The sequence below is a fragment of the Benincasa hispida genome, chromosome 7, assembly GCF_009727055.1.
Source record: "Benincasa hispida cultivar B227 chromosome 7, ASM972705v1, whole genome shotgun sequence".
Lineage (NCBI taxonomy): Eukaryota > Viridiplantae > Streptophyta > Magnoliopsida > Cucurbitales > Cucurbitaceae > Benincasa > Benincasa hispida.
In genome coordinates this window covers 47,614,556-47,758,734 of record NC_052355.1, presented here as the reverse complement: position 1 = coordinate 47,758,734, position 144,179 = coordinate 47,614,556, and the positions used below count along the sequence as shown (strand labels likewise).

At 36.7% G+C, this 144,179-nt stretch overlaps 5 protein-coding genes and 1 long non-coding RNA gene across 9 annotated transcripts; 2 read left to right on the top strand and 4 right to left on the bottom strand.

Moving 5' to 3' along the window:
- Window positions 1-45,154: 45,154 nt before the first annotated feature.
- Window positions 45,155-52,843, top strand: LOC120082208 (carbonic anhydrase 2-like). 3 transcript variants are annotated; one of them, XM_039037485.1, is made up of 9 exons: window positions 45,155-45,306; window positions 49,720-49,778; window positions 49,950-50,096; window positions 50,295-50,343; window positions 50,527-50,643; window positions 50,759-50,812; window positions 50,932-51,017; window positions 52,082-52,187; window positions 52,391-52,843. In XM_039037485.1, exons 1-9 carry the CDS (start codon window positions 45,256-45,258, stop codon window positions 52,553-52,555), a joined length of 834 nt encoding a protein of 277 aa, XP_038893413.1. In that variant the 5' UTR covers window positions 45,155-45,255; the 3' UTR covers window positions 52,556-52,843. The 3 variants fall into 3 exon arrangements, with proteins under 3 accessions (XP_038893413.1, XP_038893414.1, XP_038893415.1); XM_039037486.1 differs by lacking the exon at window positions 45,155-45,306 and adding an exon at window positions 49,296-49,449; XM_039037487.1 differs by lacking the exon at window positions 45,155-45,306 and adding an exon at window positions 49,323-49,449 and having other exon boundaries at window positions 49,724-49,778.
- Window positions 52,844-52,909: 66 nt separating this feature from the next.
- On the bottom strand, window positions 52,910-57,554 carry LOC120082207 (NADPH-dependent alkenal/one oxidoreductase, chloroplastic). The gene is made up of 4 exons (XM_039037484.1): window positions 56,771-57,554; window positions 53,607-53,930; window positions 53,376-53,535; window positions 52,910-53,296 (listed from the first exon to the last, which is right to left on the bottom strand). Exons 1-4 carry the CDS (start codon window positions 57,185-57,187, stop codon window positions 53,031-53,033), a joined length of 1,167 nt encoding a protein of 388 aa, XP_038893412.1. The 5' UTR covers window positions 57,188-57,554; the 3' UTR covers window positions 52,910-53,030.
- An 11,796-nt stretch (window positions 57,555-69,350) lies between these two features.
- Window positions 69,351-69,941, bottom strand: LOC120081117. Its single transcript, XM_039035791.1, has one exon. The coding sequence runs from the start codon at window positions 69,939-69,941 to the stop codon at window positions 69,351-69,353; it is 591 nt and encodes a 196-aa protein (XP_038891719.1).
- A 3,892-nt stretch (window positions 69,942-73,833) lies between these two features.
- LOC120082209 lies at window positions 73,834-74,948 on the bottom strand. The gene is made up of 3 exons (XR_005483088.1): window positions 74,263-74,948; window positions 74,090-74,164; window positions 73,834-74,000 (listed from the first exon to the last, which is right to left on the bottom strand). It is a non-coding gene; the product is annotated as an uncharacterized LOC120082209 (long non-coding RNA).
- A 152-nt stretch (window positions 74,949-75,100) lies between these two features.
- Window positions 75,101-78,492, top strand: LOC120082206 (pre-mRNA-processing factor 17). 2 transcript variants are annotated; one of them, XM_039037482.1, is made up of 2 exons: window positions 75,102-77,325; window positions 78,276-78,492. In XM_039037482.1, exons 1-2 carry the CDS (start codon window positions 75,587-75,589, stop codon window positions 78,280-78,282), a joined length of 1,746 nt encoding a protein of 581 aa, XP_038893410.1. In that variant the 5' UTR covers window positions 75,102-75,586; the 3' UTR covers window positions 78,283-78,492. The 2 variants fall into 2 exon arrangements, with proteins under 2 accessions (XP_038893411.1, XP_038893410.1); XM_039037483.1 differs by lacking the exon at window positions 78,276-78,492 and having other exon boundaries at window positions 75,101-77,329.
- Window positions 78,493-79,616: 1,124 nt separating this feature from the next.
- On the bottom strand, window positions 79,617-97,535 carry LOC120081415 (ubiquitin-like-specific protease 1D). The gene is made up of 14 exons (XM_039036257.1): window positions 97,078-97,535; window positions 88,952-89,003; window positions 87,811-87,875; window positions 87,407-87,669; window positions 84,592-84,640; window positions 84,275-84,345; window positions 84,142-84,174; window positions 83,916-84,011; window positions 82,815-82,917; window positions 82,308-82,405; window positions 81,271-81,393; window positions 81,009-81,123; window positions 80,489-80,596; window positions 79,617-80,408 (listed from the first exon to the last, which is right to left on the bottom strand). Exons 1-14 carry the CDS (start codon window positions 97,396-97,398, stop codon window positions 80,259-80,261), a joined length of 1,647 nt encoding a protein of 548 aa, XP_038892185.1. The 5' UTR covers window positions 97,399-97,535; the 3' UTR covers window positions 79,617-80,258.
- Between the last annotated feature and the right edge of the window lie 46,644 nt (window positions 97,536-144,179).

Sequence of the window (144,179 nt, the reverse complement as noted above, 5' to 3'; positions counted from 1 at the left end):
TTCCTGACCACCCACAATGTTTTATACTCCAGCTCCAAAGGCAAATGACACGCCTTGCCAAACCAACACATAGGGGGACATACCTATTGGTGTTTTAAATGCGGTTCGGTATGCCCACAATGCATCATCAAGCTTCATTGCACAATCCTTCCGTGAAGGTTTTACTACCTTCTCAAGTATCAATTTAATTTCACGATTGGACACTTCAGCCTGGCCATTTGTTTGCGGATGGTATGCGGTGGCCACCTTGTGGAGGATATTGTATTTGCGCAACAGCTCCTTTATATTGTGATTGACAAAGTGTGATCCTTCATCACTTATGATGGCACGGGGAGTGCCAAAATGAGTGAAAATACTTTTCTTGAGGAACTGAGAGACTACCGCCACATCACTTGTGGCGTATGCAATTGCCTCTACCCACTTGGAAACGTAATCGACGGCCAATAAGATATAATGCTTGCCATGCGAAGGAGGGAATGGTCCCATGAAATCAATCCCCCCAGACGTCAAATAATTCCAACTCCAAGATAGTGTTCATTTGCATTGCGTTCTTCCATGAAATGTTGCCGGTGCATTGACACCGATCACATTTCATTGCGTAGTCAGTAACATCCTTAAATAATGAAGGCCAAAAGAATCCACTTTGCAAAACTTTAGCTGTAGTGTGTTGCCCTCCAAAGTGCCCTCCATATGGAGAATCGTGGCACTGTGACAATATGCATTGTTGAGCAGCATTTAGTACGCATATTCGAATGATTTAGTCAGCACCTTTTCTATATAGATTCGGCTCATCCCAATAATAGTGTTTGCATTCATGCTTGAGCTTTCTCTATTAATGGTAGGTGTAATCTTCAGGGAATTGTTCACAAACCAAATAATTAACGATGTTCGCATACCAGGGCAATTCTTCTATGTGGAACAGCTGCTCGTCCAGGAACATGGCACTCACCTCAGATTCATTACGGTCATCCTTCAATCTGGACAAGTGATCCACAACTTGATTCTCTGTCCCCTTTCGATCAATTATCTCGATATCAAATTCTTGAAGGAGGAGAACCCATCTGATCAACCTCGGCTTTGCATCCTTCTTTGTCATTAAATATTTGATTGCTGAGTGGTTAGTGTGAATGAGTACCTTTGTTCCCAACAGATATGCCCTAAATTTTTCCAATGCAAAAATCACAGCCAGGAGTTCTTTTTCAGTGGTGGTATAATTTATTTGAGCAAGGTTTAGAGTTTTACTCGCATATGCGATAGGGTGCAAAATAGTTTTCTTCTTTTACGCTAATGCAGCCCCCATCACATACCCGCTTACGTCGCACATGATTTCAAATGGCGTTGTCCAATCTGGCGCAATTAGTACGGACGCAGTAATCAGCACATTTTTTAAAACTCTGAACGCGTTGAGGCAATTGTTGTCAAACTCAAATTTCCTATCCGCCTCTAACAACGCACTCAGTGGTCGTGCAATCTTAGAAAGGTCTTTGACGAATCGTCTGTAAAATCCAGCGTGCCTCAAGAAGCTTCGCACAGCCTTCACGCTGGGTTGTGGTGAAAGTTTTTCAATTGCTTCGATCTTTCATTTGTCCACCTCAAACCCTTCCCGGGAGACTTTATGTCCTAACACTATACCCTCTTTCACCATGAAGTGACATTTTTTCCAGTTGAGAACCAGGTTCGTCTCTTCACATCTCTTTAGAATTTTCTCCAAATTGGCCAGGCAGACTTCATAAGTATTCCCATAAACGGAGAAGCCATCCATAAATATTTCCACTGAGTCCTCGAGATAATCTAAAAAAGATCGCCATCATGCGGAACGTGCTCGACGCATTGCAAAGGCCAAATGGCATGCGGTGAATTTGGTCTTGTCTTGGTCTTCTAGAGCTATCATGATTTGATTGTACTTGGCATATCCATCCAAGAAGCAATAAAAATCGTTCCCTGCTAATCTGTCTAGCATTTGATCGATGAGTGGCAGAAGGAAGTGATCTTTCTTTGTGGCCGCATTCAATTTGCGGTAGTCCATACATATGCACCATCCAGTGATAGTTCTTTGCTGTATTAATTCATTGTTCTCATTTGGGACACATTGCATAGGACTGACCCACGTGCTATCAGTTATTGGATAGATAATGCCTGCATCTAGCCATTTGATGATCTCCTTCTTGACGACCTCCTTTATCGCAGGGTTAAGTCTGCGTTGATTTTCAATAGTTGCTTTGTGGTCGTTCTCAAGACGAATGTGGTGCATGCAGTACACGGGGCTAATTCCTCTGATGTCAGCGAGCGTCCAGCCAATTGCTTGCACATGTTTCTTGAGAATGCTCATCAACGCATTCTCTTGATCTTCGTTGAGCGCAGAGGAAATTATCACTGGCAACTTCTCATTCTGCCCCAGAAATGCGTACTTAAAATGTGCTGGTAGGGTCTTCAGTTTAAGTGTTGATGGTTCCACGAGGGAAGGTTGCATTGTTTTTCTTTTTCTATTGGCTCTTCTTCTTACGTTGCGATCATTTCTTCTTCTTTATTTGTTTTTCTTACGATCGCATTGCAGATAGCTACGGATGTGTTGGCATCCTGTTCTTCACACTCTTCATCAGACTTTTCTTCTTCAATCAAATTCAGGTCATTGTCGAAATCTTGTAGGTCTTCCTCATCCGGGAAATTCATGGCACAAATTATGTTAAATTTGAGCTTTTGTCCGTTCATGCTCAAAGTGATTTCTCCCTTGTACACATCAATTTGAGCACGACCCATTGATAGGAAAGGTGCCCTAAAATAATGGGCACATCTTTGTCGGCCTCATAGTCTAGGATGATGAAGTCAGCTGGCAAAATTAATTTATCAATCGTGATCAATACATCCTTCACCTTACCTTCTGGATGAACCAGAGATCTGTCAGCCAATTAGAGAGTCACGGTGGTGGACACAAGTTGCCTCACATTTAATTGTTGAAAAATTGACAGCCGCATAAAATTTATGCTGGCCCCTAAGTCACACAGGGATTGCCCAATATAGAGTCCTCCTATGGAGCAAGGAATAGTGAAGCTCCCAGGATCGCTCATCTTCGGTGTGATAATAGATTTGGAACTTTGTGTTAATGCCACCATGGAAAATTTTCCAGTGCCTCTCTTCTTAGTTACCATGTCCTTCAGAAACTTGGCATAGGCAGACATTTCCTCAATCGCTTCACTGAAAAGAATGTTAACATGTAATTGCTTTATCATAGATAAGAAACGTTGGTACTATACCTCTTCGTTTTTCTTCTTCCTTAGTCTCTGTGGGAAAGGTGGTAACTGGACTTTCACGATTCCCGTTTCATTTGACTTTGAGGTCGACACAACCTTAGGTTCCACTTCTTCATTTTCTCTTTCTTCTTCTTGGTTACCGAAATCTTGAGNCTCATTCAACTAATTTAGCTACTCATGCATAAATAACAGAGAGTGAACAGATATAGAGAAAGACATTCCATTCTTATAACTGAGTTGAGTACAAAATGACAATGGAAAGTAAAGGTAAAGAGCCTGGTAGCAATTCCTTACTGACCGAGGCTTTTTACACTGAATCTCTATTCTGATCTACAAATTTTCCCGCTTTCGCAGGCGTCGGCCCTCTCTCTGTCTTGGAGCTTCTTGTGCTTTCCCAAGCTTACCGGAACGATCTACCGGCACACCTTCTCCCTCGTGTCCACCTTAAAATGAAAGAAAACTATGGACAAAGGCGTGAACTTGTAAAGTGATGAAGTAATCGACTGCTTAACCCTTTCTCTGAAGAATGCACTTGGTATTTATAGAGTTTCCATGATGAAAAGCGGCTTCTCTCTCCCGATTGTACAGATTGGACAGCTTTAATTCCTGACTGATGCACCGGATATTTGTCACCGATAAATCTGAATGTACTTCGTGACCGTTATCGGCTGTCAACTTAATTTTGATCCGACTGTCGTCAGCTTTCTGTCCCATCGCTCTTAATTATCCTTTCACCCGGATGCGTCCACCATGTTTCGCTGACCAAGTTGCGGTGATTCTTCTTGGGCGAATGTTTGCGAGTACGATCAACGCAAAGTCTTGCGGTGAAGTTGCGCTCGACCAATATATTCCTATGATCGCAATCTTTGCATTGCGTTAACGCATATTCTGCACAAAAATGTAAAGATCAACTGCTCTAATGCGTTGGACGCATGCGACCGTAATATTATAGAATTTATGCTTAATGGATGCAATTTAACATATTTCATCAACGCAATCAAACATTGTTTAAGAACTTAGTACTATGATAATAATGCGTTGTTTTACGACTGGAAATATGGATGGTATGCGTTGATGGAATTGCATTGTACACTCAAGTTTCCGCAGCGGAATTCAAGTGTAAATTCCCCTAAGTTTCCTGGTAAGTTCAGGGTTGAACATAGGGACTTTTGAAAATAGTTGCGTTGGTGATTTTTATGAAGACTTGCAGTAACCAGTTAAATAAATAAATCGTTGGGTTTGTTGTTTGCGTTGATGAAAATAAATAACGTATGTGGCAAAGTTTGAGAAGAGTTGGTAAATGGGAAATACGATGAATGTGCGGTGAACAGGTTGAGAAAGGTTTCGACTAACACTCCCTAGAATGTGTTCATACTTTGTGATCATGCAACATGCATACAATAGTAAACCACCTCTCGGCGTGAATGCTACGGATTCTAAGGCTAGAACGCATGCGATAAATATGTGATAAGTCTACAGGATTTACACATAAACCTTTATCTCTATTATGCGATGAAACATGACATTCACACAAATATGCAACCACATAATATCATTCCCATTCCTAAGATGCATGCGATGCAAGTTGACAAACAAAGCTTATCTCTAAGTCCCTATCTCCTGTTTATGCAAGCCTAATCTTGCTCTTTCGAGTCCAGATTCCAACCTAGCTCTCTCGAGACATTAGGTTCTTTCTTTAGATTCTCTCTCGAGTAACTCTAAAGGGTATCTTGCACAGTATAAAACAAGACGATCGCAAGAATGAACTTCCTAGGTCATGTTAGCTTAGTTCTTCTCAACCCATCTAACTAGTTTAGCTACCCATGCGTATTAAGAGAGTGAGCAGGTGTAGAAATAGAACTTCCATTGAATAGAAATGAGATGAAATACAAAATAACAATGCAAGTATAGTAAAGAGCCTGGTAGCAATTTCTTGTTGTCAGGCGTTTACACTGTTTCTACTCGTGCTCTAAAGATATTCTCGCTCTCGTAAGAGTCGGCCCGCTCTCTACTCTTATGCCCTAAGGTTCTCTCTCGAGCTGCTCTGGGCGATCTCTGAAGCCACCACTCTTCTCTTGCTCTGCCATAAAATGGAAAAGAAAACTACGAACAGAAGCACTGGTGAACTCGTTAACTCATCAACCCCTTTCTGAAGATTGCACTTGGTATTTATAGGGCATCAATGGTGAAAGGTGGCTTCTCTTTCCCGGTTGTACAGATGAGACAGCTTTAATTCCTGACTGATGCGCCGGATAATTGTCATCGATAAAGCTAAATGTACTTCGTGACTGTTATCGGCTGTCAACTTAATTTGGTTCCGACTGTCGTAAACTTTTTGTCCCATCGATCTTAATTATCCTTTCACCCGGATGCGTCCACCATGTTACGCTGACCAAGTTGTGGTGATTCTTCTTAGGTAAATGTTTGCGAGCACGATCAACGCAAAGTCTTGCGGTGAAGTTGTGCTTGACCAATGTATTCCTATGATGGCAATCTCTGCATTGCATTAACGCATGTTCTGCACAAAAATGTAAAGATCAACTGCTCTAATGCGTTGGACACATGCGACCGCAATATTATAGAATTTATGCATAATGGACGCAATTTAACATATTTCATCAACGCAATCCAACATTTTTTAAGAACATAGTACTATGATAACGTACATTTCTGCCCGTTATTAACTACCATAAACTCAATGCGGCGACGAAGAAGGACCATTTCCCCTTGCCTTTTATTGACCAGATGCTAGATCGCCTAGCAGGAAATGATTACTTCTGCTTTCTGGATGGGTATGCGAGCTACAACCAAATAATGACTGCTCCTGAAGACCAAGAGAAAACTACGTTCACCTGCCCATACGGAACTTTTGCTTTTCGCCGCATGCCGTACGGGTTATGCAATGTGTCGAGCACGTTCTAGAGGTACATGATGGCCATCTTCTCTGAGTATCTCGAGGACTCAGTGGAAATTTTTATGGACGACTTCTCAGTTTGCGGGCAAACGTATGAAGTCCGTCTAAACAATTTGGAGAAGATACTAAGGAGATGTGAAGAGACAAACCTTGTACTGAATTGGGAGAAGTGCCACTTCATGGTGATTCAAGATATTGAAGAACGCATTGATAACTGCACCTGTGTTGATCGCACTTGACTGGACACAACCATTTGAGCTGAGGTGTGATGCTAGTGGTTATGCGATGGGGGCAATGCTAACACAGAAGAAAAAAACAATGCTACATCCCATCACATATGCAAGTAGAACCTTAAACCCTGCCCAAGAAAATTACATTACCACTGAAAAAGAACTTCTTGCGGTGATCTTTGTGCTGGAAAAGCTTACTTGCTGGGATCCAAAGTGATCATTCACACCGACCACTCGACAATTAAATATTTAATGACCAAGAAAGATGCGAAGCCGAGGTTAATTCGATGGGTTCTCCTCCTCCAAGAATTTAACATGGAAATCATTGACCACAAGGGGACGGAGAACCAGGTTGTGGACCACCTATCAAGATTAAAAAATCCAGAAGTCGACCGCAACCAGTTAGAGATGAACGTATCCTTTCCAGATGAGCAGCTATTCAAAATTGAAGAATTACCATGGTACACAGATGTGGTCAATTATCTGGTGTGTGAACAATTTCTGGAGAATTACATAGCCCATCAAAAGAGGCGACTTATACACGAATGTAAATCCTATTATTGGGATGAGCCAAATCTTTACAAGAGTGGGATAGACCAAATCTTGCATCTATGTGTACTAGAGGCTGCTCACCAGTGCATACTATCCTAATTCCATGACTCACCATATGGTGGACATTTTGGAGGCACAACAACAAAAGTGTTACAAAGTGATATTTTTGGCCAACTCTATTCAAGGATGCAAGAGACTATTCCATGAGATGCGACAAGTGCCAACGCACGGGAAACATTTCATGGAAAAATACGATGCCAATGAATATTATCTTAGAATTGGAACTCTTCGACGTGTGGGGCATAGAATTATGGGACCATTCCCACCATCAAATGGTCATAAATACATTCTGTTGGCCGTCGATTATGTTTCCAAATGGGTTGAAGCGGTATCGTGCGTGGCAAGGATGCGACGATAGTCTCTAAATTCTTGCGAAGGAAAATCTTCACTCGTTTTGGCACCCCACGTGCCATAATAAGTGATGAAGGCTCCCACTTTATCAATGGCGTCANAACTGGGAGAAGTGCCACTTCATGATGAATGAAGGTATTGTGCTCAGGCGTAAAGTCTCCAAGGAAGGGCTGGAGGTGGATAAGGCGAAGATTGAGGCCATTAAAAAGCTTCCACCACCAGCAAATATGAAGGCTGTCAGGAGTTTCCTGAGACATGTAGGATTTTATTGTCGTTTTGTGAAGGACTTTTTGAAGATTGCTCGACAATTATGTTGCTAGAGGCCGATAGAACATTTGACTTTGATACACAGTGCCTCAACACATTCAAGATACTGAAGAATGCATTGATAACCGCACCTGTGTTGACGCACCTGGCTGGACACAGCCATTTGAGCTGATGTGCGATGCTAGCGGTTATGCGATGGGGGCGGTGCTAGCACAAAAGAAAAAAACAATGCTACACCCCATTGCATATGCGAGTAGAACACTGAACCCTGCCCAAACGAATTACACTACCATTGAAAAAGAACTTCTTGTGGTGATCTTTGCGCTGGAAAAATTTAGAGCTTACTTGTTGGGATCTAAAGTGATCGTTCATACCGACCACTCGGCAATTAAATACTTAATGACCAAGAAAGATGCGAAGCTGATGTTAATTCGATGGGTTCTCTTCCTCCAACAATTCAACATGGAAATCATTGACTGCAAAGGGACGGAGAACTAGGTTGCAGACCACCTATCAAGATTAGAAAATCCAGAAGTCGACCGCAACCAGTCAGAGTTACCATGGTACGCAGATGTGGTCAATTATCTAGTCTATGAACAATTTCCAGAGATTTACATAGCCCACAGAAAGAGGTGGCTTATACACGAATCTAAATCCTATTATTGGGACGAGCCAAATTTTTACAAGAGGGGGTCAGACCAGATCTTGCGTTTATGTGTACCAGAGGTTGCTCACCAGTGCATACTATCCCAATGCCATGACTCACCGTATGGTGGACATTTTGGAGGTTAACGCACAACAGCAAAAGTGTTACAAAGTGGATATTTTTGGCTGACTCTATTCAGGGATGCAAGAGACTATTCTATGAGATGCGACAGGTGCCAACACATGAGAAACATCTCATGGAAGAATGCGATGCCAATGAATATTATCTTAGAATTGGAGCTATTCGATGTTTGGAGCATAGACTTCATGAGACCATTTCCACCATCAAATGGTCACAAATACATTCCGTTGACCGTCGATTATGTTTCCAAATGGGTTGAAGCAGTGTCATGCGTCGCAAACGATGTGATATAGTCTCCAAATTCTTGCAGAGAACTATCTTCACTCATTTTGGCACCCTACGTGCCATAATAAGTGATGAAGGCTCCCACTTTGTCAATGGCGTCATCAATAAATTGTTGCTCAAGTATAATATCCACCATATAGTCGCCACTACATACCATCCACAGACAAACGGCCAAGCCGAAGTGTCTAACAGGGAAGTCAAATTGATTTTAGAGAAGGTGGTGAATCCTTCATGCAAAGATTGGGCCATGAAGCTGGATGATGCCTTGTGGGCATACAGGACCGCCTATAAAACACCTATAGGCATGTCCCTGTATGCGTTAGTGTTTGGGAAGGCATGCCACTTACTGCTTGAATTGGAGCACAAAGCACTGTGGGCAGTGAAGAAGCTCAATTTTAATTTAAAGACTGCAGGGGAGACAAGAAAACTTCAATTGATCGAGTTAGACGAATAGAGAATTCAAGCATATGAAAATGCCAAGATCTACAAGGAGCGCGTAAAACGTTGGCATGACAAACAACTATGCGAGAAGAATCTCCAAGTTGGATAGAAGGTCTTGTTATACAATTCTCGGCTACAACATTTTCCCGAAAAATTAAAGCCACAATGGTCCAGACCATTTATAATCAAAGAGGTATTCTCGCATGGAGTGGTTGAGTTAACCAATGAGGACGGAACCAACACATTCAAAGTCAATGGGAAAAGAGTCAAAATATATCACGGAGGAGACTTGCATCGCGAGAAAACCTCCATGAACCTGAGGAATTCCTGACTAAAGAAGAAATGAGCCGTCTCTGCGATAATACGTGATACAAACTCATCAAGGACGCAATTTTATTTTTTTGAAGTATCCTTTTTATATCTTTATTTCATGAATTTACTCTATCTTTTTTCGTACAAACACCACTAAAAAAAAAATTATCAACTCTGTCTTTCATATTTTTGACCCTCTTGATTTTTTAGGAACGATCGTAGTAAACAATTGCGGTGGAGCTACACGATAAACTAAGAGCACGCGACCAGTTTATTCAGCCTATTGCAATTGAAGAAATCAACTTGCCGCAAAGAAGGATGCGATCACAAATGACTGTCTCTTATACACATCTAGATGTGTATAAGAGAATATCATAACGTTGAGATCGGATCTTACTCGTAGTTGGATGTCCACATGACATCCGTAGGGGCAAGCCAAAATGAAGGTAGGAATCGTGATCAACGCATAAATCAAGTGATTGCAACTCCACTGCCAAATGGTAATGAGTTTAGATTGAGAAAGAGCACCTTGCTCATAGTTGGATGCTCTCATGTCACCCGTGGGGGTAAACCAAAACGAAAGCCAGGACTTGGATCAGCGCAAGGTCACAAAAAGAATATCTAAACCGCACAAGGATAAAAATCATTTGGAAATACCCTGGTTGGAAAAGTTTTGAAATAAATCATGCGATGTCCTCAAAACAAGTAAAGTCTTTTTTAAGGTTAAACTTGCGGTCCCTAAGCTTTAGAAATATTTTAGGAAGAAACCAGGATAGAATTTAAGAAGATTTTGATTCATAAAATTTGAATAAGGCACCTCGAGATATCTAGGTAAGGAAAAGGCGGTTGACTCTCTAAAGAAAATATTTAGTTTATGCTTGAGGACAAGCATTGTTTTAAATTTGGGGGTGTGATAACGGGTAGAAATGCACGTTATTACAACGCAAATAAGTAAAACAATGAGGGAATGCGATGGTAAAAATATACAAAATCATGTCTAAAAGCGGTAAACTGAGAATATTGTGATCGCATGCGCCCATTGCATAAAAGCGGCTAATTTACATATTTTATGCTGGAAAAATGCATTGGCGCACGTAACATTGCGATCCAAGGAATTCGACATTTGCGCACGTTGAAAGATTACAATCGCAAAGTCATGCGATCGTATGTGCTCACGAGAAGTTGCTCAAGAAGGTGGCTGCATAAAGATGGCGCATCAAGGTGAAAGCTTAATAAATCATGATGGGACTAAAAGCTGATGACGGTTGAATCCGAATTTAGTTGACAAGCCGTTAATAACAAACTGTAGCAAGTACATTCAACTTTTCGATGACCATTAATCAGCGCATCAGACAGAAGATTTAATGACCTCCCATCACAGCAATCACTAGAGAGAAACGCTTCTTCACCTTGAGCTCTATAAATACTGAAAGCCACCATCGATAAAGGAGTTCGCCACATACAGAAGATAGACCATATACAGATAGATAGCCGTTAGTCTGTAGTTATTCATATACTTAGAAGGTGGAGGTGAGCTAAGAGAAGAAGCCGCCCAAAAGACATTCCTAGACAGCTCGAAAGACTGTCGGGAAGCGCTATAAAAGGATAGTGGGCCGACACTTGCGAGAGCAAGGATATTCTTCTTGGTAGAGTAGAGTAAAAGGATAGTGTAAAAGCCACGAGAAGCAAGACATTACTACCGAGCTTCTTATCTTACTTTTCATTATTTTTTTGTATTCTGACTTTATTTATAGAAAATGGAATTCTCATCTCAACATCTGTTCAATCTCTCCACATTTTGCATGAGTAGCTAAACTACCGAATGGGTTGAGATGTACTTAGCTAGCATGACCTAGGATCTTCACTTTATGTGATCATCTTGTCTTAAGTATGCGTTATTCACCCTTTAGAAATACTTGAGAGAGTAGTCTAAAGAAATAATCTAGGCTTGAGAGAGTCGGATTAGAATCTAGGCTTGAGAAAGTCAGATTAGAACTGCATAAGCAAGAGATAGAAACTTAGACATAAGTTCTGTTTGCTATTATGCATCGTATGCACCCTAGAAATAGGATATGATAGTTTGCGGTCATCTTATGTATATATGTATCATTCATCATTGCATAGACAAGAATAGAGGATTAGACATAAGTCCTATCGACATTATCATATACATCGCATGCGTCCTAGAAATAGGAACTATGGCATTTGCATTGAGAGATGACATGTTGTTGTGTGTGTTTCATGATCGCATAACTTGAATGCAATCTTAGGAAGTGTTAGCTAAATCCCTTTTCAACTCATTCATCGCATACTCATTGTATTCTCGATTTCATCAACTCTTTACTCGAATCCGTCGCATAGAATTTATACTTAAACAAAACACCAACCAAACTTATTTGTTTTTGCCACCATAAAGAATTCAATTTTACTGACGCATAGTAACTCAGTAGTCCCTGTGTTCGACCCTGGACTTACCAGGAAACCTAGTGAAATTTATACTTGGGTTTTACTAGGAAAACTTGCATGTGCAATGCATAACTCATCACCACAATTTCATACCATTATTTCATCACATTTACAACGCATCAAGCATGCAACTGTTCTTTTTTATGGATTTTAAATGTCTAACAAATTTTATAACAACTTACAAAATTTTAGACATACTTAACATCCACAACATTCAACAAAGGCATCTAATATAACCATTATATTAAACATAACCCTAACATGCATATTATATATTATAACAATTATAACTTACTTTCAATGCATGTAACATGCTTCCTACGGTGGGGTTTTAAATCTACAAGACATATTGTATGCATATACATGAATTATTTAATTATTATATACATCATATGCATAAACAATTTAATACTAACTGATATGGTTTTTTTTTTTTTTGGCATAAACAAGCAAACAGGTGCCTAATTATTACAAATAGCTTCAAAATCATCTTTGAACTGCTCGAACCGCTCCAAACTGAACCCAAGCATCTTGAACCGAACTGGATGAGTCTGAACTGGACCAAAAAAGTCTGGACCAGACCAGCCAAAAACCCTTTGAGGCTGAACCAAATTGGACCTTGAGAAAACTGGTCGAACCGGCTGCTCTCGTTCTAACCTCAAAGTCTCGCTAAGGCCGATCGTGTAGCACTAAAGGCAATCGTCTAACACCTGAAAGAACTCTTTAACAAGAGTATCCATGAGGAGAAGTAGATCTTTCCGATTTCATTGTGACAGAATTACCACACATATATTCTAACAAATATATATGCATTGTAACACTAATTAAACTCAATCTAGCGAAGTCGAACTCCTCTACGTTCCTTATCGCCCAGTAATCAGTTGCCTAACAACACCACGATTGTCTACACGATCGGCATCGCACAAACCAACAACAACCGGGGACGACACCACCACTCGAAGCCCGCGGTATTCTCAGAGTGAGAATCCAAATGGTGGACTTTGATGGAATTGGTAGAGGCGGGAGGAAAAGACGATTGTGTAGCACGAACAAGTAAGTGGGAGATAGTATAAGACTATCGTATAGTCGGGTTCTTGTCATTTAGAAAAAGGTACACGATCATGTAGGTTTAGCTAAGCGATCATCTAACAAAAGGTAAGCGATCATTTAAGTCTGCTCGGCGCGCTAAGCGATCATTTAGAAAAGGTAAGAAATCATTTAGATATCATGGGCGATCGTTTAGTGCGCGGGTGTGTGATCGTTTAGTTACATGGGCGTTATCGTATAGGCTCTCGATACTAAGTGATTGAAGCTTTTCACACCGTGAGCGAATTTTCAGATATAATACCAAATGAAAACAATTTTCATTTTATTCTTCCGTTACAATAACTGAATCAATCTACCCACATTCGCACGATTCCGGAGAAATTCTCGGCCAATAATCTCATAACCGCCTATTTAATTAAAGAATGAATATAATCATATTATATTCTTAACCAATAGTTTGATATCATATATCTACTATAGTATTTTCTTCTCTACTTGATATAAATCATATTTATATCTAATTTCCTCCAAAATAATTTATCTCATACATTTAGTCAATAATATCATATATAATTAACCAGTTCAATTATATCAAATATAATTGAACTCCTCTTGTCAATTTGAACATTTCAAACTAACCCAAAAACTGATTCTCAACTTTATCCAAGCTACCAAGGGGACCTTATGAACCTATGGCTCGAAACTCCAATGGTACGTGAATAGCTGACTAAACTCTTTAGCCCGAGATCCACAATCCATTAACTGTCAGGCATTCCACAAAAGACTAACAGCTGAACTCTCCTTACTACAGATATATTTTGTGTCCATCTTAACCAATCAACAGTGTGATAACCCTTCACAGATCGCTCGTAAGTACAGCTCGGCCAATAACTGTTATGTTCCTGTAGTTACATCTAACTTCTTAAGTACCACTGATCCCTCTAATGAACATAAATCATAGTCTAAGTCCTCACTTCCAAAGAGAAGTTGTGGCCACTATGTTCAAGCCCCGGACTTAGCACTTAAGGGAGCAATCTATCTACTTATTCCTACTTTGGGGAAGGAGTGAATTTCATCTTGTGTAACTGAGTTCCCAACTCCCAAATCAAACAAGTCCCCAAAAAGGTAAGCATGTTGAAATGGCAATCTTGCCACTCTCACCCATACTAATCAAAGGACCGCCCTCAAAGGCAGGAGTTCCCAAAACACTCAGGATTGAGGTCATGTCACCTATGGTCGTTTAGTGAGATGTAAGTCTCTAGTATCAACGGCATTATATACAGAGTCTAGTCATCTCATGGTTCGGTCTTATACAAACTCTTTGTATAGGACACCCTTGCTCGCATGTCTTTACATGAATGGTCAGGATCTACCATCTATAGTAGTTTATAACACTTGCAAACCTCTACAAAGTGGGTCGTATCCGTAGTGTCACCAGGATCAGGTATCCCACCTTAATCCTTATACTACAAACTTATTTAGGTTATCACTTAAGCATAATCCACTTGTATATCTCATATACACACTTAAGTTTACATACAATAACCATGGAGCTTTGTTTATTGGATATGAGTAAATGCCAGAATGAAATAACACTTATTTTATTCATAAACAATGTGTATATATTACAAACAACGAGACTCCAGAAGAATTAGGACACCAATCCCAACATCTTATCCCTTAAATTGAAGGCTTATTGAGCGATGATTTTGAACCACTCTCACCTATGCAGATTAAAGGATAATCCTAATAAACAGAAGTTCATAGTTAGCTCAGAATCAAGATCGAGCTACCTTAGGTTATCGAATTGAAGTCAGTTTTGACAGTAAACGATATTATAAAGAAAAGTGACTATTCCATGATCTGGTCTTATGAAAACATCTTTTGCATAGGACGCCTCCACTCGCATGTCTCCACATGAAAAATTTTGGGATCACATCGTTTGTATCAATATACAAAGAAAGTTGCATCCATAGTGTCCCCGAGACAAGGTATCCAACCCTATCCATATACTCATAAATCTTTTTTGCTATATACTAAAACTTGATCCTCTTTTATGTCTCTACATAATGTTTAAGTATTCATATTATAGTCATGTGTTAGTTTATTGGTTTTATAAAAGAATGTTATTCAATGATACTTTTACCCAAAAAAAATTTCAATAATCACTTTATTGTGAATAGAATATGTTTAATGTTTACAAACTGCGAGTTTTAGGACATTCCCAACTACTTAAACATGTATGTGGTGACATACAAGTGGATCATGTTTAAGTAATAACCTGAATGGTTTATAGTATATGGATAAGACTGGGTAACTTATCCCAGTGACACTACGGATACGACCCACTTTGTAATTGTTATAATTGTTGTAAAGTATTATAAATAATCTGATCCTGATAGTTCATATGGAGACATGTGAGTCGGGATTATTGGATTTTATGTCCTAAAACTCGTAGATAGTAAATGTAACATTTGACTGATCATTAATAAAGTGTTATTAATGTTTATTTCAATAAATAGGTATTCTTTATCTTGTATTCATCTTGCCTAAATAACCCTAATCCAATAAACTAACATCCTAGATTGTTGTATGAGTCTTGAACTGTATGTGGAGACATACGAGGATTAGTACTTAAGATACAACCTAAAGAGTCTATAGTATATGAATAAGGATGGGTACCTTATCCTTGTGACACTATGGATACGACCCACTTTGTATCTAATACAAATGCAATGATCCAACGTGTTCATGTAGGGGACATGCGCGTGGAGGTACCTATGCAATGAGTTTTCATAAGACCGAACCACGAAATAGTAACCACTAAATGTAACTCTATTGACTACTTAGGTTTCTATTTCGCTAAGATGACCTAGGCAACTTAGACTTAATCCTGTGTGAGTTATGGACTTCTGTTCATGAGGGATTGACCTTTGATTTGTATAGGTGAGAGTGGCCAGTTTGTCGACTCAATAAGCCTACCATTTTGGGACAAGAACGAGTAGAGAGCTGGAAACATAATTTCACGAGATGGAATTCACTCCTTCCCGACTTCAGAGTAAGTAGATGAGTGTTCCCATAAGTGGTATCTCCAGGACTTGAACAAAGGGTAGTCGTACCCTCTCACTTGCCCGAGAAAGGTTTCTATTTAATGGTTGGACCATAAAAAGGTTGTTCATTAGATGAGCACTGGTACTTAAGAATATAGAGGTAACCAAAGGGTAAAACGGTAATTTAACCCAGCTAATGTTATGAACACTCGTGAAGGACTAATTTACTATCATTCCTCTATATCCGTAGACACAGAAATATATTTGTAGTGAAAAGAGTGCAACTATGGGTCTTTAGTGGAGTGTACCCATAGTTAACGAATATTGTTTGATTGGTTAATGAGTTTAGCCAATTAATCTCATATCGTTGGAGCTTCTGATCTGTAGGTCCATAACGTCCCCTTCCTGGATCGTAAAGAGAATTGAGGTAACTATGTTTTGAATAGAGTTTGAAATATTCAAATTCACTTAAAGAAATAATATAATGTATAATGATACATTATAATATAAAGTTTATATTTTAATTAAACTTTATAATATAAATTTATTTTTGGATATGATTCAAAATTTATTTATGGGAGTATTAAATATTTAAAGGAGTTCAAGTATTAAAGAATTGAATTCATATTGATACTATAGGTTAAAATAAATGTGGATTTGATGCACATTAGAACTATAGGTTGTGAAAGAAATTCAATTGAACATGATTCAAATGTAAGCCAAATTAAATATTTGATATTTAATTTGAATATAATTTAATTGGAGAATTAAATAGTTACTTAATTTCATTTCATTTAATTAAATTGATTGAATTAAAACTATAGATTATGTGAGAGATGTTTCATTTAATATGATTTAAATGAAATTATTAATTAAATTAGATTTAATTAATTAATAATTAATTCAATTAGTTAATTAAATTAAATTAGATAACTCCCACGTAGGGGAGTTATCTAGAAACGTGGGTGGTTCCACGTTTCTCTCCCTCTCTATCTCGATTGATAAAAATAATAATAATAATAATATTGATCATAAAGGAAAAAGAATCTTGCACAGAATAGTTCTGGCATTTTTATTTATCTCAAAGAAAAATCCTCTTGCTTCCTTTATTTTTCTCAATTCAATTGGTTTTCACAAACCAAAAATTACCAAAGGTTTCTCAAAGGATAGGAAGGTTGCTCTTTTTGGTGGTGTTCTAAAATCCCAATTGGAGAATTGGATTCTATAATGACCTGAATCCCTAGGACTCAAACTAGGTTGTTACTACAAATATGCATGTATGAAATTTAAGACGACACCTTTTCATAACTAAATAAATACTGAATAAATGATGTCAATTAAAAGGTTTTGTTAAAAACTAAATAATTAAAAATCCAAGTAACAGAGTACCCATAAATCATAAAAACGAATCTAGAAAACTTCAAAGTCTGAAAGGCAAATACCAAAACGACGAGTTCTAAACATCAAGACTAAAATTTAAATGCAGGAAAAGAAATCATGAAACATAAACAGGAGCATAAGACTGGTCCCAGTGGCTCGATCACGGATTTCGCTTGTCATTCGCCAGCGCATCCTTACCTTTACCTGAAACATAAACATGGAAAGGATGAGAATAAAAATACCCAGTAAGTAACCTCACTACCAGGGTAGGGCTAAGCATCTATGTCCTCTATATACCGACCTCTGGTGAACGTGCAACATCCTCTAGTTCTCATGGAATGTAAATAAACATACGAACTCTAAATAAACATCTGAACTCATCCTACCGTAGTTCAAGGTACCCATAATCTCTAGTGAATTCCGAAGGAAACACGACCTCTGGTGAACCCGAAGGAAGCACCACCTCTAGTGAATCCTGAAGGAAATACAAGCTCTAGTGAATCCCAAAGGAAACACAACCTCTGGTGAATCCGAAAGGAAACACCACCTCTAATGAATCCCGTAGGACACACAACCTCTGGTGACCTCAAAGGAGGTCATCACCTCTAATGGATATCTAACTATCGGTAAGGATGCTATCACTATTGTACACATCACAGACATTATAACATAGTTTCTTAACATACACATACATGTCATCATACTCATATCAATTGAAATCTCACATAACAAAATATACTAAAGTCATGCTAGCATTCAAAGATCTTTTCATGCGTACTCAGAATCTCAAATCAATGAAGTCATACGTAACATCATTCTAACAAACAACCTCAAAACCTCAATGAAACTTAAATATTGTTGCCTGCCATGTAGGCAGTTTCAGTAGTAAAACTATTTACTTTGATATCAGGTCCAGCCAAATAGCAATTGAACCTTTGTGAAGTTCTTGAATCCTTAATCAAACCTAAACATAAACTAAGCTTTAAAATTAGTAACTGAGGCCTAATTCCAAACACCCAAATATTACCAAATATTTCCAAATAATCATACCTAGGCTGTGGTATAAAACTCACCAAAATTCACTAAAACAACTCCAACTTCATTGAACAACACCTCAATACCTTCAAAAACTTGAATCCAAAGCTGAACATAATGGGCATCAACCAATTGATGTTAAAAGTAAATGAAAATTCAAGAATCAACCGAAAACAACCCAAACGGTAGAAATCTTACCCAAATCGATAGATCCGATTATGAAAAAGTGGACGACGCTTGAACAGTGATCGACGAAGGACGTGAAGAGGAAATTGATGTGGCGGCTTAGGGCAGCATTGGACGGGCTCGCGAATGATGGATGCGGCGGTTGGGCTTCAGATTTAAGCAGACGAGCTACTAAATACTTGTAAATTGCGCATTGACCCACAAACGAAACAAAAAGATGACTGACGACAACTCGCAGACGGGAAGGAGAGGGACGATGCGATTCATCAGCAATGAGTTGGTTGTGTAGGAAATCGGATATGAGGATTTCCATGAGCAGCAGAATGATCGTTCCAAATTTTATTCGTATTTGAACATACACAATTACAATCAAGAAACAGAAACTAAGTGGTCATGCATAATACGAAATTACAGCATGCTTTACAACAAGATCAAGGGATAACAGATACATACCTTTGAAGATTCATCTTCAAACTCCCTCAATCACGAATGCTTGTTCAGACTCCAAGACTGCAACACACGAATGCTTGAACTCAGCGATCTCCAAGGTCACGATCAATCAGCAACCACCACACGTACACCGCGAACTCAACGAACGGACTCCAAAAACCTTGAACTATGTCGAGGTGATTATGACACCACTATAATGGCTACCTTGGTATTCTCGGTGTAAGAATCTAGAAGTGTGGGCTCTGTGTGAATTTGGTTAGAGGACGAGACTGGAGGAAAAACAATCATGTAAACGATTGAGCAAATAGGAGATGACAAAGGTCTATCGTATAGACGATGCACAATCGTTTAACAAATACTCTGCGATCGTTTAGCTAATGGTCAGCTAAGTGAACTATCGTGTAGTGTCACTCCATGAACGTTTAGTCTCTCTTCAGCTATCGTTTAGTGAATCTAATCCACTTGACAGCCTTTCCGTAAGTAAATCCGAGAATGGAAATCTCAATTCAACTACTACTAAATTTAGGAAAACATTTTTCCTTTTATCTCAAGGTTACCATGAAAACCACCAATAACCTCCCACTCAATTGATTATTAGAGAAAAATAGATATTATCCAATAATTAATATTATTATATATATGATAACCAACTTACCATACTATATTTATAACCTATAGTTTTAATATTTCATCTCATGAAACATATAAACCATAGTTCTTTTTCTATTTCATGGTACTTAATGTAAATCTCATTTACATTAATCCTCCACTTGATGTATTAATGACTAAAAGTAGTGTGAAAGCAATATGTACGATGCATGTCTTAAGCTATGCGTTTATTCTCATGCGTTGGTGGTCATGCGTTGGAATGGAATGAATGTGTTGATCTCATACGCAATGACCATGCATTCCTGTCACAAGTTTTCTTGCCTCTCACCAAGTATAACGAGAACGAAAGTTTCTCGGGTGATCGAGGTCGAACTCAGGGACTTGTAGCTAAATGTTATACGGTAATGTGTTTGCGGCGAACAATCAAAGAATATTAAATTTTATGGGTTATGCGCTACTTCTACTCCCAACTAATAGATTAAGTAGTGGAAGTTTGACTATGATAGATAAGACACGACAACTATTGATGCGTAGTAAAATGCATGGAAAAATAGATAAAATGGGAGGATGCCTTCATCGCAACCTTAAGCTTGACCGCAAGGGCAACCCCAGCCAACGCAAACTAATGCGATCATGCTATACACGCCCGACGAATATGCATGTGATGTGTAATAGCAAACGGAACTTATTCCTAAGTCTCCATTCTTGCTTATGCGATCTTAATCTAGCTCTCCCGAGCCTCGATTCTAATCTAGCTCTCTCAAGTCTTAGGTTCTTTCTTTAGACTCTCTCTCGAGTAGCTCTAAAGGTGTGATGGACGCATATATAAGACAAGGTAACCACAAAAGCCTGGTTGACGTAAGATTATTCCTATCTCTAGTGAACACTTGCTTACATTGCTTAATGCGACCAACTATTTACCCTCCTGGGCAGTTTGTTGCTGCTAATTTTACTCATAGACATGCATTGCGTCTGCCTATAGACAAGCATTGCTACAACTTCACATTAACCAAATAAGGTTTTCTCACAACATTCACGCAATGCACATCTCCCGATGGTTTGCTACATGCTTCATATCCCTAATCCACATAATTAAGTATGTGATACTCTAGCAATTTCACTCAGTGATGCAATGAAAGTAAAGGATATTAAGAAAATGAAGATGGAGATGGAATCGAAGGAAATATAGAAATGCATTGATCACAAAATGTATAAATTCCTTAAGTCAAAATGTAATACAATATAAGGAAAGAAGAGAAATGAAAGGTCCAGCTGGAAGCAATGTCTTGCTTTTAGCAGATGTATGTCAAAGCTGTCGGTGGTGCCATGGATGGGCGGTGGAGTAGACTCTCCCGAGCTCTAACTCCGACGAAGTCTCCGGTCGTCACTCGGAATGGATGGAAGAGATGAAGAACTCTCAAGCTATCTTCTAACACTTTCGTCTAGATCACAAGGATCCTAGGCGAACCTCAGGTGAGGACCTACTCTGATTCTGACACTCGCGGCGCGATGGTCCTTTTCTGAATCTCTACTACTAACGGCGTGGTAGGTGAAATGTCAACATTATCTTTTGATTCTCCTGAGGTAAGCGTTCATGCTTGCATTCCACAAACCTTGTGTTAATCCCTCTATTATGGTTATCATTATGTAGCTGCAATCTCATTGCGATGACTGCATTTGCTCAACGGTCGCAACTTTTCTGCAATGACCGTATTCGCTTGACGACCGCAACTTCTATGCGATGGACACCTGCGGTTGTTGGCCGCAACATTCATGCGTCGAATGTATACGTTCGCCTCTGCGATGGAGAGATTCCTCGCATGCAGTCGTCCTTGCAATAGCCCGACTTCCGCGTATGCGTCTGCTTCCTGCATTAGCTACAAAGATAGACAAATGAACGCATAAAAGTCTCTTTATTCCTACGTTCATATGTATTTCATGCATTACATCTATTACACCTATGAAGTTAGGTCAAATTTCATGTGATTCAATAAACATAATATAAATTCCATCATTGCGTCATGGGATTTTTTTTATAAATGGGAAATAAATAAAATGCTTGGGGTGGAAATGAGAGAATGTCTACAATACCTGGGTTTAATCAGATACAATTTGAAGGAATTCGAAAAAAACAACGGAAAAGGTTGTCCCATCTCTCATCAACAAGCCTATTGTGTCGATGTCTGCCCTTTAGAGAAAGACGAATGGGCTGTCATCCGATTGTTCCAGAAGAGTCTTACGGGCCCTACACTGAAATGGTTTACGTCACTAGATCAATGGGTCGCGTGCGGGCTGCCCCAACTCCCAACTCATCTGAAGAATGCATTGGGTCCCTGTGTGGATTTGATGATCCACTAGTTGATTCAATATCTGGGTGATTCACCCCATTTCACTAGTGCCGAAATAGGCCGGGAATCCGAAATGACGGCACAGCACAAGCCTAATACCCCTGGAGGTGCCGCTTTGCCGCAGATCCACTCTAGTTTCGTCCCGAACTTCTTCTTGACCCATCCTCTTTGATTCAGATTATGGGGCATTCAATGCACTTGATGTAGACCAGAAAGAAGAGGCTTCCTCGTGGGCTGGGCTAGGAGCAAGAACCTCCACCCGCGGGCGGGCTTTCCTACTATTGGGTCGTGAAAACCACCACCCGCCTGGCAACCCCAGGAAAACAACTCAGGACTGTAACTGATCTTCTTTCTATCCTCGTGTGTGATCGGATATTGAAGTCGTTCATCTTCTAGACTCAAGCCTGGGAAGATTGGAGGAGATCCATTAACACAAGGAAAAACCTCGATCCCAGACATCAATGGCACGCACATACTCTCTTACAGTGAAAAGAGAAGAGTTAAGAACATCTATTGTTAGCTCAGGAAAATCAATGTAACATACTATTTGACTCTGTTTAACAGATATTCTTCTTTACAGGTACAATCAATATAATAGTGAGAGGGCCCCTATTGGAACTCCCATAGGGGGAATTCGCCTTGACTTCTCTTCTATTATGTACAAGTGGGCCAACCAATGCATCCTGCTGCCTCGGGACGACTGCACGTTACATTGTAGCAACACGACAAAATGAAGGCGAAAACCCGGTTGGGCGTTCCTACGCACCTGGCATCCTGCAAGAAAAGGCCCATCTCGAACAAACCAAGGGATTGGGTTACAACCTCATTATGAGACGTCTAAGCCAACATCTCGAATCCCATCATCAATAGTCCCATATCCCCGCTTTTAATCAAGATAACTAGACTCGTGCTCGATCGACCATGGGGCGTATTCGACCCTTACCGAATTCATTCTATTGAAGCGTTACATAAAAAGCTCTTTCTCATGCATGTTGCATTTCTTTGGTTTTTGGAAGTTCCAGAATGTTGTTTTTTGGTTAGCCGAGATTCTTAATGTCGATCGACGCAAACTCATTTTCTCATGAATTCCTAATATATTTGCCGCATATTCTACTTAACCGACCTCATAATTCTAAATAAAAGGCCTATAATGACGTGCATTTCTGCCCGTCATCATGTATCTCATACATCACACCGATCATATTATATATATCGAATTTGCTCTTGTCAATTTGAACATTTCAAATCAACATCAATAACTGATTCTCAACTTGAATCCATTGAGCTACCAAGGGGACCTTATGGACCTGTAGCTAGAAGCTCCAACGATACATGAATAACTAACTAAACTCTTTAGTCATGGGATCCACCATCCGTTAACTATCAGGCACTCCACTAAAGATCGATAGCTGAACTTTCCTTACCACAGATGTATTATGTGTCCATATAAACCAATCAACAGTGCGATAACTCTTCATAGATCGCTCATAAGTATAGCTCGGCCAATAACCGTTATGCCCCTATAGTTACATCTAACTCCTTAAGTACCACCGATCCCTTTAATGAACATAAGTCATAGTTCTACTATGATTGAGTCTTCTCTTCCAAAGAGAAGCTGTAGCCACTATGTTTAAGACCCAGAATCAGCCCTTAAGGGAGCAATCTATCTACTTACCCCTGCTTCGGGAAAGGAGTGAATTCCATCTTGTGTAACTGAGTTCCCAGCTCCCAAATCAGAAAAATCCCCAAAAAGGTAGGCATGCTGAGCTGGCAATCTGACCACTCTCACCCATACTAATCAAAAGACTGCCCTCAAAGGCAGGAGTTCCCAAAACACTAAAGGTTGAGGTCATGTCACCTATGATCATTTAGGTGAGATGTAAGTCTCCAGTATCAATGACATTATATACAAAGACTAGTCATTTTGTGGTCTGATCTTATATAAACTCTTTGTATAGGACACCGTCACTCGTATATCTCCACATGAATGGTCAGGATCTACCATCTGTAGTAGTTTACAAAACTTGCAAACCTCTACAATAACCATGGAGCTTCATTTATTGGATACGAGTAAATGCCAAATAAAATAACTCTTATTTTATTCATAACAATGTGTATAGATTACAAACTACAAGCTCCAGGAGAATTAAGACACCAATCCCAACAATCTCCCACTTGTCCTAATGCCTTGGGAGACTAATGTACAATACAAGATAAAGACAAATACAATATTCAATAAACTAGGGCATACCCTAGTATCATCTCCCACTTGCCCTAGACAAGATGTCGCATGTCCTGCGGACCCAGACTCTCCAGGTGACCCTCGAACACTTTAGCCGTGAGAGCCTTTGTAAATGGATCAGCAACATTATGCTCCGACGCAATCTTCGTGACTATCACATCACCGCGATGCACAATCTCCCTGATCAAGTGATATTTTTGTTCGATATGCTTGTCTCGACGATGACTTCGAGGCTCCTTCAAATTTTCCACAGCCCCGCTATTATCACAATAAAGAGTGGCTGGAAAATCCATATTTGGAACAATTTCTAAATCTGTAAGGAATTTCCTCAGCCAAACAGCCTCCTTAGTTGCTTCACAAGCGGCTACGTATTCGGTTTCCATAGTGGAGTCTACGATGTATCCTTGCTTGATGCTTCGCCACACTACAGTCCCTCCATTCAGATTGAACACTGACCTTGATGTCGATTTATGATAATCTCAATCAGTCTAAAAATCAGAGTCTGTGTATCCTATATGGATCAAATCCTTATCTCCATACACGAGCATGTAGTTCCTCGTTCTCCGAAGATACTTGAGAATCGTCTTGACCATCATCAAGTGATCAAATCCTGGATTGGACTGATAACGACTTACAATCCCTACTGCATAGCAAATGTTGGGTCTGGTACACAACATTGCATACATTAAGCTTCCAACAACTGAAGCATAGGAAATCCGTCTCATCTCCTCAACCTCTTGAGGTGTCTTAGGACATTGATCCTTAGACAATACGATTCCATGTCTAAAGGATAACAAACCCCTCTTGAAATCCTGCATCCTGTACCTGATCAACATTTGATCGATGTACGATGCCTGAGACTAGGCTAACCTCTTGTTCTTATAATCTCAAATAATCTGGATCCTTAGAACATACAGTGCCTCACCCAAATCTTTCATTTAGAACTGGGCAGCTAGCCACTTCTTAATGTCAATCAGAAACCCTACATCATTCCTAATAAGTTGGATATCATCCACATACAGTACTGGGAAAGCTACTGAGCTGTTGATGATCTTCTTATAAACACAAGGCTCATCAACGTTCTGATCAAAGTCAAACGATTTGACCACACTGTTAAACCTAATGTTCCATGATCTAGATGCTTGTTTTAGCCAACAAATGGACCTATTAAGCTAGCAAACTCTTTGCTCTTGATTCGGAACTATGAACCCCTCTGGTTGAGCCATGTAGATGGCCTCCTCAAGATTACCATTAAGAAAGGTAGTCTTGACGTCTATTTTTCATATCTCATAATCATAAAATGTGGCTATGGACAGGAGTATCCTAATAGATTTGAGCATGATAACAGGTGAGAAAGTTTCCACATAGTCCATTCCCTCAACCTGGGTATAACCCTTTGCCATGAGTCTAGCCTTAAAGGTTTGCACATTTCCATTTACACCTCGCTTTCGCTTATAAATCCACTTACACCCTATAGGTTTTACCCCATCAAGCCAATCCACAAGCTCCCAGACTTGATTGAAGTATATAGACTCCATTTCCTGGTTCATACCTTTAACCCATTCATCCTTGTCAACATCCTCCATTGCTTTCTTAAAAGACAATGGATCCTCGACACCATCACTAGAAATGACATTCTGAGCTTCAGTCCAACCCATGTAGCGATCTGGTGGGTTTATAACCTTCCCACTACGTCGAGTCAGTGTCAACTCTTGAGCTAGTTGATGAGATGTACTGACCTCAACAACTCTTATTGATCTGTCAGTCTGTTCAACAACTCTTGTTAAACCCTCAATAGTCTCAGTCTCACTAGAAATCTCACGTAATACAAGCTTACTTCGTGGTATGTGATCCCTTATGCGGTCTTCTTCCAAGAAGATAGCATTTGTTGAAACAAATACTTCGTTCTCACTCGGATCATAGAAGTATCCACCCTTCATTTCCCTGGGGTAGCCTACAAAGAGGAAAACTTTCGAATACGGTTTCAACATCTTCGGGTTAGTCATAAGCACATAAGCCATACACTCCAAAATCATGAAGTGGCGTCAACTACCTTTACAGCCTCTCCACAACTCAAAAGGTATTTCAGAAACACTTTTCGAGGGAATGTTGTTCAAAATGTAGCATGCAGTCTCCACTGCAAAACCTCAAAACAAGTATGGAAAATGAGCATAACTCATCATAGACCGAATCATGTCCAACAAGGTTCTATTTCTCCTTTCTGATACACCATTCTGCTGAGGTGTACCTGGGGCCGAGAGTTGGGACGCAATCCCATATTCTACTGTATAGTTCAGGAATTGGAGGTCCATATACTCTCCACCACGATCAGATCGTAGTGTTTTTATCTTCTTACCTACAATTTTTCAACTTCAGCCATATACTCCTTGAACTTGTTAAAAGCTTCAGACTTACGTTGCATTAGGTAGAGATACCCACACCTTGAATAATCTTCTATGAAAGAGATGAAATATTCATACCCACCTTGAGTCCTAACACTCATCGGACCATAGATGTCAGAATATACAAGCTCCAAGACTTCCTTGGCTCTGTAACCTTTTCCAGTAAAAGATCGTTTGGTCATCTTGCCTTCGAGGCATGATTCACACACCGGAAAGGAGTTTTCTTCTAAACTCTTTAGAAGTCCACATTTCACCACCTGCTCAATCCTATAAAGTTTGATGTGACCTAACTTTAGATGCCAAAGATGGGAATTTTCCTTAGGAGAAACCTTTGTTCTTTTAGTTGTTGTCGTTGTACTGAATATTTAAGTATTAAACAAGGCTTTTATGACTAATGGCCTTAGTACATACAAGTTACTTTCCATTGAACCAAAGCCAATCTCCATTCCATTCTTGAAAATAAACACTTTACTCTAAAAAAAGAAGACAGTATAACCTTGTTCAATAAGACAAGAAACCAAGATTAAGTTCCTCTTAATATGAGGAACTACGAAAACATTATCCAGTAATAGATACGTTTCTTGTCCAAAAATAACTTCAGCCTGCCTACAACAACAACTGAAACAACCTCACCACTACCGACTCAAAGAGTCATCTCTTCCTGTGGCAACGATTACCAGGAACTAAATCCTTGGTAAGAGGAACTGGCGTGATTAGTAGCACCCGAATCAAGGATCCAAGCAGAATAATCATTCTCTACCAAACATGTCTCCAAGACCAATAAATCATATTTACTGTCTTTAGATATCCTCCTCATTTGAAGAGTAGTGGGATCATTATCAGAACCTAAATAAGCTCCAAGTTCAATGTCAAAGAACACTTCTCTTCTATGAACTTTAACAGAGTCAGCAACATTTGATTTCTCTTCCTGGAGTTAAACTTAGGAACTATCACTACCGGTTTTCTCATCCATCCTTTTGTGCTCGAAAAGTAAGAACTGGCGTTCTAACAAATCTTGTAACGAGTCCATGATCTCACGTGCAATGACCATGTTCTCAACCTTTTTGGCCAAAACATCAAGATGCTAGCCAATATGTGAAGTCGGGCCAATGAATTAGCCTTCATCCACACCACATATGCATTACAAACACTTCGCGGTGATTTTCCCACAGAACCTTCACAAGTGCTATCTCCATGTTGCGTAACGTTTTCACCTCCCTGACGAGGATTTTTACTGCCTTCTCTTTATAACTCGAGTTCTCGTCCAATCGTAATGGTTCATAGTCCACCACATGTGATTGATCTGTCACATACTTCTTCAGCATCGAAACATGGAAAATATTATGAACTGAAAAGAGTGATGACGACAACACCAACCGATAAGCTACAAGGCCAACTCGCCATAAGACCTTGAAAGGTAAAATGAATTGCGGATTTAGCTTCTCTTTCCTTCCAAACCCCATAACACCTTTCATGGGTGCCATTTCAAGAACACCTTATCACCATTTTCAAATTCTAGGTACTTAAGCCTGACATCGGCATAATTTTTCTATTTTCTATGGTCCGTTTGCATACAAGTTCTGATCTTCTGAATTTAATCATTCGTGTTTTGTACTAGCTCAGGCCCTAGTAACTTCCTCTCTCCTACCTCATCCCAACAAACAGAAGACCTGCAACTCTTTCCGAAAAGGACCTCAAATGACGACATGCCGATAGTAGCTTCGTAACTCTTATTATAAGCAAATTTCATCAAATGCAAGTGAAAATCCCAACTTCTTGAAAATTCTATCGCACAGGCACACAACATATCTTCCAATATTTGGTTCAAATGTTCTGCCTATCCATCAATCTGGGGGTGAAAAGTTGTACTACAATCCAACTGAGTACCCAACATCGTTTGAAGACTCTTCCAGAAATTGGATGTAAAATGAGGGTCTTGATAACTTGTAGAAATACAAGTTATTTATACTGGTTTTATTTAGATATTGTGGCTAAAAGAAAAAAAAAGTTGCGTCAATAGTATAGAAATTGGTTAAAAAATGTGAAAATTATAAAATGTCGTCAATACACCTACTAACACCATTGCGATGGTAGAATAGAAGGTTTTAATTTCTGTTTTGCAGGAAAAAAGTCATTGCATGCGTTCATGGCTCAAAGACGAAATGAACAACGCATCTACGTTGCATTACGCCCATCAATCAAGAATGAAGAGATGATCAACACAATGATGGTGCATACGACAATCGATCAAGAGCTTTAGCGATCAACGCAATTTCAATCGCATGCGGTAATAAAAAATAACATCGCATGCGGCGATCGATCGAAGATGTGAAGAGCAACGCATTTGTAGAAGATTATGACAAGTTTACAGCTTTCAGTTGTGCATTTCTGACGGGTTGATTGCGTAACAGAAGGAATTTTTCATTCCACCATTTCAGGAACTACCATAACTATACAGTGGGGACCACAAATTCAAAGAGCCAAGGTCTTGCCTATAAATAGCTCCTTTAAATTCGCTGAAAAGATATACATATACAGATAATGATACTGGTACATATATATATACATAAAGACATGCATATACTGATTCGGAGAGAGAGACTGGTCTGAAGCGACTTACAGAGTAGATCCAGGAGAACCACGAGACAAGGCCAAGAGGTGAGTCTCTGAGCAGAGAATTCTTCCAATTCCCGCAGTTGAATCTCTGTACAAAGGTGAATTCTACCAGGAAAGCAACCCTGAGAGGGAAGCTTTCCTCTCCACCACTTCCACACGCTGGCAAGCACAATCTCCGTTCGGGATCTGTGTCAAGATGTTGACACTCTTTCCATATTTGTTTCTAATTTCTATTTCATCATCTGTATTCATCTTCTCTAATATTTCATTCACAACATGTATCGAACGCTTAATTTTAGAATTAAATGTTATGATAGTCACCATTGTCATCTCTCTGTCTATTTTCGTACATCCATAATCCATTTTCTCCATGATGTTTTCTTAATCCCTTGGGTAAATAGCAAGAATTAAGTGAGTGAGTTAATTTGTGTTAAGGAAATAATTAGGTTTAGCTAAAGCATACTCGACGGCATCTTCACCTTTGAGAGCAAAAGTGAAGATGTTATTCCGCCTATCAAGAGAAGGTTGGAAGAATGTGTTAACTAAAGCGAGAAGTAGTTCCAGAGATGGAAACAACCTTGCATTCATCACGTTCATCCCTGTTTCACCATAGAGATATGGGAATGTGGCCGATCACCGAGAGATGTACGCCAGGGGAAAGCAGAACCTTAGTTGTATCTTTAATGCAATTGACAAACTTGTGATGTTTTTACTACTTACTCTTTCTCTTTCTGCTTCATTCATAAAGACTTGCCATCGCATCGATTCTTTGTACAACTTCACAGTCTCGACCTCAGTATCATGTATCATGTATCTTGTATCGTATATCATATTAGTTTAGAATTTATTTTATTAATGCATTTTTACTTTCACCGCAATTTACATTTCTGTACAAATCAACATTCTTTATTCATTATTAAAAACCGATCACATGTATCACTTAAGTAACGCATTAATAAAAACAATCCTTGTGTTCGACCTTGGATCATTTTGAGAAACTTGTGTTGGAATTATACTTCGTTTTAGTGCAAGAAAACTTGTGACATGCACTACTCCATCACATACTACGAGCATATCATTAACAACACATATATTTAGACGTAGTATCGCAAAAAAAATGTCTTTATCGCAAAAGCACTTGAGCGTATATACAGCACATCATTCATTTCATTCACAAACCATGCGTTAGAGTTAGATAAAGAACAAGAGATTAAATTTTATGTCATCAGGTCTCTGTATGATACAATGGACATAGGTACTCTGTGCAATCTCACCACCTCTTTTATGTATACCTGCGCCAACTTGTTCACCAAAAAAGTAGACTTTCCCAGTATGAAATGTGCAAGCTTAGTAAGGCTATCTACTACTACCCAGATTGCGGTGAAACCCTTTGCTATCGTGGCCAACCCCAAAATGAATTTTGTAGACACGTGCTCCCACTTCCACTCTGGTATGCTTAAGGGCTGCAACAAGCCTCCTGGCTTTTGCCTTGGGACTTTCACTTGTTGACACACTAAACACCTACTGACGAGCTCAGCTATCTCTCTTTTCATGTCGTTCCACCAGTAGAAACGCTTTAGATCCTGGTACATCTTGGTACTGCCGAGATGTATTGAGAATAAGGAACTATGAGCTTCTGACAATAATTCGTTCTTGAGGTCACTGTTCACTGGTACGCATAAGCGACCTTGATAGAGAATACCATCCTCTGCGAATACGGAGAACTCACCACCCTGTCCTGACTCCACCTTGCAAACTTTCTCGACCAGGTAAGGATCATTCCGCTGAGCATCTATAATCCTTTGTCTTTAACTCAGTTGCATAGATAATTGCACCAACTGTGTCGTGACTTCCCCTACTACTACTACAATTTCTACCCATTCTAGATCCTTGCGTAAAGGAGTCTGTCTGGTAATGAAGGCTGCTGAATGAGCTACCTTTCTACTTAAGGCATTTGCCACTACATTCGCCTTTCCTGGATGGTATAAAATCTTGCAGTTGTAATCCTTCACCAACTCCAACCACCTACGCCATCTCATGTTCAACTCCTTCAAAGTGAAGAAGCACTTTAAACTCACGTGGTCGGTAAAAATCTGTATCTTCTCTCCATACAAATAATGTCTCTAGATCTTTAAATCAAAAACCACTGCGGCCAATTCTAGATCGTGGATGGGGTAGTTCCGTTCATGGTTCTTTAACTGACGAGAGGCATAAGCAACTACTTTACCCTGCTACATCAGCACGCATCCCAATCCTTTCTTGAAGACGTCACTATAAATAACGAAACCACCTGATCCATCTGCCACTGTAAGAACGAGGGTTGAAACTAACATCTACCTGAGATTCTCGAAACTATCCTCACAAGCCTCACTCCAGATGAATGAAGCTCCCTTCGTAGTCAACTGGCTCAAGTGAGTGGCTATATGAGAAAAATCCTTCACAAACCGCCAGTAGTAGCTGTTAACCCCAGGAAACTGCGCACCTCATTGACTATGGTTGGGCGGGGCCAACTTATAACTACCCCAATCTTTGCAAGATCCACGAAGACTCCTTCCTTTGATAACACATATCCTAGAAAGGACACCTGCCTTAACCAAAACTCACACTTGGAAAACTTAGCATACAGCTTATTTGCTCTCAATGTCTCCAAAACTTTTCGTAAATACTCCTCATTTTCTATCTCAGTCTTAGAATAAACCAAGTTATCATGAATGAAAACTATCACAAATGTGTCAAGGAATTTCTTGAACACCCCATTCATTAGGTCTATAAATACTGTTGGAGAATTCGTCAAACCAGATGACATCACGATGAACTCATAATGCCTATACCTCGAACGAAAGGTTGTCTTAGATATATCATTGTCCTTTATCCTCAACTGGTGGTATCCTAACCAAAGGTCAATCTTGGAGAACACCGTATCTCCCTGCAACTGGTCGAACAGGTCTTCAATCCTGGGAAGCGGATATTTGTTCTTTATAGTCACTTTATTAACTTCGTATATTCAATGCAAACACGCAGTGATCCATCCTTCTTTTTCACGAAGAGTACTGGTGGACCCCATGGTGACACACTTGGGTGTACGAAACCCTATTCCAAAAATTCTTATAACTGAACCTTAAGCTATTTACATTCCGCTGGTGTCATTCTGTATGGAGTTTTTGAGATAGGAGTTGTGTCTGGCTTCAACTTGATAGCAAAAGCTATCTCTCGCTGTGGTGGTAACTTGGGAAGATCCTCTGGAAAAACAGATGGGTAGTCTCTTACTACTAGCTCTGAAGTCAATGAGACTTCAGCCTCTCTAGTGTCAACCACACTGGCCAAGATGCCACAGGCACCTTGGTTAAACAACCTACTGGCCTTCAAAGCTGAAATTACTTTGGGGAGGACCACGATCTCGGTCCCCTTAAATTTAAAGTTGGCTTCTGTATGAGGGTTAAAGATGACCTCCTTACGGGAGCAATCTATGTTGGCATGATTAGCAGTTAGACAATCCATGCCCAGTATTACATCAAAATCACACATGTTGAGAATTATCAAGGTTACATCTAATGCATGATCCGCTATTTCTATTTGACATGCATGTATCTTCTCAGTAGCTAACATGATTTCTCCTAATGGAATGGAAACTGACAGGGCATACTGTAAGGGTTCTGATCCTAACATGGCATGCTTTGAAAATGCTGAAGATATGAATGAGTGCGATGAACTGGAGTCAAACAAAACTAATGCATAGTGTCCCAAGATAGGGAACATACCGGTTACAACTGTGTCGGACTTCTCAGCCTCAAGCCAAGTGGTGGAAAACACTCTACCCTGTTACTGTTGACGGCTTAGACCTCCCTGAAATGAGCTCGTAGGCTGGTCCCTAATTTCAGACGCATTCCTCCTTGGGCATTTCTCCGACATGTGTCCCTTCTAACCATACCGAAAATAGACTCCAGTTCCGGCCAGACAACATCCCTAATGATGTCTACCACAGGTTAAACAGACCGATTTATCTTCTCTAACAGATGCAGCTTGAGAGCCCTATTGTCCCCACTGACGTGAGCATTACTTGTATTCTGACTCTTTTGTTGAGGTTCAGGAGCCATCGGCTCGGCCTTCCTTTTCTAACCCGCAGAGGTCCCAATTTCGAATGATTTCTTGTACTCTTCTCCCTCATGGGAGTAGCATCAATCCTCATGGCGGCCCGCAGTGTCGCAGCGTACGTCTTTAGGTCCAAGGCATGCACCATATCTCGCAACCCACTCCTCATACCCTGAATAAGCCTTTCTGTCCTCGCTACCTCGGTGTCTACCAGCTCAAAGGCAAACTGGGACAGCTTATCAAATTTTTGCTCATATTCTTCCACTAATATAGCACCTTGCTTAAGATTCAAGAACTCGGCTTGCTTATTGTATAGAGTGTTGGCCGAGAAATACTTCTCATAGAAACGCTCCTTAAACTAATCTCATGTCACAAGTCCCCCACTGGTGTCAATCATCTTTTCTGTTGAATGCCACCAAATCCCTACATTGTCTGTCAATATAAAATCTGCATAACGGAGCTTGTGCTCCTCTAGACACCTCATGTAACGAAATATTGTCTCGATCGTGGATAACCACATCTCTGCTTTCATAGGATCCCTCAACAATCCATCAAAAGGGCGACGGCCAAACTTTCTGAAATCCCTTAAGTATTTAGCCTCAAGGGACAGGTTCTACATGTTTTGATTCTACGGCTGAGTTTGTTGCAATTGAACATATAGTAACTGCTCCTCTGAGTCTGATTCTGAGCGGTCTACCCTGCCATTGCACTACGGATCAGGTCTTGTATTCTCTCTATCAGGGATGATGCCATAGCTTCCCCGATTCTTGCTTCCATCACTTTCTCATCAACTTGAGTCATGGGTGGGTTCGAAGTTGTCGAGACATTCTGACTCCCACTGGCTCCCTCTTCCTGCACCCCTGACGGGGGAGGGTTCTGGACTTGTGGATGTTGCAATTGGAGTCTTAAACCCCTCCTCTAACTATCTTCCTTACTCTGAGCTTAGGTGTCATATCCTGTCATGAACTCACATATCAGCTCTCGCTAGATCCCTCTTCCATGAAACGTATCTACTAAGGCATTACTTCAACTAGTATCATACACACACACACACACACACATATATATATATATATAACTTTTATCAGTAAGACATACCCAACGTGACGAGGAATCCGTTACTGGACAAAATAGACTATCTAGACTTATGTGGTAAATCAATCTTTAGAACCCTAAAGGTGGGCTCTGATACCAACTGTAATGACCCGACTCCCTAGGACTATGGCTAGACCGTTACTACAAACATACATGCATGGAATTTAAAACGACACTTTTTCATAACTAAATAAATGATGTCAATTAAAAGTTTCATTAAAAACTAAATAATTAAAAATCCAAGTAATAAGGTACTCATAAATCATAAAAATGAATCTAGAAAACTTCAAAGTCTGAAAGGTAGATACCAAAACGATGAGTTCTAAACATTAAGAATAAAATTTAAATGTAGGGAAATAAATCATGAAACATGAGCGGAAGTATAAGACTGGTCCCAGTGGCTCGATCACATATTCTACTTGTCATTCGCCAATGCGTCCTTACCCTTACCTGAAACATAAACATAAAAAGGATGAGTAAAAAAATACTCAGAAAGTAACCCCACTACCAAGGTGAAGCTAGGCATCTGTGTTCTCTAGATGTCGACCTCTGGTGAACGTATAACATCCTCTAGTTCTCATGGAACATAAATAAACATCTGGACTCTAAATAAACATCTGAATTCATCCTACCATAGTTCAAGGTACCCATAATCTCTAATGAATCCTGAAGGAAACACGACCTCTGATGAACCCGAAAGAAGCACCACCTCTAGTGAATCCTAAAGGAAACACAACCTCTAGTGAATCCTGAAGGAAACACGACCTATGGTGAATCTCGAAGGAAACCCGCCTCAAGTGAATCCCATAGGATACACAACCTCTGGTGACCCTAAAGAAGGTCACCACCTCTAATGGGTATCTAACTATCGGTAAGGATGCTATCACTATTGTACACATCACAAGCATTATAACATAGTTCCATAACATACATATACATCTCATCATACTCAGATCAATCAGAATCTCACATAACAAAATATACTGAAGTCATGCTAACATTCAAACATCTTTTCATGCGTACTCATAATCTCAAATCAATGAAGTCATACATAACATCATTCTAACAAACAACCTTAAAACCTCAATAAAACTTAAATATTGTTGTCTGGCACGTAGGCAGTTCCAGGAGTAAGATTACTTACCTTGATATCAGATCCAGCCAAATAGCAATTGAACCCTTGTGAAGTTCTTGAATCCTTATTCAAGCCTAAACATAAACCAAGCTTTAAAATTAATAATCGAGGCCTAATTCCAAACACCAAATGTTACCAAATATTTCCAGTTAATCCTACCTAGGGTGTGGTATAAAACTCACCAAAATTCGCTAAAACAACTCAACCTTCATTGAAGAACACCTCAATACCTTCGAAAACTTAAATCCAAAGATGAACACAATGGGCATCAACTGATTGATGTTAAAAGTAAAAAGGTATTCAAGAATCAATCGAAAATAACCCAAACGGTAGAAATCTTACCCAAATCGATAGATCCGTGATAGCTTGTAGAAATACAAGCTATTGTAGACTTTTACTTAGAATAATAAGGGTTGATGAGCAGAACATGCATTGATATTGCTGAGAATTCATGTGAAATAATGAACTTCCATTATTCTGCACTAAAAATCCCCCTTAACCCGATATCATGTGTTATCTTGCGTTAAAATGTCTATTTTGTAGTTTTCGTAGGAGTTGATCACATGCATTGATCTCAATGAAGCAAAGTTGGTCACTGCGCAACTATAGAGTGATGGTCAGGATAGAAGTATGATCGTAAGAAGTGGGTGGAATGCATTGATCCCGCAGAAGAAACGAATATGAATGCATATCTCGGGATATTTGAGCTATTTAGCAAACCTTCTGAAAACCAGTCAGACCATGATGCAGTGTTGATATTCTCACCTACGGCGTCAGTAATGGTAGTGATTCAAAGCGGGATTATCAAAGTTGTCAACGTTTGGCTCTATAAATAGAGTCTTGGAGCCCAAGTTCAAGCATCCGGGACTTTTTCCTTGGGTAGATTCCTACGATCACAGACAAGAGCATGAGCAAGAATTTCTTTGAGATTTCTTCATTTCCACAACTTCCTCCGATTGACGACTGGAGCTTCGCTGGAGATAGAGCTCGAGAGNCTTCATTTCCACAACTTCCTCCGATTGACGACTGGAGCTTCGCTGGAGATAGAGCTCGAGAGTGACTACTTCACTGCCCATCCATTTCACCACCGGCAACCTTGACACACATCTGATGGAAGCAAGAGGTTTCCTACATCTAGCCTTCCATCTCTCTTCTCACCTCTGTATTGTATTACATTTTGGCTTAAGACATTAATACACTTTGTAATCAATGTATCTCTTTAGTTCCTTCAATATCATTTTCATCATCTTCTTCTACTTTGTCATCTTTTTCTTTCACCGCCATGAGCTAAGTGCGGATTACAAGAGTTATCGCATACTCAATCATGCATCATAGAGATATAATGCATGTAGCGGACCACCGAGAGGTGTGCGACGTGCGAGTGTAGTGATTCAATCATGTTTTCTTAGTGTGAGGCTATCGCAATGCTTATCTATGATCGCTCATAGAAACAAGTCGCTATAACCAACTACCCGAGATGGTTAGTTGTGGAACTCACTGAGTAAAGTAAGAAGCGTTCCTAGAGATAGAAATAACCTTATGCTCAATGCAACATCAATCATGCGTTATAGAGTTATAATGCATGTGGCTGACCACCGAGAGGTGTGCGATGCGCAAGTGTGGCGAGATGGGATTACCCTTCCGACCAAACTTAAGGACTTGGTGATGTCTCCTCCCCAAACCTACTTCTCCATGCATCTTATTACGCGTTAACAGTTGTTGCATCCCTACCGATTCTCATAGTCAAACTTCAATTGTTTAATCTGTTTAGTTAAAAGTAGGAGTAACGCATAGTTAATAAGCTTCTTTCTTTTTATTTTTATTCTCCACCTCAAACATATTACTTTACATTCATCTTTTAGTTTCAAGTCCCTGTGTTCGACCTCGGATCATCCTAAGAAACTTGCGATCTTGTTATACTTGGCGAGAGAGCAAGAAAACTTGTGACAAGAACATATGATCATTGCATACATGCTTAACGCATAATGCATATTCTTCAGACCATCGCATGATCATCGCATGACAATTAACGCATATCAATAAACCAATTTATCCTCAACAATTCGGTGACAGCAAAAGTGGACGACGCTTGAACAATGACTGAACGGAGGACGTCAAGAGGAAACTAACGTGGTGGCTTCGGGCGGCATTGAACAGGCTCGCAAACAACGGACGCGGCAGTTGGGCTTCAGATGTGAGCGGATGAGAAACTGGAAACTTGCAAACGGTACGGTGACCCACGAACGAAGCGGCAGACAATTGGTGACGGCTCGCACACATACAGGAGATGGACGACACGATCCGTCGGCGATGGGTTGGCTAAAGGCAGTGGTAGCGCACGACATGAAGGCTCAGTTGGAGGCAGACGGTTGGCGGCACAAGCGAGCGGCAGATGGTTGGGTGATAGACGATGGCTGGTCGCGTGGGTGCAGGCAGCGGCGGAAAAGAAAAAAAGGGAAGAAGGTGTTTTTTTTTGTTTTTTTGGGGGGGGGGGGGGGGGGAAGGGAGGGGGGAGGGGTAATTCATGTGCAGCTTTACGAAGGGGGGTTCTACTTTTGTTTTTATAAAAAAAAAAATAATAATGACTTAAAATAAAATAAAACTTTAGTTTATGTTTTAATTTATTCTATTCTATTTTATTTTTTAAAACCCCACATAATTTGTAAATACATACATACATATATATATTCATTCCCTTTCCCTTTTTAAAAAACAAATCCAAACTCCAAATTTAAAACAAATTTTCCCAAATAACATCTCACTTTTGACATTAACTTAAAATAAATTCACTTAAACTTAAATTAATTGTGACATAAGTCCAAATCTTTCCTTTAAACAAAACTGAATTTCAAAATTAATAAAATTGTCCTCGAATTTTGTGGAAATACATAATTTGAATTATGAAAAGCTCGGGATGTTACAGATTCTCACTTGGTTCTACAAAGGTAAAGGTTTTCTATCCCTTTTCTGAGAATTTTAAGCATGCTTAACCTAGGTTCTAATTTTATAATAGGCTAATTGTTATTTTTCTTTGGTCTCTGTATTATTTCTGAATTGCTCGGTGTATGAGTATTTCAGAAATCCTAAATTATTATTGAGTTTTGGTTCTGTGCTTTCCGCTACGTTACGACTTTCATCCCTACAAGGGTATCCTATACAAAGAGTTTTTATAAGAACAGACCACGAAATAATTAGTCTTTCTTTATAACACTGTTACTTGAAGAGACTTACATTTCACTAGGATGACCATAAGTAACTCGACCTTAATCCTATGTAAGTTGTGAAATGTTACCTATAAGGGCGATCCTTTGAGGTGAGAGTCTCAATATGCCTATCATTTTGGGGACTTGTCCGAGTAGGGAGCTAGGAACACAGCTACACAAGATGGAGTTCACTCCTTCTTGGTCATAGGAAAAGTAGATGAATTGCTTCTTAAGGGTTGATTTCGGATCTTGAACAATGAGGCATCTCACTCTTTCATTAGCCAGAGAGGAGTCTAGTTTATAGTTGGACTATAATTTATTGTTCATTAGAGGGACCAGTGGTACTTAAGAAGTTAGATATAACTACAGGAGTAAAACGGTAATTTGACTTAACTGTAGTTATGAGCAATTTGTGAATGGTCGACTTACTATTGATTGGTTATATCCATAGACACAAAATATATCTACAGTGCGAAGAGTGGAGTTGTCGGTCTTTAGTGGAGTCGCGACAGTTAATAAATGTTAATTAATCTAATTAAAGAGTTTAATTGATTAATCTCATATCATTAAAGCTTCTAATTTGTAGGTCCATTAGGTCCCCTTGCTAGCTCACTAAGGACAAAACAAGGGATAATTGCTTTTGGAATAATTTGAATTGTTCAAACTATTTAAGGAAATTAAAGGTATTATTTACATTAATAGTATTAATGTAAAGTATAATGTTTGTTGATAGTTTATGGTATATAGTTGATTAAGAATATGATTTATAATTAAGACTATAATATGTGAGAGATAAATATTTGAATAAGATTTAAGTATCATTTATATGAATAGGATCCGTTTAAATACTATGAGAGCATTTGAGACAAGGAGTTGGTAATTATAATCCTAGGTTATTATAGTTGGGTTATAGTAGTTTGTCTTTTGGGTATAGATTGTTTAGTTTGGGTTATAATATTATGTATTTGAAGTGTAAACTATTTTAGTTTGAAAAGGAAATAGTAAACAGTATATCAAAAATAAAAATAAAAAATGATGAATGTAAAATAGTAAAAATTGTAGCATATAAATACTGTAGTAAATGGGAGTTTTGAAATAGTATTGACTGTAGCTAATTAGGGATTACAAAATAGTTTTTGCCGTAGCAAGAGGTGGTTATTATAGTCTTAAGATAGTCCTTGCCGAATGCCCCCAAAGTTAAAATTAATATGAATGAGATTCATATTAAAACCATAAGTTATAAGAGAGAGTTGCAGATTAAGATGCATAACATATGGTTTATAAATTAATGGTTAATTAATCAACTATATGTTATTTTATTAACATTATATTATAAAGTTTGTTTTTAATACAATGTTTTGAAATAAAATAACTCTCCATTAAAGGGGAGTTATTTCTACACATATGGAAGGGAGTTATTGTAACTCCTTTCCCCTTCTCTCTAATTATTTGTGTGAGGAAAGATAGAAGAAATATGCAATTGTTACACAGAGAACTTTCCAAGAAGAAGAAAACTCTCTCAACTCCCAAAAAATTCTTTTGCCTTTCCCTTCAACCAAAATCTCCAAAGAAGTGCCACAACTTCATCCCTTGTTGGAGAATAGCAAAGTTTCCTTGTTGTGGTATTCATGTTTATAGAAGATTTGGTGAAGGCAGTGTTCGTGACTTCTGGAAAAGGAAAACGTGAAGAAGGGTTTTCTACAAGGGTAAGTGAAAACCACTTTCCCTTTTTCTCTGTAATTTTTTAATCGCAAGCTTATAAGTTGTATGTTTATGTTTATCCTTTAATACATTTTTTCTCTAATTTTGAGTTCTGTCCAAAATGAAATCACTGACACAATACGATCACTCGCTTCGGCTGAGGATTCATCTCCTTCAAAACCAACTTGAACTTCTTATTAATTTTTATTAAAATACGTCTTTTACTAATGATACAATTATATATACGTATATATATTTTTTAATTAATAATTTTGGATCATTCATTCTCCAACATCTCCTAAAAATAATTGTTATCATTTTGGAAAGAAAAGAATTCACAATAATTGAAATTCAGTTCTTAATCTTAATTCAATATAGAAAATAATAAAATAATTTTTTTACACATATTAATTTGACTTATTGATAGAGTAAAAAATTAAATAAATGATCCAAATAACCTGAACTAACCCAACTAAAGTGTTTCATGGTTGGGTTCATTATTTAATAAGGGTTATTTGGATTGATAAAACTTATCACTCAAACAATTGGGTTGGGTCTAAAAGTACTTCAACTCAACCCAACCCACGAATACCCTTGATTGTTCATCTTCTTCTTTAGCTTGAGGATGTGGAGATGGAAATACAAGTATATGAAAAATGTTAGGTCTCGCTATTTTATAAAAATATTTATATTGATAAAACAAAAACACTTGAGTGCATTTCAGTTGCATCTATTTTTATTAATTGTTTTCTCGCTATTTTTTAAATATTTTTATTAATTTTTCTCACTGTTTTTTAATATTTCGACGACATTTTTTTTTTCTGATTTTTCACCTATTTTATGATATAATGGTAATATTGATTCATCTTTTGATGTCTAATATCAACCTATATGAATATCCGAAAATATGGACAAAAATTCAATAATCTATTTTTTTATTTTTATTTTTTTGAAGCAAAAATTTAATACTCTACTAAAGAGTGAATTAGATATATTAAAATAATATAATTATGACTAGTTCACGATATTTATGAGTAATTTAAGAATAAAAGTGGCACACATGACGTAAATTTGATGAAGTATGAACTGAGTAAAACTTCATTAATTCTTAGTCGAATAATACTTTGGTGCACACGTTGAACTCTACTCAAGCAAAACTTCATCCATTACAAAGAAAGAAAATATGTAATATTTTTTCTTAAAAAAAAAAAAAGTTTGTTATGTAATGACTTGTAATTGTATACTTGTGTGATCTACATACAAATAGATGTAGTCTAAAATCTATCTAAATATTTTTCATATTAACCTAGGCTTAAAAACTATAGGAAGGTTTTATCGAAGAAATTGTGAAAAATAGCACGTTTAGGTTTTCACCTTATAAAATTAGCACGTTTTTTTAAAATTCATAAAAATAGTTTTTCTCGGTTTCAAGAATTTATTCAAAAAATTAATTTTTTTCAACTTATCGATTGTTTTGGGCATTCTCGGTACATCTCGCATTATTATACACCAATTTTTTTTTTTTTTTTTGTAATCTTCCCAAATCTTATACTATTTTCAAATTTTCTCTGAACTTACTAAATATTATATCAAATTATTATGTAATTTTTCAAATTTTTAGCATAATTTATGTTTTCAAAATTTTATGAATTTCCAAAATTTCAAATGCATTTTCCAATTATCAAATTAGATTTTCCAAATTAATTAAATATTTTTAAATTTTGAGAAAGATCAAGCTTTTTCGAAAAATTGGGTAAGATTTTAGATATATATATAGAATTTCGGTGTTAATCTTATCTGAGATTCCACCTAGAAAGCTCAAATATATGAATTTTAGTGTTAATGATGCTCGAGATTTCACCGAACAAACTCAAATATATAGAATCTTGGTGTTATTTTTTATGAGATCATAGTACCAAGATGCACATAATCTTGGTATATAATCTGGCAAGATGTATCGAGAAAGTCTCAAACAATCGATAAGTTGGAAAAAGTTGGTTTTTTAACTAATATCTCATGGTCGATCTCGCTCGAGATGGACCGAGAAAAACTATTTTTACGAGTTTTCAAAAGAGATGCTAGTTTTGTAGGATAAAAACTTAAATGTGTTGTTTCTGACAATTTTTCATTCTACTGTTCACCAATATCATTGCTCGTATTTATATATATTTAATTCTTTGGGGAGACATTTTCCACATGCGATAGTGTTATTTCATTCAACACAAAATAATATCATCATATATCAATTTATCAATTTAAGGTTGAATTAATCCGTATATATATTTGATTATGTTTATATATCGAGATCCTTCGTTAAAAAGATTCGTGAAGACCTCATAATCTTTAAACGATCTATGGACTACTCCCTCTCATTTTGAATTGATTCAAAGATGTCTAACCATGAATTATCTAATATAATATCAAATATCATAAAATTCAAACGAGTATTTGATAAAAATAAAAAAATAAAAACTTAAAGAGTGATGGAATGAAACCATGTTTGTGTTAAGTGTTAAATATAGCTAAACCGGTTTGACATTTACAAATCTTTTGTTCCCGTTTTTCCCTTTGTACCCCTCATCTCACGCCCGGCCCCCTTCGTTGTTTTATAGGGAATATTTGTTAGTTTTGCCGATTTTGTCATTTTGATAACTCCCCTCAAATTTAGCAAGTTTATCTTATATTTATTATTATTATTATTATTTATTTACGTATGATATTTTTTTTAGGCATTAAAACTTTATAATATCTATATTTTCCTTTTAAACTTACAGATTAACTGCTGCAAGAAGAGCGATCTCACACTGTTTTTGTAGGTATGTGACTTTTTTCAACTCCAACTTCTAATTTCCTAATTAATTTGCATTCTTGTTCATTTCATATCTCAATTTTCATTTTGTTTACCTTCTTTATTTTGTTATTACTATTTTTTTAAAATCTTGATTAAAACCCATTTTATAAAATTAAAAAATTAAAAAATTAAAAAAAAAAAAAAAAAACTATTCAAGCTTAACTTCATAATGCCCAATTCAATTGACATTCGAGTGAGTGTGTTAATAATCGCGGGGTCTGTGATTTGAATTCCATATTCCAATTCTACTTAAAAAAAATATTATACACCTTATTTTATTTTATTTTATTTGAATCATTTTGTTGATGTGGTTTCTTTGGTTTTCTCACTTTCTTTTTAAACAAATCAATGTAACAATTAGATCTTTTGTATTTATAATAATTATATCTTCTAGATTTGTTACAATCCTTCTTTTCAGTAAATTCAAAAATTAAATTGAGGAGTATTTCAAGCAAATTTTATTACATGAATTATCTTTTAATGTATATTTAAAGTATAATTGTTATACCTTCTAGATTTTTTACATTCTTTTTTTTTCTATAAATTGAATATTCGAAACTGAAGGTATTTTAGTCCGATGTGAATTTCGAATTTTTGTATAAATTTAGTCTAAGGTATTTGAAACTATTCCATGTTTTGAATTTTAGATTTTTGAATTAGTGGTTATTTTTGTAAGATTTCAAAATATTGGTATTTTAATAGTTAATGGAATCATAGTATGTTATGATTTGAATTTTATATTTAGTATTTTCGAATTAATGAGTTTTTGGTGTTCATAGGAATTTTGGTCTTTTGATAATTAGTAATTAATAATTCTGAAAAACATTTTTCTATTTTGCTAATTTTAGACCATTTTTCTATTTTTCCAAAATAAAATTTTGAAATTTTGTTATTTCTAATTTTATAAGTTTAAATTTTTCTAAAATAAAAATGGTTTAGCTATTTTTCAAAGTAGCCGGCCTATTTTAACCCTACGTCCGATTGCCCATCTATTTTTCATATTGGGCCTTGGCCCATTATTTTGAGTGGATCTGTTAGAGCCGATGATTATGATTGTTTGTGTATTATAAGAATTTTTAGCCACAAATTTCTAAATATAATATGATGTAAAGTCTTATCAATAATATAAAGGGAAATTTCTAAATTGTGGTTGGGGAGGGAGTATGAACTTGTCCCACATGCGCATGCTACCATTGTCCGTTGGACAAATGAGTTTGGATTGGGCATTGTGCTTGCATGTAAAAATAAATAACTTTTTACTACATTTCTCTTTATTTTTATCAAAAAATTTATTGTTTTATTATAGTTTTCAAAATTGATTCATCAAAGTGTGTTGTAGTTTTATTGAAATTAATTCGACTCTTTCATTCTTTTTTAAAACTGTTGTTTGATTTCAATCGTCTTTTGACGAGTACACATCAGAGATCGATTGTTATGTTAATCTTGGAGAACAATCGACTTCATGCAATTTAGTATCGAAGTTGCACCGTTTTTGCTTTCAAGACAACATATTTCTCCATAGTACACCGATCAATTCTCCGTTTATTCTTTGTAAGCTAGATAGGAACATAAAAAAGAGAAATGAAATGGAAAGGGGGACCGAAGAAATCGTCCTGCCCGTGGACTTCTCTAGTATTTGTGTTTGTTTGGTTGAGGGTGAATTTGAAAGGAATGTGGAACATGGGATTCTAATCCAAAAAATGAGCAGCCATCTCCCCTTTGTAATTCTCACCTCATCCATCACTTTCTTTTCTCTATCCCAAACTATCGTCTTCCTTCCTTTTTTTTTTTTTTCCTTCTCCCTTCATTCTAATATTTTTTCTGTCCCCTTCCAACTTTTCTGCCTTCTCTATTTTTAGAAGCTCTCTTGAATTTCTTTACGAGAGGAAGGCATTGTGCAAAAATGGCCCCCAGCTTTAAAAGTTGTATGCTATGCTGCTCTGCCAAGGTCTCGGTAAGGACTAATCTCTCTACCCCTTTTTAGTTTACTTCTATCGATAAAATTGATTTTCTTTTCAAAATATTTATCAACTTAATTGCTTTGATTGAACGTCTCACTTTATTCACATTTTATATTCAATTATATTAATAATAAACACTAAAATATTTGTTTGTCTCGGTTGTTTCTATTAATTCTATAAATCTAAACTCAAAACTCAAAAATGAAAATGTTCCGATACTCTAAAACTTCGGAATCAATAAAAATCAAATTCAAACTTCGATAGTAACAGTTCAAAAATCTAGAGATATAATTAAAATTAAATTCAAAATTTAGGGATTAAAAAACTATTTGCTTAGAGAAAAATAATAATAATACCGTACTTGGTCTCCTTTTATATCTCTTTTCGAAAAGTAAGTAACTCCTTTAATTTAGTTTTAGCAAAAATACTAAAATAGGGAACCAAGAATATGAAAAGGAGACTTATAAGATGGAATATTTTGATCTAAAATAATCATAATTTTGAATTTTTTTACATCTAACAGCTAATATCAAGTTTTAAAAAAGGCTAAAGTCTCTTTTAAAAAAAAGAGCGAACCTTAGTAATTAGTATTTATAGCCTACAGCTACAACAAAGGGGTTTTTTTTTCTTTTTTTGTTTTTCTTTTTTCTTTTTAGAACAACAATAATAACAACAAAAGCAATTAATCATGGATATCTCAATAAATAATATAGGCAGTATTTTAGCCTACATCGCATTAACTGTATTTTTAAAAATAAATCATATAATTAATTTGATTAAAGGATACTTTAATTTAGATTCTTTGAATTGTTCTCAAAATAGAAAAAAAGAAACTGAAAATAAATGTGCAATCATTGACCATTTGAATATCTTAAGGGGTTTTTTTAGAAATATATATAATATATATTGAAAACCAGTGAATATCTCAAGTTTAAACATTAGAGATAAAAAAGGTAGGATTAAAATGTGATTCTGGTCCTTATATTTTGGAGGTTTTCAATTCTGATTTTTAAAAATTTTTATTATTATCTTAGCTAATTTTGATATAATTTAATTTTGAAAAACTAAATTTAAAATTTATTAAGAATACGGAGAATAAAACTAGATATTTGAGAGTACGGTGACTAAAATTGTACCAACTTCAAAATATAAAAACCAAATTAGTGCCAAAGGAATAAAAAAATATAATTGTTTTAAATTGTAAAGTTGATACAAATATTTCTTAAGTAAAAAGTCATTATCTACCAATAATAGACCACGATAAACATCTATCAAACATTTATAGATATCGCAGTCTATCATCAAAAGATAGTAAATTTTACTATATTTATAAATAAGTTGACTCATTTTCTTTCATTTGAAAACGGCTCGAATAAAAATGATAATTTAAGTAATATAAATATCTAGTAATCGGAAAGCTTACAAATTAATTATAAATTTATATATGAATGATGAAATGTAACTTATTTTAAAGCTTTGAACGATGGATTGGACAAGACAAATCAACAAATAATTTTGGATCACTCTATTTAGGAGTATCTAAAAATTCGATCGACTTAATCCAATTCGTACTATTTGAGTTGATCATCAATTCATTTGGGTTACCTACAATAATTTGAATCAACTTGAAGTTATTATTAATTTTATGAAATGTGTTTTTTTACTTACGATATGATTATATATACATGTGTTAATTTTAATTTTATTATCTTATTTATAATTTTTATTCTTCAAAAATTCTTAAAATCAATTATTTTAGTATTTTGAAAATAAAATTTTCATAATATAAATTAAACTTACTTGTTAATCATAATTCAGTAAATGAAAATAATTAAATAAACTATTTACATATTAATATTTTATTTATTTTTAGAACGAAAATTAAAAAAAAAAAAAAAAAAAAAAACAAACATGAGTAAGGAAAATGGTCAACTTTGATCCAAAAAAAATTTTCCAATTCAAAAGTAACCTTATTTTTAAAATCTACTTTTTTTAAACCTTTTTTTCCATCTTTTCAATCTTTAAGTGGAGGGACGCAACATGTGAAAATATCATTTTGCCCTGTAATAAATGATCATTCAGTTTTCTTGAATATGAAATCACCCAACTTACCTAACTCATTTATCTTAAATTAGAAACTTCAATATTCAATTTCATATTTTGTTTTCAAAATATAAACGTGAGAGTCCCAAGTTCAAATGACTAATTTCTTTCATTTTTTAGAGTTTCAAAAGAGACAAATATGTTAAAAAGTAGTCTTTTATTTTTTTATGTTGAAAAATAGTCGTTTGTCTCGTAAAATTGAGTTCGTAAGTAAGTCTTTTATCCCGTGAAATAATTTCACAAAACAAACTTACGATCTTACTAGATAAACGAGATAATCGACCGTTTGTCTCGTAAAGTTATAAGTTTTAACTTTAAAAAAAAATCTAGAGTTTAAATAGTCAATAATAAATTTAAAATTTTCAAAGCTATAATGCCTGAGTTAAAAATCAAGATTTTATTAAAAAAAAAATTAAAATTAAAAGAAAGTCAAAACCATATTGACCAAATTGGTAATTTGACATTCCTTTTATCCCAACAAAACGACATTAATTATTTTTATTTTTATTTATTATTATTATTATTATTTTGGGAAAGAAATAACATTAATTATTAAAACGTTTGTATTATAATAAATTCCATATGGCCAAACCGGAATTATTTTTCTTCAATTATAAAGTCTCCGGTCCTTAAAATATAGTGGCCTTTCCAATACCGTGACCCTTTGAGGAAAAGTAGAGTTAAGTTTGAGGAATTCAATTCACAAAATGGCCCCCAATGTTTGACAATTTTATGAATTCTTATAAAAAAACAACCAAGGTTAGTTTTACTTTTGACTTTAGATTCCATCATGGAAACAACAATAATAATAATAAATTTTGAATATACATTTTTAGTATAATAAATCAAGATATGAAGATTGAGGATATAGAACATGTCAATTATTATTAAAAAAAAAAAAAAAATTGTCTAGTTTTTCTCTCTCTTTCTTTTTTGTGATAATGTAGTGGATGAATCAAACTCTTGTAATATGTTTGGAAGTGATTCTAAAATAGTTAAAATCACTTTTTCTCCTTTTTCAAAATTACTTCAAAAATATTGTTGACTATTTAGAATCAATTTTATAGAAAAAGTAGAGTTAACTTTTACAAACAAATGTTATAAATTTGGACGGATTGTCAAATAAAATGGCACAAATACTTTCAAATATAAAAAATAAAATAGAATCACTTATATTCATTTTGAAAAGAATAGATATGTGTAATGTAAATATAAATTTGTTTAATATAAAACAGGTAAAGTAGAGATGTCTAATATTCGTATAGTATGGTCTACATTTTATTTTATTTTATTAGTGATCACATGTTACGGTGTGGACACGTGGCCGTCATCGGACAGGGTATCTATGTTAACTCGTCAACTAATGCCACCAGAATTGACGCCATCGACATTGACTCTCCTCCACCACTTCAGTTCATCATTTCGGGTCTAAACAGCTGCTTCAACCACCACACATTCATCTATTTCCAATAAAAAAATCACAGCCCTTCATCCAAATTCTTCTCCAAATCCACGGCTGTGATCAAATCAAGCTTTTTCATCCACACCATTGAAAATTTATAGCACAGTCACATTCACACCATCAAAATCACATCTTTCCCTTTTGCAATTTGGACAATTCCCAAAAGAATTCCAATTTTTATTACTTACTTTTTTTTTTCAGTTATTTATTTTAAATTTCAAAATTTGTCAACTAATACGTATAGTTACATGCCGATTATAGTATGTTAGAATTACGTGTAAATTTTGGAAGAAGCCAAAAGAACGCGGACTTAGAAAATTAAAAAGTTGAGACTTTTTCCGACGTCATTTTCCCATTATCTAAAAAAAATATGTCCATTCTCTAAATAAGAAAATGCAAATTGGGTAAATTAATTTCTTTAATTTCATCAATATCTTCTTACTTCCATTATATAAATGTGGGACTGTCTTGAGCAACATGCTATAGCTTTTGCTTCCTGATTGTTTAATTTTCCTTTCTAACAACATTAATAATCCAATAAGGCCGCAGATTATCACACACGAATTAATAGGTTTGTTCATCAAATCTCTTCATATTCTTCCTCTTCTTCTTCTTAATTTCTGGATCCTCATCGTAATTCTCTTGTTTTTTTTTTTTTTCCATAAGAAAATTATTGGGTTTTTCTTTTTATATCTTCCTTATCAAAATTTTGAAGAAAAACGATTATCTGAATTCTCCACCGACACGGTTTTAAATAGTATTATTGCTTTAGCGATCTCTTAAATTTTAATTTTTTGGAGGGTTTTTTAAATTATTTTGGGGACTGATTTGGAATTATCAGGAAGACATGGCGCAAGAGTCGTACGAGGAAGCAATTGCCGGACTCACAAAGCTTCTCAGGTACCGGATCCATTTCCTTCTATCCGTTTTGTTCCTTTGTTTTTTTTTCTTGTTTGTTTTTTTCCGTTAAATGCCGGCCACCGGTAATTAGGGCGGCGGCCCACCACGTAGGGCCGCCCCGAATTGATTGTCTTAAAGAACGTTCCGTAACGATTTCCGTTTTAAATGTAGTGAGAAAGCCGACCTTCAGGATGCCGCCGCCGCAAAGATCCGGCAAATAACCACTGAATTGGCCGGGACCACCGCCAATTCAAATGGCTTCGACCCGGTTGATAGGATCAGAACCGGGTTCACCCATTTTAAGAAGTCCAAATTCGAGTACGTTTTGTTTTCTTTACTTCCTTTGATTTGTTTTTTTTTCCGAATATGCTGTTTGGTTGATTCCCTCTTAATTATCCTTTAGATAATGAATCTGCCTGTCCTTATGCCATCACGCTTCTTCACTAATTCATTTCAAATCATAGTTAATTAATATTAATTAATTATAATTAACGTGATTTTGTTTTTTTTTTTTAGGACGAATCCTGACTTGTATGGTCAACTTGCGAAAGGCCAAAGCCCAAAGGTAAGGAACTTGCAATTTTCAGAAAAATACCGTGGGGGGAAAATGTAAATTATAATTTCTTGGAGGGCTATGATAAGAGCACCACTGCAATTATTGTGGTTAGATAAGGTGTTGAATTGAATTAAAAAAACAAAAAACAAAAAGACGAAAGAGCCAATAACAGATGTCCACGTGTAAATGCAGTTTTTGGTATTTGCGTGTTCGGATTCCCGAGTTTGCCCTTCGCACATATTGAATTTTCAACCAGGGGAGGCCTTTGTGGTTCGTAATATCGCTAGCATGGTCCCACCATTTGACAAGGTTGGCCTGTCGTTATCCATTTATTTTCCTCCATCCGTTTTAAAATAATTAATTAATTTCAACTTTTTAAAACTTATTTATTTAATTATTTATTTCTTAATTTGGCTGTTTGTAGAAAAAATATTCAGGAGCGGGTGCAGCAATTGAATATGCAGTATTGCATCTTAAGGTGGACATTTTTATATATTATTAAATTAAATATTTTAATCATCCCCCCATTTTCTTGGGATTGTATGGTCATGATTATTTTCATTCTAATTTTAAAAATTCAAAATTTAATTAATTTAGGTGGAGAATATAGTGGTGATTGGACATAGCTGCTGTGGTGGTATTAAGGGCCTCATGTCCATCCCGGATGACGGAACCATTTCCAGGCAAGTTCCTTTTCAATGTCTAAAAATTTATAAGTAGTTTTAAAATTACTTTTTATTTGCTTTTTAAATGGCTAATAGATCCAAAATTTTAGGGGTGAATATAGGGATGAGATCCAAAATATCACCAAATATAATACAATACAAAAGGATTTGTAAATATGATCAAATTTAAATCTAGTTGTCGAAGTATAGATAAACTATAGAGTTTATCTCTAGTAGATTCTATTATATTTACAATTTTTTAAAAAGGTTGTTATATCCTGGAATACCTCATTTTCAATTTTGAGTCTGTCTTATAGAAAAAATTAGACTAGTTATTTTTTAAATTTGTTATTATAAAAAATAAGACATAAATGTAAAAGTTCATGAACTTATCTGTATGTGGGTAAAATTATAAAAAGTTTAAAAGATTAAACTTAATTAATATAACCAATAGTGGACAAATTTAATTAATATAAAGTTTTCATTAAGAGTTAATTTATTTTGACCCACTTGTAATACACATATAAATAAAAGTTAGGTGGCAATTGGCCTAGGTGAGTTCTTCCCATGTGATGGTGGGTAAAATAAATAAACAGAGTGAATTAGGGTTAGATTTTAATGGAGTGGTGAATCACATAGGAATACTCTCTCTCAATAAAAGCCCTTTAACCTTTCCACTCTGGTGGTACCATATTCTTGGAGGAACTTCTCTCTCTATATATATAAAGCGAAGGGACATAATTTAGAAATTTATAAATTGCAACTGAAACTTTTGCATTTTACTATTTAGTGCAGAATGATAAGTACAATTCCTTTACTTCCCACCTTTTGTCTTTACTTTACAGATCAACCCTTTTCTATTTGGCCCTAAAAGAAGTCATAATTTATAACGATTTTATTTGCAAATTTGTGGGAATTTGTGCAATGAAAAAACCCACTTTTTAGTTTTTACCTATCTCTCAGCCCGGATAAGAGAAGTAACAGCTCATTCCAAATCCAGATCCTATTTTCTCTCTGATTGATTCTATATCTTGGGATTTGCCTTTTTAAGCAAAAGTAACGAAGTTCCTTTAATTTAACAGTGATTTCATTGAGAATTGGGTGCAAATTTGCACACCTGCCAGAACCAAGACCCAGTCATATTGCACCGACTTGAGTTTCGAGGACAAATGCACAAACTGCGAGAAGGTAAAATAATGATTTTAAAAAATTCATTCTAGATCCACATATAAAATCGAGAAATTTTCTAATACTAGAAGAGCATGAATTTTATACTTACATCAACATGCTTTTAAAAATGGAAAAATTTAGTGTGAACAAAGTACTCAATAACGTGAATTCTAGAAGTTTATTTGATTTATTGTAATATCAAACATTAATGTACATTGCAGGAGGCCGTGAACGTTTCCCTTGGAAACTTGCTGTCATATCCTTTTGTAAGAGAAGCTGTTGTCAACAAGCAACTGTTCATAAGGGGTGCACATTACAACTTTGTCTCTGGAGCTTTTGAGCTTTGGAATCTTGATTTTAATATCTCACCTTCTCTAGCAGTTTGAAAATACTATACAATACCTTCTCGACGACAATAATCAAACTCGGCCGATCGGTTATTTTTTAGTTTCTTCCCTTTCTGCAATGCGTCTGTATTCTACTCTGCTGTAATTTGATGCGAGGCTCATGAAGGACTTATTTATACTTGCAGGGATGTCTTCCCCTCCAATAAGAGTTTCTTTTTTTTTCTTTCACTTCCCTTTTGTTCCCTTATCTTGAAAATGTTTCCTGTAATCACCCCCACTTTTGTAATGTTATAAACAATAAGTATAATGAAATGTCTTGCTTCATTCTCTTTTGGAAGTAGCTGATCAAGCTCATTGAATTTCATTCTATACTTATTTAACAATACAAAGAAATGAAGACAATAATAAGATCCTTTTTATATTAATCTTTTCTGAGATACTTCCAATAGTTACAGAGCCATAGCAGAGTAGAAATAGATGGGAAAATTTTCACAGATTCCATAGATTAATACCCTCATGGGATTGGATGTATGACTACTTTTCCAGTGGCTCGGCTGCTTTCAACATATGAGAAGGCCTCCACTACTTGAGAGAATGGAAAAGGTCCTTTCGGGTCGACAATCGGCTTCACCTTCCCACTTTCTAGATAGGGGTTCAGTTTCTTAAGAACGGCTCCATCTGAAGTGACCACAAATCTGAAACCAGGCGGCGTCACCGCACCAGTCAGTGCTACGACACTGCCACCTTCTTTCACTACCTTCACTGCCCTATCACACTGCCCTGTCATTTGAGAAACAGTCTCAGAATCTAATATCAATATGGGCAAATCCCAAGATTAGTACATGATACAAATCCTCACCAATTGCATCGTAGACTACATCGAATTTTTGGGGCAAATCTTCAATATTTTCCTTGGTATAGTCAATGGCTAAATCCGCACCCAAACTTTTCAAAAACTCTAACTTTCCAGTGCTTGAAGTGGCTGCAACTTTTGAAGCTCCAAACACATGTTTTGCTAACTGAAGTAGAAACACAGCAGAGATAAGTTGCAGAGAGAGTTAATTATTCATGTGAAAGTGGGAGAAATGACCTGAATGACTAGGCTTCCAACTCCACCAGCACCGTTGAGAACGAGAATTGATTTGCCAGCAGAAAAGTTGGTTTTTTCGAGACCTTCGTAGGCTGTTTCAATGGCCAGAGGCAATCCAGCGGCTTGAACAAAATCAATATTCTTGGGTTTCAAGGCTAATAGTTTCTCTTCTACGGCTGTGTACTCTGCAAGAGAACCGAACTGTTTGGGGCCATCGAGGGCCTTCTCGTTGATGTTGCCATAGACTTCGTCCCCTTCTTTTAGCTCCTTTACCTGACTTCCCACCTTAACCACCACACCTGCTACATCATACCCTGGAACTGTCTGCACATAATCCGATTACACCCTCATTCAATCTCATAGTCATGGCTACAATGATCAAAACCCGTTTAAAATTGAATTTAATCCATTTGGTTTAACTTTTGTAACATTTAAATTTTAAATTCTTGTTAGTTCGACTAGGGTGGACAATTAAACCACCGATAAGATAATTTTAATTTTAACATATAATGATGTAGCGTAGTCGATATAATTTCAGTTAAGATGCAATGAATTAAATTGTGCAAACTAAACATTAATATTTGTATATTTTATGGACATGTATATACATACACATATATATAAAAGTTCTAAATTATATGAACTAATTGTGGAATATTAAAGTCCAAGGTTCAAATCTCTCCACCCTCAACTTACATGGTTTCTTACTTGACAAGATAAGATACCCACCAACAGAACCTTTACTATTTAAATCCCTCTGTTTTGTTCTGAGAGTTTAGAGATTCAACATTCCTATTATAGAAATAAGAAATAGATATGCTTTTAGTACTTCTAGAAGAAGTATTAAAGATTTCTGTTGTTATTTGAATCTATAATTAGTATAATTCCATCGATCTTTATTTCTCCACACGAAAATAAGCCAAAATGTCCTGGATGAGGTCTAAATTTTGATCGTCTGTTTTAGAATTAGAGCCTTTTTCCATTTCCTATCGTTAATCTCTTTTTCGAGGGTACAAAAATTAACTATAAAGACGTCAACCTAAACATAAAGTTCACATGTGTAAATTTCTAAACCCCACTTATTGTTCGAACTAAAAAGAGTAAACTTCAAATACCAAAAACTAGATATATCTACGGGACGGGTTCGGAGATGGTTTTTCCATTCCCATCTCCATCCCCGTCAAATTCCCTACGGGAATTGGGGCAGAGATTTCCCACAAAGAATTCATCCGGATCTGGTTCCCTATCATTCCCTGTTTGATTTTTTGTCAATAAAAAAAAATAAATAAAAAATAAATCACTTTCCTTCAAGTAGCCTGGGTGGCTGATTGAGGTAATGAGAAAGGCGCCGGAGGAGGGAGGAGGGAGAATGAGATAGAGGTGTGGGGGAAGAAAAAAAGAGTCCACGTCACTAACTAAAGTAATATTAAATTAATAAAAATTTCAAATCAAGCTAACTCATCATTTAACATTCACATCATTTTCCTGTTAGTCAACTAACAATTCAAGTAGCGTCAAGGATAATTTAGAATCATTTTTCAAACCTCGAGGACTAAAGTGTTCATTTTGAAACTTCGAACACTAAATAGACATCTACTTCAAACCTCCGGGACCAAAAGTGCATTTTGGGCGTTCTAATTAAATTGTTAACTTTTATATGATTAGTTTTATATGGAGAATTAGAATTCATATGTCATTTTTAAAAAAAACTAATTCAAACATATTCATTATTTTGATCATTAAACAATAAATCTTAAAGGTTAAATAAAATATTTATATAATAAAAACAAGTAACATAACATTAAATTATTATTAGAATAAATATAAGAAAACAACCTAATAGGGTGGGGACGGGGAATGAAATGGAAACAGAATTCATTATTTTCATTCCCCGTTCCCTTTTCCATTTAGCTTTTGCAAAAAAATTTTCCTCCACAACCTCCCTCATAGGGGTGTGCGTAGTTAGATTAGGTTGAGTTGAAGAACTTTTTAGACCCAACCCAATAGTTCGGTTTGTTAATTTCTTCAACCCAAATAACTCTTATTAAAAAAATGAATCCAACCCAACCCAACCCAACCATGACACATTCAAGTTGGGTTGGTTCGGGTTAATTAGGTTATTTATTTTAATTTATGTTATGAAAAGAAGTATGATGTTAATATGAAAAAGTTTGATTTAATTATTTTTATATATTGAATTAAGATTTAAACATAATTTCAATTTATATAATGAAATTTCCTTTCCAATGTGCTAAAACACTATTTTTAGGAGTTACTGAAGAATAAATTATCCAAAAAAAATTAAACTTAAATAAATATATGTATATATAATTGTATCATAAGTTTAATATATATATATCTTAAAGTTAACAATAAGTTCGGGTTGATTTGAGTTATTTTAGGTAAATTCATAAACCAACCCAACCCACAAAATTTTCATTTATTTGAATCCAACCCAACACAACACAAATCGCATGGGTTGAGTTAGGTTGATCGGTTTTTTTCGAGTTATCGATTTTTTTAACATTCTTACTCTCCCATTCCCTCAAGGCGAGTCCCCGCGAGCCTGTCTCCACGAGAGAAGTGGACATCTCTACCAAATACCAATCATTTTCCTTCTGTTCATTACTTTCTTCTAAAGATTTTTTTTTTTATAATTCTAACCAAAATTTCAAAAGCTATACTTATAACTAATAATTTAGACTATTTCTAGATGTGGAATAAATGTAAGGAGTTAAGCATAATTTCTCANAAAAAAGAGTAAACGTATTTTCAAATTGATTTAATTTTAGTTCATATACTTTCAAATATCTAATTCTAATCTATGTATATTTAAGAAATTTAAATTGAGTTCCTACTATTTATTTGTTATTAATTTTTTTTCAAAATTTTTTAATTATTTATTAGCATTTTTACTACAAATTTTAAAAATATACATACATAACTATTGAGAAATTAAATTGAAGATTTATATATTTATTAAAAATACGACTAAAATCAGATATTTGAAAGAAAAGTACAACGAACGTCAAAATACAAGGGCTGAAATGTTATTTTAACCTAAATTCTATTACACAGAACTAGATTCCATTATTCTCGCAGCAAATAGATATAGGCAACAGAATATACATAAAAAGGCTAAAAGAGTCGGAGGAAAATGTTACCGGAAGAGGAGAATCCGTGGCCTTGAACTTCCCCTGCATCCGTTTAGCATCGACAGGGTTAAGCGCCGCCGCAACGACCTTAATCAGAACCTGATCCCCCTTCACTTCCGGCACGGATACACTGCTATCAAATTGCAACACATCGACGCCTCCATACTCACCATACACCCACGCCTTCATGTCCGACGGCACCGAAGCCACTTCCGACGCCACGGCGGAAGCAGGCGCCGATTGCGAATTGGCGAGCACTCTGAGACGAATGCGAGAAGCCGGTGAACTCGCCGTTGCCGGAGGGTATCTAATCGTCTTCCGTTTACTTTCCCGGAGAGTTAGGGAAGTAGAAGGCCACAATTTAGAAGAGAGAGAGTGGTAAGGAGATTTGAGTTGCGAAGGTGTGGATGCGAGAATCGCTTCCATTGTTCTTCGCTTCACAGACTCACGGTTACTGAAGACTCTGTGTCTACGGCTTATCTCGTTGGCGCTAAATTGTTAGGGTGCGGTCTATACCACCAATTCCTTGCTGTCCCACCAGTAGAGCGTTCTAGAATCTGGAGCCAAGCGGAAACTCGTGTCGTCAGGCTTGCGTTCTAGCAATAATCAATAATGGGCCTTGGGCCTCCGAAACTATGTGGGCTTCTAAATTGAAAGGATAGATCCATAGACTTAAAAAGCAGGCCTGGACCCGGTTTGGTCCACTGCCAATACCGTGGTGAATTGACTGAATTCTTCATATTTCCGTAAAATAATATCATAACGATAATAAATAAATAAATAGTATGATATTTGAACCAAAGACCTCACGATAAAGAATACATATCGATAACTGTTAAGTTATAACACTTCAAAACAAAACAAATTGTTTTTTTTAATTTCAAATTCATAAATTAACCTTAAGAAAATTTTCAAATATGAGGAGTGTTGGATGTAGGAATTGGGACATAACATTTGTATCAGGTTTTTACATTATTTAATGATAAAATAGAGAAATTGACTTGTAATAGAAACAACTACACATCCATATGGTGTTCGTCATATAACTTCGATGCTTAAATTAGTTAAGAGTATCAAGAATTATACAAAGGTTCGAGAAGTGAGGTATAAGTCACTAGGATATATATATATATATATATATATATAATATATATATATATATATATATATTACTAGTACTATATAAAAGTGTTAGAAACATTTCCTTGTTTCTTTCTTGAATTAGAGATAGAGAAATTGAATAAGGGTCTAATTAGGGCCTCAGGTTATGTTTTGAGTCAGGATGGTATTGGCCCTATTTTAGGAAATTGTATTGGGCAGCAAAAATAATTAACATACTTGCAATCTTGTCTTCAGTTTTTCGATTTTGTAAATATAGCAAAACTATTAATTCTATATATCTTTGCTTCAGTGTACGTTTTCTGTGTTTTTTTTCTCTTTCTTTCTACCGTCTCCCACCTGGTCTAAAAAAAAGAATAAAATAAAATAAATCTCACTCTCAAATTCCATTCCTATTTGTTCTCTTCAAATATTTCATCTTTCGGGCAACTATTTTTAGTTTTTATCTTCTTTCTTATTTAATTTCCTTCTCTCCATACCTAATTTTGGGGGTTTTTTTGTTTTATTAAATTTTATTATACTATTAATATTTTATTTTGATTAATCTTTCCAATTGGGATAGATCTGTGTGTTTAGCTTTAATTTGATTCTATTTTTGTTTTTTTTGTTGGATTTGTGAGGTTTTTCTTCGAGTTAAGTTATTCTACACATCTACATACCAAATTTAAAGCAAATCAGTCGTTGACAAATATTCACATTGACTAAAAGAAAAAGAAAAATAACTATATTAATATACTAAATATATACACCAATATATTAGTAAAATTTGTCAACATAAGATATTGCAAGTGTATAAAAAAGCGTAAACTTTGATTGATTTATCAATAATTTATCAGTGAAAGACATCGTTATCAAGTATATAAAGTATACAAGCCAAGTGTATAAAGTTTATCAGTAGTATATACGAGTGCGTGATTGACAAGTATATCAAGTATATCAATCAAGCACATCATTATCAAGTATATCAGCCAAGTGTATCAAAAGTATATTAGTAGTGTATCAAGTGATATATAGAGAGAATCAAATAGAGAGGGTATTTGTGAGTATCAAGTGCATCAAATGTATATAGTAGTGTATCGAGTGTAGAAGTATATATCAGTAGTGTATCAAGTGTATATCAATAGCATATCAGGATTGTATCAGGCATATTGGGTGCATATCAAGAGTGTATCAAGGATATAAAATGTATCAAGTGTATATCAAATATAAAACATAGGTGTATTAGACACTAATTAGTAAGTGCTTGATTAACTAATTTAATTAAAATGAAATACATCAATAGTATATCATCTATATATATTCAACATAAGGTATATCACCTAACAAATGTACTTGATACTGAGTACATCAACGACAAACCCTATTTTAGACTTTTACTTTTTTTTAATGTTTGGGCTAGGCCGATTTGCTAGATCTAAAAAAAAAAAAAAAAAAGCACACTTGCAAATATCAAATTCTATTTTGATATGCATGCAATTGCCCATTTTATTTATTATTTTTTAGGCCATCTCTTAGACCAAAGTTATGTCTAAAACATAACTGAAAGGAAAATTGTCAAAAATAGCACATTTAAGTTTTTACCTTACAAAACTAACATATTTTTTTTAAAAAAAAAACTGGTAAAAATAGTTTTTTCCGGTCTATCTCAAGCGAGATCGACCACAAGATTTTAGTTAGAAAGCCAACTTTTTCCTACTTATCAATTGTTTGGGGCTTTCTCGGTCATCTTGCTAGATTATATACCGAGATTATGTGCATATCGGTGTTAATCCCGGACAAAATAACACTAAGATTTTATATATTTGAGCTTCCTCGGTGAAATCTCGAACATAATTAACACTGAAATTCATATATTTGAGTTTTCTCGATGGAATCTCGGCCAGGATTAACACCAAGATTCTATATATATCCCAAAATTTACCCAATTTTTCGCATGATTAACACCGAAATTTTATATATATCCCAAATCTTACCAAAAAATTTTTAAAAAAAATTACCTCTCCGGAAACTTAAGAAGGTTGAATCAATTTGGAAAATCTATTTTGATAATTGGAAAACCTATCTAGAATTTTTGATATCCATATAATTGTGAAAACATAAATTATGTTAAAGATTTGAAAAATTACGCAATAATTTGATATAATATTTAGTAAACATAACTGAATTTGAAAAAATTTGAAAATAATATAAGATTTTGTATAAGAGTTGGGAAGATTACATACAAAAAAAAAAAAATAAATAAATCTCGGTGTGTAAACAGGTGATCGCTAAGTTGGAAAAAGTTGATTTTTTAACTAATTCTCGATGGTCGATTTCGTCGAGATGTATCGAGAAAAAATATTTTTACAAATTTTCAAAAAATGTACTAGTTTTGTAAGATGAAAAACCTAAAAATGCTTTTTTTTTTTACCATATTCTCAATTGAAATCTGTAACGACCCTAATTTCTAATATATTTCCAGGACACTACTCTATACGTGCATATGCTTGGCAATACATTTTCTCGAACGAAATTTAGGTAAAAGAGATAAAGGAAAAAATTAATTAATTAATTAATTAATAAGGTTATTACGTTAAATAAAACTCAACGGAATATAGAAGAGAGCCTAAAAAAGAAAAAGAAAAAAAACCCCGAGAATTTACAAAACAAAACGATTCATTGTTCGGGATACTCTTGACCTAACTTAAAAATAAATAGCATTTAAATAAATCAATAAATGAATTTCTGGAGAAACCATAGGTTTTTAAAAACGCCTAACTTCTAGACCAGACTCTAGCAAAGTGAAACCTAAATGCGAAAGCAAGGACTCATTCAAATGGCCAGGTCACTGATCTCTCTTGTCTTGCGCAGTCTATCTCTACCTTTACTTGAAAAACATGAGAGGAAAGAAAAAAGGGTGAGTATATAGGTATACTCAGTAAGCAATCCACTATTGGGCCCACTCAGTGATCTGTTAGCCTTCCCATCGGGACACAAGTGCACGATGGCATCATAGGTGTTGGCATAGGCATAAGCATAACCGGTGAATCCGAAGGTACGCTTTCATAAGTAGTGACCACGGTGGGTACTATCATAGACATAAGTGGTGGTCCCAAAAGGACACCGTACATAAGTATAGGGTGTGCTTAGCCCAATGGAAATGCTAACAGTCACTGCAATCTCATACAGACATAAGCATTCATCTAACGTCATAAATCATGCTAAGAATATATAATCGTTCACCATTCATTCATCCATAAACAGACATATCAAAATATTACATTCCAATTAGAACCAGTGGTACGCATGCTTAGGTTCAAGGGCGAACTGTTAGTAAATCGCTTACCTTGGGATTAGGCCCACGCAAAAGAAAACGAATAGCTGAAACTCCCTCCTAAATTAGCAAAGGCTTGAGTCAAAGCCCCTAATACCAACCACAAACACAGTTCAATTTGTGGGGCAAATCCCCAAAATCTAAACAAATCAATTCAGCAGTCCTCACACAACTTACCCCCAAAACCTGCCAAAAAGAACCAATGAAGACTTTGGCGGCTGCTACAACGCCTTATAACCTCCACTTCAGTCTCTTGATTCAAAGTTGGACCAATCATCAAACCAAAATTTTACTAAATAGCCAAGACCTTTCAAGAAACTTCAAAAAAACTGACCAAAACGATCAAGTTCTTACTCCACAGTGCACGAACAGAAGTCATACGAGCAGACTCGACGCTGTTCAGACGAAAACTGTCACGTATGTCAACAGCCCTGACGATGATGGTAGAACGCAGATGAGGACAGTGTGGCTCGCATCTTGACGGCGACAGCGAACGCGACTAAGGTCGACAGAGACAGTCACGACACATGCTTGGGACGACGATGGCAAGCGCGGCGGAGAACAACAGTTGGCGACACAACTCGAATGGTGATGCCTCTTGGTGCACAATCAACGACGACTATGGCTAGGCTGCAGGCTCATCGTGTGGCTGGAAGAAGAAGACCGACTAGGAGAAGAAGACTTGAAGACAGAGGCGTGCGACCGGGAGAAGAAGAAGAAGATTTTCCCTTTTCCTTTTTTTTTTCTTTACTACATGCATCCCGAGGTCCCCTTTTTAAAATAAACAAACCCTTAACCCTAATTCCTTTTTAAAAAAGGCAAAACAAAACAAAAAAAAAAAGGAAAATAAATAAATATAACAACCCCACAAATTATTTAGTTGCCTAAACTTTGGCCTTGATTTAAAAGAAACAAATAATTTCATGAATTAATTTAATTTTACCTAAATTCCGGGACGTTACAACTTTTCCTCCTTAAGAAACTTTCATCCTCGAAAGTTCTAGTCCTGGAAAAGCTCTGGATGCAGTGTTCTCATCTCATCCTCTCACTCCTGAGTTGCTTCCTCAAATTGATGATTCTGCCACAGGACCTTCACAAGTGGCACCTCCCTGTTACACAAAACTTTCACCTCCCTGGCCACAATCTGTGCAGGCTTCTCTTCGTAACTTAAGTTTTCATTCAGCTGCAAGGGTGTAGGATTGTAGTAGCAACAACAGAAGCACAAGGATCATCTAAGTACTTAAATTCACTAATTTTGGCAAAATATAAAGCATGCTCTTGCAGAAAAACAAGTGAGTTTCAAGACATACCTCTTGTAGAACTTCTTCAAAGCTCTTTTTCCAGTTGTTATCTTCTCCGAATCTTATTGTAGACCATCTCTTCCCCACTATTCCCTTGGTGCTCTAGATTGAGTTGTGGGACTCAAAACAAGCTTGAATCAATGGTAGAAGGAGAAATGCTCATTGCAAAAAAACTAGCCGAAGAACTCTTTCTTCAAACCAAATTTTCTCTCAAAATCTCTATAGATTGCATGCTCGATTTTCACTCCAATCTCTTCATTATATTGCAGATCAACATGCAAAGAAAAGAGTTGCATGAGTTGAAGCTCATGCTTGGAGAAGACAAGGCCAAGCAAATGCTTCATGTGTGAGCAACTACAAAGATGGATAATGGAAAAACTCTTTTTTCCATATAGTGTTTTGTTGTTGTTTTTTCCTTTTCAATTTTATCATAAAATCAAATTTTGATTTTAAAAAATCTATTTTGATTTTAAAAAAGAAAAAATAATTAGTTTCATAAATTAATTATTTAATAAAATTTAATTAATTTAATATCAAATATTAAATTAATTTTAACACATATCCATCTTTATATATTTAAATCATATTTAAATATATAAATTCTCTTATTCCGTTTAATTCTCAAATTAAACATGTAATTATATCTCATATAATTACTAATTCCTTTAATTCTAATTTGAACGTTTCAAATTAACTTATCACACTATTCTAGAGCTAGTCCGTTACGAGCTAGTAGGGGGACCTCACGGACCTACAGATCATAGACTCCAACGATTCAAGATTAATTGGCTAAACTCATTAGACCAAATTAATCTCCATTCATTAACTAATGGGTTACTCCACTAAAGCCCATAGTTGCACTTCCCTCACTGTAGATATATTATGTTCACACGATTTAACCATAATCAGCAAGTCAACCCTTCACAAGTTGTTCGTAATAACGGTTGGGTCAAATATCTGTTTTACCCTCGAGATTACGTCTAATTTCTCAAATCCCTACTAATCCTCTAATGAATAATTGGTTTGTGATCCAATCACTAAACCAAACTCTCTCAGCCCAGTGAGAGGGTGGGGCCCCTTGTTCAAGACTTGGATTCAGTACTTGAGAGAATAACCTTTCTCTTATCCCTAAAATGAAAGTCTTATTGAGCCGACGTTGTTGAGCCAACCCTCAACTATGCAAATCTAAGGGCAATCCCGAATAAACAGGAGTTCATAGTTAGCTCAGAATTAAGATCGAGTTACCTAGGCCATCTAGGTAAAATAGTCAGTCTTAAATAGTAAACAACATTATAAAGTAAGAGTGACTTATTTCTTGGTCCTGATCTTATGCAAACTCATTGCATAGGATGCCCTCACTTCTCATGTCATACATGTACAAATTAGGATCACATCGTATGTAACACTTTACAACTTTTTGTAACAACTACAGAGTAGGCCGCATCCAATGGTGTTACCAGAATAAGGTACCCAACCTTATTCATGTACCATAGATCATTTTGACTATTTACTTGAATCTGATCCACTCTTATATCTCCACATAAAGTTCAAGTATTCATACAATAGTCACGGGTCTTAATTTATTGGATTTTGACTTTCATACAATTTATGAAATCAATAACAAGTTTATTGATTATAGAAAATGTTTATTATTTTACAAACTGTGAGTTTTAGGACATAAAACCCAACAAATGGCTCAAAGTCAACCACATGAGACGAGTCTGTTAAATACTTCCTCAGCATGGAGCCATGAAAAAAATTATGGACCACGGAGAGAGACGGTGGCAAAGCCAAACAGTAATCCACAGAGCTGATTCGCTCCAAGATTTCGAATGGCCCTACAAAATGTGGACTTAGCTTACCCTTCTTTCCGAATCTCAGGACACCCTTCATGGGCGCCACTTTCAGGAACACTTTATCACCTACCTCGAACTCAAGATCTTTACGCCTAACATCAGCGTAACTTTTTTGTCTACTTTGTACTGCTAGTATTCAAGCCATGATCTTCTACATGGCTTCATTTGTCAACTCCACTAACTCAGTTCCCATCAGTTTTCTCTCCCCAACCTCACCTCAGTAAATAGGAGACCTATAACCTCTACCGTAAAAAGCTTCAAATGGCGACATGCTAATGGTAGTCTGATAGCTATTATTATAAGCAAACTCTGCCAAATGCAAGTGGGAGTCCCAACTCCCTGAGAACTCCAACGCACAAGTGCGCAACATGTTCTCCAACATTTGATTCAAGTGTTCTGTTTTCCCATCCGTCTGGGGGTGGAAGGTTGTACTGAAGTTTAACTGCGTCCCCAAGGCTGCCTGGAGGCTCTTCCAAAAACTGGAAGTGAAACGAGGGTCCCTGTCGGACACAATGACACTGACACACCATGTAATCTTACTATCTCCTTCACGTATAGCTGAGCCCACTTACTCACTGCATACGTGGGCTTCCTTGGAATAAAATGCACCACTTTGGTGAGCCTGTCTATCACAACCCAAATCACTGAGAAACCCTTCGCTGTCCTGGGCAAACCTGTAATGAAATCCATAGACACGCTCTCTCACTCCCATTCTGGCACATCCAATGGCTATAGCAAGCCCGCTAGCTTCTGCCTTGGGGCCTTCACTTGTTGACAGACTAAGCATCTGCTGACATAGTCAGCTATCTCCCTTTTCATATTGAACCACCAGTAATACCACTTCAAATCTTGATACATTTTGGTACTATCTGGATGCATCGAGAATGAGGAGTTGTGAGCTTCTGTCAACACTTTCCCTTTCAGGCCATCATCTACAGGTACGCATTGTTGGGGTTGATGCCCTAAAGTCTCGTGTCCTGTAGTTTGTAAACAATTTGTACGAATGCTTGTGTTGTATAATATATGATATTTACTTCACATCTTGATTTTGCTCTGTTGTATTTTTTATTTAGTTTACCACAAACCAATAAACATAAAATCCCTAGTTATCTGTATGTAACTTAAGCATGTATGTGGTGACATACAAGTGGATCATGTCTTGAGTGATAACCAAAATGGTATGTAGTATATGGATATATGAAGGAAACCTTATCCTAGTAACGCTACGGATGTGGCCCGCTTTGTGGAATTGTCACAAATGGTCTGATCCTGATCATTCGTGTAGGGGACATGCGAGCGGAGGCGTTCTATACAAAGAAGACATAACCACGAAGTGTTAACGTCTCGTTATATAACACCATTCATGACAAAGACTTCACTTCACTAGGATGACCATAGGTAACATGACCTCAATCCTGAAGTGAGCTGGGCACTCCTACCATTGAGGGCAGTCCTTCGATTTGTATGGGTGCGAGTGAACCAAGTAGCCGTTCAAACCTATCATTTTGGGATTTGTCTGATTTGGGAGCTGGGAACTCAAGCTACATAAGATGGAATTCACTCTTTCCCTGAAGTAGAGGCAAAGTAGATAGATAGCTCTCTTAAGGACTGGTTCTAGGGCTTGAACGATGTGCGTCACACACCTTCTCTTGGCCCGAAAGATGTTACAATAGAGGGACTATGTTGTATTGTTCATTAGAGGAATCAGTGGTACTCAAGAAGTGAGATGTAACTACAGGGGCAAAACGATAAATTGGCCCAGCTGTACTTACGAGCATCTATGAAGGGTCATCATACTCATAATTGGTTATATCCAATGGACACAGAAATATATCTGTAGTAAGAAGAGTTCAGTTGTTGGTCTTTAGTGGAATGTCTGGCTGTTAATGGATGGTGGATCTCGTGGCTAAAAAGTTTAGCCAGCTATTTACGGACCGTTGGAGCTTAGCCACAGGTCCATTAGGTCCCTTAGATAGCTTGGATAAAGTCGAGAATCAGTATTTGGTCAGTTTGAAATGTTCAAATTGACAAGAGGGAATTTAATTATATATGATATAATTGAACTAGTTAATTATATATGATATAATTGGCTAAATGTATGAGATACATTATTTTGGAGGAAATTAGATATAAATATAATTTATATCAAGTGAAGGAGAAATTACTATAGTAGATATATGATATCAAACTATATGGTAAGAATATAGTATGATTATATTCATTTATTATTAAATTGGTTAATTATGAGATAATTGGTTGTTGGTAAGAATATAGTATGATTATATTCATTTATTATTAAATTGGTTAATTATGAGATAATTGGCTGTATTATCCTCCTCAATCATGCGTTAGTGGGAGCAGCTACATTTGGTTATGGTAACCGATGAATAAAATAAAAATTATTTTTATTTTGCAAAAAGTTTGAAAATTCACAATCGGTGTGGAAACGTAAACGACTGTCTAGCTTGAGAGCCTATACGATAGTATCTTATCGTCTAAATGATCGCACACCAGCATCCAAACGATCGCACGCCTTTCCTTAAATGATCGCTTAGCTTTCCTAAACGATCGCATAGAGTGCCGCGTTTTCTAAACGATTGTCTACCTTTTATTAAACGATCAATTAGTAAAACATACACGATCGTGTAGCTTCATCTAAATGATAAGCATCCCTGCTATACGATAGCTCTTTCTCTCCCACTTGCTTATCGTCTACACAATCTGTCTTTTCTCCTACCTCTACCAAATTCACCAAAGACCACGCTTTGGATTCTCACTCCGAGAATACCAAGGATTCCATCCGATGGTGTCGTCCCCACTGCTGACTTGTTCGTGCTTGTTTGTGTTGCTGCCGTTCGTGTAGACGATCGTGCTACCGCAGTCGACTGATTTGCTGGGTGATAGAGTTCGTGTAGAGGTCCTTCCGCTGCTTTGAGTTCGACGTTTGAAGAGAGTCTTCAACTGGTATGAGATCTCTTTCCTTTTTTGTTTTATTGTACGAAGCATACCGTTAATTAGTGTTAATTTGCATAACTATCTGTTGGAATGTATTTGTTGTATATCGGTCACAATGAAATCGGAAAGACCTGAATGCGCTGATGGATGCTCTTCGTTAAGAGTTTCTTCAATTGGTTTTTTTTTTTAAGAATTAGTTGTCGGGCTCGAACCGTCCTACGAAGTATCATTGGGTCATGAAGAAATGACCCATTATCCTTTCACCGACAAGAGATGGAGGTAACGCTACTCTATGAAGCCAGCCTCACGTGGTGCCCTCCAATTTAGAGAACCTGATACATAAGGTTCTAGTCCATCGACACATAAAATTCACTGACCTGGCCTGACCCTACTTGATGACATTTCTGAACAAGGTCCAGATCACCCTGCTGTGCAATAATAATCCTCTGCCTCAAGGTTGGTTGTACTGTCAATAGAGCTAGTTGCGAAGTGACTTCCCCCTGTCACCGCTATCTCTGCTTGCTTCAAATCCTTACACAACTGAACCTGCTTAGTGATCAAGGCGGTCGAATGAGCAGTCTTTCGATTGAGGGCATCAGCCACCACATTCGCCTTACCTGTGTGGTAGAGGATCTCGCAGTTGTAGTCCTTTACTAACTCAAGCCACCTGCACTACCTCATATTTAACCTTTTCTGGGTGAAGAAGTATTTCAAACTCTTGTGGTCGGTGAAAACCTGGATCTTTTCTCTATACAAGTAGTGCGTCCAGATTTTTAGGGAAAACACCACCGCTACCAGTTCCAAGTCGTGAGTATGATAGTTTCGCTCATGGGTTTTCAACTGGCGGGAGGCATAGGTGACCACTCTACTATGTTGCATAAGCACACAACCCAAACCCTTCTTAGAAGCATCACTGTAGATCACGAAATTCTCGGAGCCATCTGGTATCGTGAGAACCGGTACTGAAACTAACCTCTGCTTGAGGTCCTAAAAATTGTCCTCACAAGCTTTGCTCCAAACGAACGAAGTTCCTTTCTTGGTTAGCTGAGTCAACGGTGCAGGCATGCTAGAGAAATTCTCTACAAACCTACGATAGTACCCAGCCAACCCCAGGAAATTGCGCACCTCGCTGACTATTGTAGGGCGGGGCTAATTTGTAACAACCTCAATCTTAGCTGGATCACTGAAACCCCGTCCTTCGACACCACGTGCCCAAGAAAGGACACCTTTTGTAGCCAGAACTCGCACTTAGAAAACTTTGCATACAGTTTGTTTTCCCTCAGCATTCTTAGGACTTTCCAAAGATGTTCCTCGTGTTTCGTCTCTGTCTTGGAATAAACCAAGATGTCATCAATGAAAACAATACCAATGTGTCCAGGAAATCCGTGAACACCCTGTTCATCAAATCCATGAATATCGTTGGAGCATTGGTCAGACCAAAGGACATTACAATGAACTTGTAATGTTCGTATCTGGATCGGAACGTAGTCTCTGGGATATCACTGTCCCTTATCCTCAGTTGGTAGTAACCTGACCGTAGGTCAATCTTGGAAAATACAGTAGCTCCCTATAGCTGGTCAAACAGGTCATTGATCCTAGGAAGCAGGTACTTGTTCTTAATGGTCACCTTATTCAACTCCCTGTAGTTTATGCATAAGCGTAATGATCCATCCTTTTTCTTTACAAATAACACTAGTGCACCCCACGGAGAAACACTAGGTTGTATGAACCCTTTATCAAGTAGTTCAACTGGACCTTTAGTTATTTCAATTCGATCAGAGCCATTATGTACGGAGCTTTGGATATGCGAATAGTGTCTGGCTTCAACTCGATCACAAAATCAATCTCCCTTGGTGGAAGTAACCCTAGAAGTTCTTCTGGAAATACATCGGGATAATCTCTCACAACTGGTTCAGAGGTTAGAGCAATCTCGGTTTCTCTAGTGTCAACTACGCTAGCCAAGATGCCCCAGACACCTTGGTTAGTCAACCTCTTAGCCTTTACAGCTGAAATCATATTGGGCAAAACTACCGTCCTGCCCCCCTTCAACTTAAAACGGGCTTCCTTATGCTAGCATGATTGGCAACCAACCAATCCATGCCCAGAATCACATCAAAGTCACGCATGTCTAACACTATTAAAGTCACATCAAGGGTGCAGTTCGCTATTTCTAACTGACACGCTTTTATCTTTTCACATGCTAACATAATTTCTCCTGACGGTGTAGATACTGATAAAACATAACCCAAGGGTTCTAAAACTAGCATAGCATGCTTTACAAACAACGATGAAATGAAAGAGTGAGACAAGCCAAAGTCAAATAATGCCAAGGCATAATGCCCTAAGATTGGGAGCGTACCTATCAATACTATTCCCAAATGCTCAGCTTCTCGACGATTGGTGGCATAGACCCGACCCTGCTGCTGCTGTTGACTTGAGCTACCCTTATGCGAACTTAGGGGCTGAACCCCTACACTTGCGAAACTACTACTAGGGCATTGGTCCGCCGTATGTCTTGCCTGCTTACATCTGAAGCAAGTCCCCATGCCAATCAGACAGTATCCCCAATGACGCTTTCCACATGACTTGTACACTGATCTTTCCCTCAAAACTTCTCCTAAAGCAGTAGTTGCCATTGGGTGTGCCCTAGCGACCTGTCTGTACTTTGAACCTTCTGCGGAGTTCCCGGAGCATTCTGCTCAGCTTTCCTCTTCTTTCCTGGGGCAGGTTCCTCCGTCAAGGACTTCAGGAACTCTATCCCTGAAGGACAACCCATACATGCTGTCGCTTGGAGTACTGCGGCATAGGTTGGGAGACTTCAAAGCTTGCACAATACCTTACACCCCGTCTGAAGTCCTTGCACAAATCCTTCAGCCCTTTTTGCTTCAGTAGACACCAAATTAGGGGCAAAGCAAGATAGCCTGTGAAAATCCTCCCTCATACTTCTCTACTATCATGGTCCCCTACTTCAGATTCATAAACTTTGCCTGCTTGTTGTACCTCATGTGAACAGAGAAGTACTTCTCATAAAACCGCTCCTTGAACTGGTCCCACGTGTCTTCTATCATTCTTTCAGTTGAGCGCCACCAGTGCTTGGCATTATTGATGAGAACAAAGGCGGCATACTGCAACTTCTGCTCCTCTAAACACCTCATGTACTAAAAAATCCCCTCCACAGTGGACAACCACAACTCTGCGTTCGTGGGGTCTTTCAGGGACCCGTAAAACGTTAGGGGATTATACTTCTTGAAGTCCCGTAGATATCCGACCTCCAAGTAAAGGCTTTCCACCGTCCGATTTGGGGCCCTATCTTAGTTCTAAACTTGTGGTAACGGGACCGACGAGGATGACACTTATTGCGACTGTGCATGCTGAGCTATCTGCTTGGCCATAATATCCCTTAGTTGCCCTACTATGGCCTGTGTGATGACATTCCCAATAGTTGCAGCCATGGCCATATACTTTACTGGAATTTCTGAGGATGACGGTCCTGGCGAGGGCACAAGCGAAGTTCGAGACCTGCTTCTTAGTCTAACCCTTTGCCAGGTTGACTCAGAAAGGTCATGAGGTGGTGAGTCCCACATTTCTTGGCTCTGCACCTCAGAGTCTTGTACGTCAGGGTCCTACTCCCCAACTACCTTCTTACCTCGACGGACCCTTCCTCTAGTTCGTGGTACCATACCTGATAACTATTGGGTTTTATGTCCTAAAACTCGTGGTTTGTAAACAATATAACTTATTCTGAAAATTCAATAAGTTATTATTGAATATATTGTTTTTTTAGAAATCCAATAAACTAAAGTCCCTTTGACTATTACATGAGTACTTGAACTTTATGTGGAGACATACAAGTGGATCAGGTTCGAGTAAATAGTCAAAATGATATGTAGTATATGAATAAGGTTGGGTGCCTTATTCTGGTAACACTATTGGATGCGGCCTACTCTGTAGTTGTTACAAAGAGTTGTAAAGTGCTACAAAACAAAGTGATCCTAATTCGTTCATGTTGAGACATGAGAAGTGAGATGTCTGTGTAAATAAGTTTTGTGCAAGATCGGACCACGAAATCAGTCACTCTTACTTTTATAACGCTGTTTACTGTTTAAGACTGACTATTTTCAAAGAGATGACCTAGGTAACTTGACTCTTAATCCTAAGCTAACTATAAAACTCCTGTTTTGTTCGGGATTATCCTTTGATCTGCAAACGGTTAGAGTAGACCAACTGTCTCTGCTCAATAAAGCTTCCTCTTTTGGGATAAGACCGGATGAATAGCTGGGGACATAGGGTGCAAGACGTAATTCACTCCTACCCGATTAGGGTTAGTAGAGAGGTTTTTCCCTTCAAGCTAATTCTAGGTCTTGAACAAAGAGGCCTCACCCTCATCATTGCCGAGAGGAATTCGATTTGTTGATTGGATCACAAATCAATTGTTTATTAGGGGATCATTGGGACTTAAGGAACAAGAGGAATTTCGGGGGTAAAATAGAGATTCAAACCCAGCTGTTATTACGAATAACCTGTGAGGGTTAACATATTAATCATTGGTTATATCGAGTGGGTATAATATATCTATAGTGAGGGGAGTTCAGTTATGGGTTTTAGTGGATCACCCATTAGTTAACGAATGGGGGTTAGTTCGGTCTAATGAGTTTAGCCGATTAAGCTTGGATCGTTGGAGCCCATGATCTATAGGTCCACGAGGTTCTTCTACTAGTTCGTAAATGGATTAGCTCTATAATAGCGTGATAAGTTAATTTGAAGTGTTCAAATAGAATTAAATGAAATTGGAGAAATATGATTTAAATATTTGAAGATGGAATTGTGTAAAAATTAATTTAATATTTTGATATAATAAACTAGAATTATTATAATTATTATAATTATTTATTATTTTATTAAGAAAATTAATTTAAATTAATTTTGTAAAATTAATAATGTTTTCAATTTTATTAAATAAATTGATTTATGAAATCAATATTGATAAATTGAAAAAGAAAGGAAAAACACAAAATGGAAAATAAGTATTTTCCATTGTCTTCATCAAGTAACTCACTAACAACCCATTCTTCAAGCTTCGTTAACTCCAAGCATGAGCTACATCTGATGCAGCAAATCTTTTTGCATGAATGTCTGCAATATATTAAAGAGACTGTAGTGATTTTGAGGCGTTGCAACCGATAGAATTTTTCTGAAACATTCGTAAGAAGAAGGGTGTTCTTCACATTAGATTGCTGTTGTGAGCTTGTCTCTGAATTTCCTTAATTCAGGCTTATTTTGAGTCTCACTACTCAATCTAGAGCACCAAGAGGATAGTAGGGAAGACCTTGGGGTGGTCAACAAGATTAAGAGGAGATTTGCAGTTGGTTTCAAGCTTTAAGATAGTTCTACAAAGGTATGTCATGAAACCCATTTATTTTCGTTGAAGCATGCTTTCATTTCTACCAAAAATAATGAATTAGAGTGCTTATGGATCTTTGTCACTTCTGCTACATGATGATATGTTCCAACAATAACCACACGTAACGCTTTAATAAACACTAGCGGGGAAATCCATCAAACGACTGCACAACAGGTAAGATTTCATATATAATTCCCTAAAGAACTTTAAACGACATACCTGGCGATGATGAGAGATCCATTGTGGCCGTAAGGAACAATTTGGACTCACGATGATACCAACTGTAACGACCATAATTTCTAATATATTTCCAGGACGATACTCTATAAGTTATTAGAATTAAATGAAATTGGCAATACATTTTTTCGAACGAAATTTAGGTAAAATAGATAAAGGAAAAAAAAAAAGAATGAATAAATAGGGTTATTATGTTAAATAAAACTCACGGAATATAGAAGAGAGCCTCAAAAAGAAAAAAAATCGAGAATTTACAAAACAAAACGATTCATTGTTCGGGGTACCCCTGACCTAACTTAAAAATAAATAGCATTTAAATAAATCAATAAATGAATTTATGGAGAAACTATAAGTTTTTAAAACGCCTAACTTTTAGATCAGACTCTAGCAAAGTGAAACCTAAGAGCGGAAACAAGGACTCGTTCAAATGGCCAGGTCACAGATCTCTCTTATCATGCGCCGGTCTATCTCTATCTTTACCTAAAAAACATGAGAGGAAAAAAAAAAGGTGGGTATATAGGTATACTCAGTAAGCAACCCACTATTGGGCCCACTAAGTGAACTATTAGACAGATGTGTATAAGAGACAGGTATATAGGTATACTCAGTAAGCAACCCACTATTGGGCCCACTAAGTGATCTGTTAGCCTTCCCATCGGGACACAAGTGCACAATGGCATCGTAAGCGTAGGCATAGGCATAAGCATAAGCGACGAACCCGAAGGCATGCTTTCATAAGTAGTGACCTCGATGGGTACTATCATAGACATGCGATGTGCTTAGCCCAATGGAAACGTTAACAGTCACTGCAATCTCATACAGACATAAACATTCATCCAACGTCATAAATCATGCTAAGATGACATAATCGTTCACCATTCATTCATCCATAAACAAACATATCAAAATATTATATTCCAATTAGAACCAATGGTACACATGCTTAGGTTCGAGGGCGAACCGTTAGTAAATCGCTTACCTTGGGTTTAGGCCCACGCAAAAGAAAACGAATACCTGAAACTCCCTCCTAAATTAGCAAAGGCTTGAGTCAAAGCCCCTAACACCAACCACAAACATTTAGTTCAATTTGTGGGGCGAATCCCCAAAATCTAAACAAATTAATTCAGCAGTCCTCACACAACTTACCCCAAAACTTGCCAAAAAGAACCAATGAAGACTTTGGTGGCTGCTACAACGCCATAGAACCTGCACCTCAGTCTCCTAATTCAAAGTTGGACCAATCGAGCCAAAATTTCACTAAATAGCCAAGACCTTTCAAGAAACTTCAAAAAAACTGACCAAAACGATCAAGTTCTTACCCCACAGTGCGCGAACAGAGGCCATACGAGTAGGCTCGACACTGTTTGGACAACCACTGCCGCAGATGTCAACAGCCCTGACGACGATTGTAGAACGTAGCTGCAGATGACGTGGCTCGCGTCTTACGGCGACAGCGAACGCGACTGAGGTCGACGGAGACAGTCACGGCACATGCCTGGGGCGGCGATGGCAAGTGCGACAGAGAATGACAGTTGGCAGCACGACTCGAACGGCGATGCCTCTTGGTGCACAGTCGACGACGACTACAGCTAGGCGGCGGGCTCATCGCGCGGCTAGAAGAAGAAGACCGGCTGGGAGAAGAAGACTTGGAGAGAGAGGCGTGCGGCTAGGAGAAGAAGAAGAAGAAGATTTTCCCTTTTCTATTTTTTTCTTTACTACACACATCCCGAGGTCCCCTTTTTAAAATAACCAAACCCTTAACCCTAATTCCTCTTAAAAAAGGTAAAACAAAACAAAACAAAAAAAAAAAATAAATAAATAAATAAATATAACAACCCCACAAATTATTTAGTTGCCTAAACTTTGGCCTTATTAAAGAAACGAATAATTTCATGAATTAATTTAAATTTACCTAAATTTCGAGACGTTACAAAATCTACTATAAAATTCATGATATTTGGTATAATTTAAACTTGTTTTGTCACTCCAAAAATTATTTAGTAAATAAGTCATTTATATTAAACTCTTGGAAATTCTAAACCAACAAATTTAAAATTTTCGAGAGGATAATTAAGTTGAAAACAAATTTTTTTAATTATAAAATGAAAACAAAAATTATATAGAGAGATATCGTTATATTAGAAAAAGGATATACCATAATCTTTTTAATACTTAGATCCAAGGTGAAAAACACCCTTTCGGTGGAGGAGAGATTTTATTTTCTGCGATTAGTCTTCAAAATCCCCTCCGTTTTTTAAATTTGATTTACTATTAAATTGAAATTTCGCATATTGTTGGATTAATATCGATTCGATTTGATCTCATCTTACAACACTAAAACCCTAGCATGAGGTAATTGAATTTCTTCTACTGGATTCCTCGTCTCTTCTTCTGATTCATCTTTTCATTCATCGATTTGTCGGTTAAGGTTCAACCTTCGAATCTCTTTCTTAGCTACAGAAGAGAGGGAAAGAAGAAGGCTTGCTTTGGTTGGGAAGAAATTTGTGGAACTGAATTAGGGTTTAAAGAATTAGTATTACTCTACATTTTTGTTGATTCGGTCAGCTGTGGAAGGGGAAGTCAATTCAGCTTCGAATCGTTCAGAGTATAAATCAGGGTTATCGCTGTTCTCGAGGCATTGTTATGGATCTTCTCCAGTCATACACAGATCAAAACGACGATGACGGAAGCCCTAAACAGCTTACATCTTCACCAGAAGCCTCTCCGCCTCGGCTTCTCCCCTCCAAAACCTCGGCGCCTAAGGTCGATGATACAATGTTAGCCCTCACGGTGGCCAACGCCAACCAGACCCTTTCGAAGCCGATAGACCCAACTCAACATCTCGTTGCCTTCAACCCCACTTACGACCAACTCTGGGCGCCCATTTACGGCCCATCTCATCCCTATGCCAAGGATGGCATTGCACAAGGCATGCGAAACCACAAGCTAGGTTTCGTGGAGGATGCGTCCATTGAACCATTTGTCTTCGATGAGCAGTACAACACTTTCCATAAATATGGATACGCTGCTGACCCATCAGCTTCTGCTGGGAACAATTACATTGGGGATATGGAGGCTTTGCAGAAGAATGATGCCATATCCGTGTATAACATTCCACAGCACGAGCAAAAGAAGCGGAAGATTGAGAAAAAGAAAGAAATGAATGAGAATGAAGATGTAGAAGAGGACTTGAACACGGCTGAAGTTGATAATCCAGCCACTGATGTGTGGTTGATGAAGAATAGGAAGAGTCCATGGTCTGGAAAGAAGGAAGGTCTTCAAACTGAGCTAACTGAGGAGCAAAAGAAATATGCAGAAGAGTATGCAAAGAAGAAAGGTGAAGAGAAAGGTGGTGAGAAGGGAGAAGTTACAGCGGATAAGAGTACTTTTCATGGTAAAGAGGAGAGGGATTACCAGGGTAGATCTTGGATTGCACCCCCGAAAGATGCAAAGGCTACAAATGATCATTGTTATATACCAAAAAGATTGGTGCATACATGGAGCGGGCACACAAAGGGTGTATCTGCTATTAGGTTCTTCCCTAAACATGGCCATTTGATTCTTTCTGCTGGTATGGATACCAAGGTTAAGATATGGGATGTGTTCAATTCTGGTAAATGTATGAGAACCTACATGGGTCACTCTCAGGCAGTTCGGGACATTTCATTTTGTAATGATGGATCTAAGTTTTTGACTGCTGGATATGATAAAAAGATTAAGTATTGGGATACAGAAACAGGGCAAGTGATATCAACCTTCTCCACCGGGAAAATTCCTTATGTAGTTAAGCTTAATCCTGACGATGATAAGCAGAATATCTTGCTGGCAGGGATGAGTGATAAGAAGATCGTTCAGTGGGATATGAACACAGGACAGATTACACAAGAGTATGATCAACATTTAGGAGCAGTGAATACCATTACATTTGTAGACAATAATAGGAGGTTTGTTACATCAAGTGATGACAAGTCTCTCCGTGTTTGGGAATTTGGAATTCCTGTTGTTATTAAATATATTAGTGAGCCTCACATGCATTCCATGCCCTCCATTTCTGTACATCCCAATACTAATTGGCTCGCAGCACAGAGTTTAGACAATCAGATTCTTATTTATAGCACTAGGGAGAGATTTCAGCTAAACAAGAAAAAGAGGTTTGCTGGGCACATTGTGGCAGGATACGCTTGTCAGGTTAACTTCTCTCCAGATGGGCGTTTTGTTATGTCTGGTGATGGTGAGGGTAAGTGCTGGTTTTGGGACTGGAAAACCTGCAAGGTATTCAGAACTCTCAAGTGTCACGAAGGTGTATGCATTGGGTGTGAGTGGCATCCATTGGAACAAAGTAAAGTAGCAACGTGCGGCTGGGATGGGCTGATAAAGTATTGGTAAGTAAATCCCTTTAACTTGGTGTGATACTTTTGGATATTTTGTTATGAACTTTTAATAGGCCATGCCAATTCATATTTCTTTTACCCTTCAGCATGATATATTTCTTTTAAAGATAGTTCTGCAGTGAAGGAAAAATACTGGGTTTGTGCTGATCTGTGGTGTTCTTTGTGACTCTTTGTATTGTTATCTTTCGATTGACTTCTTGACTTATTAATATCTGAATGAAACTTTGGTTACCCTCATGCATGTTACATTTTTGTGACACCAAAACGACTGGCTTAAAGATTTCAGGTCATTTTCTGTTCACCTTTGGCTGTCATAGGGACTAAATATGAATTCAACTTTGGAAGGTGCTGACAGAATGCGTTTTTCCTGTTAGTGAATCCATTGTCCATAATCATTGTTGATGATCTCATATTGTGGCGAGTACCTTCATGTCTTTTTGGAATTGCAAAGGCAGGAACCTAATGATGTTTCTGCCTTTGTGATATTGACCAGATCTCAGATATAAAGACCTTATGGTTTTGCCAAAATCCTTTAGTTAGTCATTAGCCTATTGCCTTTCTTTCCAACACCTCCCTTCCCTTTTGATTCCTTTGTACTAAAATTTGTTCTATTATTTCACATTTGTTAATCTGTGTGGTCGAAGGTCAGTGGATTCATTCTGGTTGGTTTTCTTAATCAATTTAAATAGCCATGGTCATTACTATATATAATCTATTTGTAATGTATCAGCCTGTGTGCACTAGTTGTCATGCGATTTCGGTTCTCGTTGTTATGTTGGTGATGAACAATGCATCTTTACTATTTGATTGATTCGTGATTTGATGATTCGGGTAGAAGAACATCATCTTTTGGGGATGTGAATAGTTGTGGAATGATCTTTTTTCTGCTCATGCCATTTTAAAAACGGTAGGAGATTAATATCTATACTTGTGGAATGCAGGGACTAGATTTGAGGCTGAGATCATCTGTGGAAGCCATGTTTGACCTCAACTTTGTGGACAAGGAGAATTCTGGGTGAAAATCTGCCCTTAGAAAAAGAATGTATCTTAACTTGAATTTTGTGTTAGATCACCTTAGAAGTTATCCCAATGTCATTGTACTGTTAGTTTCATACATTTTTGTATACTTAATTAATACAAAATTACTTTGTTCAACTTTATGGTGTAGTTCATTTTACCTTACCTGTTTTCGTTTAGAAATGGAAATTGAATAATTCGCTTGTAACATTGTACTCACAAAAAAGGTCATTAAATTTAAGATTTGATTTGATTGGGCACCTGGGATTAAATATTTTTCTAGAATATTGTTAAGAACTATAGATATACAAAAAAGGTCATTAAATTTAAGATTTGATTAGATTGGGCACCTGGGATTAAATATTTTGCTAGAATATTGTTAAGAACTATAGATTTGAGGTTTGATTTTGTATGGAAACACTATTAACGTTTAGAGGAATAAACGAATTAATACCAATGAATTTCAAGCCATTGGTATGATGAATTGATTTTAAATAATCAATGTAATTTAATGCAATGATTAACTGTTAACTGTAATTATTATAAATCGAATACTTGTACTGAGTTAACTCATTAACTTTTAAGATTAATAATTAATAACAAATTTAGCTTAATAATTGATTAAATAATACTTAATATACTTTTATCCTAATTTTGCTATAATTAATTTGAATGTTGGTCACGTTTTACAAGTATAATGAATCAATAGTAATATAAAAAGCATGATCCAATTAATTGTTATTTAGTGTTTACCAATATTTTGTAATCTTAATGAAAGTTTGGCTCCACAACAAAAATTGTAATTCAATTGAGAAAGGATGATCAATCTAATTATCATTGATAATTACATTTACAAGTGCATACTAATATAGATCGATAAATTCTGACTAAATAATCTAGATGAATATATCATAAAATATTTAAAGAGATTATCTTAAACAGAAATCTCACAGATTTAAAAGATATATAAAGAAACAGTTCAAGGTATATGAAATGTCAAGAAGGTAGGCTGTCCTTCCCAAATATACAAACCCTACCTCAAACAAAGGAATAAAGAGACATTACCTAACCCATTCCACCCCCAAAACTTATGTAATCTGTAATCACATAACGCTGCAACCCATCTGTCTGAAGCCTACTGGTACAATCAGAAGCTGTCATTTTCTTCTAAGACCACAAAGTTGGCAGTACGAGGGTGCTCGAAAAATAATCAGATGCCATTAATAGGTGAAACACAAACAAAGGAGAACGAGATGGGAAAAGTATAATTCAAAATATGTTTGAGAGTGATATTGAAATAGTTAAAATCATTCCAAAATACAGTTTCATATGAAAATTGTGACTAGAAGTACAAAACCAAATGCCACATTGACTTTAAATGATTAAAGTATATTTAAGAGTGATTTTAAACCAACCAAAAAGTTGGATGAGATAGATAGTGTATGGATATTTAACCAACATCATTTTTTAATCAATAAAAACGTTCGATTGGCATCATGCAAGGAGGCTAGGAGCAGTAACTCACAATACAAACACAACTATCCTATGGACAGATTCACACCACGTCGACTTGCTATTGCTACGAGTCAAAAGCCTAAACCTTGGGTTTGTTCCCCATGTACTTAGAAAACAAGCCAAGTGATAAGCTATATCTAGCTCGTCTAATTTGATTTCTTAGTGTTGTGATGTGACCCTAACCCACCATGTAATTTCAACTTATTGCAGACACTTTTGTGGCTTTACATTTCTGAATTTGTTGAAAAAAAAATCATACCTAAAATCGGTTGGTTGCTAGGATGAGAACAGTGAGATTGCTTTAACTTCACTAGCCAAGCACGATAGAAGATAGCACAGCCCGCCCAATCCCAAGTGAACTATTACTTGAACCAAACAAAAGACCTGCCAATTCATTGTTTTGGAGCCTGATCTGAGGGAGAGCTCTCCACAGGTTCTGATAGACATCGTCTTTTCACATCTTGGAACTCTACTTTGAGCAAACATCTTATCCTCGTCCTCAAGCTGGAAGCCTCTTGGGGTTTGAACCACCGCTTGCCAAACTGAGAACTCACGAGCAAAACTCCACATCAAGCTTGGAATATGGTTAATATTAAAAAAATCAATTCATAATCATGAATACCATATCCAAGTCCTTCCTTTTTAGCCTATCAGGAGCCTCTTCGATGAAGCGTTCTATGAAGTATAGAACAAAGAGACCACAGTCATAGTCGTTCTTTTGTTGTGGAACCTGGTGATAGGCATTCATTAAATGAAAAGGCAAAATCTCAAATACACAATACAAAAAATATTTAAAATTATTGAGTTTACGAAGAAAAGATGAAGAGCTATTGATTTTAACATCTGGTAGAGTTTCTTACACTTCAAATTATTTTGTGCTGTAAATGACTTGCTAATCCATTGCTCAATAAAACAATTTTTTTAACGAGAAACAAACTTTTTAATTGATGTATGAAAAGGTGTTCGACAAAATATTTGCCTACTTAATGGGCCCAATACTATTTTCTGTTAATTCTCCTTCAATTTCTGGTTCCCATTGGCATATGCGATACACGTAGAAATTGATAAATCTGAAAAATTACTACCATCTACAGGTTTACAAAATACACAGAAAATATAACTGATAAGAGTAAGGAGACTACCTCGATTATTTTCTCTTCAATTCTTCGAGAGATATTTTTCCATATTCTATGCGGCATTGGGAGATCTGAATCAGCAACTTCTCGATCCAAGTAGCACCATTCCTCTTTTATAAAACTACAGAACAATTTATGAAATTAGATCTTAATTGTTTTCTGAAGAACGTCTCAACAACAGAAGTTCCATAAAACAAAATATAGTGGAATAAATTTCACCGACATAGTTGAAGGAGTTTTGATTATTGTCATAAAGGGACTGACATACCTCTTAATGTTATCAAAAATTGATCTGCTAGAGTGTAGTCTCAATGAATCCAAATGAAGTATAATGGGTCCCGATTCATCTTCTTTCTGTGGAAAACATATAATCACCAAACTCCAGTGGAGACTGAACACATTAGAAACCAAAAGATAGAATAAAAAATCTGGGTAGTAAATGATTTTTTTAGAAGAAAAGAAAACACGTACTAGAACAACACAAAATGCATAGAAGATTTAAGGTCTATTTGGTAGGTAATTTGAAAATAGAATTTTGAAAACAAGGGATTCATTGAAAACAAAGTTGTATTCATGTTTTCAAAAATTAGATTAAAATGTTTTTGATAGCAGATTAAAATGTTTTAAAAAATGGGTTTGGTGGCAGATTCAAAAATTAGATTTTAGTTTAAACATTTGTTTAAAATGTTTTTGATAATATAAACTATAAAACTAGTTGTAGTTGTCCACTAAATATTAGGTTAAATATGAAATATTAATTATTAATTTATGAGCATGTTTTATGTTGAAAAATTTAGTAGAATTATTATTTTGTGATATCCTATAATTTATATTGCATTCTACAATAAATATTTTAATTTAAGAAAAAGTTATTGAGTTTACAATATGAAATACTATACTTGTTAATATCTATATCGTTTTTAATATAATTCTGCATTTTGAAAATCTGAATACACCGAAAACATAAAAATGCTATTTTCAGAATTTGCTCTATTTGAATAACAGAACCTGAAAACAGTTTTTAAAATATAATCCAAATCGTCTACCAAAGACTATAAATCTAAAAACATAAAACAGAATCCAAATTACCTACCAAACGCCTTAAAATCCTAGATAATCAAGGCATCTGGATTTAAAATTTTCCCTTTGACCATGGGCCAGCCAATCGTGGACAGTAAAAGGAGCAATTGAAAATCTATAGACAATGTAAGAGCTACAGGAAATAAATAGCACAATCAATTATCAATATGATGATATTCTAAGAATAACGTGCAAACTATAAAAGGGTTGACTATAGGAACTTACTCCTCATGGATTGGAATCAGTACATATGCTTTCTGAAATATATTAACGCCTTTCCACCACCTTCTGAACTTGACAAAAAAATTATCCCTGTCCTTTCCCTTAACATGTCAAAATATGTAAAGTCAAAACATAACTTGCAGGAGGAAGTACTTTAACACAGCAAAACAATACGAAGTATATCAAACTATAGAAATGCACAAATGGAAATGCATGTTGAAAGAAACAATAACTTCTTTGTTGACGCATGGGATGAGGATACTTCTGAACTTGGATTGTGCCAAAAATCAAGGTTAAGCTAGTTGCTAGACTATCGTGGCTCTAATACCATCTTATGATATTCAGACGAAGGAAAGAGAGAGTGATCAATAAACTTTTAAATTGTTATTGATGATCAGGACGGACAGTGGTATATATAGCCAACCATGAATAGAAAAATATACATAACAGCTGAATAGCAACTTAATAGAAGCATTGAAACACCCTAAAAAACAGTGTATAGTCAGTCACCTTGTTTGACACAGCCTCCTTTAGCTTTTCATAAAAATAGGTATTGAAAAAGTGATAATTGCATGTCACCTTATTTGTTGAAAATGCTCGCTGTTGTAAATATCTGCATAAGAAGAAAAGTTGCACATGGAACACAAAAATGCATAAATAAAACAAGCAAATAAAATTTTCATCAAGATTTAAAAAGTAACAAACGGTCAACTTTCCACAGCAGTAATAATAATAATAATTATTATTATTATTATAAACCCTCCTAGCTACAATCAGCCATGAAACTACAAAATAAGACTCTTTGGTCTTTACGTGATAAAAGCATAAAGTATATCCCCTTCAACACTTAAACAATATAAACTTAGAGAAAAGCATCCAAATATATTTAATCTCGTTGATTGAATAATTGAATAGAACAACTTGATCATTCTTATATGAGCATAATTATTAGAACTCAAGGACACGGTTGTACAACCTATAGAATAGATCCTGTTCAAGTAAGATCGTTATATGAGCATAATCAACTAATCATACAGCTAAGTGCTAAGTGAAACATAGATCTTCCTTGCCGCCTCCACGATCCACTGTATATAAAACATCACAGTCCTATCAATAGACCTTTGAGATGAGTGAGGAAACAGGATAAGAAGTTTCTAGGCCTTTGCGCTAAACTAAACTAAACTGAAAATTGCATCAAGATCATTTGCCATCCCAGCAAAAAGATTTAACTCATCTGGATTCCTCTGAAAAGTTTTTCTTTTCTTTTCAAATTACCGGTGACAGCATTATATACTGAAAAGGTGCATCCCATACTAAAAATTCAAAATAAAACAAGAAAATTGAGAACGAGAATTAGAAAGGGAAGTTAAGTCATGCCTTGAGAGAAGGGGGACAAGCCCTTCTAAACATAGAAAAAAGTTTAAGTTCCAGTAAAAACAACAAAAACATTTTTAGGAAGAACAGGAAACTACCCAATGATTTTTGGTGATAACAATGTATCATGCCATATCAAAAGTTCATAGAGGACAAGAAAACATTTTGGAGTACAATGAGTCACACATCAAGTACATCTGATCTATTTACTTTCACAAGTCCAAATGGCCTACTAACCGAATATAAAAGTTCATGATCGTTGATGTCAAATAACCCTCTGGATCAAGACACTTAATGTCCTCAAAACAAATTTCAACGGATTCTGGATCATCCCTGTCAACAGTTATTAGAATATGTAATTAATAAAAATTCAAAATAAACAAAAAGCTAAGTTACTTTCATAGAAGCACAGATTCAAAGAGAAGATACTTGAGCATTCATAATATGGAAAAGCGATATATACCTCGATGGGTAGTAGATCTTAGCCTCTTTCATGCTGAAAAGTTCCACAAAACGTAAATCAAAGCTTGAATTCAAAAGTTGTCCAAGTGAATATGATTGTCAATGGACCCAAGAAATAAGCACATCAAATTTACCATTTATCATCATGCTCGGGTATTTCCATTGCCAAAGCTTCCTCCTCGTCAACGACTACAATGGTCTGCCCCTGTTAGATAAACAAAGTATCATAAAAAACAGAATATACATAACTATCCCACATAAGGGCAGCATGAACGCCACAAAACAAATGCTGCCACAAAAGAGAGATAAAAGTACCCACTAAGCTCTATACCACACTATTGTGTGAGATGGTAAGATTAATATAACAAAGGGGCATTACATCTTGCCTTATGTATCAAAGCCACAAGGATGAAAAACAGAAACCCAACAAAGGGTAACATTCAAAACATACCTTTTGAGGCATCGGAGTATCTGACTGCTGAACCTCAGAAGCGTCCTTCCTGCAGAGAAGAGACCAAAATAATGTAAGCACGTGAACTGTGGAAGGGCTAATGCAATCTGAAAAATTAACTGAGAATTTATACAAGGTTATTCAATTATTTACGTCAACTTTGATCAGTCATTTTTAAGAACGACAGTTAGATGAGCTAACATTTTATACCTTTTTAGCTCAACTGGATACTTAATTTTATTCATTTTCTATTTTGGCCCAGATCAAAATGTTGTGCCTCAGCTCAATGCTGTAAAGGTTGTTCGGTTGGAAATTTGGTTATAGAGAAGAAGATCAGGGTGTGAAAAGCCTAAATAATGAGATTTTTTTTTTTTTTTAATATAGGAAACAACATTCATGATATGAAATATAAAAAATAGAACGAAAATCTCATTCAATGGGCTTCTCCAGTCGGAAGTAAGAGAACAAGAGCTATAGTTACTATTTTCTTTCTTTCTTTTCTAAAGAAAACAAAACTTTTCATTGAAAAACGAAAATATAGTTAAGCTATGGCTAAAGGGGAGAATTGTTTTTCCACCAAGAAATGGCTAAAAAAGATAAGAGATCAGGAGGGCTTATGTTGTTTTCTCCTTGTCCTTTAAATTCTGTCATTTCTCTCTTTCTATAGGCACCAGATGAAGGCACAACAGAAATGTAGCCGTCGGATCTACTTGGCCATTTTGGACGAATGCTCCATCAGAATCATAACCAACCATGATAAAACATCATCGGGAGAACTACTGACCATCCAAAAGCTGAGAAAAGATAACTCCACAGTTTGCTTGTATAAGAGCAAGAGGAAAAAAAATATAAACTCGAGTTTCATTGTGTGATTGCACACATGGCACCAACTAGAAGAAATGGTTAGCCATGAGCATCTTCACTGAACGCGGTCTGAGGTGTTGAGGCACGTGTGACTAAGCTTCCACATCCACAAATCAGAACCGGTAGAGGACCGGAGGGAACTTAATGACGGGATTTGTTTACAGTAGTATCATAGCCCTTGGAGTTTTTGCTCGAAAGATTTGGTAGCTGCTCCATTCCTTCTGTTACTTCCAATGGAGAGTCTTTCTGTGACTCCGAGATAGGAGACTTTCATCTCAGATTATATCGTTTATTTTATCAATGAAATACTATTTCTTTAAGAAGATAGTAACAATAATAGAAAGAGGCCATGAGAGATTCCTAAAACTAAAACATACATCCAATACATGAGAGCATAACATGTATCCCAAACATACGCAGGAAACAAGAGATGGAATCATGAAGAGATGTCTAAAATGCTGTATGTGTATATGAGGGATGGAGGCATTGTTGCAAGATAAAAGGACCATGTGTCAAGAAACACAAGTAACTGCCTCTGATTTGATCTAGCTATTAGATCAAAAATATTATCCCCAATTCCTAGCATGGAACAGCTAACCAATACACAACATGCATCCAATGGAATAAAGTCTTAAAATCACGTAAAGAACAAAGAGGGAGAAAGAGATAAAAGGCTTTCAAGCATGCAAATGAGCATAGCTTGTGATATAATCCACATAATATCAATCATCAAAGATTGGCCTCGTGATCATTAAAGAATAAAGACCACATAAACAATCAGAATGATAATGTTCATGCCATGGTGGTCACTTAGGATTAAATAATCTACAAATTTCCTTGGCAACCATAGTAGGTTCAACTCAAGTAATTGTCTCAATAATAGTCGTGGCATAAACTAGCTTGGAGGCACATGGATATGAAAGAAAAATGCACATACTGTCATATAGATACTAGCAATCACTCTAAAAACTCTTCTTTTTGTGTGAATTTCCTAAACCATTTATAGAATAGAATGTCATTACTTTAATCAAAAGAGCCTACCCCAACCCCACAGAAAAGGCAAAGAGGGCTGATCCATTGCTTGGGCGATAGCTACCACCATTCTGAAGGAAGATTCTAACGAAATGCTCCATGTTATTTTATAGTTTTAGTTATTATTCTTTAACACTCTCTTCGATTCTTTAGTGAAATTTCTTTCCAAGATTTTTTTTTTCTTGAATAAGGGACAAATTTCATAAATTTCATTGATGTATGAAATTTACACAAAAGGCAATAAGTTAATGATAAGTGAGTTAAGATTTCTCCAATCGGCCAAAAGAGAGGGAAAAAAATGAGAGCTAAAGAAAGATGTACACTTGCACCAAGTCATAGCAAGAAAGATAACATGGTCAAAAAATCTATCAAAAGTGCTATCACAATTTATTTCCAGGATTTGAACAACTTTACATCGCTACACTCTTATATTAGTGGATAGACATTAAGAAGTGTTGAGACGTGAGACTTGAGAGTAATATTTATTTGCTTATTTGAATACTTGCTTAAGTTTTGTTAATTAACTTATATAATTTTTTAAAATTTCAATGTTTTTTAATTATTATTTTTTTGCAAATATCCATTAATCTTCCTATGTTCAAGACATGAATATTCATCAATATTGACATTTAAGTCCTTGATTCAAGTTAATTGCATACTAGAGATAATAAACATTTAAGTTAATATATATGCAAGGATAAAGTTCTGAAACAAACAAAGAATGTAACAAATCTGCACGTCCAACCATCTCTAGTGCATAGTAAATTCTTGTATTGCATAACCTTGTATAGTTTATGTGGAAAGAAATGAAAAAAACTGCCTTCTCAAGACAGCTTCCTGTATCAACATCACAACTGCATTGAGATAATGGTGGGAAAAACTTAAAAACTAGTCAAATGGGGGTTCAAGCAGAACTTACTTCCCAAAACAGTCGGACTGTCGTTCACTGACACGAAAATCAAAATGATCGGGACTTTTACTATTTTGAGCGGCAACTGAAGAAACTCTTTTTTGTACATCAGTAGAAAGATTGTTAACACGTTTGAATGGCTGCTTTCTGGATGATGTTTGGCCCTTCTGTTTTACTTTTGGTGATAACCTACCATTAGATCTTTGTCTTCGATTATCACAGCGTCCCAAAATCGATAGCTCTTGACCAAAGGCATTATTATTGCATTCTGTCTGCTCGGATAATTTAAAATACATACAGGAATTACATTGAGGACTGAAGTAAATAAAAAAGTTACAGTTATGGATATTTGTTTTTATATAGAGGACTGGAATAAATAGAAAATTTGCAGAAATTAATAGGGAGCATAGTACTTTTTCTTCCAACTTCTGGTAAAAAGAAGAAGTGAATGGGGACAATGAAGCAGTCCTTTCCCTAGCTGCATAAGACGTACATACAAAACGATGTAACCATTGGGCCTGATTAATTGACAAATTTTGAGTTATGGAACAATTTCTTGGTAGTTGATCATATAACCAAACTGTATGTAAGAAAGCACAGTGATGATTCAAAAATTAGAAAAGTTGAGAAACTCTCTTACACTTCTCGTCAATAAGATCAAAGATCAGAATTTAATATTTATGCTCGCACCTTACCTCCAACAGTAATTTGATGGTGTCAAATTTACCTCCACAGTTAATTTATCTGCTATAATTAAAATATAAAAAAGGCACTAAAACTACAAATCTTCAAGAAAATAAAGCAGAAAAGTATGTCCGATACAGGTAGGGAAAAAATCTAAATTGGACTCCTTGTCAACTTCCGCTATCTAGTCAAGATATGATTTTAAAGATCTGAGTTTATGTCCAACACAATCTAGTATCTTTCTTTTCATTGACTGCGAGTACATACTGTTCTTCAAAGATACCCTAATTGTCCATGAAGAAAATAGTTCACTTCAACCTAAAGGATTTGTACATTTCTTCTTATTAGTCACCCTAACTTATTCTGTTCTCACTAAGAGCAGAGAAAGTTTGAGCTTTTCTACTTATACGTATAGCGCCAGAGTGAGTGATTGCATATCAACTAAAGGCTGGCAAAAGATGACTTTCTACATACATATAGTCAGTCAGTTTGGCTTGGCTCCTTTTGTTGGGCCATCTTTTATGTGCCGTTTTATATACTAATGGGTAGGCAATTGATGATGGTGAAAAGAACATAAATAGTTTTTTTCCTTCCTACTTTTTTCTCTGAAGAAAAAGGGCTTGAACATCTTTTGGCAGACAAATGTGCTTGATTTCATACTGGAGAAAAAAAAATTATATAGAGCATTACATGAACAAAAACATTCTAGATCACAATTCAAGCATTCAACCACTCCAGATCCATCAATTTTTCCATTTCATCAATGTGAGGCGATACCATTCAATATATAATTTGGGGTTTTAAGGTCAGTATGAGAGTGCAATAAGAATAAATCAAAAGGAGATTTTAGTGCCAGATTCAGAACCATACCAGCTATACTTGAGGTAGTTGGCTGTGAGAGATTTTCACATCCAGTAGCTTCCTGAAAAATAAGAAAAGCAGGAGAAACTTAAATTAGGACCGATTCAGGGTAGTAAAACCTCATATGAAGTTATACGCTCCTCGATATTTCTCACCAACATCAAGATAAATTTGCTTCAACAAAAGTTGACTTGCAATAGCAGGTTCTAATACTAGTGCATAAAGGCTGACTACATGATTATTAATCAACTTCAGGCAAATGCTAGCCACCTTTTCTCCCTAGCAGAGATTCCAGAGATGAGGTAAATATAAATGGCTAAGTGGTTAAGGCATTATATATTCCTTTCAAAAAAATCGTACATTCAAATATTCACATTCGAATTGGTATTTGTCTTTAATATTGTACAAGGATTCTAAGAGATAGGTAATCAAGGTTTTCAAATGAGCTTTTGGCCTTATAAATTATTTCTATTAGTCTATCATGGTGGGATAAACTTTCCATGTGAGGATTGTTTTAAGAGGAGAGAGGCACGTCTTACACCAAGCAACTTTAGCTAACACCCACTTACTACGTCTTCAAGGGGATAGCCGTTCTATGATTGAGGGAATCCTGATGAACTCTTCTTTTTAGGATAGGGGAGAGTATTGTAGCAAGCCTATCGTTTGGCTATCTTGTGGGAGCGTGGCTCGAGAGGAATTGCAAGGTATTTAGAGGGGTGGTGAGATCTTTAGAGGAGATGTGGGAAGTGAGATTTAATACGTCTTTATGGGTGTCTGTAAGTTGAACTTTTTGTAATTACTAGTATTTTATTATTATTTTGGACTGGAGCTCTTTCATGTAGTTGAGGATTCATTTTGTGGGCTTTTGTCTTTGTATGTGCTTGTATGTTGTTTTATTTATTTTTTTTTTTTATAAGAGACAAATTTCATTGATGTATGAAATTACAAAAGAGGGGAAAAGAAACCCCACAACCAAAGATGTTACAAAAGACATCTCCAATTGGTCAAAAGAAAATCAAAACTATAGCAATTGAAATGTTTAGTTAATTTACACCAAGAGATAGCAATGCTAATGTAAGAACCCTTCAAACCTGCAAAAGAAACTTCTACCACAGCCACAAATTTCCCAAGAACAGAGTCTCAATCTGATAATTTTATCTATATACCTCTTAAAGGAAAAGAGGTTACAGACAAGATGAAAATTATCAAGGCAGAAAATCGACAAAACAACTCCAGCATACCAGAGGGCTGGATCCTCCCTTAGCAATTCTTGCTCAACAATTCCGAGATACCCCTCCCTTCCCCCACAACGCTCCTTTTAAAACCGTTATCCCCACCCCAATTGGTCCCCACATCTAACCAACTCTCTAACAAAATTCTCATTAATCCCCCATTTCTTCTATAATTACCTTCTTACCGCTTCGTTTGTATGTATTTATAATCGGTGGTCTTACAGCTAATCACATGATCAAAAAAGATGTCGAAATGTTGAGCTTTGTTGTTGAAGAGGTGGTTGTTCCATTCAAACCAAACCGACCAAAGGAATGCTCTAACAATATGTTTCCATAGGAGACCTTTTCTACCCTAGAAAGAATGATCATCAAGAACAAGGGGGAGGAATTGGTTGATTTCCGAGGGAAAGACCACATACCAGTTAAAAGCAAGAAGAATGTGGTTCTGGCGGAAAGGCCACATACCAGTTAAAAGCAAGAAGAATGTGGTTCTGGCCCTTGAAAAAGCACAGAACATGAATAAATAACTTTGAGATTCAATGTCCCTTTTGCAAAGAGTGCACCAGTTGGCAGACATCGCTAGAGAGGGGTTGCGGCATTGAGGCTTGTCGTGTGTGAGGACTACCCTGTGTGAAAGCTCCCAAAGAAAGAATTTAATCTTTTTGGGATAATGGCCAGACCAAATACCATTGATAGAGCCCGTAGAAGATAACCCATTGCTTACATACCTAGAATCAATCCAAGACTTTGTAGAAAAGATCCCAGATGGTTCCAGCTTCCATAACCATTTGTCTTCTGATTGGAAGGGCTGATAGGTGGTGAGTGTTTGAGAGAGTGTTGCCCATTCCTCAGTTTCCAAATCATTTAGATGTCTCCAAAGATGGAGATTCCACCCTACCATTCGTCCTATTCCAGAAATCAATGACCATAGCTTCCTTTGCAAGAGACAGAGCATAAAGGTTGGGGAAAGATGTATGCAACGGAGTATTGTTTACCCAAGCGTCGTACCAGAAAGACATAGAAGTCCCGCTGCCTAAGCAACATGAGAGGTTGGAAATAGGACAAAGCTTTCCAAGGACCTTTGGTAGTGGACATAGATCTATCTATTACCAACTTTGTTATCGCACAAGGATGTTCCAAATTTTGCCATGATCACTCTCTGCCATAAAGCAAATCTTTCCATCCTAAAGTGCCAAATCCATTTTGCAAGGAGACCCTCGTTTCTCAACTTGATATTGGTGATCCCCAAACCAACGGTAGATTGTGGGGCGGTAACTTTATCCCAACAAACAAGATGTAAGTTAGAGCCATCTTCCTTCCCTTCGAGATCTTTTCAATAATATTGGCCACTTTATGAGGGAGATTGAAAAGGGAAAGATAATAGGTAGGAAGGTTGCTTAATGAGGCTTGAATAAGAGTTAACCTCCCCCTTTAATATGTATGATGAAGACTACGCCTTAATTCTTCGCTCAATTTTCTCAATTACCGAGGCCCAAAAAGTGAGAGTTCTAGGTTTGCCATGTAGGGGAAGCCCGAGGTAGGTGTTAGGCCATAATCCAACCTTGCAACTAATAATCCCGCAATGTCCTGAAGCTGTGTGGGAGTAAGATTTATGCCAAGAATTTCAGATTTTTGGTGATTGATGGAAAGACCGGAACAGGACGACCATTCAGCTTGAGTTAGCAAACGACTAAGGGTATCGACAATGATATTAAAGAGGAAAAGAGAGCGGATCCCCTTGCCTAATACCCCTAGAAGCATGGATTTTTTCTCTAGGACGACCATTGATAATGATGGAGTAATTTCGGAAGAGATACAACCCAAAATCCATTTTCTCCAAAGGCAGCCGAAACCTCTAGCAAAGAAGGGTGTCAATGAAGTCTCAATCGACCGTATCAAAAGCCTTTTCAATATCCAGTTTAATCACAATGCCCTTCTTCCCCTTTCTAGTCCATTCATCAATAAGCTCATGAGCAATAAGCAAGGCATCCAAGATTTAATGCCCCTCAACAAAGGCCAACTGGTATTCAGATATAAGGGTAGGGAGAACCTTCTTCAATCTATCAGAGAAGACTCTAGCCAAAACCTTATAAATACCAGTAGTCAGATTAATAGGTCTAAAATCACCAACTCTTTTTGTATCAGCACACTTGGGGATGAAGCAAATATAAGTCTCAGTGAGATTGGCGTTGACAATATCTTTCTTAAAAAAATCCTAAAACACCCTCAATACGTCGAGCCTAAGGATGTGCCCAAATTTTTTTTATAGAATTCAGCAGTATATCCGTCAGGGCCTGGGAACTTATTTGTACCAAGAGCACAAACAACCCCTCATATTTCTTGTTCATTAAAAGGAGCTTCTAACTATGATGATTGTTGCATAGTTAGAGACGGCCAGTTAAGTGTAGGTAATATAGTGAGGTTGTTCTTTCTCGGAAAACAATCTAGAGAAGAAGCCCAGAAATTCCTCAACAATATCGGGTTCAACAAGAAGGTTCACACCATTTGTGGAGATAATTTCGAGAATGGTGTTTTGCCTTCTCTTTGTAGCCACAACACGATGGAAGAAACGAGTGACTAGATCACCTTCGTTAAGCCAAATGGTTTTGCGCTTCTGCCTCCAAAGAGCTTCCTCCTTGGCCACCACCGAGAGGAGTTGTGCTTTAAGGAAACTTTTTTGCACTCTATGGATGGGGAGACAATAAATTGATTCCTCAATGCTATCTAGTAATGTGATTTCCGCTATAAACTAGTTCTTTTGCGTGTGAACACATCCAAAAGTATCTTTGTTCCACACTCTGAGGATTTCTTTAAGACCCTTCAACTTGACAATGAGGCCATGTCCTGATCATCCAAGAAAGGTGTGTTCTTCCACCAATATTCAACAAGGCCACAAAAGTCTTTGTGCAAAAGGCACATGTTTTCAAAACGAAAAAGGGGTGGGACCCCATTTGTCTACACCAATGGATAGCAAGATAGGGTAGTGGTCGGATGTGGGTCTCTCCAATCTCCTAAATGTAGTGTAGGCAAATTTCTTATGGATGCTTTCAGTTATCAAAAAGCAATCAATGAGAGTGAAGATCGGGTAATGCCTATGTCCAGACCAAGTGTAAGAACCATTTTGAAGAGGGATGTCTAGGAGATCGGACCCGTCAATAAATGAATTAAAAGTTTTCATACTAACTATTTGGGGCTTGACATTCGATTTTTCATAGGACCATCTGGACACAATGAAATCATCTCACAAAATCCAATTTTGTGTGCAAAGGCCTTGTAGGTCGTAAAGCTCCTACCAAAAGAGAGGTCTATCTTTAGCCCGAGGACTGTATATACCAGAAAGCCAAAAGAGAAAGTTGTCAGCCAGGGAAAATTGTAAGGTAAGTGAGAAAAGTCCTTTAAATACCTCCCCAGAAGTGATGGATGTGTCGTTCCACATGAAGATGATACCACCAGAGGTTCCCGAACCTCTAACACAGACCAGTTGATATGCCTAGAGCTTCAACGAGACTTAATGATAAAAAAATCCACATCTTCGAGCTTTGTTTCCTAAAGGATAACCATTGTAGGATTATGTTTTAAAATGAGATTTTCCACAACTGCTCGCTTCTCCCAAGCCTTGATGCCTTGGACGTTCCAGGACAGAATAATCATGTAGAAGAGGTCGACCCACCAAGAAAAGCCTTTGAGCAGTCCTCGTCATAATTAATAGAAGTATAAACCCTCTTTAGTTCATTAATGCCCCTGGTTTGTTTCTGGGATCATTTGACCTTCTTTGAGGTTGATGGAATAGCTGTAATACACAGATTATGTTCCAGAAACCAAGGAACCACGATCCGAAGGTGAGATACTGGATCAGAAGAGCTTGAAACGGGTTCACCCTTCGGTTCAAGGTCGCTCTCGGCCAATAGAGAAGCGCCAATCATAGTGTTTTGTAAGGAAAAATTGGGGGAGGAGAGGTGGGATGTGTAAAAGGTGAGGGAGGAGCGGTGGAGAGCGAAAGAGGACTGTAGTCTACGTCATCATGGTTGGAGAAGTTTGGGCAGAATGCCGAAGAGGTGAATTTTGTGCCAGGTATGAGGTAAGATTTTTTGTTTTGAATAGTGATGGAAAGTTTGTGAGGGGAATTATAAAGGTCAGTTGGAAGAGGCAGGGAAAGAGGTATGGTGGTGTTCGAGACCGACGGGTGTGGAGACGAAGAATGGGTCGATTCAATACTGGCGAAAGGGCTTGGGTGGGCCGAGTCGGATAAAGGTTCAGTTCCAATAGCTAAAGATGGGTCAATGGGCTTATCGGGACAAAGGTTGGGCCGGGGTGTAGTGGTTTTTTGTAGAGATATGGGGGGAGGAGCAAGAGGAGGTTGGGTTGGGGTGAAGTGGGCTTTTGTTGAGAAATAGTGGGAGGGGCAAGGGGAAGAACTTCCGTTGAGACAAAAGGTCGGGAGATGGGCTTTTTAGAATAGATAAATGGGTCGTTGGGTTTGAGGGGGAGAAGGTCTGGTAGGTAGAGGCTTAGGATTGGGAGGTGGGATAGATAGGGTAGGTGAGGGGTCAGAGAATGGTACCTGTGGAGCATCAAGGGCTGACTCAGGGTACAGTCCGAGGAGACCCTTCTGCAAATCAATCGACACCTTGGGCTATGCGTCATCCGAAAGAAGGCAATGGTCCGGTGGTTGGGTACCATGGATTCCGGCAACGAAACCCAAAAACTGGTTGTTGTTAAAAAAAAAGGCTGATTTGCACCACTATCAGAGATGCAGATGGAGAGGGGATCCCAACTACGGCCAAAATGAATCATGTGGAGTTTTGTTTAACTCTAATCGTAGCCTTTAAGAGATTCAGATGAGATAACGACTTCCTTACAACTTCGACAAAACCACCGCAAGCGTCCTCGATAGACTTGAAGGTAAGGTCGTCCCAACGATCTAAAGGGCGGTTTTTGATTATCCAGCCACCATAGCAGGGAACGACTGGACTCGCTTTGGCAACGTTATTACTCCATGGGGTGAACTTTGGAGAGAACGGACCAACCTTATACCAATCTTTTATCAACCCGAGGATTATTTTGGCTTGCTCTTCATCCTCGCATCTAAAAAGAGCCCGATCAGCTTCTATTGGGTTGATGGCACAACGGTCACAGACGTGTACTTGGAGGGCCCTCATAATATTGTACCAGTCGTCGTGGATACCCCATCTCTTAACAGTGACGAATGTGCTAAAGTGAATAGTGGCATGTGCAAACTCCGTGGTTTGTTTGTCTGTAAGCGTTGTCCCCTTGTGGTGTGTTAATGGAGCTTTTGCCTTTAAAGCCTCTTTAAAGGATGGGAGAATAGTTTCCTTAATGTTTTATGTTGGTGCATTTAAGGTGGGTTGTGGGTCACATTTCTGTTATCTGTGAAGGAGTGAATCAATGTATAAAAGGCTATCCATCCCTTTCTTCCTTCACCAAGAGGAACAAGTATCTTGTTTAGGCCTCCATTGTTATCGAACTTGGCAACTTCAGCCAAAATACCTCTTCTATTGGTCGATTTTTCAACCCAAATAGTTTGATCATCAAAACGAAACTCCTTAAAGAATTTCTGGTTTAGTGGGGCATTCAACAAATAGGAGAAGGTCTTAGTGATCCACGTGAGTGTCTGCCATTGTAGCACGTTGTTCCCCCAAAGTACATTGGACTTCAATCATCCTCTTCCTAACTTCTATCAACGGCAAGCGTTGTTCCAAATTTAGGTGCATTCTTAGAAAAAAAATCTACCTCCACATGTCATGACCTGCATACAAAAGAACGTTTTCTGGTCTTGAACGTCTTTCTCGAGCTATAAATCTCCATTCTTGACAAATTCCTATTTCTATCTCCACTATTCATGACCCATATACAAAAGAATATTTTCTGGTCTTGAACATCTTTCTTGAGCTATAAATCTTCGTTCTTGGCAAATCCATGGCAAGTTCATGAAATCACCTTTCTATTCGTGAAAATAGGGTACTCTAAAAGGTACCCCTATGTAAATAAGTGTGCATTGTTGAGTAAAGAGCACAACTTGCAAAGTTCTCTCTTGTGATATATGTCAACAATTTCAGTTTTCCATCAACAACAACCAACCTTGGCCCAAGCAATTGCTTTGATACGAAATTGGGGTAGCCTACGAGACTAAATATAATTCCCTCCAAGAAGTCTATCAAAAAAAATTTATTGTCAATCAAAATTATGAATACAAGAGGGCAATTCTCTGTTTATAGAGATTTGAAAAATAAACTGAAGTATTAAAAATTAAAAAATGTTAAAAGGATACTAAAGGAAATTGAGCCAGATTTAACCTAGACTAACAAGGTAACTCCTTACATTGTTACAAAGGGAAAATGTTTAGACGATGATCTTTCTAACCTTTCCACCTCAACATTCTCAAACTTCTCGAGCTAGCTGGGAGAGGCAAGAAAGCGATCTAACGCATTAAAATGTCCTCATAATTCCAGTGAGATTTTGGAAGCAATCAAATATGTGCCTCCTCCAACTGGAGAGTTTTCTTAACTAGTCTGTAGGTAGGAGGGTTTCCCTCCTTTAGTTATACCGTTTGATCATAATAATGAAAAGTCGTCGCAAGATAGCCCTTTTTGTTACGAACGACTGAGGAACTGACCAGTCACAAAAACAAACATAGATTCCAAAAGGGGGAGTTTAACTGATATGAAACAGCGAAGTGTGTTCCATGAAAATCTTGATGATCGAACGCGATTTATTAAGGGAGGGGGGGAAACCTGAGGTAAAGTACATAATCAGCATTAGAGCGTAGGCCGGAACATACGAAACAAAATTTTCCCAAATGATACAGAAAACAGCAAAATCTAATACAACCAATTGCCCATTTTTCAGTTTTCACAAGAAATCAAAATTAAAGGAGGAAATAACCTTTTCAATTCGACGGAGCTTTCTGGATTCCCTCTCTTCCTCTGCCAGCAATAGATTGCAATGATACTTGTCCCCCTTGTCTGGCAATCTGGAAGCGGAAGTCTCGTAGAATTGCTTCATTCGGCGAATCCTATCTTCCAGCTCGCCATCGCTAAGCTTTTGGAGTTCTTCCTTTAGCAAATGCTGCCGATCCGAGTCCATATCAAGGTGTTTCGCGGTCGTAATGACTAAATCAGGTGTAGGTTCCTCGTTTTTAGACCAAACTGTGTTCCAGTCAATCTTCAGAGGTCTCTTCGTCGTTTTCTCTTGCTCCATCACCATATGTATGCATCTGGTGCAACAGAAACTTCAGCTATTGTTTCGTAATCTCTTTTCTCTCAGTCTCGGTTTACCCTCTCTGTTCTTGACAACACACCTTTGACACAAGTCGCAGACTGCAAAAGAGAACTTTTGCATTTTTTTTTTGGAAGTCTTTCCTTCTAATTTCCTAGTTTTTTTTTTTTTTTTTTTTTTCCGGATGGCCTCATTTGAGATGCCCATGTAAAAAATGGTAGGTAGACAATGTAAATGACATTATACCTACGTCATTTGATTTTACCGATTCGCCCCTGAGATGCACACTTTGCATCTGTCAATACGAATTTACTCGGTCTTCGATCGCTCGTCACATATTCCTCGATGCACAGTCACCCGATACTCAGCTTCATGGTCACTCGATACGGCTGCAATCGACACGTGTATACTCGATCATATCCACATCATACTCAATGCTCGATTATCTTGAATTCATAACTCGTTTGAAGGTCATTCGATCATACCACCTTATGTTCAATTCCAAATGAAAGATTTGGGAGATGCTCAATACGTTATTGGGATCCAAATTTTTCGAAATTGCAAGAACAAAACCCTAGCCCCATTTCAAGCATTTTATATTGACAAGATGTTGTTAAGATATAATATGCAAAATTCCAAAAAGAATATGTTACCTTTTAGACATGGAATTCATTTGTCAAATGAACAGTATCCTAAGATGCCTCAAGCAATTGAGGAAATGAAAAGAATTTTATATGCATCAGCAGTTGGGAGTCTAATGTATGTAAGTACACGACCTGATACATGCTTTGCAGTTGGCATCATCAATAGGTTCCAATGCAACCTTGGACACAGTCATTTGACTGCTGTCAAGAACATCCTCAAGTATCTCCTGAGAATGAGGGACTATATGCTCATGTATGAGCCTAAGGACATGTTGATTTTGATTTTCATACTAATGTAGATTATAATAAATCTACTTCAGGATCAGTTCACTTTTAATGGATGAGCTATAGTGTGGAGAAGCATCAGACAGAGTTGTATATCTGACTCTACAATGGAAGCAGAATATGTAGTTACATGCAAAGTAGCTAAAGAAACAGTGTGACTGTGCAAGTTCTTGTCAGATTTGGAAGTAGTTCCAAATATGCATCTGCCCATTACCCTGTATTGCGACAACAGGGGTGCAGTTACCAATTCCAAGGAATCAAGAAGTCGTAAATATGGAAAACACATCGAAAGAAAGTACCATCTCATCAGGGAGATAGTACACCGAGAAGACGTGATAGTCACGAAGATAGCCTCAAAAGATGACCTTATTGATCCATTTACGAATGCTCTCTCGGCTAAAGTGTTCGAGGGCCACCTAGTCGGACTAGAACTGCGAGCATCATTATCTAGGGAAAGTGGGAGAATGTCAAGGGTATATGGATGCCCTAGTCATATAATACCAGGAAAGCTACTGAATTGTTGATGATTCTCTTGTAAACACAAGGCACATCAACATTTTGATCAAAGCCATAAGATTTGATCGCAGTATTAAACCTTATATTCCAAGATCGAGAAGTTTGCTTCAGTTCATAAATGAACCGATTAAGCCTGCGAACCTTTTGTTCTTAACCTTGGGTTATGAATCCCTCGGGTTGCTCCATATAAATGGTATCCTCAAGATTGTCATTCATAAAAGAAATCTCAAACTCATAATATGAAGCAATGGACAGGAGGATAGAATAGACTTAAGCATGGCAACAGGTGAGAAAGTCTCCTCATAGTCGACTCCCTCAACTTGGGTATAACTCTTTGCCACTAGTCTAGCCTTAAAAATTTACACCTTCCCATCAGCACTCCGTTTTCTCTTGTATGTCCATTTGCAAAATATAGGTTTAACCCCATCAGGTAGATCTACAATATCCCAAACTTAATTGAAATCCATCAACTCCATTTCGATATCCATAGCTTTGATACAATCATCTTTGTCAACATCCTCCATTGCCTTTTTGTAAGACAATGGGTCCTCAACATATTCATCAACTACCATGGCTAGGATTTATGTTAAACCTATGTAACGGTCAGATGGGTTCGCAACCTTCCCACTGCGTCGAGGTTCCCTCAACACTTGAGGTAGATTTGACCTATTAGATGATCCAACTTCAACAACTTTTGTTGAGGTGTTGGGTTCTTCAACAACTTTTGTTGAAGGTTCAGTAGATTTATTGGAAAGTTCATTCAACACAATCTTACTATGGGGCTTGTGCTCCCTTGTGTGGTATTCTTCTAGAAAAGTATCGTTTGTCAATACAAACACTTTATTTTCTTTAGGGTGGAAGAAGTAACCACCTCTCGTGCCTTTGGGGTAGCCTAAAAATAGGCACGATCTTGAAAGAGGTTCCAATTTCTTAGGATTTGCCTCAAGCACATTTGCTGAACAACCTCGAATTCTGAAATAATGTAAACTAGCTTTACGACCATTCCATAATTCCAAAGGTGTTCTGGTAGCACTTTTGAATGAAACATAGTTCAAAATGTATGTTGCAGTCTATACTTCAAAACCCTAAAATGAATCAGGTAAGGAAATGTAACTCATCATAGACCGAATCATATCCAACAGGGTTCGATTTCTCCATTTTGATACACCATTCTGTTAAGGTGTACCAGGTGTTGAGACTTAGGATACAATTCCATGATCTATCAAATAGTTCTGGAATGTTAGATAAAAAAAACTCTCCATCTCGATCAAATCGAAATGTCGTAATTGTTCTATTTAATGCATTTTCAACTTCAGCCTTGAATTCTTTGAACTTTTCAAAAGATTCAAACTTATATTGCATTAAATAAATATACCCATATATTGAATAATCATCAGTAAAGGTGATGAAATATTCAAAACCTCCCCTTGCTTTGACATTCATCGGACCATAAAGGTCTGAATTGTTGGGGTTGATGCCCTAAAGTCTCGTGTCCTGTAGTTTGTAAACAGTTTGTACGAACACTTGTGTTGTATAATGTAATGCAATGAAATTAAGATATACTATGATTGATGTTCTATGCTCGAAATGATGTGATACTACCACTAGATATGCGTTAATGATGGGTGTTCACGTAGTATGCCATGCATTGTCACAAGTTTCCTTACGTTAGAACCAAGTGTAATTCCAACGCAAGTTTCTCGGTGTGATCCGAGGTCGAACACGGGGACTAGTTTAGGTTATTGTGGTATGTTCATGATATATGCAACCAGGTTTTTAATCTTTAAAAATGTGTTTGTACAGGTATATAAATTGTGATAAAATAAAGTAAAGTGGTAAAGATGCGATAATAAAATGAAATACAATAAACCTAAGCTAGATGATACAAGATACAAGCTTCATGTATAAGATGTTGGGGTCAAGGCTGGCTGTGAAAGGTGTGCAAAGACGTGGAATGCGGCGCCAAGTCTTATGAACAAAATATAAAGAGAAAGACAAATAATATAAATAACGCAAGTTCTCAATTGCATTGAAGCTACAAATGTTGTTCCACTCTTCTCTTGGCGTACACCTTTCAGTGATCGGCCACGCTCTCACATGTCTGTGGTGAAACAGGGACTAATGTGATGAACGCAAGGTTGCTTCCATGTCTAGAAGTACTACTCGCTTTAGTTAACGCATTCTTCTGACCTTCTCTCGATAGATCAGAATGGTATCTTCACTTCTGCTCTCACAGGCGAAGATGCCGTCTAACATGCCTTAGCTAAACGCATTTTATATCTTTAACACATATTAAGTACTTAGTTAATTCATATTACCTATTAGGGAATTAAGAAGACATCATGAAGAATGATTGATGGGTGAACGAAAATAGACAGAAGATGGTAAATGAAAGCTATCAAAACATTTAATACGTCTATTAAGCGTTTGATACATGGTGTGTGAATGAAAAGATAAAGGAAACATGAAATACAACGATGAAAGAGATATAACAGATACAAACAAGTGCTAATGTCTTGACACTGATTCAATGGAGATCTGCTTGCCGGATAGGATGAATTTGATGGTAGGGAGAGCTTCCCTCTCAGGCTTGCTCTACCGGTAGCAGGGATCTTTTCACAGAGCTTTCAATTGGGTGTTTGGTAGGTTAGATATGAGATTCACCTCTCGGCCCTATCTCGTATTCTTTCCGGATTTCTTCACTCAAGCACTCAGCTCAGCCTTTTCTCTCAACAGTTTTGCAGCATTTACCCTGTATCCCGTAGCATACATTTTCTCTGAAATCAATAGGGTATTTATAGGTGCAGGTCTTTGACTCCGGCCTTGTGATCCCCACTTGATTGTCATGCTAATTCCGAAGATGGAGGGATATTATTCCTTCTGTTATGCAATCAGACCGTCAATTCTGCACAACCGTTAGTTGTACACGTGTCTCGATCCTTCGCTTTCGCGTTGCTCAGCTGCATCTTTCGATCATGGATTCACATGCGGTGTTGTTTTTATTACCGCATGCGGTTGAAACACAACTCTTGATCGACTATCGCATTGCACCGCCATTGCAGTAATCGTCTCTTCATTGTTGATTGATGGGCGCAATGTGACAGATATGCGTTGATCAGTTTCTCGTGAGCCTTGAGCGTAAGCGGTGACTTAGTCTCCTGCAAAACAGAATAAAATCCGGCTTGTCTTCCATCTTTATGGTGTTAGTGGGTGTAATTGCAAACATTTATAATTATTGTAATACTAGGCTAATTTTCATACAATCGGCGCATATTTACTAACTTTTGGCTGCAATATCTAGATAAGGTGGCATAAATAACTTGTATTTCTACAAGTTATCACACCCCCAAATTTAGATATATGCTCGTCCTCATGCATATCTTCTACTAAGGCAATCATGCTCAATTCCTATCCTCTATTTTTGCGACGATTTGTTGCTCCGAATGTTACACTTAGGCACATTACTTGACATCGATTTCTTTCTATCCTTGCTAATTCTTAGCAAGCCCTACTTTATTCTTCTATATGACAAAATTCTGCTCAAAGATGCTTTTCTAGTTTTCAAAATAGAATGTTTATCTCTTATTTGTCAAAACAACTTGATGTGTCTATATGCGGTGAGCAAAACTTTGCGTCATCTATTCACTTAGAGACTCTTTATCATGGTTACACTTTTCATTTTGGCTTGTCCCCATGGGTGTCATCGGACATCCAACTACGGTTGTGTGCCAATTTCAATTTTTAATTCATGATAATCAGAGGAGTTGTCTCTTGCATTCTTTTATTTTTGTTTTTGTTTCTTTTTTTGTTTCTTTTTTTCATACTGCATTGTTCTTGGAAACCCACATTCATTTTGGGTTACTCCTACGGATGTCATACGAACATCCAACTACAAGCAGACTCCTTTCACAATTAAACTCTTATTAGGTTGGGACAGTTTTGAGGTTTTCCCTTGGACTGACATTGGAGTTTTGCATAATATATATATATATATATATAAGAATTAAAAATGGACACATTTTCTTAACTATAGCATAATCTTGATCTCATTTGCTCAGACCTTCCCCACCCCCAAATTTAAAGATGAGCAAAGTCCTCATTGCGTTGTTTGGAGAGACTAGATAAATACTTAGAAGAAAATTTCAAAAAGAAGGTGTGAGCAGAACTTTATAAGATAATAGGTAAAGTACTGCTAAACTATGAATTAACTAAGTGTTGTCATAATTTATTAAGTATGGGAAATGTTTCTAAGTATAAACATGTAATACATCATAGTAACGCAATGAAGATCATAAAAATAAAAGATTTAGAATGTCACAAAAATTGACAAAAGTAAATAAAGAAAGAGACACAGGCAAAAAGTGGAGTGAATATATACTCTGATTGTATTGACTATTAACAAGGTATACAAATGAACGCATTACAACATTTTCTACTGTCTGTACAAGAGTCAAAGAATTTGATTACTTTACAAATTTGATTCAGAAGGATGCATGATTCAAAATTCACCCATACTTCTAATAAACACAGATACATTTTTGCCGAGGACGGGCAACACACATATATCCCCGCAACACACCCCTTAACCAACGCATTTTTGGAGGATACCCCAACATAGTGCATTTGGCTAAGGACGAGCAAAAGACATATGCGAGCACAACATACCCCTCAACTCAATGCATTTGGGCGTACTGGATGTACAGTGTCGCTTACTTATTACACCCACCCTCTCATAGTTTACTTTCCTGTCCTCTTAATTCATCAAAAACATCAGTCGAAAAGACCTTGCGATGATTTATCCAGTCATTCATAACAATTCTATCACCGGTGCTACTAAATTTGAGATATGGAGAAACATGTGAAATTAAATTGGAAGGAAATACAAAAATATTAAAGACTGATTCTACTAGACAGTAATTGACGGAATTTAGAAAACGGTAAAAGAAAGCTGTAAAGAAAGCGAGTAAACATAGATAGGAAGGTCGATTGAAAGAAGTTCTTAGAGTTACCACAATCGCTTTCCCTGTAAGCGGTTTAATCCTACTTGCCCAAGTCAATGGTATCCATGTGTCGATCGAAGTTGCCTCCATAGTAGGGCTTAATCCATTGATCATTGACTTTTAATGTGTTGTTCCCATCTAAAGTTGTTAGTACCACTACGCCGTGAGGAAATATTGTCTTGACTCGAAATGGCCCAGACCAGCGAGACTTCAACTTTCTTGGGAACAATCACAAACACACATTGAATAATAATACCTGCTGACCTTCGGTGAATGTCCGATCGTTTATGCGGTCATCATGCCATTTCTTTGTTTTCTCCTTGTATATCTTAGCATTTTCATAGGCATCCCTTCGCCATTCGACCAACTGATTCAATTGCAGCTTCTGAACTTTCCCCACACTGGCTAAATTAAACGTCAACTTTTTGCAAGCCCACATCGCCTTATGTTCCAACTCAAGCGGCAGATGACAAGCTTTTTCGAAGACCATGGCATAAGGAGACATGCTAATTGGTGTTTTGTAGACGGTCCTATAAGCCCATAGTGCTTCATCAAGCTTGGGTGACCAATCCCTCCTGGCAGTATTAACTACCTTTTCAAAGATAGTTTTGATCTCTCTGTTAGAAATCTTTGTCTGCCCATTAGTCTACGAGTGATAAGCAGTTGCAACTCGATGGCTGACGTTGAATTTATTCAACAGGTTGGCAATTATGCGGTTGATAAAGTGAGAGCCCTCATCGTTGATTAAGGGCCGAGGCATCCCATATCGAGCAAAAATGTTCTTCTTTAGAAATTTTGCCACAATGGCCGCGTCATTCTTGGCATATGCGATGGCCTCAACCCATTTGGATACATAATATACCGCAACCAGAATATATTAATGACCTTCTGATGGTAGAAATGGGCCCATGAAGTCAATTCCCCAAACATCAAATAATTCAACTTCTAAGATTGATGTCAATGATATTTCATTTCTTTTAGACATGTTCCCCGTCCTTTAACACCTGTCACATTGCACAACATAGGCATAGGCATCCTTAAACAATATTGACCGAAAGTAGCGCACTGTAAGACTTTTGCTGCGGTCCTTTGCCCCCCAAAATGTCCTCCATATAGGGACTCATGACAGAGCACTAAAATGTGTTTGGCTTCATGCTCAGGAACACATCGACGTATTAATGATCAGGTCCTTGTCGATATAGGAAGGGATCGTCCCAGAAATAAAATTTGGCATCATGTCTTAGTTTCTTCTTTTGCTGGTATGAATAATCATCCGATAGTTGACCGCAAACTATAAAGTTTACTATATCTGCATACTAGGGAACATCAATGTCTACTACCATCAGCAGCTCATCGAGGAATCTTTTCTCAATATCTTTTTCTGTCCCTTGAACCTCGCAGTTTTCCAATATTGACAAATGATCTGCGACTTGGTTCTCAGTGCCCTTTTGGTCTTTGATTTCTAGGTCAAACTCTTGCATGAGTAACACCCACCGTATCAGCCTCGGTTTTGCATCCTTCTTCTTCATTAAATACTCAATCGCAGAGTGATCCATATACACCACCATGTTTGTTCTGATTAAATACTGTCGGAACTTTTCCAGTGCAAATACCACTGCGAGCATTTCCTTTTCTGTGGTCATATAGTTCTCCTACGTGTCGTTCAGTGTTTTGCTTGTATAATAAATAGGATGCAACACTCCTTGCGCTAACTCAAAACTACGCCCACAGCATATCTGCTGGCATCGCACATCAGGGCGAATGGTTGCATCCAATCGGTCGTAATCAAAATGGGTGTGGAGATGAGTGCATCTTTCAATGTGTTAAATGCTTTGGTGCAACCGTTATCAAAATTATATTCACAGTCAGCTTCAATAAGTGCACTTAGGGGTCTTGCGATTTGGGAAAAGTTGCAAATAAATCTTCTATAAAACCCCGCGTGTCCCAGAAAGCTCCTAAGTGTTTTTACGTTCACAGGTGGGGGTAATTTGGAAATTTCGTCGATTTTTGCCTGGTCAACTTCCAATCCTGCCTAGGAGATTTTGTGACCCAGAACTATTCCTTCTTCCACCATAAAGTGGCATTTTTCCCAGTTCAAAATAAGATTTGTTGTCATGCATCTCTTCAAAACTTTTTCAAGGTTAGACAAACAGGAGTCATAATTACTGCCGAAGATTGAGAAATCATCCATGAATACTTCGACTGACTCCTCCAAGTAATCTGAGAATATTGCCATCATGCATCGTTGATAAGTGCCTGGTGCATTACAGAGTCCAAATGGCATGCGTCGGAATGCAAACGTACCAAATGGGCACGTGAAAGTTGTCTTGTCTTGATCCTCCGACGCAATTACTATTTGGTTATACCCTAAATAGCCATCAAGAAAGCAGAAAAATTCATTCCCCACAAGTCTGTCTAATATCTGATCAATAAACGGGAGTGGAAAGTGGTCCTTTTTAGTGGCCAAATTCAGCTTGCGATAATCCATACAGATTCTCCACCCCGTAGTTGTCCTTATGGGAACCAATTCATTATTGTCATTAGTGATGACTGTCATCCCCCATTTCTTCGGAACACATTGCACTGGGCTCACCCACCTGTTATCAGAGATCGGGTAGATGACATCTGCGTCCAGCCACTTTACTATTTCCTTCTTTACAACCTCCTTCATGGCAGGGTTCAAATGGCGTTGCCTTTCTACTGATCCATTCTTTCCTTCTTCCAGGCGGATCTTGTGCATACAATACGAATGACTGATTCCTCGAATGTCTGCCAAGGTCCATCCTAATCCTTACTTAGTGATGCAGAAATGATAACCGGTAACGAGTCATTACTTCCTAAGTAAGCATACTTTAGGTGTACTAGCAACAACTTTAACTCTAACACAGGTGGCTCTTCTAAAGATGTCTTAATGCACTGCGATGTCCGTTCAGATAACTTGAGCGGTTCAGCATTAGATTCCGTATGAATTGCGGCGCAGTCCTCCTCCAATATTGCGCCGACCTCAAAATCCTCATCGTCCATTTCCTTCAGGGGTTCATGCCACTGTTCTTCCTACAACTCTTCAATATATTGGCAATTCTCTATGTCTCATAGGTACTTCAACACATTGAGTACGTTGAATTTTACTTCTTGATCATCAACCCAGATGGTCAATTCTCCTTTCTGCACATCGATTAATGCTTGCCCTGTGGCGAGAAATGGGCGTCCCAGGATAATAGGAATCTCTCTATCGGCCTCATAATCCAATATGACAAAGTCTGTTGGGAAGATAAACTTGTCCACTTGCACGAGAACATCTTCTATCTTGCCTTCAGGAAGCTTTATCGATCTATCGGCTAGCTGTAATGTGATCGTGGTTGGCCTTGCTTTGCCGATGTCCAGCTTCTTAAAAATTGACAAGGGCATCAAATTTATGCTTGCCCCTAAATCACACAGTGCATTCTCGACCATCTTCCCCCCTATAGTGCAAGGCAATGTAAAAGCCCCAGGGTTCTTCATTTTAGTAGGGAGATTGTTTTGAAACAGAGCACTACACTCATATGTTAGTGCAACTGTTTCATTTTCCCCAATCTTTCTCTTGTTGGCAAGAATATCCTTGAGAAATTTCACATAACTCGACATCTGCTCTAATGCTTCTATCAAGGGAATATTAATGTGTAGCTGTCGAAGAACGTCCAGAAACCTCTGAAATTGCTTGCTGTCGTCTTTCTTTTTCAGCCTGGACGGGAAAGGCGGAGGATCCTACCATGTTTCTTGGTCACTTTGCTGCTTGGTGAGGTCTTGTGCTTGCTGTGTATCATTGGTTGGAGGCTGCATTGATTGAGAATTCAAGTCTTGAGCAGCTTTATCTTTTGTAAATGATTACTTCTAAACTGGGTCTGCTTCCGTTATTCGAAGTTAACTAGTCATCATTACAGTTAAGATTTGTTGGTACTTTTGTTACCGCATACTGGTACCTCGGTTATAATGGGGGCTGTCATTCTGCCATTCTGCAATGTCACTTGCATGGACATTGTTTTTACCTCTTGGCCCCACACTCTTGAGGTCTTCCATGCTGCGTACCAGGCATTTTCTTCTTTAATTCCCTCGTAAGCTGATCTATCTGATCTTCTAATTCTTTGAGAGAGTTAGCCTGCGATTGTCTCATTGCCTCGCTCGTTTCAATATAATGTTTTAATGATGTCTCCAGAGACGAGATACTGAAAGCGGTATCATATGTGAACAGATGGTCACATAGTGGTGTACCTTGAGAATTACTTGGGCTGCAGTTCGGATTAGTGAAGACCGGAGGGTTGCCTCGATCCTCTTGATAACTACATGGATAGAAACTATGGCCCTCCTGATTGAGATTCTCATCCAAACCAAAAATTGGGTGACCCCCCAACCAGGGTTGTGGTTGTTGCCCCATGATTTATCATACATAGCATATACGGGTTGTTGATTCCATGGGCAGACGTCTACCGAATGTACCTCTCTTCATTGAGTGCAATCCACTGCAGGCTCATGAGTCACCGCCTTGACCTGCACTGTTCCTTGAGAGAGAGTTCTCTGCTGATTAGCAACCACCTGGAGGAGTGAGGTCATTTTGGTCATTTGTTCGACCAATGCGCTTATTGTGTCCGTTGGCAAATCGACCCTTTCTTGCTTCTGACCTCTTATCTCAAGCCCGGTATCAATCCATTCGTCAGAATGTCACGAGATGCGATCCAATATGTTCTTCACTTCCGTATATGACTTATTCATTAATCTTCCTTCTGCGGAGGCATCGACAACTACTTGCATTGATTGGTCAAGGCTATTGTAAAAGGTTTCCATCAAAATACTGTCAGGAATCCCGATATGTGGACAGTTCTTCACTAACTGCCGGAATTGCACCCAGGCGGTGCTCAAGGTTTCATAACCCTTTTGTTCGAAATTCAAAACCTCCCTCTGCCTCCTTGCGTTGATAGACGGAGGGAAGAATCTGTTCATTAACCTATCAACCAACTGCTCCCATCCATTAATTTCATCTGGCTCTAATGCTTGGGCCCACCTTTTTGCTTCTTCCCACAATGTGTATGGGAATAGGTATAGTTTAAGACTTTCTTGAGTTACATCAGGCAGAGAGAATACGCTACACATGTCTACAAAATTTGTCAAATGTGCGTGTGGGTCTTCTCCCTGTAATCCTCCGAATTGCCCCACATTCTGAATCATTTGTAGCATAATAGGTTTTATTTCAAAGCTTGCATTCCCCTCGACTACTGGTTTTGATATTCCTGGTGAAAAATTATAGAAATCTGGCGCCGCATATTCCCTCACAGGGATGTTCTGATCAGCAGTAAGAAAAACAAGATCTTGTACTGGCAAATCTCCCCTCTAGTTTCCAACAGATGCCACATTCTCATCAGCCATACTTCTTCACCAATTAATTTAGCCCTGATGACTCTGCGTGAAGAATACACTTGATCTCTAGGTTCGCTTAGAATTACTAGATCACTCTAGCACTTATAAGCCGTCAGACTGCTCTCCGCGTTGAACAGTTAGTACAAAGAGATCTGTCATGCACATAACATAAAAATATTCAAACAATAAACCGTTAACCAAGTCCCCGGCAACGGCGCCATAAACTTGTAACGCAATGAAATTAAGATATACTATGATTGATGTTCTATGCTCGAAATGATGTGATACTACCACTAAATATGCGTTAATGATGGGTGTTCATGTAGTATGTCATGCGTTGTCACAAGTTTCCTTACAATAGAACCAAGTGTAATTCTATCACAAGTTTCTCGTGTGAACTGAGGTCGAACACGGGAACTGGTTTAGGTTATTATGGTATGTTCATGATATATGCGACCAGGTTTTCAATCTTTAAAAATGTGTTTGTACAGGTATATAAATTGTGATAAAATAAAGTAAAGTGGTAAAGATGCGATAATAAAATGAAATACAATAAACCTAAGCTAGATGATAAAAGATACAAGCTTCATGTATAAGATGTTGGGGTCAAGGCTGGCTGTGAAAGGTGTGCAAAGACGTGGAATGCGGCGCCAAGTCTTATGAACAAAATATAAAGAGAAAGACAAATAATATAAATAACGCAAGTTCTTAATTGCGTTGAAGCTACAAATGTTGTTCCGCTCTTCTCTTGGCGTACACCTTTCAGTGATCGGCCGTGCTCTCACATGTCTGTGGTGAAACAGGGACTAATGTGATGAACGCAAGGTTGCTTCCATGTCTGGAAGTACTACTCGCTTTAGTTAACGCATTCTTCTGACCTTCTCTCGATAGATCAGAATGGTATCTTCACTTCTGCTTTCACAGGCGAAGATGCCGTCTAACATGCCTTAGCTAAACGCATTTTATATCTTTAACACATATTAAGTACTTAGTTAATTCATATTGCCTATCAAGGAATTAAGAAGACATCATGAAGAATGATTGATGGGTGAACGAAAATAGACAGAAGATGGTAAATGAAAGCTATCGAAACATTTAATACGCCTATTAAGCGTTTGATACATGGTGTGTGAATGAAAAGATAAAGGAAACATGAAATACAACAATGAAAGAGATATAACAGATACAATCAAGTGTCAATGTCTTGACACTGATTCGATGGAGATCTGCTTGCCGGATAGGATGGATTTGATGGTAGGGAGAGCTTCCCTCTCAGGCTTGCTCTACCGGTAGCAGGGATCTTTGCACAAAGCTTTCAATCGGGTGTTTGGCAGGTTAGATATGAGATTCACCTCTCGGCCTTATCTCGTATTCTTCCTGGATTTTTTCACTCAAGCACTCAGCTTAGCCTTTTCTCTCAACAGTTTTGCAGCATTTACCCCGTATCCTGTAGCATACATTTTCTCTGAAATCAATGGGGTATTTATAGGTGCAGGTCTTTGACTCCAGCCTTGTGGTCCTTACTTGATTGTCATGGTAATTCCAAAGATGGAAGTGACTTGGTCTCCTGCAAAATGGAGTAAAATCTGGCTTGTCTTCCATCTTTATGGTGTTAGTGGGTGTAATTGCAAACATTTATAATTATTGTAATACTAGACTAATTTTCATAGAATCGGCGTATATTTACTAACTTTTGGTCGCAATATCTAGATAAGGTGGCATAAATAACTTGTATTTCTACAAGTTATCATATAATATATGATATTTTATTTCACTTCTTGATTTTGCTCAGTTGTTTATTTTGTTTGCTTTACCACAAACCAATAAACATAAAGTCCTAGTTATCTATATGTAACTTAAGCATGTATATGGTGACATACAAGTGGATCGTGTCTTGAGAGATAACTAAAATGGTCTGTAGTATATGGATATGGGAGGGAAACATTATCCTGGTAACACTATAGATGCGACCCGCTTTATGGAATGGTCACAAGTGTTATGACTTGTCACAGATTGTCTAATCCCGATCATTCGTGTTGGGGACATGCGAGCAGGGGCATCTTATACAAAGAGTTTGTATAAGACCTGACCATGAATTGTTAATGTCTCATTATATAACACCATTCATGACAAAGACTTCACTTCACTAGGATGACCATAGGTAATATGACCTCAATCCTGAGTGAGTTGGGAATTTCTACCGTTGAGGGTGGTCCTTTGATTTGTATGGGTGCGAGTGGCCAAGTTGTCGATTCAAACCTATCATTTTGGGGATTCATCTGATTTGGGAGCTGGGAACTCAACTATACAAGATGGAATTCACTCCTTCCCCGAGGTAGGGGCAAGTAGATAGATAGCTCCCTTAAGGGCTAATTCCAGGGCTTGAACGATGTGGTGCTACATACCTTCTCTTGGCCTGAGAGGTGTTCACACATAGTTGGACTATGTTGTACTGTTCATGAGAGGAATCAGTGGTACTTAAGAAGTGAGATGTAACTACAGGGGCAAAATGGTAAATTGGTCCAACTGTACTTACGAGCATCTGTGAAGGGTTATTGTACTCGTGATTGCTTATATCCGATGGACACATAAATATATATGTTGTAAGAAGAGTTCAACTTTTGTTCTTTAGTGGAATGTCTGGCAGTTAACCGATGGTGGATCTCGTGGCTAAAGAGTTTAGTCAGCTATTCATGTATCATTGGAGCTTCGAGCCACAGGTTTATGAGGTCCCCTAGGTAGCTTGGATAAAGTCGAGAATCAGTTTTTGGTCAATTTGAAATGTTCAAATTGACAAGAGGGAGTTCGATTATATATGATATAATTGAACTGGTTAATTATATATGATACAATTGACTAAATGTATGAGATACATTATTTTGTAGGAAATTAGATATAAATATGATTTATATCAAGTAGAGGAGAAATTACTATAGTAGATATGTGATATCAAACTATAGGTTGAGGAAATAATAATGATTAATTTCATTTATTAATTAATTGGTTTATTATGTGATAATTGGCCGGAAACTTCTCTTCAATCGTGCGTTAGTGGAAAATCTTATTCGGTTATTGTAACTGAAGAATAAAAATGAAATTGGCTTCATTTTGCAAAAGGAGTTCAAAAAAATCGCAAAAGGTGTGAAAACGTATCGATCGCTTAGCTGAGAGCCTATACGATAGTGCCTTATCGCCTAAACGATTGCACGCCTCACGTACTAAACAATCGCACGCATTCTCTAAACGATCGCTTAGCGTGTTGAGTTTTCTAAACGATCCTTACTAATTACTAGACAATCGTGTAGCTTTCTCTAAACGATAAGCTTCCGCTATACGATAGTCTTTTCCCACTTGCTTATCGCTCTACACGATCATCCCTTTCCTCCTTCCTCTACCAACTTCATCAAAGGCCACTCGTTGGATTCTCACTCCGAGAATACGAAGGGCTCTAAGTGATGGTGTCGTATCGGGTCTTGCTTGTTCGTTTGCTGTCGTTCGTGTAAACGATCGTGCTGATGGTAGTCGATTGTTTGCTGGGCGATAAATAACGTAGAGGTTAGCTTCCACTGGGTTGAGTTAGAAGTGAATACAGTCTTCAATTGGTATGTGAACTCAATCTCTTGTATTTTATTTTTGAAAGCATGCTGTTAATTAGTGTTAAATTGCATAACTGTTTGTTAGAATGTGTGTGTGGTAATTCGGTCATAATGAAATAGAAAAGATCTGAATGCGCTCATGGATACTCTTTTGTAAGAGTTCCTTCATGAATGCACCAACTCTAGAGGTTCTTTGGCTCTGTGACCTTTTCCAGTAAAGGGTCTTTTAATCATTTTACCTTTAAGGCATGACTCACACACAGGTAGAGAATTTTCTTCTAACTCACTTAGAAGTCAATTATTCACCAACCTCTCAATCCTATTGAGATTGATGTGTCCTAATCTCAGGTGCCAAAGTTGAGCATTTTCTTTAGCAGAAATTTTAAGCCTTTTATGTTGAGTTATCGCGGTTTAAAATATTTTAGTGTTATGGAGGGATTTTGTTGCCAACGACCTTAGCACATATAAATTATTTTCCAGTTCAGCTGAACAAATATTGACACAATTCTTTGAAATAAACACTTTATTATGTAGAGAAATTTATACAATATGATTGTTCAAGTAAACACTTTACAAAAATTAAGTTCCTCTTCAAATTAGGAACTACATATACATTTTCTAGCAAAATATTATTGGGTTGTATGTCCTAAAACTCGCAGTTTGTAAAAAGATAAACATTTTCTATAGTCAATAAATTTATTATTGATTTTATAAATTGCATACATAAAAGTCTAAATCCAATAAACTAAGATCCATGGTTATTATATAAATACTCGAACTTTATGTAGAGACATAAAGATAGATCAAGTTTGAGTAAATAGCAAAAACGAACTATAGTATATGATTAAGGTTGGGTACCTTATTCTGGTAACACTATTGGATGTGATCTACTCTATAGTTGTTACAAAGAGTTGTAAAGTGCTACAAACGAAGTGATCCTAATTTGTACATGTTATGACATGAGGAGTGGGGGCGTCCTATGCAATGAGTTTTCATAAGATCGGACCAAGAAATAAGTCACTCTTGCTTTATAACGTTGTTTACTGGATAAGAGTGACTATTTCACTTAGATGATCTAGGTAACACGATCTTAATCCTAAGCTAACTATAAATTCTTGTTTATTCGGGATTGCTCTTAGATTTGCATAAGTGAGGGTTGGCTCAACAGCGCCGACTCAATAAGACTCCCATTTCAAGGGTAAGACCGGATAGATAGCTGGAGACATAGGGTGTAAGACAGAGTTCACGCCTACCCAATTTAGGGATAGGAGAAAGGTTGTTCTCTCAAGTACTGAATCTAGGTCTTGAACAAGGGCCCCCGTCATCTCACTGGGCTTAGAGAGTTTGGTTTAGTGATTGGATCACAAACTAGTTGTTCATTAGAGGATCAGTAGGGACTTGAGGAATAAGACGTAATCTTGGAGGTAAAACAGATATTTGACCCAACCGTTATTACGAGCAACCTGTAAAGGTTGACTTGCTGATTATGGTTAAATCATGAGGACATAATATATCTACAGTGATGAGAGTGTAACTATGGGCTTTAGAGTGACCCATTAGTTAACGAATGGAGATTAATTCGGCGTAATGAGTTTAGCCAATTAATCTCGGATCGTTGGAGCCCATGATCTGTAGGTCCACGAGGTCCCCCTACTAGCTCATAAATGAGCATAACTTTAGAGTAACGTGATAAGTTAACTTGAAACGTTCAAATTAGAATTAAAGAATTTAGTAATTATATGAGATATAATTACACGTTTAATTTTAAGAATTAAACGGAATAGAAGAATTAATAAATATTTAAATATGATTTAAATATATGAAGGTGGATTTGTGTAAAATTAATTTAATATTTGATATTAAATTAATTATAATTAATTAAATTGTTTAAATAATTATTCATTAATTTTATAAAAAAATCAACTTATGAAATTAATTTTACAAAATAAATAATATTTTCAATTTTTTAAATCAAATTTATTTTTGAAATCATTTGGTAAAAATTGAAAAATTGGAAAAATGAAACAAAATGGAAATTTGTTTTTTTTTTTTTTTTTCCATTACACCTTCAACTAGCTCACACAAAACCCACTTCTTTTGGCTTCAATAACTCCAAACATGAGTTGCATCTCATGCAACCATCTTCTTTGCATGATAGCCTACATTATATTGAGAAGATTGGAGTGGAATTGAGACATGCAAATGTAGAATTTTTGCTGAAAAATTCGGGTTGAAGAAGTTGTTCTTCAAATGGGTTGTAGCAGTGAGTTCTTCTCCAAGTTCCCTTCATTCAAGCTTATTTTGAGTCACACAACTCAGCCTAAAGCTCTAAGAGAATAGTGCGGAAGATCCTGAGGTGGTCTACAACAAGATTTGGAAAGGTTTGCAGCTGAGAATCAAGATTCAAGGAGTTCTACAAAGGTATGACTTTTACCTTATTGTTATTGTTTGAGCATGCTTTAGCTACTGCCAAAATTAATGAATTATAGTGCTTATTGATCCTTATTGCTTCTGCTGCTTACTGGTATACTCTAACAAAATATATCTATTATGTAAAGTTAATTGGAGACCTCCCACTGGCACAGCTAAGACGACATGCCCAGTTATAACCGCATCGTCATCTCCCTAGCTCTCAGTTGTCACCATAAACTAATTCCCTAAAATGAAGAACAAACGTAGTTAGTGAAACTCGAATCAATTATAGCCTGAATCATCATTCTTCACTAAACAAGTTTTCAAAACAAGCAAATCACATTTATCTTGCTCGACCTTTTTCTTTTTTGCCAAGTACTTGGGACAGTTTCTCTTTCAATGTCCCTTTTGGTTGCAATGGAAACAGATTCCTTTTGCAACTTTGGCTTTCTTACCCTTTTGGGTAGCAGCTGGTGGGTTAGTTTTCCCCTTTCCACTTTTCTTCTTCTTCTTCCACTTGTTGGTGTCGGATGAAGAAGGCACAGACTTGTCCCAAAGGTCGAACCTCTTTTTAGAAAATAAAGTAACATTTGCTTCACCCTTCTGTTTATTGTTTTTTTTTTAATCAAGGATTGGAAGGTCTGTAGTTCGTTGAGCAAGGTGGTCAGGTTGTAGTCAATCCTGTTCATAACAACATTGCTATGGAACTGTAGAAAACTTTTAGATAAAGATTCCATAATGAAGCTAACCTAACTGGCTTCATCGATGACGAACTCATTCATCTCTGCCACGTTGAAGTGGACCATCATGTTGAGAACATGTTCTCAACAAATTCCCCTTCTTGCATACGGGCATTGAAAATGTGTTTGAAAGCGTCATGCCTGAGCTATGCGGATGGTTGTCCGGACATTTCCTTCAGGGACTCCATGATCTCATGCTTCTTGGCCAAGACTTCGGAAAGGTTTGTCATGATTTACACTTGGGCCTTTTTTTTGTCGTGTCCATCGCTCGTATGCTTCTCAAGATTTTGAGCAGCATTGATAACTAAAATGGGAGGACAATCCTCCATAAGGATAAAACGTAGGTCATCAATGATAAGGATTGTGTTGATCGTGTTTTTCCAAGAAGTGTAGTTTTCGCCTGTTAATTTGTCGGCGACAAGTAAATTTAGGGCTGCGGAAGTCATATTTAAAAAAGTTTTCCGAAACCATACAAATTATTTATAATTAGTCTATTTGCATTAAATCATCAAAACAACTAATTAATTTCAATAAAATAGTCTAGTGTACCCTAAGTAACATATATTTTGCAATGATGTTTCAGTGAGGTAGGACAAAGTCATCATAGGGTGATCATGTGTCCCTTCACTGAAATGAGACAATCTCAACTAATAAACATAACAACTCGTTGTTACTATCACTATTAGTCACCATTGTTCGGTCCATAATTTTTTAAACTCGCTTAACAATTTTTGTAAGTATAACCCCTCATTTTAGGTGTCAAAGTTCCACCTCAATGAGCCAGCCTTAGGGAAAAGTCTATTGGGACATGAAACTGAAGTAACCCTATCCATCCGCCCCAATGAGCCAAGCTTAGGGGAAAACAACATTTGCCTTTGAATAGTTAAACAATTTTGATTAAGTTGCATTAAACTCTTTAAAAAACTTTAATAAAACTTACATGCATATAACAAATCTATCTAATTCACCTTTCCAGATAAGTTCTCAGGTAGGAGTGTTACGTTTCCGTCAACTTAAATACCCCAACCTAGACAGAACTCGCCTTAGACAAAAGATCTCTTATAGATACATTTGTTACATAGTTAATCTTTTATTAAGAATCAATTTAATCTTATTAAATCGATTAAAATATTAAACTTATATTTATAATTTCATTAGAAATGCGATCTTAGGTCTATCTGAATCGTGTTTTAAAACAATTTTAAAAAATGATTTTAACATAAGGTTTGCATGCAACTCTTAATTATATATTTTAATTTCTAATTTCATCTTGTTAACAATTATAAACAAATGAAACAAATTAAAACATACATTGCATGCTTTGACATACTTCAGTAAATTATAACACTTATAAACTAACTAAGGTAATGTCATGCTTCATGCAATTTTATTTCATTACTAGTATATATAACATTTATATAATAAGGTAATGAAACATGCTATAGTATATATTCATACATTCATTGAACCATATATTATAACAATTATAATATAAGTGATACATGGATATGCTATTAATGCATGCATGTAAATATTATAACATTTATATTATATGATGAATGAGCATGCTGTAAAATTAAATCATGCATATAAAATTATAACATTTATAATATGATGCATGAAATTAAATGCATAACCTATGGTGGGATTTTATACTATATGACATACTTTATGACATATAAATATAAATAGAATTCATACATCACATGTATAAAATAAAAAGCAATTAACAGTCTAGGATTGGACACTTAAAAGGAAATTTATATCTAACTATTACAAAATAAATATCTGTTTCAAAATAGGTGAACCGGGTTTTGAATCGCCCAAACCAGACCTAAATATCTCCAACCATCCATGAATCGGTCCAGAAGAACCCAACCAACTCAAACTAGAGAAACCACGAACCGAACCGGACCAACAGACCACGAACCGTTTGCAAACCGGAACGAGATCGTGCATCTAGTCCATCCCAGAGCGTCGCAGCACTACGGAGATGACCTTTGTCTGCTGCATCACAACGTCATGACGCTAGGGCACAACGTCACGATGCTACTGTACAGTCGCCCACTATACAGTTTTGAACTTCGAAACGCCTCTGATTTTGGCCTCGTTTTCACCAGATCATCACCGGGTATAGCATGAGCGACTCAAGAACTAAATTACAAACTCGATTGCTTGTCTGTGCCCCAAAACATGGTCCTTTACAACAGAAAAATTTAAACTAAAGCAAGAAATCTGTATTGCTTAATCTTGTAAACATCCATTAATTGCAAACCTTATTCAACACAGCACATCACATGAACAAATTGAATGCAATAATCCACCAAAACTGTAAAATTAATTCTGAAAACTTTGGAAAAATTGAGCCATTAAAACGTCGCTCTAATACCAATTGAAGGAACCCTATGAAGGGACCTTGAGCGGAAGAGATGGATTGTCCCAATTTTCCACAATTTTACTGGACATAAAAATTTTACAGTAAACAAAAGGATATTATGCAATTCACAAACATGCTATAAAAGAATTTATAGGGAAAAAAAAGGGTTTGGAACCCTTACCTTTGAAGACTAAATCTTCAATTGAAAACCCTCAAAATTCAAATAGGCACTACCACAAAAGTATCCTCAGTATTCTCTGGATAAGAATCCAGGAGTTTGTGGTGATCTGACTAATTTGGATTTTAGAGGAAGAGCTCATTTTCTTAGAAGAGAGGAGAAGAGGAAGAAGAGAGAGTTTTTCCATAACGTTTCTATGTTTTTCTTTCAAGAAGAAGAAGACCAAAGCCCCTGAAACCCACTCCTGCACGTTATGGAGAGAATAATGGGGAGGGAGTTACGACTCCCTCCCTAAAAATTTATTATTAATATTATTAATAAAATTAATTTTAATAATAAACCTTAATATATATGTGTGTGTGTGTGTGTGATAACTATTTTATCATTTAATAAATATATTAAACTATATGTCTTATCAAATATAACACATAACCTATAGTTCAATATTGTATCAAATACAATAACCTATGGTTTAATTCTCTCAACAACGATATTTAATATAAATCTCATTTAATATAAATTTAATTATATGAATCCAATTCACATAATTAATATTCGAATCATATTCAAATATTAAATTTCTCTAAAATAAATACTGTATCAATACATTATAATAATTATATCATATATAATTAAAATTTAATTAATTATATCATATATAATTAATTCCCTCAATTAATGTGAACAATTCAAATTAATCCAAAAACTGGTTCTCATTAACTCATGTTCAGCTACCGAGGGGACCTCATGGACTTGTAGCTTGAAGCTCTAACAGTACGTAAATAATTAATTAAACTTTTTAATTGATTATTTACCATTCGTTAATTGTCAGACACTCCACTAAAGACCAACAGCTACATTCTTCATACTACATATATATTTTTGTGTTCATTGGATATAATCAATCAATAGTACAACGATCCTTCACAAATTGCTCATTAGTACAACTGGGCCAAAATTACCGTTTTTCCCCTATAGTTACATTAACTCCTTAAGTACCATTGATCCCTCTAATGAAAAATAAATCATAGTCTAACTATGACCAAACCCCTCTTGGGCCAGGAGAGAGTGTGGCGTTACATTGTTCAAGCCCTTGAATCAGCCCTTAAGGGAATAATTTATCTACTTGCCCTGACATTAAGGAAGGAGTGAAGTGAACAAAAGTTGTTACTCCATCACATTCTTCTCATGAGTTGAGAATGCCTCAACGTAGTGGAAGGTTTGTACAATAGCTTGACCGCTATATGGAGAAACTCATGTCATCATACCTAGTGATGATTTAGAAGATCCATTGACCTTTAAAAGGCAATGGAAGATGTAGATAGAGATAAATGGATAAAATCCATGGACCTAGAAATGAAGTTGATGCACTTTTGTCTATAAGTTTATAGATCAACCAGATGGGGTCAAAACTATTAGTTGCAAATGGATCTACAAGAGAAAGCGAGACCAAACTGGTAAGGTGCAAATCTATGAAGCCAGACTTGTGGCAAAAGATTTTACCCAAAGAGAGGGTAAACTATGAAGAAACCTTCTCTTCTATTGCCATGATTAAATCTATTAGAATACTTTTATCCATCGCTGCTTTCTATGATTATGAAATATGGTAAATGGATGTCAGGACAACCTTTTTGAATGGTTATCTTGATGAAAGTATTTACATGTCTCAACCAGATGGGTTTATTGAACAGGGTCAAGAACAAAAAGTTTGCAAGCTCAATAGATCCATTTATGGATTAAAACAAGCATCTCGATCCTAGAATATAAGATTTGACACTGCGATCAAATCTTATGGCTTTGAACAGAATGTTGACGAACCTTGTGTTTATAAGAAGATAGTCAACAAGACTGTAGTTTACTTGGTCCTTTATGTTGATGATATCCTGCTTATTGGAAATGAGATGGGATCCTTGTTGACATAAAGATGGTTAGCATCACAATTTCAAGTGAAAGATCTGGGAGATGCACAATATGTTCTTGGAATCCAAATTGTTCGAAATTGCAAGAATAGAACACTAGCATTGTCTCAAGCATCTTATATTGATAAGATGTTGTCAAGATGTAACATGCAAAATTCCAAAAAGGGTATGCTACCTTTTAGACTCAGAATTCATACGAAATAGTTATGCATCTGGAAGCTGAATATGTAGTCACATACAAAACAACTAAAGAAGCAGTATGGCTCAGAAAGTTCTCGATGGATTTCGAAGTGGTTCAGAATATGCATCTATCGATCACTCTGTATTGTGATAATAGTGGAGCAGTTTCTAACTTAAAGGAACCTAAGAGTCATAAATGCATAAAACACATTAAGCCAAAGTACTATCTCACCAGGGAGATAGTACACAGAGAAGACGTGATAGTCACGAAAATATTCTATGAGAATAATCTTACTGATCCATTTACGAAGGTCCTCACGGCTAAATTGTTCGAGGATCACTTGATCGGATTGGGTCTATGAGCTCATAAAATCTAGGACAAGTAGGAGAATGTCCAAGGGTATAATGGTGCCCTAATTTATTGTATTTTCTTTTTTCTCAATATTGTATATTTGTATATATCTATAAGCCATTAGATTTTTAGTCCAAGTGGGAGATTGTTGGGAATGTCCTAAAACTCGTAGTTCGTAATGATGGAAACATTTTATATTTATCAATAAAAAGTATTATTGAAATGGCATTCTCTTATAAAATCCAATAAACGAACTCAGGTTTACAATATGAATACTTTAACTTTATGTAGAGACATACAAGAGGATCAAGTTATAGTATAAGTATATGGATGAGATTAGGTACCTCGTCTTATGGACACTATAGATGCGGCTTACTTTATGTACTGATACAAACAATATGATCCCAAAATGTTCATGTAGAGGCCTGCAAGTAGGGGCATCCTATACAAAAGATATTTGCACAGGACCGGACCAAGAAATAGTCACTTTTCTTTATAATGAACGTTTACTGTTAAAACTGACTATTTCAATTCGATGACCTAGTGTAACTCGATCTTAATCTTGTGCTAACTATGAACTCCTATTAATTCGGGATTATCTTTTGATCTGCATAGGTGAGAGTAGTTAAACAACACTGTTCAATAAGCCTCCCATTTTGGGGATAAGACCGAATAAATAGTTGGGGACATAGTCCTGCAAGAAGAAATTCACTCCTACCCATTTTAGGGTTAGCAGATAGGTTGTTCTCTTAAGTATTGATTCCTGATCTTAAACAAAGGGGCCCCACCCTCTCATGGCCGCGAGGGACATGGTTTATTAGTTGGACTATAAATCAATTGTTCAATAGAGGATCAGTGAGAGCTTGAGGAGCAAGATTTATTTATAGGAGTAAAACGATAATTTTGACCTAGCTGTAAATATGAATGACTTGTGATGGATCGATTTAATAATTATGATTAAATCCAGTGGACAGAAATATATCTACAGTGAGGAGAGTGCAACCATCGAGCTATAGTGGTGTGTCTCGGTGGTTAATGAATATGGATTAATTTGGTTTAAAGAGTTTAACCATTTAATCTCAAATCGTGGAGCTTATGATCTATAGGTCCATAAAGTCCCTCTACTAGCTCGTAAAAGATTGAACCTTAAATTAGGAAATTGAGCGAATTTGAAGTGTTCAAATTCAAAATTAGGGTTTGGAATTTGAAATGTTCAATTTCAATTTTAGGGTTTGGTTAATTATATTTGATATAATTAATGTTTAATTTTGTTGAAATTAAATGTAATTTAGAAAGTTAAAAATATTTAAACATTGATTATATGATGAGATTCATGTTTAAATTAGGTGTTTTATTAATTTAATATTTGATATTAAATTATTAATTAATTAATTAATTAATTTTTTTTAATTAATTATCTAAATTAAACAAATTTCAAAGTTAAGAAATCCAATTTCAGAATTGGATTTTGTTTAATTTAATTAAGTTGAAAATTTTATTAAATTGAATTTGAAATTTGATTGTTAGTGGATTTATCCCACTTCTTCATTTTGAGTAGATTAATCCAAAAAATTAACACCTAAGCCTACTAATTAGTGCAATTTGATGTGTCAAATTGCTACATAATTTAGTACTTGCATGTATCAACTCATAAAAATCCTCAATTTCTAAGATTGAAGCTTCATGCATTATGAATTTTGAATTTTTTTTCCAGGAAAAACATTTTTTCCTGTCAAGCTCTTTCAAACCCATTTTAATTCCTCCCAATTCTCAGTTTCCACCACTTAATCCAAGGCTAAGAATAGTAGAGAAGATTCTCTTGGTGGTCCACTAAAGAAATTGAAGGTCAATTTTGTGGATTAAGCAAGAAGCAAGTGGAAATCTTCAAAGGTATACACACTGAAACCCTCTTTTTGAATAGAATCTTGTGATTTAGCATACTTTTGACTCAAATAAAGTCTAATTAGAGTGCTTAATGATTCTGTTAGCTTCCATTTAATACATCTTTACTCTATCAACTGTAAGGATCTACTGAAGCCATCGAAAGAAGAAGATTGTCCGAGAAGTTGCGAATATCTATTTTCTACTTACTATCATATTGCTTCTCAAAGAGATCATTTTCAAATTTATGTGAGTGCATGGATCTGTTTTTGGTTTATGTGACTCGAGGTGAAGTATCCAAAGCCACAAGCACACAAGTCAAAGAAATCTTCTCATCCTCGTTCGACTCATAACCCGGATGGAGCTCCCATCCGACATCCCATTTAGTCCGAGGATGAACTACATTATTTCGTAGACTAGCCATCACAGATGAATTCAAGGATAAGACCTATTTGGTTGCATTTCTTTCCTGCCAGTTGTGTGTGTTCGCGTTTCCCGATAAACACATCTCTCTCCGTCTAGAGATCTTTAAGGTTGCTAGTCTTATGGCAGAAGGCTACGTTTTTAGCCTTATTGTTCCTGTCTTGTCCAATATTTACAACGAATTACGCCAGATTTACGATGCTTCTCCTTCTGTTGGTTATTCAAATGCATGTTGTCCTTTATATTATGTTTATGGATGGCTTGCCATTTATTTCAATACACATTATAAAGTTCCAACACTTGTTAAGAGTCCGCTGATGGTTGAATTTTCTGGCGAAGGTATAATTAAATACTATATTAATTTTGAAGCTCGTGTACATATTCATAAGAGTAAATATGTGTCTTGGCATGTGAGTATTCAAAAAAAATAATAAAATAAAGATGAGCTTTTAAGAGATGATGGAAAACTGACTTTTTGACTTTCTTCCTTTTTTGTGAGTATTCGCTCTTGCTTTCTATTCTCACAGTGTGAGTCTTCCATGGTCATTGAGACTTATAATCCTTGTCAATTTAGTCAGCAACTTGGATTCTACCAAGATGTTCAGTATCACTTGGGCAGGGAAGACCTCAAAACTAATTTCCCCAACGTATTGCGACATTATATGATATGTGTCTGTGACAATACTTTGTCCCAAGTGTATCTTCCTACACATCTATCGAACCCGTAAACCCATGTTAATTCGTATTGTGAAAATTGGTGGCTAGCAAAACATGACAGTTATTTGGAAGAAGGGATACAATATTTAGTAGATAGTACCTCTTCTCCTCTCACCAAATCTAAGGTTGCCAAAAGAACCGAAAATGATATAGAAAACAAACAAATCTATATGCTTGGAACTAATGGACCTACTCCTGTGCATATTGAAGAGAGTTGCAGTAGCAATGAAGACCGTCATTGGAAGAGATTTAGAAAGTCTGATAAACAGTTGATATGTGAAGAAGGATTTTTTTACGGAGTTCCAAGCGCTTCACAATTTTTTGATATCACCACTCTCGAGGTAAGTGCTTGGCGTCATTTTTTTACCCATTTCTATATCATCTCTTTGCTATTATTATAATTACCTCTGCTTTGCAGTCACATTTAGATGATAGCATCTTAGACATCAGAGAAATCTCAAGATTTTTTGTGAGTCTAGATGGTTATGATTCTACATTTGCTCACATCGGTAATTTTAAAGCACAAATGGACACAATTGTCATTTTAACATGTCCTATTGTGATTAATGAGTCACCTAGGTAGGTAAAAAAAACAATGTCCGTGGATGCTTCTGAGATCTCTGATTTTTGTGTAGTCAACGTGATTTCTGATGTTCGATGTCACACTGTTTCAGCCATGTAAGAGACTATACATAAGAAAACCATGCATACTCCTTTTGATAAAGTTCTTTATCTTGAAGATGAAACCAACCAGATATTTAAGGCAAATTCTGACATTTGTGGTGCTAACCTTCCTTGTCTCGAAAAAAACTCGTCGATGAATATTTTAAAAAAGTAGAGAAATATAACTAGTTCCAATCATCATTTTTTTTCCTAACTAAGTCAAGCAGATGAACTTCATCGACTGGATGAAGTCAAATTTAACTCAAAGAAGATGCTATATGATGAAAGTAGCGTACTTGCCCAAAAAAAAATGACTTCTGGACCGTGATTCTTGTGCATTATAGGAAGAGAAAGAATTGTTAACCAAGCTAGAAGCTATCAAAATTGAATGTGTTGAGATGTACAAGCTGATTTTTCAAAGCGACGAACTTTTAAAACAACATAAACTTGAAGCTTCTAAAATGCAAGAGAATATGAGTAATCTTGAAAGCACTCCTACCCTTACTGAGAAAGATACCAAAGCTTTGAAGATCCTTCATGGAATGTTAAAGGCAATGCAACAGGAACTAGCGAACTACAAATGGGCACCATGAGCTAGCTTTATCTATTTTACTTAGTTGTGTGCAATCTATTGCAATGGCTTTACAGATTTGATCATCCTTAGCTTGATTTTCTATTGTTAGATATGCTTTTCACGGTATTATGTAATCTTGTCATCATATGATTTTTCTTTTTTAACTTGACCAAGCTTAAAATTTCCTTTTACGTTGCTTATGTACTTTTTTAGAAAAGAGGATCAAGTCATAAATAGTTCAATAAAAAAAAAAATTGTTTGGACTGAATTTACAGTTTCTTTCAAAGCTACCTATGTATCCTTTATGATAAATAGGGATCAAGTCAAAACGTAGTTCACAGAGAGTTTTTTTTTTTTTTTTTTTGGGGGGGGGGGGGGGGGGGGGGAGAGAGGGGGTGTGTTCACCTTTAAGCTCATACGGTTCAGGAGCGCCATGCAATTTAGGCTTTAGCGATAAAAAGATTTTTCTATTTTTTACATATTTATTAATCATGATATTTCTTAAGAAATTTTCCATTGATTAGGCTAACTCTTAGTTCATCTTGATCACGATCTTATATGCTCCATTTGTGTAGACTTCTTTGACGATATAGGGTCTATCCCATTTAGAACTGAACTAATTTCTTGTATGCCTCATCGTGATAATGGGTCTTCTTACAAAAAGTACCAGATCATCAACTTGAAAAGATCGAGATTTCACATGTTTATCAAAGGCTTTGGACATTCGTACTTGGTAACATTCCAACACCCGTTGAGCTTCCAGCGACCTTTCATCAAGTGCTTCTAACTCTTGAAGACGTAATTTGACATTGTCTTCTGTGGACAACTCTTCTTGCACTGCCATTCTTAGTGACAAGTGTTAGGATAAACTAGCATGCAACGAAAACAAACATAATCGATAAGCACTCTAATTACATTTAATTTGAGTTCTAAAAGCATGCTTAAACAGAAACTTCAGAAGAGAGTTTCTAAACTACATACCTTTGATGAATTCTCCCCATTCCAAGCTGCTCTTTACGTAATTCCAGCTCCAATTCTACAATGAACCACTAAGAGATCTTCTCTATTATTTTCAGCCTTAAATTTGAGTGGTGGAACTTAGATTGGAGTGAATTTTGGAAGGGAATTTGGTAAGTTTACTGCAGAAAATGAACAGTAGTCCAAAACTTATTTTTTCAGCTGTTATACTTTTTCTCCTTCAAAATCTGAGAGTATTTATTCATTAACCACATGCAAGTACTCAAGTTCAGCAACCTTGACACTTCAATTTGCTGAAGAAAGTGAGAAATGTGTGTGATTCATGGAGGAACACCTATCCTTCAACCAATAAGTGGGAAATTCCCACTTTCATATAATTTCCATTTTATTTTATTTGTTTTTAATTTTAATTAATTCAAAGTTAATTAAAATCAAAATCAAAATTTCAAATTTTGAAATTTGAAATAAAAGTGAGAAATTAATTTAATTTTAATTAATTAAACATATTTAATTAATTAAATAATAATTTAATATCAAATACTAAATTAATCACACATCTAATTTAAAACATGAATCCTATTCACGTAATTAATATTTAAATATTATAAACTCTCCAATTTCTTTTAATTTCAATAAATTAAACATTAATTAGTTATATCGAATATAATTATACAAACCTTAATTTGAATTTGAACTATTTAAATTCAAGGTGTTCATGTTTTACGAGCTAGTAGAGGAATCTTATGAACCTATAAATCATGAGCTCCAACGATTTAAGATTAATTAGCTAAAACTCTTTAGACCATACTAATCAATATTTGTTAACTATTAAGTCACACCACTATAGCTCGATGTTTGCACTCTCCTCACTGTAGATATATTTGTGTCTACTTGATTTAACCATAATCAGTAAGTCAACCCTTCACAGGTTATTCGAAATAACGGCTGGGTCAATATGTTGTTTTACCCCTAATATTACATCTTTCTACTTAAGTTCCACTTATTCTCTAATGAATAATTGGTTTGTGATTCAATCACTGAACCGAATCCCTCTCGGGCCAATGAGAGGGTGGGGCCCCTTGTTCAAGACCTGGATTCAGCACTTAAGACAACAACCTTTTTCCTATCCCTCAATTGGGTAGGCGTGAATTTCTTATTGCACCCTATGTCCCCAGCTATTTACCTTATCTTACCCCTGAAATGGGAGGTTAATTGAGTCGGCGCTGTTGAGCCTACCTTCACCTATGCAAATCTAAGGATAATCCCGAATAAATAGGAGTTCATAGTTAGCTTAGGATTAAGATTGAGTTACCTAGGTCATCTAAACGAAATAGTCAGCCTTAAACAGTAAACAGTGTTATAAAGTAAGAGTGACTAATTTCTTTGTCCGATCTTACGGAAACTCATTACATAGGACGCCCTCACTCCTCATCTCAATACATGAAAGAATCAGGATCATTTCGTTTTGTAGCACCTTTATAACAAATTGTAACAACTATAGAATGGGCCGCATCCGATAGTGTTACCAGAATAAGGCACCCAACCTTATTCATATATTATAGATCATTTTGACTATTTACTTGAACATGATCCACTTTTATGTCTCCACAAAAAGTTCAAGTATTCATATAATAGTCATGGATCATAATTTATTGGATTTAGACTTTATAAGTGCAATTTATAGATTCGATAACAACTTTATTGAAGTAATGTTGAACAACATCTTTATTGATAATAGCATATGTTTAACTTTATAAACTGCGAGTTCTAGGACATACAACCCAACAATACTCCCACTTGGACTAACTCCAGTGGACAAATATATACAAATATATATAATGTTGAGTACAATGAGAGAATAAAAAGTATAAATACAATAAACTAGGGCATCAGATACCCATAAATTCTCCCACTTGCCCTAGTTATAGGTATCTCGTAGACCTAGTCCTACTAGGTGACTCTTGAACACTTTAGCAGAGAGGGTCTTCGTAAATGGATCAACTAAGTTGTCTTGTGAGGCTATTTGCATGACGACCACGACTCATTTGTTTACAATCTCCCTGGTGAGATGGTACTTCAGCTCAATGTGTTTTCCATGTTTATGACTTCAAGGTTCCTTTGAGTTTACAACTGCTCCACTGTTATCACAATACAGGGTGATTGACAGATGCATATTTGGAACCACTTCCAAATCAGTTAGGAACTTTCTAAGCCATACTGCTTATTTTGTTGCTTTACTTGTAGCTACATACTCAACTTTCATTGTGGAGTCAGTAATACAACTTTGTTTGATACTCCTCTACACTACAGCTCCTCTATTCAGAGTTAACACTGACTCCGAAGTTGATTTCCTTGAATTAATATCAGTCTGAAAGTCAAAATCAGCGTATCCAGTAAGGATTAGACTCTTAGCACTATAAATGAGCATATAATTACTCGTTCTCCAAAGATACTTGAGGATGTTCTTAACAGCAGTCCAATGATCATATCCTATATTGGATTGAAATCTGCTGACTATTCTGACTGCATAGCATATGTCAGGACGAGTACATAGCATGGCATACATTAAGCTCCCAAGATGCATATGGAATTTGATTCATAACCTCAACATCTTGAGGTGTCTTAGGACTTTGTTCCTTAGACAGATGAATTCCATGTCTGAAAGGCAACATTCCTTTCTTGGAATTTTGCATTTGATATTTAGACAACATCTTGTCTATATAAGATATCTGAGATGATGTTAAAGTTTTGTTCTTTCGGTTCCAAACTATTTGGATCCCAAGAAATGCACTTCACCCAAATCTTTCATTTGGAATTATGTAGCAAGCCATCTCTTGGCGTTGGCCATAAATTCTACTTCTTTTCCTATGAGTAGAATATCATCAACATATAGAACTAGAAAAGTGACATTTTTGTTAACGATTTTCTTGTAAAAAAAAGGTTTGTCAACATTTTGGTCAAAGCCATAAGATTTGATCGAATTGTCAAATCTTATATTCTAGGATCAGGACGTTTGTTTCAATCCATAAATGTATCGATTAAGCTTACAAACCTTTTACTCTTGACCCTGTTCAATAAATCCTTTTGGTTGAGACATATAGATACTCTCCTCAAGATAGACATTTAGGAAGGTTGTCTTGACATTCATTTGCCAGATTTCATAATCATATAATGCAGCTATGGACAAGAGTATTCTAATAGACTTAATCATAGCAACTGGAGATAAGGTTTCTTCATAGTACACCCCCTTTCTTTGGATAAACCATTTTGCCACAAGTCTAGCTTTGTAGGTCTGTACCTTTCCAGCTTAGTCTCGTTTTCTCTTACAGATCCACTTACAATCGATGGGTTTTTCCCCTTCTAATTGATCAACAAGATTATAGACTGAACTGAAGTACATAGACTCTATTTCAAGGTTCATGGCTTTAATTCATTGGCCTTTATCCACATCATCTATTGCTTGTTTGAAAGTTAACAGATCCTCTATGCCATCATCAAGTATGATGACTTGAGTTTCAATTAACTCATGGACCGGTTAGGCTGTTGCACAACCCTCCCACTACGTCTAGGCACTCTAAACTCTTGAGAAGAACGTAGAGTACTAGTTTCATCAACAATTCTTGTTGATGAACCTACGCGATTTATAACTCTTGTTTATGCATTTGTTATTTCTTTAGTCATTTCATCTATTACTAGCCTACTGTAAGGTTGGTAATTCTTGATGTGGTCTTCTTCTAGGAAAGTTGCATTTGTCGATACAAATACTCTATCTTTCTAAGGATCATAAAAATAACCACCTTTCGTCTCTTTAGGGTAGCTTATAAATAGGCATACCACGACGTTCTAGTTTCTTAGGATTTTGCACCAACACGTGTGTTGGGCATCCCCATATCCTGAAATGATGTAACTATCTTTACATCCTCTCCAGAGCTCGTCAGGTGTTTCAGAAACACTTTCGAGGGAACCATGTTCAAAATATACGTCATAGTCTCAATTGTGTGTCCCCAAAAAAAATTAGGCAACTAGACATAACTCATCATAGAACGAACCATTTCTAACAATGTTCTATTTCTCCTTTCTGCCACACCATTTTGTTGTGGTGTGCCAGGTGCTTGAGTTGTGACTGGATTCCGTATTCTATCAAGTAGTCTTGGAATTTCAAGTCTATATATTCACCACATCGATCTAATCTAAGTGTTTTAAGCCTTTTACCTAATTGGTTCTCAACCCCAGTCTTATATTCCTTAAACTTTTCAAGTGTATCGGACTTATGATGTATTAGGTAAATATGGCCATAACTTGAATAGTCATCAACAAAGCTGATGAAACATTCATACCCTCTTCTAGCTTTGACATTCATTGGACCACAAAGGTCTGAATGTACTAGTTCCAAGGGTTTTTTGGCTCTAAGACCTTTTCCAAAAAAAGATCTTTTAGTCATTTTAACCTCAAGACAAGATTCACACGATGGTAACAAACTGTCTTCTAACTGATTTAGATGATGGTAACAAACTGTCTTCTAACTGATTTAGATGACCGTTCTTAACCAATCTTTCAATCCTGTTGAGATTTATGTGACCAAGTCTCAAATGCTAAAGATAGGCATTTAGAGAAACTTTCCTTTTCTTATTTTGAGTTTTAGTTGTTTTAAACATCTCCATGTTCAAAATAACTTTTATCTCAGTCGGTTTTAACATATACAAGTTATTTTCTAATTTTACAGAACAAATATTAATATTTTTCAAAGTAATGAACACTTCATTATTTTCAAAAGAAACTTTGTAATTTTGTTCCAGCAAACATGAGACAAATCCCTATAAATAACTTTGTAAATTCCTTTTCATATAAGGAATATAATAAACATTTTCAAGTAAAATGTACCTATCTCCTATAAATAACTTCATATATCCCACTGCTTTAGCTGAAATAATCTCCCGGTCCCTACCTTAAAGGTCGCTTCGCCTTCTGTAAGTTGTCTTCAAGAACTAGTTTCCTGAGAGAAAGTTCCTAAGAGAAAATACATATATGATTACGACACCTGAATCTATTATCCAAGTCCTTTTATCGTTTTCCACTAAGCATGTTTCGATGACTAGTAAATCGCATTTACTCTATCGTTCGAATTTTTCATTCTCATCTATATTGTTCAAAACTTTAGATGAGTTGGGAGATAGAGGACAATCCCCTGTTAAAACTTGTTTTGAATCATCATTTGCTAGTAATTTGCATGTTGAATAGTTATTACCGTTAATTAAAGCGGAAGCGAGTATTTTGGAAGAATTTGACATGCTAAAATTTTAAACATATTCTTATCAGTAAATTGCAACTAAATCCAAATCAAGTTTTAGCAAAAAGTAATAATGTACCTATAATCATTATTTAGTTGCAACGATACTATAATGAGTCAGAACAAGTGCTACCGAGGGACAATCAAATACTCCTTCACTAAAGCAAGACAATCTTGACTAAATACTATCTCTAGAATAACTCATATTCCGATAGTCATTTAGCTAACGTTTTTTTTGTCAGAACTTAATATCACTTTAGTAATTCTGTAAGTGTAACCCTTCATTTTCAGACATCAGAGGTCGGCCCCAACGATGCTACTGAATTGGAAAGTCGAGGTTGGAAAACAACCTAAGAAATCCTATCCATTTCTGGAGTTTGAGTTGTTCCGAATCCTATGTTACAACCCTTCGAGGGGATAACCATTGTTAAATGACTAGCAAGGCAGACTTAAAGACAACAAGCAGATGCAACATAGAAATCTCATGGTCCAAACGAACGGAAGAGACCGCAGGACATGTTGACACATATCCTTCACCCACTTACTATGAACTACTTCTCCCATTCACCTTGATGTTGACATATACAAACACATTCCAAATGGAGGTCACTCCCATGGTGACACGAAGCGTCATATGAATCTCACGGTGTGAAATTTCTAGGGACGTGAGAGTTAAAATCAATATATCGTATATTTGATTTTACATCAATGAATTCCCCTCATTCACCTTGATCTTGACTCATGAAAACACTTTCTGAATGGAGGTCACTCCCAGGGTGACATGCAGCGTCTCATGAATCTCATGATGTGAAACTCTTAGGATGTGAGAATGAAAATCAAAACATCACTTTTGATATTACTGTGAACAGCTTCCCTTATTCACCATAATCTCGATTTATGTAAACACTTTCCGAATGGAGGTCACTTCCAGGGTGACATGAAGCATCACATGAATCTTGATTGTGAATTCTTAGGGGCGTGAGAGCTAAAAATAACATATCATATATGTTATTAATCTTCTATTGAAGTATTCTAAAATTCCCACTGAAGCGTTCTAATAACATATCATATATGTTATTAAATTTCCACTGAAGTGTTCTAATATTTGTTTGAGTATAATTTTACTCATGTTTGTTATGGCTAATTAAACAACCTAAGTCTAGGTGATAAACCAGTTTTAAAACCTCACGTCACTCACGTATTGTTCATAAAACTGGTTCACAACACTCAATTATTCGGGCATAATTCCCAGGTAGGAGGTGTTTCGTAGACCATCAACTTAAGTACCCCCAGCCTTAGACAGGATTATATACCGGTTGAGTTTGTAACCAAATGTTACAAGATGTCGACCTATTTTAATTATTAAAATGGGTGGTTAACCTACGTGAGTATGCAACTTATCTTTGTTATGAATTTTAAATATCTAACCCAATTTTATAACAACTTACAAAATTTTAGACATGCTAAGCATCCATAACATACATCAAAGGCATTCAGTATTTAATATAACATTTATATTAAAACATTTGAAAGCATACATGCATACTATATATTATAACACTTTATAACATACTTTCAATGCATGTAACATGCTTCCTATGGTGAGATTTTAAATCTACATGACATACTTTATGCATATACAAGATTTATTTAATTATAACATACATCACATGCATAAATAATTAAACACAGACTAATATGGTTCTAGTTTTGACATTTTCAAGCAAACAAAGGCCTAATTATTACAAAATCAGCAAAAATCGGCTCTAAAACACTTCTCGATGACTAGAACCGCCTTGAACCGGGCCCAAACCTCTCGAACTGGACCTCTAATGCTGAAAATTGGGTTGAACCAGGCAAAAACTATCGAGTACCATCAAGCATCAAGTATACCATCAGGCATCGAGTATGCCCTCAAGCATTAAGTATTTCATTAAATACCATCGAGTTGCTCATCGAGTACCATTGAATATGACACCATGCATCGAGTATTTCATAAAATACCATCGAGTTGCATCAAATACCATCGATTATGACATCGTGCATCGAGTATTTCACAAAATACCATCGAGTACCATCGAGTATGGTATCGTACTATATCAAGTATTTCACAAAATACCATCGAGTTGCACCGGGTACCATCGAGTATGGCATAATGCATCGAGTATTTCATAAAATATCATCGAGTATGAACATCGAGTACCATTGAGTATAGGGCAACGAGCAACGAGTATTGGGTAATGGCTGAAAATCCAGTTCCTGTTGCTCGACCTTCTTCACTTATTTGTTCAATTACATCATAATTGCAACTCTAATGACTCCAATCAAACTATAGGCACTTAAACATACATTAAGGCTCATCAAACAAGAGCCAATTACATGAATTACAACACAATAAAAGAGAAAACAATGCCAAAACTCAGAAGAAACCATATCATTTCATCATTTTCATACAGCTTATGAAAAACACCCACTAAAACTTAAATTAGCGGTAATTGAGTGCTTAAATCACGATTTGATACCAATTGCTAAGATAAACTAGTATGCAACTGAAGCAAACAAAATCAATAAGCACTCTAATTACATTTAATTTGAGTTCTAAAAGCATGCTTAAACAGAAACTTCAGAATTAAATTTGAATGGTGGAACGCATATTGGAGTGAATTTTTTAAGGGAATTGGATAAGTTTACTGTAGAAAATGAACAACAGTCCAAAACTTATTTTTCCAACTGTTATACTTTTTCTCCTTCAAAAGCTGAGAGTATTTATTCATTACCCACATGCAGGTACTCAAATTCAACGACCTTGACACTTCAATTTGCTGAAGAAATTGGGAAATGTGTGTGATTCATGGAAGAACACCTATCATTCAATCAAGAAGTGGGAAATTCCCACTTTCATTCAATTTCTATTTTTTTTTTATTTTTAAATTTTAATTAATTCAAAATTAATTAAAATCAAAATCAAAATTTCAATTTCTGAAATTTGAAATAAAGTGAGAAATTAATTTAATTTTAATTAATTAAATAATAATTTAATATCAAATATTAAATCAATCACACATCAAATTTAAAATATGAACATATTCATGTAATTAATATTTAAATCAATATTTAAATATTATAAACTCTTCAATTTCATTTAATTTCAATAATTTAAACGTTAATTAATTACATTGAATATAATTATACAAACCCTAATTTGAATTTAAACTATTCAAATTCAAACCCTAATTTTAATTTGAACATTTTTGAATTGAAATTCGGTTTGAACAATTCAAATTGATATCATACCAAATTCACTAAATTTATTAATTCAAGGTGTTCATGTTTTACGAGCTAGTAGAAGGACTTTATGGACCTACAGATAATGAGCTCCAACGATTTAAGATTAACTGGCTAAAACTTTTTAGACCATATTAATCAGTATTCGTTAACTATCAAGTCACACCACTATAGATCTATAGCTGTACTCTTCTCATTGTAGATATATTTGTGTCCACTTGATTTAACCATAATCAATAAGTCGACCCTTCATAGGTTGTTCGTAATAATGGTTGGGTCAATATGCTGTTTTACCCCCCATATTACATCTTGCTCCTTAAGTTCCACTGATCCTCTAATGCACAATTGGTTTGTGATCCAATCACTGAACCGGATTCCTCTCAGGCCAATGAGAGTGGAGCCCCTTGTTCAATACCTGAATTCAGTACTTAAGAGAACAACCTTTCTCCTACCCCTCAGTTGGGTAGGCGTGAATTCCTTATTATATCCTATGTCCCCAGCTATCTATCTGGTCTTACCCCTGAAATGGGAGGCTTATTAAGCTGGCGCTGTTGAGTCAACCATCACTTATGCAAATCTAAGGATAATCCTGAATAAACAGAAGTTCATAGTTAGCTTAGGATTAAGATCGAGTTACTTAGGTCATCTAAACGAAATAGTCAATCTTAAACATTAAACAACGTTATAAAGTAATAGTGACTAATTGTTTGGTCCAATCCTACGCAAACTCATTGCATAGGACACTCCCGCTCCTCATGTCAATACATGAACGAATCAGGATCACTTCGTTTTGTAGCATCTTTACAACAGATTATAGCAATTACAGAGTGAGCCGCATCCCATATTGTTACTAGAATAAGGCACCCAACCTTATTCATATACTATAGATCATTTTGACTATTTACTTGAACCCGATCCACTTTTATGTCTCAACATAAAGTTCAAGTATTCATATAATAGTCATGGATCTTAGTTTATTGGATTTAGACTTTATAAGTGCAATTTATAGATCAATAACAACTTTATTGAAGTAATATTGAATAGCATCTTTATTGATAATAAAATATGTTTAACTTTACAAACTGTAAGTTATAGAACATACAACCCAACAACATGATCTCTCTTTCTAAAGGGAGAACGGCTTCCACTACATAAACAAATGAATATGGTGTAACCCCTGTAAGGGTATAATAAATAGTTCGATAAGCCCACAACGCTTCTTCAATCTTCTCTTGCCAATCTCTTTTCGACTTAGAGACGATCTTCTTCAGTAGATTGTACAACGTCTTGTTGAATGCCTCTGCCAACTCATTTGCAGCTATGTTTGACATGGATGACTTGTATTGTTTGAACTTGAAATTCTCACATAATCTATCCATCAAGCCATTAGAAAACTGTCTTCCATTATCTGTCACAATTAGATGGGGAATACCGTAATGGTAGATGATGTAAGTATGGATAAAGACCAATACATTTTCCTTCTTAGCTTTTTTCAGGGCAATGGCCTTGGCCCACCTTGAAAAGCAATAAGTGGCTACAAAGATGTAAGAATGTTTGACCGACGACTTAGGTGTTATAGGACCAACAAGATCAAGTCCCCATGCTTCAAAGGATCACGAAGCTACAGTCGGATGTAGAGGCTCAGACGGCTGATGAATGAAGTTCACATGGTATTGACAATCTTCGTATCCATCGAATATTGAATCATCCTTGGCTAGTAATAACCCATCCTCTTTAGTTGGAACTGAAGCTTTGGTTCAGACTGATGCGCGTCGCAAACACTTGACTGCGCTTCTTCTAAAGCCTTCATTGATTCCTCTTTTCCAAGGTATCGAAGAAAGAGTCCTTAGAGAGAGTAGCGATAGAAAATCCCTTTGTAATAAATGAAGTGGGCAACTCTTCTTTGCACCTCGGTTTTACGACGGAGGTCTTTTAAAATCTTTTCATGCTCAAGATAATCTATAATGGGTTATCACTAGTCTTCCTCGTCTATTAAGCAAAATGATATCACGTTCATTTCTTCTCATTCAGTCCCGACTAGTGGTATAACCCATATTTGACAAAGTGATAGAGTTAGAGTTACATCGTTTATAACTATAAGGGTAGTAACCAAGTTTTCCAAGGCGTCCACTTTCTTATTTTTCTGACCTCAAAACATGTTCTAACATCACGCTATCGAACTTTTCCATCCACTGTCTGGCATGAGTGAAGTAAGGTTTCAAATCTTTATGCTTCACATCATACTGGAGTAAGAGCTGACTAATTACTAACTTTGAATCGCCATAAATCTCTATGTACGATACTCCAATTCTTAACGTTAGTTGGATGCCAATTATCAAGGCTTGATATTCAACGACATTGTTTGAGCATAATCCAACAAACATAAAACTATAGAGCAACATATGTTTCTTAGGTGAGATAAGGATGATGCCTGCCCCCGCATCACTCCTTCGTGCTACACCATCAAAGTACATGATCTAGGATTTTATGATCTCTGCGAAGAAAACTTCATTATCGGGTAAGTCCTCGTATAACTTCCAATCAGATGGAATTGGGTGATATGTTCGCCAATGCTTGTCCTTTGACCGCCTTTTATGATACATAGACAATGTCATATTGTTGGAGCATGGTCACCCACTTGGCCTGGTGTTCATAGATGATCGGCCAAGATAGAATGTACTTGATAGGGTCGATTTTTGCAATTAGGTGAACTGTGAAGGCCTGCATGTAGTGTCTTAGCTTATCGACAGGGAAGAAAACTGTGAGACATTTTTTCGATAGGAGACTGATTTCATCTCCAATTAACATCCTACTTAGATAGAAGATAGCACATTCTTTTTCTTTCTCCCCTTTCTGCGCCAACAATGCCTCCAATGATCTTTCTTGTGTGCCGATGTACAAAATCAATGGCTTGCTTGCCACAGGTGCGCCTAGGACAGGAGAATTAATAGATATTTCTTTATACTTTCAAAAGCATTCTGACGGGCCTCGTCCCACTGGAGTTTTTTTTCTCTCACCAGTCTTTGAAAAGGTTGATATCGACCAGCCGAATTGGAAATAAACCTCCGAATATAAGCTAAACGACCCTGAATACTTCTAAACTCATGTAAATTATTTAGCCTTGTCATCTTTTGAATGGCATCGGTCCTGGATTGGTCTATCTCGATCCCTTGATGTCTCACAACGAAACCGAGAAACTTTCTTGAGGTCACGCCAAACACGCATTTGAGAAGGTTCATCCTCATCTGATATTTTTGCAAGCGATCAAATACAACTCTTAAATCCCTTAGGTAATCTTATCTTTTCTTGAAATTGACCATGAGATCGTCACCATAGCATTTGACATGTATGTGCAACATATCATTAAACACTTTTTGCATGGCATATTGGTATGTAGCACCAACATTCTTTAACCAGAAGGGCATCACCTTATAATAGTATATTCCATTCAGAGTCCGAAAAGTCGTCATTTCCTCATATGTGAGAGCCATTCGTATTTGGTTATATCTAAACGACCCATCCATAAAGAATAAGGCCTCATGCCATGTAGTCACATTAACCATGATTTCTATGATGGGTAATGAAAAGTCATCTTTTGGGCACGCGTTATTTAGATCATAAAAGTCTACGCAGACATGAAGTTGTCCATTTTTCTTTCTAATAGGGATAATGTTGACTATCCACATTGGGTATTTGACCTCACAGATAAATCCTACTTCAATCAACTTATTAACTTCGACTTCAATTTGGGGAATAAGCTCAGGTCGAAAGCGTCGTTAGGCCTGTTTAACTGGTCGATACCCTTGTTTGATCGTGAGATGATGGACTGCTACTTTTGAATCAAGCTCTAGCATCTCTTTGTATGACCAAGCGAAAATGTTCCTGTACTCAGTGAATAAACTCGTGTATTCGCCCTCCTCCTCATTAAAGATAGATGCACTAACAAAAGTTGGCACGGTTCCTCTACTGTACCAAGGTTCACTTCCTTAAGTTCATCCACGGTGGATTAACCACCATCTTTAAGTGTCTGTGTGGGTCCTCTACATCTTCTTTAGACATTTCATTTTTAGACTCTTCGATGATGGAAATGTGGTGACATGAAGTTTCACCCAGGATTAGTGAAGATAACGTCAAGTCTTTTTACCTTTAATATGTTGGGATCGAATCCCAAGCGAAAGCGTATGAATGCCTTGCATTTTATTTTTTAGTTTAAATGAAAACAAAACCAACACATAAAATAGAACTAAAGAGGGAATAAATATGTAATAAACCAACATGCTAATTGAAGAGTAAAAAGGGGAAGAAGAATATCACATACCTTTGTCGATTCCCTAACTCTTCGCACTTTCCTCGTCGTCTTCTCCGGAACAATTCTCCAACAAAAAATGGACACCATCGTAAGTGAGACTTCGTTATCATCTTAAGAATACAAGGATAGAAGAGTGGTCTCTACACCTTGGATGAGGAAGAAGGATAGAGAATATGGAAAAGAGAAATTTTGGAGGCTAGAGTTAATTTCACCAAATGAATTCCCTTACCCTAATTTAGGCAAAATAACAAAGTTATATGAAAAGCTTCTATATAACTTCCCAAAATTACCCTTAGGGCTAATTTAATTAAATAACAATTATTTAATTAATTAGCCCATTAATTAAATAAACATATTAAATTCAATTTAATATATATATTTAATTATTAATAAACATCATATGTTTATTTGCTTCCACCTCTCAAAATTAATTAATTAATTCTTTGTGAATCAAAATTATGAGAATTTAATACTTAAATCCTATTCAAATATTTCTCTTTAATTATAGAACAGGTCTATAATTAACCATATCATATTAATCTCATTAATATGTTATTCCATCAATTGATTTGAACAATTCAATCATTCATCTTTTCCTTTAGTGAGCTAACAAGGGGACCGTATGGACATACAGATTTGAAGCTAATTAATTAGACTCTTTAATTAAATTTATTAATATTCATTAACTATTGAACACTCCACTAAATATTGATAGCTGCACTCTTTGCACTGTAGATATATTTATGCGTCCACGAATATAACCAATACTAGCAAGTCAGTCATTCATGAGTGTTCATAACACCAACTAGGTCAAATTACCGTTTTATCCTTGGATTACCTCTGTATCCTTAAGTACCAGTGCTTCTCTAATGAACAACATGTTTATGGTCAAACCAATAAATAGAAACTTCTCTCGGGCTAATGAGAGGGTAGGACCCTTTGTTAAAGTCTCGGAGACACCCCTTAAGGGAACACTCATTTACTTACCCTGAAGTCTGGAATGAATGAATTTCATCTTGCATTATTATGTTCTCAACTCCTCACTTGACCTTGTCTCCAAATGGTAGGCTTATTGAGTCGGCGATCTGCCATTCTCACCCATACAAATCAAAGGATAATCCTTCGTGAACCAAATTAGTCAATGGTGTTGCGTCTAGTGGTTTTACGGTCCGATCTTATACATACTCATTGCATATGATACCTACACGAACGCATTGGATCATTACATTTGTATCAAATATAAAGTGGGTCGTATCCATAGTGTCACCAAGATAAGGTACCCAGCCTTATCTCTATACTCTAGACCCTTTAGCTATTTCTTGAACATTAATCCCTATATGTCTCCACATAAAGCTCAAGACTCATAAGGCAACCCTGGATGTTAGTTTATTGTATTTAGGGTTATTAAGACAAAACAAAATACAACATAATTAATAATATTTATTAAATTAACATCGATAACTCTTTATTGATGATGGTCAGATAACATTTATTATCTACGAGTTTTAGGGCATAAAACCCAACACAACGAACCTTTGCATGTGTTAAGAGAAAAGAAGATTTTTCTTTTCATCGCGAAGGTACAACACAATGAATTTCTCTGTCATCCTTTGTTTCACAAGATGGCTTCTCACCTGATTGACTTTCGGTGTCTTTACGCTTAAGGTGGTGCCAAACTGATGCGCGAGATATCAGTTCATTCTTCTTTATGGTTACATTAGAAACATTGCTGTGAATTTCTCCTGCCCTTTTTGTCCCATTGGACCATTTCTTGTCGGAGCAACCCTCAACACCCTTGTGTTTGAGACGATCGAAAATTGACACCTGGGGTGCCCTCCTATTCTTGTTTGTAGTTGTGCTTAATCTTTTGAAGGCTGGTGGTCGTGTTTTCCTTGGTGTTTGACAAATGACCTCTTTTACTTCTGAAGGCATGGTAAACCTTCAAAAATTCAAGCGTCGAACAAGGCTAGGCATTGGGCGCTGACTTCCTTTCTCTTCTACTATCATATTTAATCTTTCAAAGACTAAAGCATGTGCAACAAATGGTCTAATGCAGTCGAAGGCTGAGGTTCATTGATTATTACACTTCTTTTCCTTTGCATCATCGACCTCCTCTATAGTTATATGATTGTTGTTGACCACCTTTCCTCTCAACCTTTTGGTTATACGAACTGGCTTTAATGACTTATATCCAAGTTCTTTTCTCGATGCAAGTATAGCATGCCCTTCCTATAAAAGCCTATGGGTCAGAGAAAGCTCAATTCACTCATAGAACTTCAAGCTGTTGAACTCAGTGTGAGTTGCAAAATCAAAACCTGCTTTTGCTAGCAACTTGTAAGCCCTTGGGTCGAACCCATATTTCGTTTGTTTTTCAGGCAGGTTTACTTTTGTCAGATCTACCTTTGGTCTATGGATCTCTTGCTGCATTATCTTCACGAGCGGTGTAACAAAATTCTCCTTTAAGATTTCAATATCACTAACCATTAGCCCCTTCGAGCATTCCACAAATGGTGACTCACTTTTCCCACATTTCAACAAAGGAACATAATGCAAGATTGGAAGGCTCAGAGTTTTTTTCGTCTTTTAAAATTGATATCTTTGTAGTGCTAGTTGATGCGTCTCTTTAGAGTTAGAGACAATTGTTCTATCACTTGCTTCTCTCATTGCATCTGCTTCTGATTCTAGCTTAGGTTCACCTCCATTTTTTATAAAAGGGGTATCCGTAGGCATTGCTTCGTCGATGTCATCATTTTTTCAAGTAAAACCTGATATATGCGAAGTGAGACTGAGCCTCTCAGAATAAATTGGAGTCTGCTTCAACTTTCTTAATGCCATATTGGTAAAATTTGAAACATTGGTGTAGTGTTGAAGATATCACTCCATTTCCGTGAATCCAAGGACGACCCACAACAACTTATACGTGGTCTTTAAATCTATGACATAGAATAATGTGTGGGCCTTCAGGTCGTCGATGATAAGTTCTAAGCGTATCATGCCTATCACCCTTTGGCTACCTTGATTGAAGCCTTGAGTTACTAGCTTGTTGTTTGATAGTTCTTCCATCAGGATGTCTATTTCTTCATAGTTGACTTAGGCATTATACTAACTATTGATCCATTATTGATGAGAACTCGACCAACCCTCTGTTCTCGAACATATCCTGAGACATGCAATGACCTATTATGATGTTTTGATCCTAATAGCAGATCTTCATCTGAGAAGCCTTTGGACGTACAACAAAGGTCAGAACACTAGATGCGCTTGAATCTATCAATGCGTTGATGAGAACCGCTTTAGTCGTTGGAGGAAGTGACAACAAGTCATTTACGTTGAACGATGATAAGTCTTTCCGTTCCTCCACTGTCTCCAAAGAACTCAGAGGAGTATCCTCACTCTTTGTCATATTGACAACATGACACGTGACGACTTCTAGTGCTTTCTTCGAACAATAGTTGTAGAAGTTCTCTAGAAATAAATCTGCTAGTGTCACTTGTTGCCTGGGTCGAGAAAAGTCCTCATCTTCCTCATCAGCAAGCTTAGGCTTCCAAGCCTTCTTTCTCCCCTTCTTTCTCTGAGTCTTGTTACCTCTTCTAAGTTCTATACCTACGATAGGAGCGTGATTCTTTTTTGGTAGAACTTGACTTTCTTTTCTTTTGACAAGTTACGAGGATCCATCCCTCGTCGTCATCATCATCAACATGCTCGTCTTTGTTGTTAGAATCTGTCATCAGAATCATTTGTTGAAATCGAATAACTACAGGTTGGAAGATCCCAAACTGGACCAAGCTTTCACTTTCATCATAAAGTGTACTTGATGTTGGAACCCTTGGAGACACTACAATTGCAGTGTGATTTGCTTGAGCTACTTCATCAAGTTCTAGCTTAATTTTCTCCTCATGAGCCAACCTTAGAATCAACTCTTTCAACACAAAGCATTTTTCAACTGGGTGGCTAACGACCCTGTGATACTTACAGTAGTTAGGATCATCCACTTTTCCTACTTGCTCCGATTGTTTCCATTCCGGTAGCTAAATAAATTTCTTTTCTAGTAGTTGCTCGAGCATATCTGCCACATCAAAATCAAGAAATGGATAGAAATTTTCCTACCTTTCTTTTAGAGTTAATTGACACTTTTTGCCTCCATCATCGCTCTTCTCAAATTTGTTCTCCTTTCCTTTGAATGAAAATTTCAACAGGGTCGTATTAATGACCATGATTCCTTTGTGGCACTCTTCGCAATTTTTTCGGTGCCTTTACTTCCTTCTTATCTCATTTCACTTCAAGGACGAGGAAATCCTTATTTCCCCTCTTGGCGATACTCAGCTCCATACCATGAGCGCGAGTTGCCAACTCTTCGGGTGTCTTGGGTTTTATCCCCTGTAGAATGTAGAGGAGTCCTTAATGAAGGAACCGGTGAAGGTCCTTGAACGAAAATGGGGATCGACCCCAAATCCCAAGTTTTACAGAATTTCCAATTTTACAGAAAATATATAGAACCATTGTGCATTCGAAAATAAAAATTACAGCAAGCTGAAAAATAAAAGAAAATAGAATAAGGTGATGGAAAACTAACCCTTGAAGGTCAAATTTTCTTCCTGTGAATTCTTTTCTCCAAAATTGTCACGAACTGCAAATAAACTTTACATTATAATGTATCAAATACATTATAGTAATCATATCATTTATGATTAAATTAAAATAATTATATTACATATAATTAAGTCTCTCAATTAATTTGAACAATTCAAGTTAATCCAAAATTGATTCTTATTTAATCCTCATTGAGCTACAGAGAGGACCTCATGGACTTGTAGCTTGAAGCTCCAATGGTACTTGAATAATTAATTAAACTTATTTAATTATATTATTCAATATTTATTAACTGTCGAACACTCCACTAAAGATTGACAGCTGCACTATTCACACTACAGATATATTTATGTGTCCATTGGATATAACCAGTCAACAATGCGATGACCTTTCACAAATTACTCGTAAGTACAACTTGGCCAAAATTACCGTTTTCCCCCTGTAGTTACATCTAGCTCCTTAAGTACCACTGATC

Coding starts and splice junctions, on each gene's coding strand:
- LOC120082208 (XM_039037485.1), top strand. CDS start 45,256: ATGGCCCCCAGCTTTAAAAGTTGTATGCTATGCTGCTCTGCCAAGGTC. Junction 51,018..52,081: donor GATGACGGAACCATTTCCAG/GCAAGTTCCTTT, acceptor TTAATTTAACAG/TGATTTCATTGAGAATTGGG. Junction 52,188..52,390: donor AATGCACAAACTGCGAGAAG/GTAAAATAATGA, acceptor TGTACATTGCAG/GAGGCCGTGAACGTTTCCCT.
- LOC120082207 (XM_039037484.1), bottom strand. CDS start 57,187: ATGGAAGCGATTCTCGCATCCACACCTTCGCAACTCAAATCTCCTTAC. Junction 53,931..56,770: donor CCACGGATTCTCCTCTTCCG/GTAACATTTTCC, acceptor GATTATGTGCAG/ACAGTTCCAGGGTATGATGT. Junction 53,536..53,606: donor TTGGAAGCCTAGTCATTCAG/GTCATTTCTCCC, acceptor TTTCTACTTCAG/TTAGCAAAACATGTGTTTGG.
- LOC120081117 (XM_039035791.1), bottom strand. CDS start 69,941: ATGGCAACTACTGCTTTAGGAGAAGTTTTGAGGGAAAGATCAGTGTAC.
- LOC120082206 (XM_039037482.1), top strand. CDS start 75,587: ATGGATCTTCTCCAGTCATACACAGATCAAAACGACGATGACGGAAGC.
- LOC120081415 (XM_039036257.1), bottom strand. CDS start 97,398: ATGGTGATGGAGCAAGAGAAAACGACGAAGAGACCTCTGAAGATTGAC. Junction 84,641..87,406: donor CAGTCCGACTGTTTTGGGAA/GTAAGTTCTGCT, acceptor TCTTCTCTGCAG/GAAGGACGCTTCTGAGGTTC. Junction 84,012..84,141: donor AAGATCTACTACCCATCGAG/GTATATATCGCT, acceptor AACTGTTGACAG/GGATGATCCAGAATCCGTTG.